This window comes from Dreissena polymorpha, chromosome 2, assembly GCF_020536995.1.
Source record: "Dreissena polymorpha isolate Duluth1 chromosome 2, UMN_Dpol_1.0, whole genome shotgun sequence".
Taxonomy (NCBI): domain Eukaryota; kingdom Metazoa; phylum Mollusca; class Bivalvia; order Myida; family Dreissenidae; genus Dreissena; species Dreissena polymorpha.
Genome location: NC_068356.1, coordinates 1,960,700 through 2,104,878, shown reverse-complemented (window position 1 = coordinate 2,104,878; position 144,179 = coordinate 1,960,700). Strand labels below are relative to the sequence as shown.

Genomic DNA, 144,179 nt, shown 5'->3' with positions numbered 1-144,179 from the left:
AGTATAAATAACTCCGCGTTCGTAGACTAATGCCACCCAAAGAGGGCATAGACACAGGATTTTTCAATAGGGGTCATCTACGTCCAAGGCCAATGCACATGTAAAGTATAAAGTAAATCGGTCAATTCGTTGACGGGGTGTTATTGACCAGAATTGATTTCACACTTGTGTGGCAGTGATCTTGACCTTTGACCTCGAAAGATACTTTGAATGTGTAACAGTATCTGACTTAAAAATAAAATAAAAAATCCCGTATTTATCATAATTAAACAAACCATTTCAACGCCCTAGCATTTGTCTTCTCACATCGACCCACATTAATACCGCAATCAGGCTCATCACCCACACAATTGATACATAAAATATTTGGCGCCACAGCTGCGAGACTTTAAACTGTAATAGATAAGAATGTTTTGTTTTCACACCTTGAAATAAATGCATTGTGTTGTGATCATCAGTCACACATTAAAAGCCAGAATGCCATCAAACTAACAGCCGCATTGAATGTGCAATGTGGTAAGGCAAAGAAGACTATGTACCTACAGCACTTTTATTGGTGGCTGATCCTTTAGCGGGTTACAAAAAAACCAATATCCTGTGTATTGAAACATCCAAAGATCATATAAGGACCTGTCACTTTTCAAAACAATATGTTTTATGTCAATACACAAGCCTAAGTATCGTGCACATTTAACTTACATTGCTGATATTGTAAGGGGGACTCGTTCAAAAGAACTACAAATGTATATTCAAAATGCTTTTTGCTTAATTACATTCGACAAACCTTAAAGGTAAGTTGAAGCAAATAGTAGTTCTTATGACGATATTTGATTTCACTTTCTCCAAATTTTCATAAAATACAATGGACGTGTTAATTAAAATTGGAAGTTAAATTCAACTGTCTAATTGTCGTTGAAATAGAACATGAACAGTACATCACATGCGAACACCGCGTTAGGTATTTAATGCCATGTTCAGATCTCTATTTAATCATATCTTTGAATAGTGACATATTAGTTCGTTCTGTTACCAGTTGAACACTTTGGTCGCCTAATGTGGTGACAGAATACAATTTACACTTTCATATTGTCCTCCAACGTTATACCAAGACGAGTGGTTGGCAGAATCTTTGACTCATCGCATTCGTGGTGGCTGCGTATTGGCAAACAGCCCCTTGCGACCTCATGCGGTCTGCTGATATCTTACCGTTTCGAATTTCGTTGTCGCTTTCCGAGCCTTGTAGATGAATCAAATGCATGATTTCTGAAAACAAATAAATATACACACAAACATACTAAAACAATGCAGACATCACCCAAGGCTTAAATAAAAGTTTTTAAAAAATCTAGCGATTAATTGGAATTTAAATAAAAGGCAGCTGGAACTAGTGTAATGACATTTCATGGATGCTTTAATGTCTATTGCGCAATACCTGCAAGTTAAGATTATAAGCTTTTGTTACAAAAACATATATGCATAACACATATCTGCGTTTAATAATTACGTTTTTTTGTCTACCACTTGCTTGTATCATATATAAGCATATCATTAAACATCGCTAGTATTACACTAACCTCGGTATGATCCTCAAACAACGCTGACCACTTGTGCCAGTTGCGCTCTCAGACTGATCGTGCAGTTCTTCAGGAGGCAGAAGTTTGGTCTGCGGATAGACGGACCTCCTCGTGGTCTTAATGCGAAATGATCTAAAACAAGTAAACGAAGGTGGCCGGCTAAATTGATTTTGAAACATGCAATCAAAAAAATATTTTCAAAACATAACACGAAAGTATTACTATATCTGGGGCACTAAGTTCCATTTGTTTTATTGGAAGTTTAAAGGCGCACAAGCATGACTTTTTATGTGTGCATTTGCATTTCCTTTTACGACCTGATTATATCCGAGTATATACTGTTAAAACAGATAGTATTCTTTGTTGAGTTGCAATATGTGCATTTAGGTAACAACCTCTCTTGACGATTACGAACATGAGTATTAACGCTTAATGAGCGCCTATGAAATCTGTGTCAGAAGTGGAAAATCGTGAATTACACAATATATCAACCGTTTACAAATAATATCTTGTATAGAAATTTGTTTTATTTTCTATATTTTGCTCCTTTCATTTACGGTCCCCAATCGAAAAATGGTTTAAATGAGTATAAAACTCCTATTAAAAATGTATGGTCACAGTTGTATTTGTATTTTCCAATACTGTTTTTACCTGTATCGTTAACTCATATCCATTTTTGAAAGTACTTTATTAAAAGTTTTACATAAGATGTGCACATGTTGTTTATAAAACCTGCTGAAAAGCACGTAATCATCTGTATGTATCACTTGATTTCTTGTATTATCCGGTGTCGTGTTTCCGGACTTTATCCGGTGCCAGTATTTTATGGTTTCGTCTGTTGTCCGGTGCCCGTGAAATCAATATGCGGCCCTTTTAAAACGCAAATGCTCACGTTTTTGATGTTGCCTGTAATTTCCTACGATTTTATTATAAATCTGAATGATTCTTGCAACATTGCAAAGTAGTAATAGCATATGTTTTATTATATTTATTATAAAATATTTTATTTTCATGTCTAATTTTGAATAAAACCATAAGCTGAAATACCATAATGTTCCGTGAGCAATAGTATTTGGCATACTTACGCGTTCGTGTTGACTTTTTCACTCACAATATTGGGCACATCCATCATTTCGCCTGGTTTATGTTCGCGTATTACCCGGAAACGTTCAAACTTTGCCGGTATTATCCGTATTGGTTAGGCACCGTGTCATTGGTCATTCCGGACTAAAGGGACGCATTAAGTCGGATAATTGGTTGGTCAGTATGGACCCAAGGGTCGCATTCAGTCTGATAATTGACGGCCAGTATGGACGAAATAAACGCGATTCACTTTCCTTATGGTATGGTTGGAAAGTGAACGGCATTTTAAAATTAAACAAAAGTAAAATAAGGCATAAAACGGCGAAAATAGTCGGCATGGACGTCGCCATCTTGACAATCACCTGATTATCCGCTCTGTCACAAACCATGCAATTTACGAATTCAAGCGAAATACTAGTACACAACCACGCAGTATAAGTATTGCTTGCGACATTCGAAACCATGAAGTATAAGTATTGAAAGCGATGTACCAAACAACGCATTATAAGTATCGCAAGCTATTTACCAAACCAGGCAGTATGAAACTTGCTAGCGATATACTGAACCACGCAGTATCATATTGCTAGCGATATACCAAAGCACACAGTAAAAGACTTGTTACCGATGTACCAAACCAAGCTGTGAAAGTATTGCTAGCGACACAATAAAAAAGTAAACAATTTTTCCCTGCCTCTTCCATCAGAATCGATATAGGTTATTTGTTAAAAAAATATTGTTTAAATTTCTCTGTTGATTTTCCAGTGAACACCTGGTTAACAAAGATTACTAAAGTTATATCATCGTTCAGATTTTGTGAAGTAAGTCAAGAAGTAATAACATTTATTGACAGTTTGCCAACAGAATTACGAAAGTTTTTCAATGATTTGGTTAATCCGCTCACGTTATTAAAAGTCAATTGGTGTTCTTGTTTCCTGTAAGAGGAATATAAATTTCTTGCAGGATTTATTTCTTGCATGAAGAACTTTCAATCAACTGTTTTAATTTCACAGATAAATATTTGTTTCGTGCATATAAGATTTTATATTGCCGCATTTTTTGACAATAAAAAGATTAAATATGATATATTTTAGTAAACAAACTTGTAAAAGAATTACACAAGGAAAAACACGTGTTACATTTACTTTAAATAACATGCTATACGTATCAGCGGTATTGCAAAATTGATGTAGTAAATGCTTCATCAGATGGAATTTTAGCAGTTTTTATAGCTTGTGTCAGATGACGAGACTTTTTAAAACCAAGTTTAAGAAATTGTATGGATATAAATGGACAGCATCTAGATGAAAACATAATAAAAAGGCACAAATAAGAATAATTTGCATAAAACGAAAGCGCAGTGCAAAGATAAAAATAGCATGCCCCTTTCTCAGTATGATTTCACCAATGATTAGTTTCGTTTAAACCTATTTATTTTAGCTCGATTGCATCGAAAGCCTCAGGCTTATAGAAACGCTTTCGAGTCCATCACCAATGATTCACCATCTTAACGTACCATTACTACTCAAAATCTACGACAATTTCGTACAATATTTCCTAGAAAAAAGCTAAACAATTTAAAACCACTGTTCCTTATGGCAATTGCCGAAATTTCAACGCCAGATGTGCCACAGTGGTCTGGTAAAATAGATGTTTGTAGATACAAAATGCTCGTTTTTATTATTATTTTGCATATTTAATTCCATTTTAATTTCTGGCAACGATATCTATACATACGACACATGAACACTAACATGGTAGCATTTTAGTGTTCGTGTGTCGTATGAATAGATATATTCGCGGGAAATTAAAATGGAATTGTGTCACAAATAAATAAAAATGAGCATTTTGTATCTACACAAATCTATGTAATCATTCCACATCTAGCGTTGAAATTGTGGCTATTGCTATAAGGAATACTGATTGTTTAGGTGTTAACTTTATTTTACGAAATTCTTTACGAAAATTTCGTTTACTTTGAGCGTAATAGCGACTTTAAAAACACGGTGCCTATACCACGTGACTTTTTCGGATCTGTGTTAGGAGAATAAAGCGCGACCCAGTTGACATTTTTAGGGATCTCTTTTTAAATATTTCACGATTTTTAATGGGATAAAGCGGAGAGCCCGCTCATTCGTAAGAGATTTCTATAGGTATCATGCTATTTTTAAACAAATTAGTATATTTTTTTCAGTAAAGTGCAACCGCGCGTTTGAACGGTTAGAAAAATATCGGATCAGTGTGGGGACTTCAAATTACAAACGAATGAGCGTGCTCAGCTTGCATGCGTACGTATTAATAGACTTTGGCCTTATTAACGAGAGCTTAGTATATAAATGCTATTTATAGAGCGCTTAAGAAGGTTTAATAAAATAGTAACATGTATTTCATTACATGAGTAGTCACCATTCGTTTAAACGATACTCGGTAAGGAAATATGTTCATTTAGTATCTTCAGTTAAGTATTTTTATTATTTTTTTTTAAGTATTATTATAATTATTTTAGTTTTGAGAATTGATTGATGACAATAAGTGTGCAAATTAACAATCAGATGTATTGAACAGTTATTGGAAGACAATAAACAACTGCTTAAACTATTAAAGTCCATAAAATAAGATTAAGTGCGCGATTTTATTTGGATTTGAATTAATCGAGGTCAACAGATTTCTGATCCGCTACGCAAACAATCGAACAACGAAGTACCGTTCTGAGAAAACTGGGCATAATGCATTTCATTCGTTACCCTGTATCATATCTTACACTTTTCTATATATTCTGATTTATGCAATATCAAATATGACAACTGATGAAAACATGTTTCATTCACGGCACGCAGCAGTTTTTGCACGAGCCTTACTTTTTATGTACTGTATGATTTTTAGGTGTTAATCCCAAATGGTATAAAGGAAAGAAATTGTGATTCTTGTCCAGATATACTGTTAACTTCCTAAAATTCAGCGTGGTCCTCGAGAAAAACTGTACACGTGGTAGTAACATCAAAGTTAGGTCGTTTTTAAAGTTGACTGAACCTACTCTAATAGTTAAAAGGTACCAAATCATTATAACAGCATAGACCGGTGACAGATAATTAATTGATCAGTATTTTATTGCATTGTTAAATACAGAATGGCCTTTTCTTGATTGTCATGAAATGTGTGCCAGGTATAATATGTATCTTTTATTCAGAATCATAAAATACATAAAATACATGCTCAACTCTTGCATATAGACTATTTTGACGAGCTAAAATTAAGTGTACATATATATCTGTATCACTTCGGATGATAAAACACACTCAACTCGTAGTTTTTTTTCGTTTCTGCAAGTCAAAATCAATAGTACATATTTTTCTGTCTCAAAACATTGCTGCTCTTGTTTTACACAGCTAATTTGTACTTGTTGTTAGTTTAAATTGATTAAAGGAGTGCTACTTCATATTCACAGCTATTAAAGCAATGGTGAAAAGTTTTTTGTTTTTGTGTTTGTAAAATTTTATACCAATATTTGCATTCTGTTGTTATTCAATAGCCTCTGAAAGTAAAATTGTTTTAAAAAAACCTTATGAATAAAACTTTCTTTACACAGACAAGTGAAAATGATTACTACTACACTTGCTTATTTTTTATAATTATATATCTCTTTTTTACATATTGAATTGCTAAGCAACCACACCGTATTATCTAATATGAAGGGCAATTTATCGTTCTTAATTTGACCTGCTGTTATGTTTTTGTTAAAATATATGTTTTAATGTTATGGTTTACATTGTATATTTGTGTTAAATTTTCAATGCCTGTTTGTTTGGAAGAATATCAAATGAATTGTGTATTGACTGCAGTAAATGAGAATACTATTATATATATATATATATATATATATTATATATATATATATATATATATATATATATATATATATATATATATATAGTATCTATATATCTATATATATATCTATATCTCTCTATATCTCTATATCATATCTCTATCTCTCTATATCTATCTATATATCTCTATCTATATCTATCTCTATATATCTCTCTCTCTATCTCTCTCTCTCTCTCTCTCTCTATCTATCTCTCTATCTCTCTATCTGTATATATATATATATCTATATATATCTATATATGGTGTTTTAATTGTTGTTGTTTACATTGTATGTTTGTGTTAAATTTTCAATGCCTGTTTGTTTGGTTGAATATCAAATGAATTGTGTATTGACTGCAGTAAATGAGAACACTATTATATATATATATGGTGTTGCAACGAAAATGTCTACGTTTATAATACGAATGGATAATGATAAGATGGTATCATGTAAATTATGCAAAATAACGCTCGTAAAATAGAGATCTCGATCAGCATTTTCATCAGTTACCCGATATCTTTATCTTACACTTTTCCAACCATTATGTTTTTGTGCAATATTAAACATGACAAATGACGAAACCATGTTTCACTCACGGCAAGCAGTAGTTCCTGCACGAGCATTCCGTTTTTGTGTAATGTATGATTTTAAGGTATAATCTCAAATGTTATTAAGGACAGAAACTGTGGTTATTTTAAAAAGATATACTGTTTACCTTCGAAATTTTTCTGTGGTCCCCGAGAATAAATGTACACGGGGTAGTAACATCAAAGTAATGTCATTTTAAAAGGCGGTTTACTGAACCAACTCTTATAGTTAAAAGCATTATAATGTTTAAATAAATAATTATTTTTTAAATGATTGCACATATAAGTATATATATAAATGTGTGTATAAGAATGTATATACGTATTTATAATAAATATAACTAATACAATAAAACAACATAAAATAAATAATGAATTGCTAAAATTTATCCTGCAAATTAGTTATACGTATGCATCTGAGAAATCATTGTATATAATTGAACATAAGATACATATAATTTATTTCTTACACTAAGGGCAATTTACCTTGCATTAGCACATTTGCTTGTTTTTGTATATTCACATGTTGTATTTTACTGACCTTTTTTGTATGTCTCTACTGGGGACAAGTTTTATATTGTGTTTTCTTCTCACTTCTGTGATTATTTCTTCTCACTTCTTCATGTCTATAGAATATTCATATTTTTGTATCTCTAATTTTTGCTTTCTATTTTTGTATGTATGTATGGACATCTTGAAAATAGAAACTTACTGGACAAACCCACATAATAATATTTACACACCCTCCCTCTTTTTAAATGATTAAATTATGCACTCTGAACGTAAAAGGGCTAAAAAATAAAGACAAACGCATTAAAATCTTCAAATGGTTAGACGAAAAAAAATATAGTATATGCCTACTACAAGAAAGTCACTTGACACATACTTTAGCACAAACCTTAAAAGATGAATGGGACGGAGACATCTATCTTAGTGGACAACATACTAATAAACAAGGCATTGCCTTTCTGATAAAAAATAATATAGGGATCACAGTCAATAACTTTAACGAAATAATAATTGGCAGACAAGCAAGTATAGATATCAAAATACACGAAACAGAATTAACATTAATCAATGTTTACGGCCCTAACATAGATGATTCCACATTCTACGAAACATTACAATCCTTCATAATTAATAACCAAGAGAAAAACATTATAATCGGTGGTGATTTTAATACTGTTCTTAACCCATTATTAGACAAAAAGAATGGAAACCTTTATACTCATCCTAAAAATAGAAATAGTTTAAATAACATAATTGAAAACTACAATATGATAGACATCTGGCGTACAATATATCCAAACGAAAGCAAATTCACCTGGCACTCAAACACAAAACCAACAATATTTTGTAGATTAGACTATTTTTTAATATCTGAATCTCTTTGCAACATTATTGACACATGTAACATAAAACCAGGATTTATGACTGACCACTCTCTAGTTGAACTTAAACTGCACAATATACAACCTGAAAGAGGCCCAGGATACTTTAAAATTAACAACAGCGTCTTATTAGATACACAATATCAAATACAAATAAAACAGGAAATATTAAATACAGTTCAAAATAATAAAGATGCAAACCCAAACACCTTATGGGAAGTAATTAAAGGAAATATACGTAACGCAACAATTAGATACACATCATTTAAACAAAAAGAAACACACAAACTTGAAACTGAAACCATCAAAACCATTGAAACACTTGAAAAACAATTGCATCAAACAAACACAAATGATACCACCGACATTGAAAATGAAATAACATTAAAAAAACAAATATTAGATGGAATCTATCATACACATCTCAATGGAATAATACTTAGAGCGCGTGCTCATCATGTTGAACACAATGAAAAAAACACAAAATATTTCGCAAACATTGAAAAACGTAGAAGTGAACAAAAAACTGTACACAAATTAGTAGTCAATGGCAAAGATATAACAAACAGAACTCAAATACTAGAAGAACAACGTTTATTTTTCGAAACCCTCTATAAACGAAAAAATGTTGAAAATAACACCCTCTTTAAAAATACACATCACGCTTTAAACCAGGAGGAAAAACAACTGTGCGACGGATTACTTAATGAGTATGAATGTGGATTAGCCCTAAAAGAAATGCAAAACAACAAAAGCCCAGGATCAGATGGCATCACAATCGAATTTTATAAAATATTCTGGAATGATATAAAAACACATCTAATTAATTCACTTAACTATTCATTTAACAACGAAAACTTAACTACGCTACAAAAACAAGGTATTATATCACTTATTCCAAAACCTGGAAAAAACTTAGAATCCTTATCAAACTGGCGCCCGATAAGTTTACTTAACAATGATTATAAAATTGCAACTAAAAGTATAGCAAACAGAATAAAAAAAATATTACCATCAATTATTTCAAAATCTCAATCTGGTTTCATAAAAGGACGCTACATTGGTGAAAACGTTCGTCTTATCCAAGAATGCATAAACTATTTCAACAATTCAAATAGTCCTGGTCTAATATTCTTTGCAGACTTTGAAAAGGCATTCGATTCGCTTGATCATTCATTTATGTTCTCCTGCTTAGAAAATATGAACTTTGGTGAAAGTCTCATTAAATGGGTCAAACTATTCTATACCGATATTAATAGTATAATCATTAACAATGGCTTCTTTTCAAACAGTTTTAACATCGAAAGAGGGGTTCGACAAGGATGTCCACTCTCATCATCGCTATTTATTATTTGCATCGAGTATCTATCACATCACATCCAATCAAATAAACACATAAAAGGCATATCACTAGAGCCTGACGAAGAAATCAAACAATCCCTATTTGCTGACGACGCCACCTACTTTTTAAACGACAATTACGATTCTTTCCATAACCTAATAGAGTCGCTAACCCTTTACGGAATGACATCGGGTCTTAAACTAAACAAAAGTAAATGTACCGTGCTACGAGTAGGTAAATTAAAACAAAGTAATGTTCTATATAAAAAAGAAATGAAATTTAATTGGACATCCGATGAAGCCACAACGTTAGGAATTACTTTCACAAATAATGAAAAGGATACAGTTCTTAAAAACATACTACCTAAATTACGAAATTTTAAAAACTGCTTAAAATCATGGCATCATCGTAAACTTACACTAATCGGAAAAAACACAGTATTAAAAACGTTTGCACTTCCTAAATTAATATATGTATTAACAGTTCTCCCAAATCCACCAAATGATGTTATTAACGATATAAAATCAACAATATTTAATTTCATATGGGACGGTAAGCCTGATAAAATAAAAAGAACTCAGTTAATTCAATCTGTAGAAAATGGAGGTATCCAATTAACGAACATTGACTCATTCTTGAATGCAATCAAATGTAGCTGGGTTAAAAGATACCTAGATAATACCAATACGAGTAAATGGAAATTGTTCTACCAGAAAATCCTAAAAAAATATGGTGACTCCTTACTCTTTGAATGTAACATCAGCAATACTATCTTACATGAAATTGCAAACGAAAACATATTTCTGTCTGATGTTCTATCAGCGTGGAGTGATGTCACTCATAACTTAGAAACCCAAACCAGCAGTAAAACAATTTTATGGAACAATAAAGACATAACTTCAAACAATAAGACGTTTTTCTATAAAGATTGGTTTAAACGAAGCATTAAATATGTCGACCAATTATATGACTACAGAATTAAGGATTTCTACTCTTTTGATAATATATGCTACATATACGGAATACCTTCAAATAATTTTCTGAAGTACTACACACTAATCAAAAGCATACCCATACATATTAAATCTGAAATCAATACAAATAATACACCATGTACTCAAACAATACTTGTAGAAAACATACTTGGAAGAAAAAACAAAACAAATAAAATATTTTACAAACTCCAAATTAAAAACCCTACGGAAAACTCCAAAATCCAAAATAAATGGCAAGTCCTTTTTGGAGAAAATGAACTTAATTGGAAACACATATTTACCATGCCATATAAAGCAACTATTGAAAGCACACTGAGAAATTTTCAATATAAATACATCCATAGAATTATAGCTACAAATAAATATCTCTATAAATGCAAATTATCTAACTCAAATCTGTGTGACTTCTGCAGTGAAAACATTGAAACTATAGAACATCTTTTTTGGGAGTGCAAACACATCCAGCCTATTTGGAATCAATTAACATCTTTTCTTGAACAACAGCAACTAAACGTTAAACTATCTTTCTTAAATGTAAGTTTCGGAATTAACTCATTGAAATCAATAGACGGTAATAATATTGTGAATTTTATGGTTATATTGATGAAATATTTTATCTTAAACATGAAGTACAAAAAACAAGTACCAAATTTTAATTGTTTTATCCATAGTCTTAAACTAAAAATCCAGATTGAGAAAGAAATAGCCCTCAGTAATGACACATTACAAATCTTTGAACAAAAATGGAATCGGATTAAATTCTCATAATGTTTTGTCCACTTATATACATTTTCACTCTGATGTTAGTTTATCTTTCTAAAATAGTTTTGTTTATGTCTATATATATATATTTTTTTTTTCAATCTGACAAGATCATTGTGAAGATACAACAAAACACACAAATACAGTATGCTTTCTTCCGACTTTTTACAACTCATCATTTTTCACAACTATTCCTCTGTTGTTCTTTTCTTTTCTCTCTAAAAAAAATAAAAAATAATATATATATATGAGCGTATCTTGTATATGTATAACATGTCTGAACTGTATTGCTTTATACAATCACTGTGTTGTGTGATCATATACATGTTTACATTATATGTATGATATTGAATAAAAAAAAAAAAAAAATAATGCATGTGTCGACACTTTCCGCTTTTATGGTTTTTTTAGTTTCAAGAAAGTCCCTCCTTACCGAAAATCAAGTGTAGGCGAAAAGTGTTGTCCCTGATAAGCCTGTCCGGACTGCACGACTAATCTGGGATAACACTTTACGCACATGCATTAAGCCCTGTTTTCTCAGAACAATGCTCATGTATCGCCGTTTTGGAAGTTGTAATGATTATTATTACCAATGGCATTTTAGTTTATTTAAAAAATCAAATCAATCTAAGATCGCGCAGACAAAAACATGCCAAAGAACAACTAGCTACATGTATATATAACTTTCAGCTATGGATGATGTCATGACTACAACAAACTCATATTCTAAAGAGTATCAAATACCTAGTTTCGTTTCAATAATCCATTCAAATAATTCGGAATCGATTGATCGGTTCACGTTAGTATTTCTGTTTTATTTTGATTATGAAAGTACGGCTTAAACTCTAATTTTAAGGTTCTCCAGCTTATGACCCGCGTCATGCGAAAATGGGTACTATGTCATTTGCAACCAGTCTGCGCAATGGCACATACTTACCAGGAGCTACGCTGTCCCCGATAAACTCATGCCATCTTCCGCGGTCTCTCAAACGGACTGCACAGCTCCTGGCCAGACTAAACAGACCTGGAGCTACGCTCACCGCATGTTTCATTAGACCTATTTTAAGATGATGGTAATATTGTGTTGGGCCAATTTGAAGAGTTCGTCTGTCTTTAAAGCCTTTAAGAAGAATTAAAATAGTCCTATGTAAATTGCTCTACATTCACGCTTGATTTGTCTTCTTTGTTGATAAGATTAACATTGTGCTGGCGCAAAGCTGAGTTTAATGATTGATCTTATTTGAAACATGTTTTTATTATTTAATGGGTGATGTTGTTTTACTAGCTGTTTAAATTACAGCGGGAAAGTCTTCGCGATGATACCATTAGCCATAATGCAATTAGTATCCGTGGCGACAAAATTACTGCACAAAATACAAAAGAAATTTTGTTTCAGGTTCATAGAGTACTTTTCGTAGTGAATCCGTGCTCCGCTGGAGACGCAACAGCACCATAACCGAGATTTCGCAGTTTCAATGCCCAGCTTTTATATGTCACTATATCGCTCGAGACCCAACTAAAAGTCGTATGGGCGATGGCCTTATGGCCCTATTCCACTACGAAAACAAGCCCACGATTCGCTACGATTTCTCACATTTTTTGAATCGGGAAGACTCGTGACAGTCTGCGATTCAGTTACGACAGTGGTACGATTGAGTTACGACGAATCGTGGGGTTCGGTTGAAGTCTTGCGAATAGGGTCGCGACTTCACTACGATGTGTAAGAATCTACTGCGACTGTACTACGAACGATGCAGATCGGTCACGACTAAGCTAGGACCTCACCGAACGTACCCATGAATTCGGCGCCAATATCTACTGATATTGATTCTAACACGGCACGCGACTTGTTTTCTATAGACAAAGAAGGAAATAAAGTGTGGGTTATTCTGCAATAAATTATGGGCGGAGCTTAATGTTTCGAAAATAGTTCCGCATAAATAAAGAAATTATTGCAGTAAAATGCACGTGCTTAAATCCCGCTCTTAAAGAAATGTAAAAAATGTAGTACGTATATAAATGTAATGAAACAACAAATTGTATATTTGGTGATAAGTGGCATGACCACGCCTGCTAAGAATTTGTTTGTTAAGAAACATATTTAAGAAAACATTTATAGCATGTCAGCTTTTCAGAGGATTTAACACATGGGACGTCATTTAGTTTCTATGAGTGTTGTTCTCAATGAAAGTGACGTAATTTGCAAAATATTTATGAATGAAAACGACGTCAAATGTTTGTACAATTCAATGACGTCACTAAATAGTGAACTTTGTACTAAGAAGGGCGGAGTAGTGAAAAAAAATATAGTTCACGTCCACAAGCTTGAAGCAAATCAATCAGAATCGTGTAAGAATAGAAATAATATTTTTCTATGATGGCTTGTTGTCGAATAACCCACAGTAAGGAGTATAGATTCGTGTTATCAAAGCACTCGTGCTCCGCATTCGTGATTTAATTCCTACGCATCTATACTCCTTAATGTGGGTTATTCGACAACAAAACATGATGGAAAAATATTATTTCTTTATCATTCTTTACAAAATCGTAACTGTTTCGTAACTAACTCGCGAGAATCTTAGCGGGCTCGCAACTCAATCGGGGTGAACTCTTGAGAGTCTTGACAAAGTCGTAAATGATTCGTAGACAAATCACGTGATCACCGATTCCCCGATTGAGTATCGAATTACCTAAGATTCCATTACGACGCCCAAGAACGCACTACGACACTGTTACGAGTCAACTGCGATTAAATTCAGTCTTGGAGGTCTTGGTCAAATTTTAAACACGTTTAAAAACTGGCCGCGATTTTTTGGGAGCTCACGACTCGCCCACGACTAGCTACGAATGAGTTAGGACCTTCGCCGATTGAGCTACGAATGTCCCCGACTTCAAAATATTGGAAATCGGGACAAATCCTTGGGAATCGGGTCGTAGTGGAATACCCCTATTACGGAGAAATCCAAATAAACTACATGTAAACACAAAATACATAACAAACTAATTAATGTCGGCGAGCTATAGTGTCGAACAATGCATCACTTCATCTTCTCTGGAAAAGGATAAAGCTGTGCCCGAGCTTTAATATTGCGAGTATTTGAATAAAAACCAAAAATAATCATGATTGCACATTTAAAAAGAACATTATATGCAAAGTACGTCGGTGATCCGAAGAAATATAATACAATGCGATGACCTTTATTCTTTTTCGAGGTAAAATAACAACTGTTAATGAAAACTTTGTAAACGTCTCCTGGTTGTATCGGGTTTTCAATAGCACTATTGAATGTTTCGCATTGAATGTCTTGACTTTTTTACTTTTTGAATAATTGACAACATTGTTTATTGCGAGTGCTACATCGGAAAGGGACACGATGTTAGTGTAACCCGCAACACATTACACTCATGAACAGGTAATGTAAGTTACTTGGCCTTTTGATTGCAATCGTAATTTATTTTTAAACGTGATATGGAAAATAATCTACTTTAAAAAGGCCTTTTCGCAGAATTTGGCTTGTATTGAAGTTTTTCATTAATTTCTGTATATTGATTAATGTAAACATTGGATCTAAAATGTATCCCTCAACTGGGCTCGAACCACTGACCCCTGGAGTAAAAGACTATCGCTAAGACCACTCGGCCATCCATGCTCATACAATAATAGCTGTATTTTATACTTTATATAAGCAATCCTCGTAGTGTCCCAAAATTTAATGACAACAATAAAACTCTCAAAATTATTAAATCGTTTCGCGTTGCAACGCTTTATAATTTTCAGGTTTTTAAATCGTCAGAAGATGCATATAATGGATATTTTAGAGCATGGTAAATGTTCAGTATTACTGTGTCCTCACACAAATCATAACTAAAACAAAAAGTTGCGAATCTGAAACATTTTCTTTTCATTTTGTCAATTTTCCAAAAACGTCAAAAGATCCCTTTAACATGTCAACAATTAAATGACATTCGCAAACAATAATTGTAAAACAGTAAATAATTAAATATGTAGAAAAAATATAACAACGGCGTTTGTATTTTGGCTATCCATCATTAGTTATTTACAGAAATCAAATTAAAATGGCTATCCGATAATATAATTTTATTCAATTTTGCAATTTTGAAATCTTCCCCTCTGATAAAAAGATATGAAATTAAAAAAAAAAAAACAATAACTCTTTCGTAAAACACTGAAATTGTTAAAAAAAAATATTTCTGCTATAAAGAAGATCGATGCACAATGGGACTGTCATAAAATCATTATTACTAAATGTTTTACTCTGTCTCACTGAAGTGACATTCTTTTGAATAAACGCATTAGATAAACGCATGAGAGGCCACTACAGAGGTTCCAAAGACCTGCGGTGGTAAACCACCTAAGGTAACCTAAGGTAATATATTCGCCCTTCCTTCACAATGACCTTGCTTCAATAAGACACGATTTCGATGGATTATGTGCAGATGTGTCCTAACGACATGTATGTAAACCGATTTATGCCTAGCGTCTAGAAAAAAGGCCTTGGCAAACAGCGAAGACCCAGATGAGACACGGCATGATGCGGCGTCTCATCAGGGTCTGCGCTGTTTGCTTAAAAGTAATTCTGTAAGAAATATTCTAAATATAGAAATAAATATGCTTGACATCTCTAATTTTGGAAATAAATTGATCCAATTTAGAAGATGGGAGAGTCCATTGTGCATAAATGGGTTAAGTTCTTCTCCTCATTTCTTCTTCTTCTTCCCATTAAGTGCAGGGTTTCTCTAGAGCATCGACTCAAATTGACTTCCGAGGAGTTTTGGGCCTGGATAGAACTTCATATCTTTGGGGAAATCTAAAGAACGCTTAAACAGTCGGAATCGAACTCGTGACCTCCCGATATCTAGACGGACACCATATCCATTTGTCGCATAGTCGGTGGAACACAATAACGAACAAAAGTCTATATAAGTTTTCATTGCGATTTATTTTTGTTGATTAAACTATAATACAACGTTTCCCAATGTCCGTAAAATATTCTAAACAACAGAATATTTGCGGCGGCCTAACGGCCTGGCGACGACAATCAATAATGACCTATCTGCTCGATTGTCTAACTTGTACTTACTTCCCTACTGAAGTAAAATATTTATATACATTTAAACACTCAACAAGATAAGTATTGATGCAAAGCATCAAAGGGCGTCGGGAATTTCAGTGTAAAAGGCACTCAATGAAGTTACATGGAACGATTTTTTTCTACTGTAAATATTAATATATTGGACTATTGTTTTAAAAAAAATAGAAAAAGATACTGGTATAACCATTATGTTTGATTTTGTGTTATAACCCCCAAATAACCATTATCTATGAGGTTGTGTTATACCCCTCAAATAACCATTATCTATAATAAGTGTTGTAACCCCCAACTATTGCATAGTTCATTTTATTTACATTGGTTTCCTTTTTTTACTGGCATCCGTGTGCAGTTTTCATTATTGGAACAAAACTGTGTAGGTTTAACAAAATCTGCTTCATCTTGTAAGCGTAATTTCATATTTTTCTCTACTTCAAGAGGAGATGATTCTGAACATATTCTTACGTTGCTCATTTACGATAGGGGTTGGGTACTCATCGATATGAAAACACTGTAAAAGTTTTAATGTGTTTACGTCCCCCCCCCCCCCCCCCACACACACACCCTCTCACACATATATTTCATGGGCATAATAAAAACAAAAAAAAAGGTTGCAATAAAACAGCATATTTACTTAAACTAAAATGTCTTCATCAAAACAAAAAGTTAGCATAGAACACAAATAAAATAATTTGATTCTACTGGGGCTCGAACCTTGGGCCTCTCACATGTGAAGCGAGCGTGTAACCACTACACTACGGAACCGCTTGAAAAATCACCTTCTAACTAAGATATTAATAAGTGACTGTAGTGTAACGGTTATCAATAAAGCAATAAACCGTGTAATCGCTGTCGTCTTGTAAAATTGAAGAAAATACGCGTTAACCAAAACTCGAACAGCAAAAGTATGCGCTATTGTTAGAAAAAACACAAAATAAATATATTTTGATTATGTTTTGTTTTTATACAAAACCAGAAAGTTTCACCGGTTCGCGTATTTCCCCAGTACCTGTGATCTTTTATTATTGCCAGTCCCTGTGATCAGTTATTAATTAAAAGAATTAGATTTGCAATATTGGCAATAAATGTTGTAGTAAATGTAATAGGCACAAATGCAGTACTTATTTACACTAATTTACACAAAAAATCACCACTATGCAAGATATTCTGACAACAAAAATATATACATTGATCCGTAAAATAACTTCTCCTCCCATAAGCGAAAAAAAACGTATTACATACGAGTCGCCGCACTTCAGTGCGACGCCAATAATGACGTGTTCAATTTCCGACGTGAACGTGTGCAAAGTCACGTTTCCAAAGGTAACGACGTAAATGAAGTATACAACGGACAAAAATAAATGGGCTGCATGTGCTTACCCAAGACATGACATGACATGACTAATTAGTGAATTGATTAATTGATTTATTTATTCGTGCACACACATATATATACATGTCATACAAGTACAGTTCATACAATACATTCAAGTTACAACGTTTAACAATTGAATTGCAATTATCACAGATTTTGCATCACAATGCATTGATAGGTCACATTCACAGTCAAAGTAATCAGTTACATTCAGTTACAAGTAACTAGTCAGTATATTTGGCAGAGACATGAAATAACAAGAAGTTACAAGATGTTGAAATCAAGACATGATATATATAACACAGGATGTTCCATGAAAGTTTTACAATTTATTTCCAATGGGGTGACAAAGGTAAACAAATGGTGGCATTAATACAATTACAAATATCATTCATTAAAACTTGAGACTATAGTCTTGAGATAAGATAGTAATTAGCATATATTATTAGAAAGCACTGGTTATACTATTATCTTGTTATCAGATTTAAATGTACGTACAAATACTGTATTGATGACTAATTTAAACAACAGGTATATATATATAAATAACAAACCAATCACATAAAACGTTTAGTTGAACAATAAGACTACAAGTAGAATATAAAATCAGCATTTTCTTTCATTTCCTATTGTCTGTGAGAGCAGTCTTCACTTTCTTTTTAAATTCATATTTATTGTTAATATTTTTAACATCTGCAGGCAGACTGTTTCAGCCTTTGATCGCTTGATAATAAAAAGTAGTGCTGGTAATACCATTCACTTGAGGTAAATAAAAGTTACCTTTACTATGTCTACCGTTATGACTATGTATATCAGACACTAAACTAAAATTATTATACATGTAAAAAGGTCATATCTTGTTAACAATTGTATGAACATGTTTGAGTCTTAATTGCTTAACTCTATTTTGAACATTTAACCAACCAATACTACTAAAATCTTTAATTTACAAAGATATCCTATAGTCATATCCATGAATAAATATAACAACTTCATTTTGTACAACTTGTTATCTATTTTTCAACTGTTTAATAATACCATTGTACCATGAAGAACTAGCATAGTCAAAATTGCATCGAACCAAGGAGTTACATAACAATTTTCTTAATTCCACATTTAAACAGTGGTTTTGTCTATACAATAATCTTATTCTTGAGTTCACCTTTTTAACAATATTATTTACAATAGATGTAGCAGAAAGATCATTGTCCAATATTGAACCAAGGTATTTAACAGATGATTGAGCAACAATAGTGTGATCATTACATTTTACATTAAAGGTATGAAGTTTTGATAATTTCCTTTTGGAACCAAACACTTTACATTCCAATGTGTATAGACAGTTTGTTATCCACTAACCATTTACTACAATATTCAAGTTTTTTTCCCAAAATACTACTAATGATATTATGATCTTTGTGAGAATAAAGGATGGCACTGTCATCAGCATAAAGGATAAGTTTACATGATTTGCTAATACTAATACTCATATCATTTACAAAGCATAAAAACAGGAGCGGTCTTAAAAAACTTTCCTGTGGGACTCCGCATGTGATATTCATAGATTCAGACATAGTATTATTGACATTTACCATTTGATTACGACCTGTTAAGTAAGATGGAAACCACTCAACTGACTTAACACCTATTGTCTTGAGTTTCTGAGTTTCTGCCATAGAATGTCGTGGTCAACCGTGTCAAACGCTTTCTGAAGGTCTAACATTATCTTACCAGTGTAAAGGCCTTTTGAAGTTTGACCCTTTATATTGTCGGTAGGATGGATAAGACAAGAGTCAGTGGAATAGTTACATCTAAAACCACTTTGATATTCATATAAAAGACCATGATTAATTAAGAAAGGTTATAACTGGCTACATACAGCACTTTCTAAAAATTTTAAACACAATTGATAAAATACTGACAGGTCTGTAATTAGAAACATCAGATCTATTGCTCTTTAAAAAACGGTTTAACCTTAGCACATTTGAAATCACTAAGAACTGTATTAGAAGTAATAGAGCTATTGACTAAACAAGTAAGGTGAATGTTCACAAAAGGTGCAGCATCTTTCAAGTATTTGGCAGGAATGTCATCTAGCCCTGTACTTTTAGAACAATTTAATTTACACAATTCTTTATAAATATATTCTTCACTGACAGTATGAAGTTTACATTTTACATCACTTTGATTTCTGTCTTTATAGAACTGTTTAAAGCAATGAGAATCAGCAGTAAAAATATTGAAAGGTACTGGTAGCTTGTCAATTAACACAGAAGCTACAGTAGTAAAAATGTGTTAACATGACTAGCAATGTTAGCTGGTTCAAAACAATTTTCATCATCATTATGTAGTAAAACATTTGGTGACGATTTTGTCATATTACTATACCCAAGGTCAGTCAAATGAGACCATAACCTTTTAGGTTTATACTTATTTTCCTCTTACTGGTGAGAGATATAATCAGATTTGTCAGATTTCACCTGTTTTTGTACCAAATTTCTATAAAAACAACATTTACTATACATTTCTTTCTGTTTAAATTTGTTATACTTGTACAAATAAGAATCTCTAATACTTATTGTTTCTTACATGTTTGAATCCAACCAAGGCTTACTCCTTTGCTTAAAGGGACCGTCAACCACGAATGACGAAAAAAGAAAAGTTCTAAAATACCGTATTTTTTACAATTATTAATTTATATTGATTAAAATATCACGACGTGTATATTACATTACTTGAAAAAAGTTCATACTTTCATTACATTCGGTAATAAATTTCGCGATGTGAAATCGAAAGTACATCGCGAAAATATGTAGCATAACGATATACACACTATAAATAACGCAAGTAGATCATTTTATATACTGTCTATCATCATCACCGGAAATAGATTACCAGCGAAGCGAAAGTAAACAAACCAACCATGGAGAGCAGTCAGTATTTACCTAAAATATCTAATAATAACTCGCTCTTGGATAACCAGTGCGTGTTAGGCATCTTACAGAAAGATTAATATGTTTAAAAATGTATATCTATCTTGCAATTTGTATTGATGAAGCGTTTTATACAAATTTATGACTGCTTGGTTCCGGGTTGAAAATCGGAACTTCTCGAAGAAACAGCTTTTTTCATGATTACATGGTTTGCCATCGGGTATGGAGTTGATTTCCTATTCTTATAGGCAATATATACCATCTTAACGCTATTTCTTGTCTTGGTTTCATTATTATTCGTGGAAATCTATTAAATTAAAATAACTGTAGTGTACGGCGAATAGTTGTGTATGGCAAAAGTCGTGTACGGCGAATAGTTAAAGTCATGTACGGCGAATAGTTGCAACGTATTGGCCAAAGTTGTCGCAAATTAAAATGATTTTAAGAAAATATTTTTTTAATGTACATATATATTTTTAAAGTCGGAATTTTGCCCGGTTGAACGCTATGTACAACGCTGTGAACAGAAAGTCAGCCAAGTTCCAATAATTACACGAGTTGTATATCAAATCCTGATTGGAATCCACTTGTTAGTAAATATTCTATCGATTCATCTTAATTTTAAAACATAACTACGATGAAATACACTAGAATCGTATTAAACTAAAAAACGGACTGAACAATGGTCGATCGATTTATCATAATCATACCACCGCATTGATATATGCCTGATATATAGAGAATAACAGGTTACTGCTTGATCTTTTTGTTATATATCAGGGAAGGCTTAGAATAATATAACGGCGAGGCTGGCCGAGCTGTTATTTTATTCGCGCCGAGCCTGATATATTCCAAAAATTCAGGCAGTAACCTGTTTTTTCTGTTTATCTGTTTATCATACCTCTACGTCCCCGATTTTAAAGAAATAATGAAAAAAATCGCTAAAAAGCTGCATTTTAAGCGAGAAAGAATATGACTTTTGTCCTTTGACGTTTTGATAATGACGTCATGAGCACGCGCGCTAAATATTTGCTGTTTGTGTTGCATTTTGTATTAAAAATATATTACATCCTGTGATCAAATAGTTTGGATTGTTGAATCTGATTCGATTTCACTAAAGATGATAACTTTATAGTTTTTTCCGAGTAATATGACCATCCTCCACATATGACTGATATAAGAACTTCCTATTGACCATGATATAACAAATATATCAGGCAACGTTATATCAGGCAGATATCAATACGGTATTATGATAAAACGTGTCCTGATATTTTATTTTATAACTGAACTGTAGCTGTTTAGCGATGTTCTCATTATTTCTTTTAAATTGGGGACGTAGAGGTATGATAAACAGAAAAACAGGTTAGTGCCAGATCTTTTTGTAATATATCAGGCTCGGCACGAATAAAATAACGGCTCGGCAAGCCTCACCGATATATTATTCTAAGCCTTGCCTGATATATTACAAAAAGATCAGGCAGTAACCTGTTATTCTCTTTGTAGCAGGTGCCCGTAATACAAAACATTTGTTTAATATCAACAATTCATCAGACGTATTATTTGGCCATAAACGGTCTCATCGTTAAGAATATACTTGTATTTATTTGTTTTATACCAAGATGGTCACGTATTTGCGAATTTTTCATTTATTTTACCTTACAAACTCAAAAGTATTTGCCGTACACAATTTAATTTTATTTTGCTATACGCCGTACACGTCAGGTTCTATTCGCCGTACACAACAAAGTTTATATTTTAGCCAAACATTTGCATATTAACTTGATTTTTGGACTGAAGCTTGCAAAAACCGATAGTTGCTATAAATCTATTTGCACACCATTGAAAAATTCGGCAAAATTATTTTATTTTTCTCGGAAAAAAAGGAAAAAAAAGATGTCCCAATGAAATTAATTTTCGGTACCAGGTAGCTGATGATTGATCTATTTCAACACTCGAATGTATTAATTCAAGAACTACAACTACTTACGATATAGGTTTGATATGTCCACTATTAATTTGTCACACAGATTTCTGAAAACGTTCGCGTTAAAAATGGTAAAACTTATTCTTTTCACGAGCACTACCTCTTGCGTGATGTTTACTTTCGCTTCGCTGGTTATCTATTTCCGGTGGTGATGGTAGACGGTTCACTTCGCATGCACAATTTGCATTCCTGGGTTTACCACGTGACGATGACGATCAATCTACTTGCGTTATTTATAGTTAACTGATAGTTACCTGGTACACATACCCAGTAAAATTGTATTACCGAATATATGACAATATGATAACTTAACGACTTTTTTAAGTAATGTAATATACCAGTCGTAATATTTTAATCAATTTAAACCAATAATGGGAAAAAAACGGTATATTAGAACTTTTCTTTATTCGTCATTCGTGGTTGACGGTCCCTTTAAGTCTAATCTAATTGGAGCAACAGTATTTAACACACCTAAGAACAAGTCTTTAAAACACAACCAATAATCTACTACAGAAGTGGCAGTAAACATACTGGACCAATAACAAAGTTAAAGATTATGTATAAAAGTTTCACAATTGTAATTTTTTATTGATCTAATAACAATGTTTTTATGTGTATACACAATTCATGTCTGTGTCTTTCTAGTACAAAATACAGGCAGGTGGTCACTAAGCCCAACAGGCAGGGTACCAGACTGCACAATCTTGTCAGGGTGGCTACATATTACATGATGCAGCAGGCTAGCAGAGTTAGCTGAAATTCTGGTTGGCTCATTAATAAGCGGTGACAAGTTAAAAATACTAAGTATTTTCAAAAAAGATTGATATAAAACAGTTTCAGATCTAAAATTGGTTAACACAGATTCAAATTGATTCACAAAGTCATTTTGTTTAGGGGGTCTATAACATGACCCAACTAAGATTGACTTGGTCTTGGGTAATTCAGCCCAGCCCAGACAGCCTCAATGTTGCCATTTTCCAGATCTCTTCTTTCCGAAAAAGCCAGGTCTTCGTTGATGTACGAGCACACTCCCCTTCTTGTCGGTCTCGGTCTTTCCTGATCACGCTGTAACCTTCCAGTCTCACTTCCTGGTCAGTCACGGTATCATCCAGCCAGGTCTCTTAGAGAGCTATCACAGCAAATTTATATTTGGAAATAAAAGGTTTTATTTCTTATATTTTTGGAAATAAAGATCTTATATTAAATGAATAAAATGAAATCCTTTACGTTCAAAGCAATTAACAGAATGACATGAGTCTCTTAAAGTTACTGAGTTGACATTTTCACTTAGAATATTATTTTCACTGTCACATGTATAATCGCAGCTATTAAATGGCAATTTCTCAAAAGCACACTTGGTACAATTAAATTCAAATGCTATATAAATCAATTTTAAATACTCTTCCACAGTTATAAACCCTGTACAATCCATGTGTGTCCAGACTCCACAAGAATCACAGTCAGCTGCTTTTGAACGAGAGGTAACTCCCCTTCCACCTACACGACATGGGTGTTTTGGTTGTCTCCCTTTCTTTCTAACGGGCACCATGTTCAGTCGAGTCTGAAACAATTGCTTGGCCTGAGTGTGGGTTAACATCCCCACTCTGCATCAGAAGCTGAATAAATATGAATTTAAAATTCACCGTTACCTAATGTTTTTGTAGGTTTTCCATCCAACTCCGTTTGGTTCGAAATTGTGTTGCCCCAAGTTGATCGGTGGGGGCGATAGATACGAAAGTAATTCGAACGTTGTAATGTCATTTTGTCATTTTGAAACAAGCAATGTGCAATAACTTGGTGCATCCTCCTCATCTAGTTTGACGTTATGATGTCTATTTGTCTATCCATTTAGGTAGACACGATATTGAACTTGATGCAATCAACATTAATTAATACTATCCTAAGTAACCTATCCTATGAACTATGTGACACATTACGCCACGGCAACCTGGTAATAATGCGATGTTTACAGGTTTCCGGTGACATGCAAGTTCATACCTATAAGAACCTACTTATCCAGTCCGGCACCGAGATCTGCAACGGAGTATCCGTGGCCTGATGTTCACGCAGACAGTGGACAGGCGGTCGTTTCATCGACCGGGTGTGAAGGGGTTTCGGACTTACCTGCGCGCACGAGTCTGATGAACCCGATGTCAAAACCGTCTGCATCCGGGGACCATGGACAGCGTGACTTATGGTCGACACATCAGTCTACGCACAACAACTCAGCACTAGCGCTAAACTCTACTTGCGACGTCAGCGGTAAGGTTTCAACGCATAACATAGACAGTGCATTTAATAGACTGGCTAATACATTACACGAAGGGTTTAATTTACCTAAACCTGAACTGTTGACATTTAGTGGCAGATTTATTGATTATTGCAAGTTCATTAAAAATTTTGAGACAAATTTAGAATGTAAAGTGTATGATGATAGGCTTAGATTGAGCTACCTTACAAAATACTGTGTGGGTTAGGCCAAATGTAGTATTGAAGATTGTGTTTTGTTAGAGGGATATACTGAGGGATATAGACGTGCGAGAGACATTCTGCAATTTCGTCACGGCGAACCGCATGTCATTTCTAGGTCTTACATCGATAAGCTTGTGCATGGTCCTCAGATTAAGGCCTCAGATGTTGATGCGCTTTCAATGCTAGCGTTTGACATGCAAAAATGTGAGATAACTCTTTCTCAACAAGGTTTCGCCTCTAATATTAACCTTAGACGCATTGTTAGACGCTTGCCCATGCATACGAGAACAAGATGGGTTGATATAGCACATTACATAAATGTTAAATCAGACAGAGAGCCAAAATTTTCTGATTTAGTTTGCTTTGTCAACAAAATGTCACAAACTGCTAGTTCAATGTATGCTACTGATATTGTTAGAGACAACCAATCACGTAGCAGCGGTCAACTCTTACAACGCATACGGGTAGCGAGTGTGCGAAAATTGCGCGAAAATGCATTTGTTGTTCTAGTAAATGCAAAGAATTGGGTGTCTAGCATGTATTGCCATGCCATTAAGTGAGAGGCGGACGTTTGTTGCCATACGTAAACTATGTTTCAATTGTCTTAAAGAAAGACACATGTCTGTAAGTTGTAAAATGCCCAAACAATGCAATGTTCCTACGTGTCAAGGTAAACACCATTCATTATTACATTGTTGGGTAAAGCCTGAGTCCGACCCCATTGTTTTTCAGCCGTCCGTTAATTGCGCATCTACGAAAGATTCGTTGCTAAAGGCGTATTTGGGTATCACACCTGTGAAAGATACGGGAATGAACGGCAACACATTCGAGACGTACGCTCTAATAAATGATGGCGCAGATAAATCGTTTGTGCGATGAGCGGCTTTTGAAAAAGCTAGGACAGCCAGGGAAACAGGTAGATTTCAAGATAACGACAGTAAGCTCTTCTGGAAGTTCCGTTTCCGGCTCAGAAGTGAATATCCGTGTTCAGTCAACTTCCGGAAGTGACGTACTGGATTTAAAGAAGGTCTGGTCTGTGAAGAGACTCCCAGTGAACGCCAGATCTGCCGCTACTGCAGAGAGTATACGTCAGTTTCCACACCTAGCCGATATTCACATTCCCCGACTGATGTCGAGTGACGTAATGCTGCTCATAGGTACAGACACACCGGAAGCGCACTTTCCCATAGAATTCCGCGCGGGAGATGCTCATCAACCGTATGAAGTCCGGACGCGACTCGGATAGGCAATACGAGGGCCACTTCCAGCAGAAGACAGCTTTAATGACGTCAACATTCACGTTGGACACTCTAGTGACGTCATTTTGCAACAACTAGAAAGAATGTGGACCGCAGATTTCAACGATGTAATGCAATGTGATAAACCTTCAATGTCGTTAGAAGATATGAAGGCTATGAAAATAATGGAATCCTCACTTGTGCATGAGGATGGACATTACGTGATGGGACTTCCGTGGCGAGATGATGCACTCTGGACCCAACCGGCTATTTGTTGCATAAGGTAGCCTCTGGTATAACGTGGGCGCCATTTTGTTTTCGGACTACTTTTGAAACTCAAAATGGCTGATAAAATGTCGGCACCCATGCCCGAATGTGATTTGTGCTTCAAACCGGACAGGGACATCTTTTCTTTTGTATCAAGCAAATATGTATATGGTGACATTATTTACATAAATTTTCCAGCGGGAAATACTATTAAACGCTGATTACATCAGGAGGATGCTCGAAAAAACACTCAGTGGACGACGTTTTTGCGAAAAGTTGAAAAATTGAGTACATTTTTCACGTTTCTAGAGAGGAATAGTGTTATTTTCAACTGTGTTCGAAGCAAGTTATGCAAGATTTCGAAATTTTCATAATATTACTATAATTTTATTTTTAAATGGGAAATATAATAATAAACAAGGGCTGTTTGTAAAACATGCATGCCCCCCATATGTGCTGTCAGTTGTAGTGGCAGCCTTTGTGTGAATACGTTTTTTGTCACTGTGACCTTGACCTTTGACCTAATGTAAGTTATCATCCGGAAACCATTGTACTATTTCGAGTCACTGTGACCTTGACCTTTGACTTAGTAATCTGAAAATCAATAGGGGTCATCTGCCAGTCATGATCAATGTTCCTATGAAGTTTCATGATCCTAGGCGTAAGAGGGGGCTATAATGTGGGGTGTGGTAATTTATTAGATGTCTAAAAAAAGGTTGTTGTTTTTTTTTTGGGGGGGTGAGAGGGGGGTATAATGTGGGGTGTGGTAATTTATTACATGTTTAAAAAAGAATTGGGGGTGGGGGGGGTAGGGGGGGGAGGGGGGAGTGAGAGGGGGGTAAAATGTGGTGTGTGGTAATTTATTAGATGTTTAAAAAAATTGGGGGTGGGTGGGGGTTGGGGGTGAGAGGGGGGGTATAATGTGGGAAGTGGTTATTTATAACGTGTGTTAAAAAAAAATTGGGGGTGGGGGTAGGGGGGTGGGGGAGGAGAGAGGGGGTAATAATGTGGGGTATGGTAATTTATTAGATGTTTAAAAAATAATAATTTATTTTTTTTGGGGGGTCGGGGGGTGGTGGGTGTAGGGGGGCGGGGGGTGAGAGGGGGGTATAATGTGGGGGTTGTTGGTAATTATAAGATGTTTAAAAAAAAAATGGGGGGTGGGGGGGGTAGGGGGTGGGGGTGAGAGGGGGTAATAATGTGGGGTGGGGTTATTTATTAGATGTTTTAAAAAAAATTGGGTGGGTGGGGGGTGTGAGGGTGGGGGGTAGGGGGGAGTGAGAGGGGGGTTAAATGTGGGGTGTGGTAATTTATCAGATGTTTAAAAAATAAATTAAGGGGTGGGGGTTGGGGTGGGGGTAGGGGGTGTGAGAGGAGGGTATAATGTGTGGTGTGGTAATTTATAAGATGTTTAAAAAAAATGGGGGTGGGGTGGGGGGGGGGGTAGGAAGGTGGGGGGGTAGGAAGGTGGGGGGGGGGGTAGGGGGGATGAGAGGGGGGTAACAATGTCAGGTGTGGTTATTTATTTGATGTTTAAAAAAAATGGGGGGGGGTAGGGGGTGGGGGTGGGGGTAAGGGGGAGTGAGAGAGGGGTAAAGACATTCCCAGAATCGATAATATGGGCGCCGCCATATTGGCTATTACGTAACCCGCGATTGAAAACGGTACTGAAGAATTTGACAGATTACAGCGTTATCATAGTGTACACCCGCTTTATTCCAATAAACAGTACTTTATGACTTCGCACAGTAGGATTGAAAAATTTAAAGTGAAACATGAAACCAAGTGTCGATATGTATCACATCGTAAATCAATACAATTTAAATAAAAATATACATGATATATTCATAAAATATGTGTCTCTGCAACAATATTCAGTGACAACACGTAATGTTTAAGGCCGAGTTGGCATTTTTAAGCATACCTTTCAGTAATGCATTTGTATAAAATTTAATTATTTCTTTATGGAATAAAATTATTCAAGCATAATTGTAAAGGTATAGAAATATCTAAAGTCTGAAGTAAACGTTGTGATTTTAGCGTAAATAGTGCCGGAGATATTAACAAAGATCTGTCAATATATAAAGATTGGAAACATCCATTCAGACCAATTTTTTTTTATAGATCTTTGATATTAATTAGATAGATTTAAGGTCGATGTAGACAATTATATTGATATCTGCCTTTGTCTCAGCCTATATTATTTCTTATTAAATGTCGTACTTTCTATACTTTCCGGAGATATTCATTAAGAAACGTTGTAAGATTAAAGACTGAGGACGACTTCTTTTATTGAATAATACATATTTTTGTTTGTCTAAACAGTTACCATTTCTCTATTAATATTTCCCTTGTAAGTGTCATTTTAAAGGTAATATACAAATCTATAGCCGAAATGAAGTTTGTGATTCTAAAATTGTTCCGTAAATCTTTCTTATCGAAACTCTGTAAGATTTCAGGTAGAGAAAAAAAAATTAATTAAAATTAAGTATCTAGTTTAGACTAAAACTAAAGTGGTTTTTAGCAATCTTTTATTTAAAAATCGCTCTCAAGCTAATACAAAAATATCTAGCCGGAAATGAATTTTGTGATTTAAATGAACAAGTATCGGAGTTATTCGCTTGCAAAACTGTGTAAGATGTCAGGATCTGTCATACTTTTTTATCGAAAAGGACATATCAGCTTTTGTCTACAACTTTCTTATATTATTATTTAAATTACGTTTTACATGTTGCCTGAAATATTATTAATTTTTTTAATAACATCTTAATTCACGATTGAAATGTTCAACATGATAAAAAATGAGCCTTAAATAAACTTAAATAGTTCCAATTGTGTTCTAGATTTCCTAAACATATGTCTTTATTTAATTTTCGTAAAACGTTCTAAATTTACGCTTAAAAAATAAAAATACGAACAAAATAAGTGATTTATTTTTCTTTAATTACGGATTATTAATGACAGCAACATACATCTCTTGAAAAAAACATCAGCGTTAAAGGCGCGAACGAATTCTCTTAATGGGAGGCGATGTTCCAAGTGTGGATTAAAAGCGTTTATGGGGTTGCCCGTGACACCACATGTCTGCACATGTGTAGATACCGAAATTCAGATAAGATATCACGCGTCACCTTCAAATATCATGTTAAATGACAATCAAGACCTTATTCATGCCAGGGACCTACACAAATAGGTCCATGTCCATGCTGTGTTTTATTACTCTTAAACGAATGCAGATGAACCTTATTTCTACTAATTATGTAATTTATATTTTTAAAAAATAACACGAACTATTATGTGGTTGTCAGATCGATAACAGAAACTCTTTAAATCCTAAAATATATTTGACAAAACCGTTTCGCTGCCTTGTTTTGCGTAGGGACCTATACACACATATATATATATGTCCATGTTTATTTCTTCAGTACCGTTTTGGAGGCGCGCGAGAGTATTCAAGGGCGGGTAATCCGGGTAGGTATCGATTTCTGGGATTGTCTATAATGTGGGGTGTGGTAATTTATTAGATATTTAAAAAAAATGGGGGGGGGGGGGGGCGGGTGGGTAGGGGGTTGGGGGGGTAGGGGGGTAGGGGGGTGGGGGGTGAGAGGGGGTGTAATGTGGGGTGTGGTAATTTATAAAATGTTTAAACAAATTGGGGGGGGTGGGGGTGGTATAGCTATAGCTAAATGTATCGATGAATTCATTAGTTGAATGTATCTCCTTCAGCCAATCAAAAAGCGCAGTTTATCACTTGCAGTCAATGAAGCGTGCAGTTTAGCTGGCGAAGGTTAGATGCCAGGGGGCTAATCACACAAATCGACAGCTGTTTATGGCTTTATTAGGGGCATATGACCGGAAATACACAAGTGGATTGAAATGTAAGGGGCTCATTTTTATTTAAATCGTATCTAGCCAGCTGGCTGGGGGGGGGGGGCTTTAGCCCCCTTGCCCCCATCTAAATACGCCTCTGAGTAGGGCGTTTAGGATTGGCAAACTTCAGTAGCAAAAATATGCAAACGTTAGTGGACGAATATATGCAGGCGTTTCATTTAATAAAAACATGTGAAACAATATAATTTATGCTAATTTGGATTTAAATTAGATATAACAAGTTAAGATTTATGTCATAATGCACGACATATATAAATTATGCAACAACAACAATAAACAAATGTTCATAAAATAATATGCAGCCTTATTGAATTGTGACTTATACTATTTTACTTGTTCGAACATTTTCTTTATAAAAGTTGAGTATCATTTAAAGGAATTCTATGGTGATTTATGTGTATCGTCAAAAGTGCTAATTTGTTTGTAACTTTGTTGTTTCAGCTTAGCCTCAACGTTATGCTTTTGTCGACGTAAACTACATCTGTACGCCAGCCGTTCGAAAGGGAAGCACACTCAAGTTTTTGTTTCAATACAGTTTAAGGTACTAGTATACAATTTGTTTACTCACATGTAGCCAAACAATTTTATACATGTGTGCTCATTTGTTGATTTACATCTACATAGAAGAGAACTGCAACGATAACTCTGCCTTTTGTCGTTTTAACAAAAGCAAATATTAATAATGCAGAATAGTGTATAATCAATAAAAAAAATACTTCATTATATCAAAGACCTATAGAATACACAGATTTGAAACTTCGCGCCTTATCAAGCTATCTCGCGGCGGGGTCACGTGGTCGAGAAACTGATAAAACACTGGATCAGCAGACGATTTATTCCATAAATCAATCGTATGAGTCCGAAGATAGCCGTTGTATCACGATTGCGATAAGATAGCGACGTGTCCAGTAGCAACGGCTACGATTATCGAGCAGTTATGCGAAAATGTTACGGCGCTATAGAAAGGCGGCTGTAACTTGGTCAATAATGATCCGATTTTTATAAAATAAAGTTTCAAAGAAACATGAGTAATTATGCTTTTACATAATATCGATTCTATTAACCTAAAATAAGAATTTATAATGCTGCGATCGTTGAAGTAATAGCGCTATAAAAATTTCCCAATCGCGGCGAGAATGCCGTTGAATGATTTATTTGAAAGGCTTTTGCTGATAAAATTTTCTTGTATACATCTTTAATTCAAACATTTAAAACCTTATAAAATAATATTATTTCAAAACGGATAGATATATATGTGGACACATAGATCTAGGTCTCTGATAAAAACAACATTACAGTAAAATAAATGCTATGATCGTTCGATCCAAAAACGGTTTCAGTTAGTCTTATTTCAATATTGATTATGTGGATTTTTTCAATTTTTGAATTTTCTATTTTTTATTTAGATCTTATTCATGAGTTATAGGTTATTAAAGTTTTGTTTGTAACCAATTTTTTTTTCTATTGGTAATTAATAAAAGCTCTAAGTGTCATGGACTAGGATTTCGCGAAAAGAATAAAAAACATTTCACGCGCGTGTTAATTGTCGGATCAATTAGCGAACTGAAGGAGATGTTATGTTTGTATGAAAAATGACAAAGGTTTCCACAATGAACCAAAGCACGTTTGACGACAGGTGTGTACAATAAGGTATAAGAGCTAAAAATTGTACCAATGCCAAAATCCCTAAAAATGAACAATTTTCTCCAGTTTGTTTAATTCAAACCTAGATAAACATATCACCAAGCATAACAATCTGACTTTATTTATTTGGGATGAAAAATGAAAAAGTTGATCAAAAAGAACAAAAACACGTTTGACAGCAATCGCGTACAACAGAGGAAAAGAGCTTAAAATTGAACCAACATTGTATAAGGCCATATCCTTTAAATTGAACATTTTCTTCTACGTTTTTGTAATTTATACTTAGATTAACATCTCTCCTAGCATAAAAATCATACTTCAACGATTTGGGATGAGAAATAGAAAAGTTTTAAAAAAAAAGAAACAAACCACTTTGGCGACAGGTGTGAAAATGATTGAATGAAATAACAGTATAAAATTGTACAAAGGCAAAATCCTTTAAAATGCCTTATGTTCGTCTACTTTTTATAAATCATACCTAGATTAACACCTCACCTAGCATAATCATCTTACTTTATCAATCTGTGATGAGAAATGAAGAAGTTTTTGAAAAAAATCGTTTGGGCCTTTCAATTTTTCAAAAATTATCGAAAATGAACAAATCCATTGTTCTTTTTCAAACTCCGATAAATTAATAATACATAAGAAGAATAACTACCAAAACCTTAAGCATTATCAACAAAGAAAATAAAAACTTATTTTTATTCACACAAAAAAAATATTCAATATGTCTGTTTGCGGCGACCGACTTTGCCCATAATTGATTGCTTTAAAACAAAATGGCCGAAAGTAGCTGGAAGGTCACATAACCCCAAACCGGAACTCCTGTTTTTAGGGTTACATGGCAGTCAGTTTGATACTTAGCACACATTGTTGAGTGCATGCTGCCTAGGATTTGTAAAATACATTGCAAACGGTTAGTTTTGGTATCAACTTGAAAGAATATGTGTAAGCAATAAGAAAATAAGCCATTTTTGTGCTCTACTTTTTGTGTTGATGGTTCCCGGCTTTGAAAGTAGGTCATACCATTTGAGCCCAAAATGGTTGTCTGCACAGCTGTCAAAACCGGTTTGCCTATTCTTAGGTAAATATTTTGAGTAAGCGCGTATAGAATTTAATGACATGCATTTTTTTCAAAAGAGTATGCATTTATCTTTCCAATGATGTATGGATAGTGGGTATGCGCTTGATCATAGTAAAAATTGATATCGAACTTCAACTATTTTATATGTAATATAGAAGGAAATTAATTGCGCATGCGTAAACTGGAACAGGGAAGAATCTACAGGTACACCGGCATCTCCAAAATCGATGTCACGTTTCCCGCGTCCGCCGTTAGATATTATCGCATATCACTATCGCGAAGACGAGAGTTTCCAATCTGTGTTATCTATAGGTCTTTGATTTTATTAGCTCGGCTGTTTTCGGAGAAAACCCGAGGTATTGTCATAGCCAGCTCGTCGTCCACCGTCCGCCATGCTAACACCTTAATATTGGCTCTAAAATCAAAGTGCTTCCACCTACAACTCTGAAACTTCATATGTAGCTGCACCTTGATAAGTTCTACACGCCACACCCATTTTGGGTCACTAGGTCAAAGGTCAAGGTCACTGTGACATGTAAAAAAACTGACAAGCTTTATAAATTTAAAACTGCACCCGCAGCCAAGCGTTGGCATCGTTATGCGGTGCTCTTGTTAACTTGTGGAAACCTTATTGAATTGCTGAATTAAAAAACAACAACATGGAAATTGTAAATTAATAGTCTTTTGAGATATATATATATATATATATATATATATATATATATATATATATATATATATATATATATATATATATATATATATATATATATATATATATATATATATATATATATATATAATTAGTATATTTTAATGAAATTCACTGAAAGCTGTCACTATTAAATGAATTTATTATAAAGACTATTTAATTTCGTTCGAAAATAGGCTTTTAAAGGATGTGAGCAGAAGAAATCCATCAACACCATAATAGATTATACATATAGTTATTTTCATACTAACTACTTATATTAAATTTGTTGGAAACACATATATACCCCGGTATATATTTTACATTTCAGAATGACACAAAAGAAAAGTTCGTTGTCGTTTCGAAAACACAGGAAATGTCGATCTGCTAAGCCGATTCAATGCGTACTTGTACAACAGTGTACAGTACCATCGCCAGGAAGATTATCAGTCTTCAAATGCAAAGGAAAGCTAACCCCTTGCAAATCGCCTGCTTCTCAAGCTTTTCGATCACCATTGTATAAAGCAATACGGCTGACCAATAGAAATATATTGATTATATATATATATATATATATATATATATATATATATATATATATATATATATATATATATATATATATATATATATATATATATATATATATATATATAACAAAGTCTCTATTAGTCTTGTTGTATTTAAACAAAAACGCTGTATTATTTTTTGCCGAAGCTTTCGACCTCATTTCCGTTCATAATAAAACATCTGAAAATAAAAAATGGCCGCTGATGAAGACCGTGAGGTCGAAAGCTTCGGCAAAAAATAATAAAAATATATATATATATATATTGAAGATCAGATTGTGCATGCAAAGGACGTTGAAACGAGTGATCCGCAAAAAATGATATCGCCCATAAAATACTATGTTTTGTTATTTATTACATTTATAAACAAGTCAAGTTTTTTTAGGATTTCTTTAAGAGCGCGTTTTGGCATAATGCATTTTACTACAATATTTCCGTGAACTGTTAGGAACTATTTTCCAAACATAAAGCTCTGAAAAATTGATTTTACAGAATAGCCCACACTTGATTTTCTTCTTTGTCTAAATAGAAAACAAGCGTCGTGGTAGAATTTCAAACACAGATATATGTTTCGGTGTAAATGTGCAGGAACATGCATTATCATTTAATTAATCTTTTATGAATATTTTCTGATTTACGAAATATTCCTACTGTGTTGACTGTGTAGCTTCTTTATTTGGAAAGTAAATAAAACAACAAAATATTCTCCCGTTTACGTATTTCTTTTTTTGAACAAATAATTTTCACTCACACACACGCACAGGCGCACACACACTACTTGAGTGAAGCTCTCCGAATAAACCGTATTGAAAAAACACAAAGTAACATTAAATCTGAAAGCAAAAAACTTTATTAATTATGAACATTATAAAAATGAATAGTCAATAAATATATCTTAACATGAAAACACACATATTATTAGTTGAATATCACAACATAATTTTGAAATAAAATGTAGAAAGAAATCACAGATAATCAGAATGAAAAAATTACCAATAACACATACATATTGCAACAACATTTCAAAAAGAAAAAAACACAAACAACTAAACTTCGCTCTCGAGTTAAAACTTTCTTGTTCAACCTGCAAAAATCATTGAAATGTTATATAACCAAGCACCATTTACGTATTTACAAAGTTTCTCAAGTAAATATATTACTTTTAAAGTTTAGAGTTATAGGATTGAAGGAATAATTGCGTTGCATAAAAATACTAAAGTACAATGCGTCCGAACATCTATGTAAATTTAAGCAAATGAATAATCTGCCAAAGCGTTTCAAAAAGTGACACGGGAAAATTTGAATGAATGCATTGAGATATTGGGGTTAATACATTCGTATATTCGTACTATTGTAAATTTCTAGTATCACCAAACAATTACTGTTAATACCATCAAAATGTTATACCAAAAATCAAATTGAGATAAAGAAAAAAGTGTGACGGAAGGACGGACGGACAACTCTAAAATAGTGTCGCTCCGCATTTGGAGGGAAAAACAATATACCTCCGCTTTCGGGTGGAAAACGAAACAAAACAAGGTGAGATCATATTAACAGTAAAATGTACTACCGGTAACAATGAAAATAAACATTGAAAATATAACAGAACTTAATAACACAAATAGCGTGCATCATTATTATTATCTTAACAATATGCACATTTAATTGGCATGTTTCTTTGCCTTGTGTTTTGACAGACTGCTTCTGTGTCTGTAAGACTTCCGACATTTGTCACATGTTTGCATTTTTAAATCACTATGAATATGCATGTGCGCCTGTTAGTCCACCCTTTCTTTCAATTCAGCCCCACACACATCACACCGGAATCTTACGGATGAGTCGTCTCTTCTTCGGTTTGTTAGATCTGTCTTTGTGGCAAAAGTTGCACAACAGGTTGGACAAACATGTTGTCTCGTGTCCCCATGCGCACTGCACCTTAAAAATGAGTTCACAAATGAAGACACTATAACATTCGTTCTAATTTGAAAGGAACATGTACATTTTGATTGGCCTATATATATGCATTTCCGACTGAATTTTAATCTTGTGAACTCCAAGCCACATATAGCTTATCATTTGTTTGTTTCTTGTCTTTTTTTAATGCTTTATTTTGTTCGAAAAACTTCTTTAATTTTATTGGAATTAACACATTTGACAAAACATAAAACAAATCGATTACATTTCTAAGGAATTAAAACCCAAAGCTGGGATCAAGCTCACGACGTCGGGTTCAAATGAAGAAATATCAAATTACCGATTTATACGCAACTGTTAATGTTATACAGAATATTAAACAGTATATTTTAACAACCAGAATAATAGAGTTGACAATTTCCTCTTAACATGCCTCGATACTCTCAGACAAAAAAATTCATATTATAAACATACATTATTTACTAATCGTATATTCTTCATTTCATAGTTGTTGGGGCCCTAATGTGACAGAGTCCATTTAATTTAAGGAATTTTAAATGAATTAGTGTGAATATGAACATGTTCAAACTTATTAAAAATGCCGGTTAATGCCACTTGCTATTTACTTAACAAATACTTACATGTGTCTGGTGAGGTCCTCTTTTGTACTGAATTGCTTCTCACAGCAAGAATACTTTGACAAGCCGCGGTGCCTGTCCTCGTGCCGTTTCAGCCCCACGTGGTTTTGAGGGCCTCTCCGCAAAAACGACACACATGTGACATCTGAAAACAGGCCCCGTGTTCACAAAACGATTTTGCAATTGAAAAACGATTTAAACTGACATTGATTTTGTTTTTGCCTATCAACTACAATGGCAATCCATTTTCAATGACAAGTAAAATCGATTTTCGATTGCAAAAAATGTTTTGTGAACACGGGGCCAGGTTTTATATTATACCGATTAAACACTATGCATCGTGTTCGGAAACTTAACACAGCTGATATATAATGTAAACAAATAGTTCGAAGATATAGACTTTGGATAATTTAAAATAATATAATGTTTGCGGGATAATTATTTATTATTTCAATAAGCAGTTAAACATGAATAAGATTTAGAATTTAAAAATGGTCATAGTAAAATATAGTGTAGCCAGTTTATGGCAATTTTTATAACTTATAACAGCGGGCGACCACTCTTGGGAAAATTTACATGTACAACACGCACACGTGTGTCGCGCTCGCACCATATGATTTTCCATATTCGGTAAGGAACGTCAAATTTCTAAGGGACTTTTTCACTTTTCGTACGTATTAATTTATACAGCATAGTAGCAGTGCTTACGTGTGCGTGGTTATAAATACTATCAAGCTTCTAAATCTATTTTTAACATTAATATAACACTTTTTAAAGTAAATGTCACTATATAAGAAAAACATAGTAATGGGTGTCCCTAAAAGGTAGAAGGAAAACACTGCATATATTCGTCTACTGCTGTTTGCATATTTTTGCAACTGACGTTTGCCAATCCTAAACGTACTACTGACGTTTGTCATATTTGTTTTCACTCTGTAAACGTATATTTATTATCCGGTACATATTTTTGTTTGTTTATGCATAGGCATATGTAATATATATGTTCGTCCGGTAAAGTATATACAGTTCTGTGATCGTTAATTTTCGAGAACACTGACTCTTTGTAATTTTACTACTGACGTTTGCTTCTTAAATGGAAATGTGTGTCGAAGTGTTCTCGAAAACCAGAGCAACACACACAACGCGTGATATACCGATCGAAAGCTATATGCATGCCATTATTGCCTGCACTAGGTCGTATGAAAGTCCGAGGATGATCAGCAAAGATATTGGGAAAAAACCTACCTTACGCGGCTGTTTGTTGTCAAAATATGATTTGTGGCCACGTGAGAATATATGTTCATTCACTGTGAATGTAATATTAAGCAATGTAAAACGTGCTATAATTTGAATTTATTTGTGTTAAAAGAATCGTCTACGTCTACGTCAACGCATTCGTCATCGTCTTCGTATGTATGGGAAATAAATCGGTAAAAAGACGCATGTCTCCATGATATGTTCCACATGAACTGAATAACTTACAATTAATGTTCACTAGGTTACACACTATCTCTTGATGGATATAGTCCTCGCATTTCTTTGCCGTTATGGTACGTTCAGGCTTTTGTGGCTTACGGTAGCGTTCAAAAGAAATGGTCGGTTCGTGCCCTTACACCGCCTTGTTCGAGAGCGTCAACCTGTGGGCACGTCAACTGTCTTGGAGTGGTGGGAGCTCCAACTTGTGTAGCATTTCTGTGACTTAACCAGGCTGTCTGACACGGTAGTCTCTGGTGATGAACCTTGCGGCATATCACCAGACACCCTCATGCGGTCAATGTCGATATAGCGGAAAGGGTCCCATACAACAATCGCATATTCCAGTTAAGAACTTGGTAGGCATTTTTGGCAGTCTTAAGGACATAGACTGAGGTTGCTTCTGAGAAAACCAAGAGTAGAGTAAGCACGCTTTGTTATTTGGTGATGGTTTTCCATTCCATGTCTTCTAATAAAGTAAAACTAAGGTAGTGGTTTTCTTGTACTCTTTGGGGGGGGGGGTATCTATTTTATTATTATAGAAGCAGCTAGATTTGTGTTTGGGATGTAGAAGATAAAATTTCTTTGCGTTGAATTCCATCGTCCATTTGTTGGCCCATTTCTGAAGGTTATCTATGGCTTATCCAATCTATACCTCGGATTACTCATATCAAATGACTTGACGTGGTCGAATCATATAACAAACATTTGCAAAAAGGCGAACTCAACGCTCGGATTTCTTAGACAAAATTTAAAACACTGTCCACTAAAACAGCTTTTATCGCATTGGTTCGATTTCATCTTGAATATGGTTCAATCATATGGGACCCCTTTCTTAAAAAGGATATTGACAAAATCGAAAAAGTTCAACGTCTTGGTGCTCGTTTTATAATGAATAACTACACATCCAAAGAAGAAGGATGTGTTACAAATATACTCACTACTTTAAAACTGAATTCACTTCAAGACTGGCGCGTCTAAAATCTTTTGGTGATGCTCTACAAGATCGCACGGGGTATGGTGCCGGCAGTGGACCCAGATGAATACATGACATCTAAACCTCAACGAAGAACTGTCAAAGTAAAAACTTACTCCGACTATACATCGTCGAACATTTTAGACCGACATATTACAAAAAACTCTCGTACATTCAAAATTCCTAGTGCTCAAACAAATCAGTACAAAAAATCTTCTTTTTTTTCCTTTTTTTTCGTGGAAACACTTGTGTTGTGGAACCATCTGGACGAAAGTGTGGTGCGCAAACAGACAGTCGAGGGTTTTAAACAAGCCCTCCCAGATCACTTCTGAAGACTCCTCCCCCGTAGAAATATACGAGAAGTGGTCCATCTACGTATACGAACAGATACAGATACAGAGGTCATTTTGTAGATATGCACGTTCTTAAAAGAGTTTAAAGGTCTCTAAAGAAGAAATACATCTTCAAAAAGTCGGATTTTTTACTTCATCCTCTTTGGCATGTTGTTTATGTGGCTAAAAATGACGATGTGGCTATTCTGTACTGTAACGATCGACATTGACCATGTGGAAAGGATTTATACATTCCCATTGCACGTGACCCGTGTAAAGTCCAAAATGGCGGACACAGCAGGTATGTTATGAGTTGTTTACTTCAATTTTATCTTATTTGTACATTCAGTTATACAAACGATAGAATGTTGAATATATAAACAGAACGTAAGTGAGACATCAACACATTCATGATATTGAAATATTTAGCCTGATGTAATAATTAAATATTGAGTCTGTTATCACTGAAACTGGAAGACCTGAATTAATTCAATAACTGAATGACGTTGTTTGTCACGTATCCTCCATAGTCCATATAAACGTACTCCCAGAGCCTTTGATAGTTTTTGCTATGGCGGCTCTGGGAGTCCATATGCAACTCTTAATAAACTCAAGCGCAAATCTGCGCTCAGATTTAGTGCGCATCATTAAACATAGTCCAACTCGTTGACGCTCTTAAATATTAAGCTACTTTTTATATTGGTAATATTTGGAGCGTACAATTGGGGAAGAATCAAAGCAATGTCGGAGAGTTTTCCTTCTTTGTCTATATTGTTGCGCAAGGATTTTGTGCGCAACATTCAAGCCCCAATATCAGACACTGAATATCAACGGATTGCTATAATATTTTCATACCTGTGTAGATAATTCATTTCTCAATAATGTTCCATAAAAATTATGAAATGACACTTTGAATTTTGCATGCCAGAGCAATTTAAATCTAACCATATTTCAAATTTTCAATATCTCTAGATTCGCTCGCTGTGTAGATATAAATCGATTACACGACCTCGATGTAAAGCATCTTGTTTAAATGTGAAGAATAAACCGCGGAAAATACAGTTTGCGTTTGTCTGTTGTGAGTGCAGAGCGTTACATAGTAAAGTGTTATTATACTTTTCTGGATTAATTGAGCATTCTTGTTTTTGTCTAAAGTGACAATTAAAAATTTGCAAGTTCTGAAATAAACAACATCTTTTATTTTTATACGGTACATAAATAATAGTGATACAGATCGTACAGTATACCGTCCTATGTAACGTAGAATGTAAGTACATATAACAACACAGATGGAGGTGTGAAAAAGACATGCATAACAAGTTGCTGAAACTAAGAAGAGTGAATAGAAACTGCACCATACATGTATCTGTTTTGAACATATGCTTATTAAATCTACAAAGATGAGCATACTGGATCAACTAATAGGTAAAAGTCGGGTTTAAAGGCATACATGCCATACGTCCCGATCTCGGCGGGACAGTCCCGCTTTTGGGCCCTTTGTCCCGCCGTCCCGCCATGAGACGATTTGTCCCGACATTCGTAAAAAACGATGTAAGGTGTATAGGTTTCCAATAAAATTCGCTATTCAAGCTCTGTTTCGCTAACACTTAACACCGCTAATCCCTTTATTGCCCTCCAATTAACAATCCGATTCTACTTATCGTGTGTACCAGTGTTGTTTATGACACCTTATCAGCGATTTATCGGCTAATTATTGATTTCATCAGGCATTCACACCATGGTGGTCTTCAAGATAGTGGTCGCTTATTGCTATCGATAGTTTTATTATAATGAAATAAATGTTGAAAATGTGTTTATTTTGTATTTGTTTGAAACGGTTTACAAAACAATTGTTTTGTAAAATTAACGCTACGTCATAAATGAGTCTTTTACATTCAATGTTTAGTTCCAATATAGCGGGATATTCCGAATGTGCAATATACCAAAATCGCAACAAACAGTCCAATAAGTGATACCCATCCTGTCTAGTGTAATTGTAATAAAAACAACGAGGTGCTATGCATGACAGTTTGACCCTACTCCAATTAAGCCGCGGCAATTGACAAGTAACAAACTGCGCATGGATACATGCTTAAAAAAACATCGCAACAAACAGTAAAAGAGTTACCCATCTTGTCTTGTGTTATTGTAATAAAAACAACGTGTTGTTATTCATGACAGTTTGACACTACCCCAATACAGCGCCTGACAATTCACAATTCAGTTTAATCTGTGTATATAGGAAGAAAACAAAATACGAAAATGTGTACGGCCGCGCATTCCGTGTGTAACTGATGTAACTGTTCGGTAGATAGTGTACTGTAACCCGTACTTTCAGTCAACTGGATAGCCTCCCCTGCGTTAATGTTTGCCATTGATATTAATATAATGACTATTGTTGTCGTAATGTTCTAGATTTTGTACTCTTAAACAGATGAATATTATCTTCGTTGTTTGCTATTGTCTTATTTAATAAAACTGTTATTGTTATGTTTAAGATTTCATGCTTCATATCAGATGTTTTATGTCTTGAATAAAAGTATCAAGAGTTTTTGTTAGTACTATACTGACTATAGTAAACGTGAAATGATAGATCGTTTTAGGTGTCCTGCTTTTTGGTCAAATGTCCCGACAATTTTTTATGGAATGTCCCGCTTTGGACCTAAAAAATTATGGCATGTATGTTTAAAGGTCATGTTTAATAAAATTACGCGTACACGTTACACCGTAATGCATTATTCTGATTGGTTGATATTTAAATTAATTTAAATCAATTTCATAACATGTCGAGAGGTCAGTGATTGTAGTGCGATCTAAGCAAAAGTTTAACTCAAGAATTTATGCCTTTCTAACTTCAATTCGACGATATTTGAGGTAAAAATGGATTTCTGAACTAAAACGTTATGAGTTGGTAATGTTATTTTGAAGTTGTACACAAATTGATGAAAATTCAAACTTTCTAGTGTCCAACACATATTTGACTTCCCTGATAAGACGTTCCAAAGAATTTAGCCCATATAAAAAGTATCTCTAAATTCTTTGTGCGTCTTATAAATAAGACTATACTAAACAGACGTTGTTCGATACCAATTATGGAAAGGGATGAATAAACTTCATAAACACATTAAGTTTACCTGAATAGCAGCCTATGGACGTTATCAATTGCATGCAACCTAAAAAACACATCGATATTGCAACACACTATTCTTGCTGTCATTTTCATTTTGAAATTTCTAACAGTGTAAATATTGGACGACTCAAAACATTGTTATTGACTTAAAGCGTACATCAAATATCACAATCTGGAAAATATTGGTGTAATGCTACCTAACCGTGAGCGACATGTTTTGTCGGCAACATTACAACAGTTCCCAATATGGTCGATAGAGCATACGAAAGAATAACAAAGTAAATAAAAAGCAATTATTTGTTGCTTTTATGGTATCATTTGCATAAGTTTGTGCTTGAAACAGGTAATCATTGATAAGTTGTTGCAGTATCAGTGTTCCTAAGCCTTTGCAGTGGTGATGAAATTTTGCACCTTTGGACAATAGACAGCGCATTGCAACTCTCAGTAACCCTTTGGGTTGTAAAGCTGAGAGTTGAATTATTGCAACTAGTATCCTCCAGTAACCAATAATGCCCCGTTTGCGCTCAGGATTTTGATTTATTAAGTATATTATAAAAACGACTAACAGAATTTCTTAATTAATGCAAACAATATTATAAAACAACAAACGTTTTAACTTCAAATATTTTAAATCACGTTTAAATCATTGTAATCTTGGTTAATTAACAACATTTTTCACCACACTAATATTATTATTCTCACTGCAACAGAATTTACTACTTGCACAATGACCTATTTATTGTGATGTCACACTGAAAAAGAGAGTATCCCTTATTCTCATACTCATAGTATCAGCCCTCCTCAAAGTATCGTGACTTGAACGAAAAACTCTCAAGAAGTGCTGGAACATTTATATTGTTTCAATATTAAGAAATTTTAATTTATTTGATTTTATCAATGACTATTACAACAGTCATTATCATGATTTCTAGTGTTCATTGGAAAGTAGGTCATTCTCTACTTTGCAATAGACAAGAATGCAGTGACTTGATGGTGACTTCTGGTTGCAACATAATTCCGTTTCTAACTTACTGCAGTTGTAAAAACAAAGTGAATCCATCGTTTTAGGTAAGACTAAACAATTATCATTTTAAATTATTGAAATAATTTGTTTGATATGTTTGATAACTTTTTTAAATACATATTATATTGATTTTGATGTGCTGTCAGGCGTAAGAACAAGTTATTTTCAATACACATTAAACATTTTTTAAGGTGGGTGGGGTAAAGTGCATTGATGTATTTTTATTGAAAACTAGAATTTGGTGGAGAATTTAACTATTATACTAATACAGCTGTAAAAAACATTACGTTAATAAGCATAATAAGTATCTGATGATTTTTGAGAAATTTATTACATTTTACATGCTGGGTGACATGGTAAACAATACTGTCATGTAATGTTACTGGATATAACTGTAATTTTTGTCACAGTGCAGCTAATCTTGTAATTTGTATTTCCTTAAAAATACTGGTCTGATAAGTAAATACTACCAAAGATTACAATTTATGTGACTGATTGTAAATAATAGTTTTTATTTATATAACTTAAGATAATTGTCTATTTTAAGATATTGGAAAACAGAAACCATGGATGGAAGCCAAGTTCTATTACACCTAAGAAGATTCAACATATCAGACAGGCCTCTTGCACTCCACAACCTAGAATAGCAAATGACTACAAGAGTCTGATAACATATATAAACATAAACATGTCAATGTACATGTACTCCGAAGAGATGCACAGCCAAGAAACATCTTTTGCTGGACAGGATTTTATATGATTTAAGTCATCAGTTTGTCAAGCTGAGATGAATTATTGCGTAACTAGAATATAACAAATGTTTAATCCAGGGTGATGCTTTGATTTTCAAATTATGTAACACACACTTATTTAAGTTTGTTTATGGATTAATAGTAGCTTTATCAACTGTTTTATATGCCGTTTATTTTTTAATAAAATGTTTAAACAAATAAGAAAATATGAGCAAGAGTTTCGTTTTTCCATGAAGATACTATTTTTAGAACAAGCACATGCGAATAGTTACAAATCCTAGCAACTAGTCAGAAGGGCCGATATTATGAGAACAATTGCACGTTATACAGATTACAACAGGTAGCTAAGTCCTGTATTTTGTCAAAACAATGTCAATGTAAATGCGGCTTTTGTTGTTATGTCCAAGAATACACATCAAACTCTAAATTGACATATAACACATGCGTGTTTTTTGTATTTGTTCACTTCCAAAACTTCGTATGTATTAATGATACTATGGATAGTCATGCTTCTTTATTTCAATATGCATTAGGCGAACTAAACTTAAGAATTTGCTTCACTGAACATCTTTTTATAAACTTAAACAGTTTCTTTTCTATTCGCCTTTCTTCTTTTTAGCAACATGGACACCTAAAATGCTCTCAAATAAACATTGTTCTACAAACTTTTTTTGTTTTTTATATGTTTTTTCTAGGTTTTGGGAGAGGGTAGTAGCTGGAGGGAAAGGAGTAGCATAGGGGCGGGGGGGGGGGGGGGGGGGGGGGGGGGTTGAAATTTATGCTGAGTGCCTGTGATTTAAGTTGAAGTAATATTTTGAAATGCAAATATACCTGTGTTTTCCTTCTTTTGTTGTATTTGTTTCAATTCTGAAATTTGAAAAGTCAAATCACACATTTGCAAAAATGTGTTGCTTTGTATTTGTACCACCCAATTCTAAATTTATTAAGATAATAACTCTATAGCTAAGTTCTGGGCTACATGTACCATAACTTCAAGTGTGGCTTTTTATATTTTCAGACATTGCACATAATAAACATGTCTAGTTAGCACTTAAGAGCCTGTTTGCTGAAGTTTCTCGTGCTAGGAACTGTAGAAAGAAAAATGTGATCCTATAATTTGCCAAGTTTACCTTCTACCATAACCCGAATTCAATGACACCTCAATTCTATGTTGCTGTTATTCAAATTCACGTGGTATTTAATGGTGAACGTTTTTAATTTGTTAATGTAAAAGAGTTTCAATTACAAAATAGGTTGTTTAAAAACGTTTTGATATTTTAGATTACAAATGCAATCACCTCTGGCTTTGTGATTGTTTGAGTAATTGCTAATGGCCTAACTTGAGCCCCTCTTCTAAACAAAATATATACCAACATTTTACTTGACATATATTTGGTACATACATTAGACTATCATCCATATCATGTTTAAAAACCAAGAATACATTGTTAAACATTCTTATATGCAATTCTGTGCAATTTTATAGGCAAGAAACTGTGTACAGGCTTATCAGGGATAACACTTTCTGCCTAAACTAGACATTTGCCAACAAGATATTCTCTTGAAACAAAAAATATTATAAAAGTGGAAAGTGTCGTCTCTGATTAGTTTGTTTGGACTGCACAGGCTAATCTGAGAAGACACTTTACGCACATGCATTTTACCTCCTCTTCACAGAGCACGGCCAAAATGTTTTTCTTAATGTGTTAATGTCTCTCTCTGGCTTTAGGCAGCAATCCTTTCGCTCGGTTGAGGACCCCTCTACAGGTGGACGGTGAAAAATTTCACTTCTACAGTCTTCCTGCTCTCAAAGATAAGAGATATGGTAAATGAGCAGATTGTTTTTCATTTTGTTTACCCATTTATGCCTAGTGGACTCTCCCATCCTTCTGAATTTGATCAAACTTAGGGATGTCTTGTATATTTATTTCTATATAGTCAATATTGTATTAAGAGACCACTTAAGGGAGTAATCAAAAGTGGTCTCTTAATAAAATGGTCTTTAAATAAAAAAGGCCATTCTGGAAGAATGCTTACCCTCAATTTTAATATATATGAAGAATAATCTCTTTTGTCAACAATGATTTTAACTTTTATAATAAAATGAATATAAACACAATGCATAAACAATATTTTACTTATAATGTGTATTTTTTCACTTATTATAAATTCAGGGGTGTCAAAGTTCAGGATTATTCCTGATTTCAGGATTTTGGCCCTCAAAAACTGCTTTTGATGTTAATATAAATTAGAGGATTTTTGTTGTGGTATTTAAAGATTTTTGTCACAAAATGTCATTTTTAACATAAATTATTTAATTTGACATATTGTTAACACAGTTAACATAATTAAATGAATAATTAACCCTTTTTTGGCACTGGCCCCCCACATGCTAGGCTTAATTTCAGGATTTTAGATTTTGGCCAATTGACACCCATTTAAATTATCATTTATTATAGATGAATTGTGTGTACATATTTATTTGCAAAAACAACATAGACAAGGAAATATTTTTCGCGTTTTTTTTTCACCTGACACATTATTTTCCACGTCTTCAAGCACCTCGGCTTTACGCTTAAGAATGTTCTGAATTTGAATTTTACCAACTCCAAACTCATCTGAGATTTTACGTCCAAAAACCCGAATTTTCTCGTTCAACGTTAACACTTTTCGTTTGACATTTTAATTTCTGCATGTACGCTTAAGGAAATCTGACTCGATTATGATACATAATGAGCTGAAAAAATTAAATTAAGTTAAAAAAAAATATTAAGTAAATAACAATGTGATTGGCTAACAAATATCTACTAATTAGCATAATTACAAATTGGTAATGTAAGGATTTCGACAGATGTTGCCGATTAATAGTTTATTTTCCGCACTTCTCAGGAAATGTTTGTCGCGTACAGTGCATTGTTTCTGCACCTGTTATCTATACTCGAGAAAAATCGGCGTTGTCTCTTTACGTTCAACATAGTAAACTATTTAAGCTGTAGACTATACGTAATACGTTCCTCTATTATTCAACTCAATAAATTGATAAGCAGTCTACAACAATGCCGGTCAGAACCGGTCAACGAAACAAAGCATAATCATAATGGTTGGTGTGAAAACAAAGCAGAGGTGTTACAGTACATCTTATCGGCTTAGATAAACAATTAACGCGGATTTGTTCTTGAAAGATCAATAGATTAACCACTTTTACCTCCTAGTGGTCGCTTAATTCAAGATTCGGACATCAAAATACACAAAAATTAGCGGTCGCTGGACGTGTAAGACAAAAGTCGCTTAATACAATATCATTATATAGCGAAAAAGCTCCGTGGGATTTCAAAATGGTCGCATAAGACAAAGGTCGCTCAATACAAGTGGTCGCATCCACAAGATTGACTGTATTTAGAATATTTCTTACAGAAATTCCTTCAAGCAAACAGCGCAGACCCTGATGAGACGGTCTATGCTGTTTGCCAAGACCTTTTTTCTAGACACTAGGCATAAATGGATTAATTATAATAGGAGTTTCTTCTCAAGTGACCCATCCTTTATGCCAAAGTTTCCTGCTGAATTGGAAAATAATTATAAATATCTGACCTATTCTTGTTCAGTCACATGGTCATAACCCTGTCTACTTAAGTTTATTACAAAGGGCAATTATATTCTATTAAGTTTACATGTACACACTTAACAGTAATAATTTATATGTTTTCCTAAGATGGCCTTTTTTGTTAAGGTAAGAAATAGTAGAGAGCAAGGTTTTGGCCATAGTGTCCAGATGGAGTTTGATAATGAAACTAAACTTTTCTAAATAAAATTGTAAAAAAATTCAAGACCGTCTGTTCCTAGTATTTAATAGTCACAGTGGTGTGCACTGTTACTTCAAAAGTTTTCAATGACAACTGTTAGATTGTTGTGTCCTCAGGCAAGCTGCCTTACTCAATCCGAGTCCTGCTGGAGTCAGCTGTTCGCAACTGTGATGACTTCTATGTGAACCAATCAGACGTTGAGAAGATTCTAGACTGGGAAGTCAACCAGTCACAGGATGCAGAGATTCCTTTCAAACCGTCTAGGGTTATTTTACAGGATTTCACGTAAGTTTTGTGTTTTATTCGGTTAATGACATGTCAGCTTCCATGCATGAAAGCATTCCATCAATCTGCAATAATGTCTTTTTTTGGTAATTGGACAATTTATTCATGGAAGTTAAATTGAAAACAAAGGCATCATAAGGCCTCACAATTCATAACAAACAATAAATATTTATTTTATTCCAAAAAAATATGAAAACAGTGATGTACTAATTTCCATGGTTACTGACAGGGGTGTGCCTGCAGTTGTGGACTTTGCAGCCATGCGTGATGCAGTGGAGCGGTTGGGCGGTGACCCGGAGTTGATCAATCCAGTCTGTCCATCAGACCTTGTTATTGACCACTCAATACAGGTGGATGTGTCGCGCAGGTAACTGATCAGTAGATTAGGGGACTTCTATAGGGCTGTAACAATGCTGCTACAGCAAAAGAGTCATAAACGCTATTGCTCAATATTACAAAATGATTAAACAATATTGCAATTTTAATTGAGAAGTGTAAAAATTATTTTCTTTTTTTCCAAATGTATATTTCAGTTTATCAGAAAATGATTATTACATGGTGCAATTTAAGTAGAAAATATTATTACATAGTTCATTACATTGAAACATTGTTTCTACATGATAAAATATAGCTTGATATATGGAAAAAGATTGGCACATGTGGCAAAACATGTACGTTAATTATGGATCATTTCAACCCTTCAAATCAGTTTAGGAGCTTCCTGTACCCAGCCAAGTTTCCTCTGACTGTTTGTAAAGCATCAGTGATATTGTAATGATTTTGCCCAAGATGGCCTGTGTTGATTGTGGACTCATGATGTGTTGGAATGCACTGTGCCTGGATTACATCTTCCTGTACATACACTGTTATTGTTTTTAAGTATTGGACTGTCGGTCTGTGCACAATTTTTGTCCGGGCTTTTTCTCAGCAACTAATGACCGGAATTCAATGAAACTTTATGGGAAGCTTCACTACCAAAAGGAGATGTGCATATTATAAGCGGGTTCTGGTCGGATGATTTTTCACAGAGTTATGGCCCTTTGAAATTTTCCATTAACTGTACATATAGTGCAATTCTTGTCCGGGCTATTTCTCAGCAACTAATGACCGGAATTCAATAAAACTTTATGGGAAGTTTCACTACCAAGAGGAGATGTGCATATTATCAGCGGGTTCTGGTCAGATGATTTTTCACAGAGTTATGGCCCTTATGAAATTTTTCATGAACTGTACATATAGAGCAATTCTTGTCTGGGCTATTTCTTAGCCACTAATGACCGGAATTCAATGAAACTTTATAGGAAGCTTCACTACCAAGAGGAGATGTGCATATTATCAGCGGGTTCGGGTCGGATGATTTTTCACAGAGTTATGGCCCTTCGAAATTTTCCATTAACTGTACATATAGTGCAATTCTTGTTCGGGCTATTTCTCAGCAACTAATGACTGGAATTCAATGAAACTTTATGGGAAGCTTCACTTTCAAGAGGAGATGTGCATATTATCAGCTGGTTCTGGTGGGATGATTTTTCACAGAGTTATGGCCCTTTGAAATTTTATATAAAAAATTCTTGTCCCCCCAACTACTGTGCCCTCAAGACGTTTCCTTTTATCTAAATATATAGTGCAATATTGTGACAAAAAAACCTTTGGGAAGCACCACCCGTCTCCGACAGTTTCTTGTTAGAATCTATTATTCCCATTATTATCCCCCGCCAGAGGCGGAGGGATATTGTTTTGGCGTTGTCTGGCTGTCCGTCCGTCCATCCTTCCGTCCGTCCGGCTTTTGTGTCCAGAGCCATATCTTGGAAGTGCTTTGGCGGATTTCATTGAAACTTGGTATGAGTATATATATGCATAAGGGGATGATGCACGCCAAATGGCATTGTACACCATCTGTTAAAAACAGAGTTATGGCCCTTTGTATCTTGAAAAAATGCTTTTTACTATAGGCACTTTTGTGTCCGGAGCCATATCTTGGAAGTGCTTTGGCGGATTTCATTGAAACTTGGTATGAGTATATATATGCATAAGAGGATGATGCACGCCAAATGGCATTGTACACCATCTGTTAAAAACAGAGTTACGGCCCTTTGTATCTTGAAAAAATGCTTTTTACTATAGGCAATTTATTGTCCGGAGCCATATCTTAAAAGTGCTTTGGCGGATTTCATTGAACCTTAGTATGAGTATATATATGCATAAGAGGATGATGCACGCCAAATGGCATTGTACACCATCTGTTAAAAACAGAGTTATGGCCCTTTGTATCTTGAAAAAATGCTTTTTACTATAGGCACTTTTGTGTCCGGAGCCATATCTTGGAAGTGCTTTGGCGGATTTCATTGAAACTTGGTATGAGTATATATATGCATAAGAGGATGATGCACGCCAAATGTCATTGTATACCATTTGTTAAAAACAGAGTTATGGCCCTTTGTATCTTGAAAAAATGCTTTTTACTATAGGCACTTTTGTGTCCGGAGCCATATCTTGGAAGTGCTTTGGCGGATTTCATTGAAACTTGGTATGAGTATATATCTTCCGCCAGAGGCGGAGAGATATTGTTTTGGCGTTGTCCGGCTGTCCATCCGTCGTCCGATTTGCACCCATCCTCAAACAAAGCATATGTTGCGGGGGATATCAATTCTACGAATTTGCTTGTTATTAAACCATTCAAATATAAATGTCTACTATGAGAAATAAATTAATTACAATGAAATTTATAAATAATCATATGTAAAAAAGGAAGTGCAGGGCAGAGGTTCGGAGGGGCAGGCGGGGCGCCCTTTAATTTAGGCCTTGCTGGAGCACTGATATTATTCCCTTAAATTGCCTTTTCAAGAAAACAAGCATGACATGTTTCCAAATTGATTGGTTAGCAGTAATTACTACAATAAATCGTGACATTGCTACTAAGACTGAGTCTTTCACAAAACAAAGAACTTTTAACCATTCTCACTTTGGTCACTCAGCAGTGTTTTTTTATGCCCCGGTAGGGTGGCATATAGCAGTTGAACTGTCCGTCAGTCAGTATGTGTATGTCAGTCTGTCCGTCCGTCCGAAAAAACTTTAACATTGGCCATAACTTTTTCACTATTGAAGATAGCAACTTGATATTTAGCATGCATGTGTATCTCATGGAGCTGAACATTTTGAGTGGTGAAAGATGAAGGTCAAGGTCATCCTTCAATGTCAAATGTCAAATATATGGTGTCTGTCCGTCTGAAAACTTTAACATTGGCCATAACTTTTTCACTATTAAAGATAGCAACTTGATATTTGGCATGCATGTGTATCTCATGGAGCTGAACATTTTGAGTGGTGAAAGATGAAGGTCAAGGTCATCCTTCAATGTCAAATATATGGTGTCTGTCTGTCCGAAAACTTTAACATTGGCCATAACTTTTTCAATATTGAAGATAGCAACTTGATATTTGGAATGCATGTGTATATCATGAAGCTGCACATTTTGAGTGGTGAAAGTTTAAGGTCAAGGTCATCCTTCAAGGTCAAAGGTCAACAACAACAAAAATTCAAAGCGGCATTTTCATGAAGCTGCACACTTTGAGTGGTGGAAGTTCAAGGTCAAGGACATCCTTCAAGGTCAAGGTCATCCTTCAAGGTCAAAGGTCCAAAAAAAAAAATTCAAAGCGGCGTTCTCATGAAGCTGCACATTTTGAGTGGTGGAAGTTCATGGTCAAGGTTATCCTTCAAGGTCAAGGTAACCTTCAAGGTCAAAGGTAAAAAAAAAAAATTCAATGCGGTGTTCTCAAGAAGCGGCACATTTTGAGTGGTGGAAGTTCAAGGTCAAGGTCATCCTTCAAGGTCAAGGTCATCTTTCAAGGTCAAAGGTCAAATTTTTTATTTTAAAGCGGCGTTCTCCTGAAGCTGCACATTTTGAGTGGTGGAAGGTCAAGGTCAAGGTCATCCTTCAAGGTCAAAGGTAAAAAAAATAAATCAAAGCGGCGCAATAGGGGGCATTGTGTTTCTGACGAACACATCTCTTGTTTGGTTTAATTTGGGGCCAGAGAGTCCCATTCCTGATCTTAAAAAGTTTTTTTCCCAAATGATAACCTAACATTCTCTATTAAAAGTTTATTTTATGTATATTAAAAAAAATCAAATCCCACTCCATCTCTATAAGTTGAACCTTAGTTACTATAATGTTGAAAACATGTATTGTCAATTTCCTAGTGAGTGTTGCCCATACAGTAAAAAACAACTATTTTCAATTTAAGTAAACATTTCAAAAGGCAATTCCCATTCTAGATTTTGTTCTGTCCTGAATACCATGAGTATAGCAGTAAGAGGTATTGGTAAACTCTACTTATGTGTTAACTTGACACTGATAGTTACTGTATCTTGTTGACCTACATTTTGTTTTGGGCACTTAATGTAATATTAAGTTCCACCTGAAGAGTTCAAGATGGGCCTGCAATGCACATATATGTAGGTGACTTCTGGTATTTAAAGCATGATACATATGTATATCTATAATCTCATGCTTAGATAAAGTCATAATACTGGCCCTTGGATATTGTAAAATGTTCACATCCCTTAATCTTTGTATGGCGCTGAAACTCTTGGAAGTCTATGCTCTAAAGTTACCAGCATTCCAATTGTAAGCATTTCACACTATGAAATTAAGGTCTATAAAGCTTTGCAAGCATTTGACACTATACACATCCGGTGTAATGAAATTCTGTAGGCATTTGACACCAGAAGAATAAGGTCTTATGTAGTTTTAAAGCTGTTCTTTGTCAGATATTTTTATGTCCCCCACTATAGTAGTGGGGGACATATTGTTTTTGCCCTGTCTGTCTGTTGGTCTGTTTGCGCCAACTTTAACATTTGCAATAACTTTTGCAATATTGAAGATAGCAACTTGATATTTGGCATGCATATGTATCTCATGGAGCTGCACATTTTGAGTGGTGAAAGGTCAAGGTCATCCTTTAAGGTCAAAGGTTAAATATATGGGTCAAAATCGCTCATTTAATGTACACTTTTGCAATATTTCAATATTCAAGATAGCAACTTGATATTTGGCATGCTCATGGAGCTGCACATTTTGAGTGGTGAAAGGTCAAGGTCAAGGTCATCCTTCAAGGTCAAAGGTCAAATATATGGGTCAAAATCGCTCATTTAATGTACACTTTTGCAATATTTCAATATTCAAGATAGCAACTTGATATTTGGCATGCATGTTGTATGTCATGGAGCTGCACATTTTGAGTGGTGAAAGGTCAAGGTCATCCTTCAAGGTCAGAGGTCAAATATATGTGGCCAAAATCGCTCATTTGATGAGTTCTTTTGCAATATTGAAGATAGCAACTTGATATTTGGTAGGCATGTGTATCTCATGGAGCTGCACATTTTGAGTGGTGAAAGGTCAAGGTCAAGGTCATCCTTTAAGGTCAAATATATGGGTCAAAATTGCTCATGTAATGTCACTTCTGCAATATTGAAGCTAGCAATTTTATATTTGACATGCGTGTGTATCTCATGGAGCTGCACATTTTGAGTGGTGAAGGGTCAAGGTCATCCTCCAAGGTCAAACGTCATATACGGGGACATAGTGTTTCACAAAAGCATCTTGGTATAGTTAATAAATATGGCAAACTCACAAACTTAAAACATGTCACTTCAGTTCTCTTAAATAGTTTATACAATTAATTAAGGATCATTTCATGCTTTTGTATTTAATTCCATTTAATGAAAATGCATACTAAGCACTCCACATTAAAAAAATAACTTTCAATAATTAGAAATGAATGTTACTGGCAGTTCAGATATTGACTTGTTCTATTTTATTATCCTGCTTATTTCAGTGATTATAACTGTCCTGTTTTTAACTGCTGGTCTATGAATGAATACTGCAAAGTGAAAGCCAAAAGCAGCTATCCATCTTCTTTACAGATAATATGGTGATAGCACTTTATGGTCTTTTATACTGTCCTGTTTAAGTCAATAGAAACTATCAGCGTTGTTTTTAGATATGGTGATAGCACTTTCTAACACTGAAAGGAATATTAAATTGAACAGGTATTTGCATTTAAAGAAACAAAATACATGACTTATCTTAGTACAGTGTTCACACAAAAGATGTTTCGATTTCTTGAGTTATTGACACTAAATATTCTCTTTTTTTTCTTAGAATAAGTGATGAATGATTTACAGTTGGACAACGCTTTTTCAAACACTCTTAATTGTAATAAGTCACTACGGTGAAGGTTTTTTTTTCCGGTCCCATTTATTTCCCTTCTTTACTCAACTGAAACAAACATCATTAATTTGAGTTTCCTTTTCAAATTCATCTTTATTTTGTTTTGGTTTTATGAAACTAATCATTTGTGTATCTGACAAAATTGAACCTATGTTGTTGTTTTTTTAATCTGGTATTCATGTCCCTTTATTAGCTCAGCTGTTTTCATAGCCAGCTCGTCGTCGTCCGCCGTCCCCTAAAACCTTGACATTTTGTCAAGTTTTTTAATATTAGCTCTAAAATCAAAGTGCTTCAACCTACAACTTTGAAACTTAATATGAAGCTGCACCTTGATGAGTTCTACATGCCACACCCACTTTTGGGTCACTAGGTCAAAGGTCAAGGTCACTGTGACCTCTAAAAAAAATATTCTGACAAGCTTTCATTTATTCAAAACTGCACCGCAGCCGAGCATGGCACCCGTTATGCGGTGCTCTTGTTATTATATTCCTTTTTCGAAATTTCTTATTGTAAACTATTTAGGACTGTCCCAACTACTTTAAAATAGTAGTGTTTGACTGTATGTTCAATGTTGACATTCTGTCCGTGTCATCCTGTCCCCTCCTGTCGTGTGAACTCAGAGCTTTTGGGGTAGTGGCTTGTCATGACTAGGTGTGGTAGCACAGGAACATGGCAGGGTTGCAGGGCTTTTTTTCTTCCGAGAGAATGGTTGTTTATAACAATTTGAGTAGTTGACATCTGAAATGTTTCAAATTTTGAGCAGTTCACAACTCAAATTTATACAATTTTAACGAGTTTGTGACTGTTTGTTTCACAATTTTGAAAGTTTGCAACTCATTTTTTCACAGTTTTGAAAAGTTTGTGACTTATTTTTTCTCAAATTGAGTGACCACAGGCCACTGGGAAAGACAGGGAAAAAAGCCCTTGGGTTGTAGTGGAAACAGAGCTGCTAGTACAGCATTGAACGCTGGTATCTTATACACAAAGCTTACAAATATACAATGTATAACTATTTCAAGCACAACCATTTGTCCCAAACTTACTGCTCCTTTGTGTTCCATATGTTTGTACATCTAGCAATATTGCAATCCCACCCAGTGATCCACGGCGTAATCAACCACCTTTATTTGAGTCGTGTTCTGAGAAAACTGGGCATAATGCATGTTCGTAAAGTGTCTTCCCAGATTAGCCTGTGCAGTCTGCACAGGCTAATCAGGGACCACACTTTCCGCTTTTAATGACATTTTTCATTTAAATGAAGTCTCTTCTTAGCAAAAAACCAATTTAGGCGGAAAGTGTCGTCCCTGATTAGCCTGTGCCGACTACACAGGATAATCTGGGACGACACTTTACGCACATGCATTATGCCCAGTTTTCTCAGGACACATTTGATCACTTTCATATGGTTAACCAGACTCGTATTCATTATAAGACCTGTCAGTGGCATGCCTTCTCATTTCGCTGGGAAAGCTCAGAAGAATTTCAAATACATGTTCAATGAGGTCACATTGTGCATGTATAAAGAATAGGTAAAGAGAAATGTTTAGCCTGATTTGTGAATAATTACTTCAAATGCTCTCTTTTGTTTTGGTTGAACTTGACATAACTTTTGCAGGTAAAATGTTTTAGCATAGAAATTCTTCTCATTCTAGATTTCAGCATTGTTCTTTATTTATTGTCAATTAATAATTTAAAAAACATTTAAAATAGAAATAATATCAACGTTAACAAGATATTAAACGGATTCTTGTTTGAGGCAACCAAGTGCTTGAAGTGGGGTGGGTAAGGGGTAATGAAGAATCATAGTTTACACTAAATCAGTAGCCAGAAGGAAAGCATGCCATGGTCCTGCATAAACGTCTCTTTTACAAGGCTGTCTTTACAGGCGGTTGTATTGCTACAGTTACCTAAAGGAGACGTTTCATTTGTTTGTTTTCAGCAATTTACTAAATGCCCCTAACCCAGGCGGGGGGCAAGTGTCATGTAAAAGGCTACAGCCCACTAGTGCCTTGAAGGTGAAAGGTCAGATGATGTGTGACCTCTGCCATTCGGAAGGTCAAGGGCCAATCTCAGATAAAGTCTGTCCCTTTCACGGCCACACGACGCCAGGGTTGGTACATAGACACAATTTTCTCTGTTGTGTGCCTTTTCTCAATTAACTGCACCTTGACATATCTAACAAAAATTATATACTAAGTATTTGCTTTTGATCTTAATTGATTTTATTTTTCTTAATTCTTAGTGTTGTATAAATTTTAAGTGACGTTTCAATTGCAGTATAATGGATGTGTTCTCACTGGCCAGAATAAATTAACAATTAAGTTAAATGGTGGAAAAATACAAAAATTATGGCCTTGCATGCTTCACTGATGTGTCACTAATGTATACACCATTTGTGAAAGGAATAGACATTATCTGGGATCTCCGTACCTATGTCATGTTCAGAAGATCTTTAGCAAAATAACAGGGTGCTGGGGCTGCTCCTTTTGACATCCCCACTGTTGTGATTGTTTATGTATTTGCGAAAATATTTAAAGGAGCATAAATATATTAGTCTTACAAGTACTTATCTTAGTAATTCCCTGTATTGTTTCGTTAATTTGAAAACGCCTCCAAACTTGTTGTGCTTTCCACCTTGGCCCTTTATATCAGCACCCTGTGCCTTTTGTGGATCTTTATCTTTTCTCATATAATATATGAGCCTCGTTCTGAGAAAACTGGGCTTAATGCATGTGCGTTAAGTGTCGTCCCAGATTAGTCGGTGCATTCCGCAAAGGCTAAATCAGGAACAACACTTTATGCTTTTATGGTATTTTTAGTGTCAAAGAAGTACCTGTATACCGAAAATCAAGCTTAGGCGGAAAGTGTCATGCCTGATTAGCCTTTGCAGACTACACAGGCTAATCTGGGATGACACTTTACGCACATGCATTAAGCCCAGTTTTCTCAGAACAAGGCTCATCTGTATTTGACTGCTGTTTTGGTAGGTGCCACTCTTACTCTGTTGTCAGGATTATAGAGTGCCAGTTGACCAAGCATTTCCAAATCCCCACTTTACAGCGTATGTGCTGTCTTCCTAGTTCCCATACCCCCTTGAAATAAATAATTATGAACAAAAGTTTTAATGCGCAAAATACAAATTCTAACATTTTTTAGCTCAGCTGTGCTCATGGTGAGCTTTTGTGATTGATTTTTGTCCGTCGTGCGGCGTCATCATTTGCCTTGTGAACACTCCAGAGGCCACATTTATTGTCCGATCTTCATGAAACTTGGTCAGAACATTTGTCCATTGATACCTCGACTGAGTTGAAACTGGGTCATGCTAGGTCAAAAACTAGGTCACTAGGTCTTAAAAAGAAAAATATTGTGAACACTGTAGAAGTCACATTTGATTCCCAATCTTCATGTGACTTTTTCAAAATATTTGTCTAAATGATATGTTGGTTGAGTTCAAAAATGGTTCTGGTCCGTTGAAAAACATGGCCTCCCGGGGGCGGAGCAGTATTCCATATATGGCTATAAAGAAACCTTGTGAACACTCTAGAAGTCACAATTTTTGCCCAATCATCATGAAACTTGGTCAAAACATTGCTTTCATTGATATCTCGGACGAGTTCGAAAATGGTCCAGATCGGTGAAAAAATATGGCCGCCAGGGGGCGGGGCACTTTTCTCTATATGTATATAGCAGGGATCATATTTTCCGGCAACATCAATCGGTCTGGATTTAACTGGGGAAAATGTGTCCAAAAATTTATATCCGAAATCATGACAAATTACGTTAAAATATATACAATTGATTTTGCCATTCATGAAGGTGGTATAATAACAGTACAAGTTAAATTCCCTTGGGCATTTTTTTGAACGGTAAATACGAGTTTTCTCAATTGGTTTTATCATTTGCTATTTCATTGTTGTTTCGTGCATGGACTCTAGATGAGTCAATATACGCTCCGTATTTCGTGTGCTGTTTTATCTGACTTTTTTTCATCGTTGCCAATATTATTAATCTGTGTGATTTGATACCACGCATCTAAACTTCCGGTCGTGGTTATTCAACAACAAACAATAAAGTACACGAATTATTTCGATTCTAACACGATCTTTACTAAAGCTTTATACAATGTATATTATTTTTCTTGAGTACTTGTGTGAAGTTCCGCTAATAAAATAACTTTTGGCTGTTCTGTCGATCAGATCCGCGACTTTCATTGTTTTATTGCTGGATTATTACGCTGGTGGAAAATGTATCGGCATGTTTTGTTTAGTTACAGCGCGTGCTTTCAGTGTATAAGGTCCGCCCACAATTATTGCAGAATATCCGATTTTCTTCTTTGTTTTTATGAAAGTTTACTGTTTCATGCATGAAATGCACAATTTCCACGAGGATAACATCAAGATTTCCATCTCCGAAGTAACTGTCAACGATTTTATCGTGGACGAGTACACATTACGGACCGATTAATTAGTGCTAGGTATAAGCCATTGAAATTATCGATTGATATTGACACAGGTAATTCACGCATGACTTATACACAACCGCGCGAATCTTCGCTGCTTGGGGTCATACTAGTCGGCTGACATGCAATAAACTGGTCCTCACCGGTTTAGAGACTTCAGCGAATGGTATATCACACCTAATCGAGATAAGAATGTAAATAGGGGGTGTTAGCATGTTCACTGTGTAATCGATTTCATGACATGTGAATTTTAGCAAACAGAATAGGACCGACTGTTTGGGATTTTCAATCGGTTTTTCATGACCCCAATCGGTCTAGGACCGACAAAACGGAAAAAAATATGATCCCTGGTATATAGTGAAAACATGTGAACCCTCTAGAAGTCACATTTTTTGTCCAATCTTAATGAAATTTGGTCAGAACATGTGTTTTCTGGATATGATGGTTGAGTTAGAAAATGGTCCAGATCTGTGGAAAAACATGGCCGCCAGGGGGTGGGGCATTTTTCTCTATATGAATATAGTGAAAGCATTTGAACAATCTAGTTGTGATAAGCCATAATGTTAAAGAAAGATAACCTGTACATACTTTCTAATAGTTAACTCCCTTGTTTAAACCTGGGACTTCTTTAAAAAAATGTGGTTTACATAAAGACAGTAGTTTGCATGCAATTTAATAAACCTATGTCATAAAATAACTGTACATGTACTAATGCACTGTAGAGCCTTATCTTGATTCTTTACTGATAAGCCATGTTAATCTACTGTGTTTTGGTGTATTTAGCAGACTACTGTGCTATGAAACTGTTTCCATGGCAACCTTGTTATTTGGCATTTTCTAAATTAGAAAGACTCTTTTGATTGAAATAACTTTTGTAAATTCTTCTTATTTTTTACATTTGAGTCACTGGAGTTTTCCACTCTCCATAAATTGTGTTCTTTAGATTAAGTTAGACTTATTTTATAAACAAACTTTTTGAAGCAACTTCTAGACTAACAGTAACAAATATATATATCGGTCTTTTTGACAGATTGTGAACTTCTTTTTACATTCATTAAGGTATTTAGTGTATTTGTTCATTTGTAACGATGCATAGACTCTTTAGACTAAAGTTAGTTATTTTCATTAAAGCTGCTTTGGTTTTCACTGATAGATTAATTCTTTGAGTGTATTAAGGCGTATCTGACTGGACGCCTTTAGTTAATTGAATTACAACCAGTGTGTTAGAAATAAGCCTTCTTTAATTAGACTCGATAAATATTTCTGTATTACATAAGTGCTCACACAGTTACATAACTCGTAACCGTCCCATGACCGGCTCACTTGCGTAAACAAACGAGACCGCACTACCACAGTTGTTTATAGTAAAACATTGTGAATACTTTTAGTCACATTTTTGTTCAATCTGAATGACACTTGCTGATCTCACATGGTGACAATCTTTATGAGCATAATATTTTTTGCTCATGGTGAACTTTTGTGATCACCTTTTGTCAATTTTCTGTCTTCCGTTGTGTGTCATGAATATTTGCCTTGTTAACACTGTAGAGGCCACATTTATTGTTGGATCTTCATGAAACTTTTTCAGAAGATCTGTTCAAATAATATCTTGGACGAGTTCAAAAATGTTTCCAGTCTGTTGAAAAACATTTCCGCCATGGGGCCATTTGTTGTTCGTTCTTCATGAAACTTGGTTAGAACATTTGTTCTATTGATATCTTGGGCTGCAAAGAACAGGTCTTTTCTTTTTATCTCAGGTGAGCGACTTTTGGCCTTTCAGGCCCTCTTGTTTCTATACATGGTTTATAAAATGCTTTCTGTTATGAGAACGTCAGCTTACAATGTTAGTCATTATGATCTTAGTTACACAGCACATATATACATACATGTGCATTTTTATTATTACATTAAAAAAGTTGCCTTATGTTTATATTACTTTAAACAAATTTTTGATTTTCTCTTATAGCTCAGTACAATTGCGATAATTTTATTGTATTTCATCATTTGAATCTATGGATTATCATTTATTCATTATTACAACATAAAAAAGTCATTCTATCAAAATGTGGTAGATCTTAAGATTCATGCAAAATTGTATGTGAAAGTATATGTTCTTATGGTGATTGATTTAATCTGTATCATATTTTATCCCACTTTTACAGCGAATTCGGTTGATTAAAGCCCCATTGATTAAATATAATCTATAATCAACGGCAGGAAATGACGTCAATATTTCGACGAAATGACGTCATAAATCCAGCGAAATTATCCAGTCAAACTAATTTTGTTTAAACAAAAAAGTTTACAAAATAAAAAGTGGGATAAATAGAATAATAGATTAGTGTCGCCAAGGCTCCTGCTTTTTGTTTTCTAAGCCTTGCATGATAAACCTGATCTATAATCAACACTAACCTATTATTCTCTATGTATATGATTGAAATAGTTTCTTTATGTTCTGATGTTGATAAGGATGCTCCCAAAAATATGAAAGTATCAGGATATTGTTCAATGTTTTCAAACCCTCCATTGCATGTTGCTAGTTAGAGAAAAGCTGTTACAAAAATATGGCTAAAAAATTCAGTTTTTAATACTAGCTGCATTTAACATATAGGCTAAGCTGATAGAAGTCATCACCCAATATTGCATATTGTAATGTTGCGAAATATATAGGCATGAAACCTTTGTCGTAATGATATCTCAGCTGATTTAACAAAAATCCAGTTATTTGAAAACATGTCTTCAAAGGGCGTTATCAAAGCATGTGATCTAATCATATCTCAGCCAAGGTAAAATACATCACCAAATCTGCTAATAACAGTTTATTTGATTCTGTTCTTATTTGAGCCTTTTGCCCTCTTGTTTAAATTTGGGGTCAGGGTGGCGGGCCCTTCAGATGGAGTATTTCAAGACAAAGGGTGAATTATATTAATGTTGATAAGCATGAATACATGTTTATTTTCTACTTTGTTTTAAGTCTTTGCTTCAAATGCTTATTTAAAATAACTAACTAAACTTTGTTTAAAAATAATAGCGACAAACATATACAAAATTGCCTCTTACTGGTAATTTTTATTTTAATTTAGTCATTTTTTCAGAATAGAGCTTAGATTTTTAAACACTACTACTTTAAAATGGAAAAATACAGGCTGTATGAGCAAGAGAATGGGAGGAATTTGAGCATCAAATAATCACTAAAACTCACTGTTTGCTATATTGCGTGTATTTATTCTAGTCTTTATAATGTTACATGTGATTTTATTTTGTATCTGCATGTGATTTGTTCAGTGTATGACATATTGCGTGTGATTGTGTTCAATCTATGTAAAGTGTATCTGATCAGTATATCCAATTGCATGTGCCTGATAACTGCTGCGTAATATTGCTAATTATTAGTGCAGTATGCATGTTAGTGCAGGTGGTTGGTTAGAAGTTTTAATACATTCTGTTACATATGGCATGTGAATGTTACAGTGTGTTTCTCTTTGCTTTTTATTTGGAAACTTCTATTACAGATTGCCTGTAATTATTACAGTATTTATTATGCCCCCCTTCAAAGAAGAGGGGGTATATTGCTTTGCTCATGTCGGTCTGTCTGTCGGTCCGTCCACCAGGTTGTCTGTCGGTCCGTCCACCAGGTGGTTTCCGGATGATAACTCAAGAACGCTTGGGGCTAGGATCATGAAACTTCATAGGTACATTGATCATGACTCGCAGATGACCCCTATTGATTTTTAGGTCAAAGGTCAAGGTCACAGGTGAAGGTCACAGTTACTGGAAATAGGCATTTTAAGTCTGTCTGTCGGTCCGTCCACCAGGTGGTTTCCGGATGATAACTCAAAAACGCTTGGGGCTAGGATCATGAAACTTCAAAGGTACATTGATCATGACTCGTAGATGACCCCTATTGATTTTGAGGTCACTAGGTCAAAGGTCACAGGTGAAGGTCACAGTTACTTGAAATAGGCATTTTAAGGATTTAGCATGGTTCAAACAAGGGAAACAACTACCGTTTATGCATGCTCTTTTTATTACAGCATTTGCCTCCCTTAAATTCATTTTAAATCTCATTTTACAGCAGAGATTCCAAATCTGACCTGTAAATGAGCCCCATATTTACTGCCAGTGCTAGGTTACCTTTTCCCATTTGATCATTCTTAAGTATTGTTATTGTAATGCTGCTGCTGCTGCTACTGCTACTGCTACTTCTACTGCTACTGCTACTACTACTACTACTACTACTACTACTACTACTACTACTACTACTACTACTACTACTACTACTACACCACCACCACCTACTACTACTACTACTACTACTACTACTACTACTACTACTACTACTACTACACCACCACCACCACCACGACCACCACGACCACCACCACCACCACCACCACCACCACCACCACCACCACCACCACCGTTGTTCACAGTGACAAAAAACGTATTCATACAATGGCTGCTACTACAACTTATAGCCCATATAGGGGGGCATGCATGTTTTACAAACAGCCCTTGTTATTTTTACGTTGCTGGAACAGTCTGTGTCAAATTTTAAAAGCCTGTTTGCTATGAAGTGAGTTGTTGTCTAGGGCAGACTGTCTACGTTGTACATTCACCAGTTTTTAACGGACATATTGTTGTTTTTCAGTGCGGATGCCCTGGAGCAGAACCAACTGATGGAGTTTGAGAGGAACAAGGAGAGATTTGTCTTCCTCAAGGTAAGTACCTCTGTGCCCGCGTGCGTGCGTGCGTGCGTACATCTGTGAAATAAATTAACCAATTTAAAAAACATTTATGTCTACGCTTTTTGTTCGTCCAAGTATTTGAGTGAATTGATTTGAATATGAAACCATAATTTTATGCTTTTTCACTGAAATAAAAAGCTTTAATTTGTCAAGTCTATCCTTGATTCACAAGTTGCAACCTGCAAATTATGAGCATTATGTTGTTTAGTATGGCTTAACATTTACCACACCAGTACTGCCCTACTCTTCGATATTGTAATATTTAACTGCGATCATAAGTTACATAATATTTCAAACTCTTATTAGCTCACCTGAGCGATAGCTCGGGGTGAGCTATTGTGATCACTCAGCGTCCGGCGTCCGTCCGTCCGTCTGTCTGTAAACAATTTGTAAACATCTTCTTCTACTAAACCATTGAGCCAATTTCAACTAAATTTCATGTGGAGCATCCCTAGGTCATGGGACAAAAGAATTGTTAAAAAAAATTTGATCACATAACCAAGATGGCCGCCATGACCATATATGGTAAAAACCTTAAAAAATCTTCTTGTCAGAAACCGCTCATCAGATTTTCAAAAAATTTCACAGGGATGATCTTTGAAGGCTCCCCTGAAAAAAGTTGTTCAAAGAAATTTGATTCGTCAAAAAACATGGCCGCAGGAGCTCGTTGAACTTTGCATGTTTATTCGTTTTTGCCTATTTTGTGAAAACTTTCAAAAATCTTCCACATTTTTTGTCCGATCCTTTCCAAATTTGCACAGTGTCTTTATATCAATGAGGACACGAACCCTACAAAAAATGAGCACTATTGGTCCATGAAGTACAGAATTACCTCCCCTTGAATTGAGAAAATGGTGTTTATGCAATAAAGTCCAAATTTTTCATCCAATTCTTTCCAAACTTGTAAGGATTTAGCATGGTTCAAACAAGGGAAACAACTACGGTTTATGCATGTTCTTTTTATTACAGATTTGCCTCCCTTTAATTCATTCAAAATCTCATTTTACAGCAGAGATTCCAAATCTGACCTGTAAATGAGCCCCATATTTACTGCCAGTGCTAGGTTACCTTTTCCCATTTGATCATTCTTAAGTATTGGTCTTGTAATGCTGCTACTGCTTCTGCTACTGCTACTGCTACTACTACTACTACTTCTACTACTACTACTACTTCTACTACTACTTCTACTACTACTACTACTACTACTTCTACTAATACTACTACTACTACTACTACTACTACTACTACTACTACTACTACTACTACTACTACTACTACTTCTACTACTACTACTAGTACTACTACTACTAGTACTACTACTACTACTACTACTACTACTTCTACTACTACTACTACTACTACTTCTACTACTACTACTACTACTACTACTACTACTACAACTACTATTACTACTACTACTACTACTACTACTACTACTACTACACCACCACCACCACCACCACCACCATTCACAGTGACAAAAAACGTATTCACACAATGGCTGCTACTACAACTTATAGCCCATATAGGGGGGCATGCATGTTTTACAAACAGCCCTTGTTTCTATGGGATTTTAACCACAACTGTTCATGTTAATCTCCGACACATATTTTTAGGTCACCTGTCATGAAGTGACACGGTGAGCTTATGTGATCGTGTGATGTCCGTTGTGCGTGCCTGCGTGTGTCCGTGCGTCCGTCCGTCAACAATTTGTTTGTGTAGACAGTAGAGGTCACAGTTTGCATCCAATCTTGATGAAATTTGGTCAAAATGTTTATCTTGATGAAATCCGGTTTGGGATTGTATTTGGGTCATCTGGGGTCAAAAACAAGGTCACTAGGTCAAATAATAGAACAACCTTCTGTAGACAATAGAGGTCACAGTTTTCATCCAATCTTTATGAAATTTGGTCAGAATGTTTATCTTGATGAAATCTGGGTTGGGATTTTATTTGGGTCATCTGGGGTCAAAAACTAGGTCACTAGGTCAAATAATAGAAAAACCTTGTGTAGACATTAGCGATCACAGTTTTCATCCAACCTTTATGAAATTTGGTCAGAATTCTTGATGAAATCTGGGTGGGATTGTATTTGGGTCATCTGGGGTAAAAATCTAGGTCAAATAAATAGAAAAACCTTGTGTTGACAATAGAGGTCACAGTTTTCATCCAATATTTATGAACTGTGGTCAGAATGTTTATCTTGATGAAATCTGGATTGGAATTGTATTTGGGTCATCTAGAGTCAGGAACTAGGTCACTAGGTCAAATCATAGAAAAACATTGTGTAGACAACAGAGGTCATAGTTTTCATCTGATCTTAATGAGTCAGGTGAGCGATTCAGGGCCATCATGGCCCTCTTGTTTTGACTATTAATGATTGCACATTATTGGGTGCCTGTATTCCAGTGGGGAGCCACTGCCCTGAAGAACATGCTGATAGTGCCCCCTGGGTCAGGCATCGTGCATCAGGTGAACCTCGAGTACCTGGCCCGTGTTGTGTTCTGTATGGACGGGCTCCTTTACCCGGACAGCCTTGTGGGCACAGACTCCCACACCACCATGATCAATGGGCTAGGCATCGTGGGATGGGGTATGTAACCACCATGATCAATGGGCTAGGCATCGTGGGATGGGGTATGTAACCACCATGATCAATGGGCTAGGCATCGTGGGATGGGGTATTTAGTCACCATGATCAACAGGCTAGGCATCGTGGGTTTGGGTATTTTGTCACCATGATCAATGGGCTAGGCATCGTGGGATGGGGTATGTAACCACCATTATCAATGGGCTAGGCATCATGGGATGGGGTATGCAACCACCATGATCAATGGGCTAGGCATCGTTGGATGGGGTATGTAGCGACCATGATCAATGGGCTAGGCATCATGGGATGGGGTATGTAACCACCATGATCAATGAGGTAGGCATCGTAGGATGGGGTATGTAATCACCATGATCAATGGGCTAGTCATCGTGGGATGGTATATGTAACCACCATGATTAATGGGCTAGGCATCGTGGAATGGGGGTATGTAGCCACCATGATCAAAGGGCTAGTCATCGTGTGATGGAGTATGTAACCACCATGATCAATTGGGTAGGCATCGTGGTATGGGGTATGTTACCACCATGATTAATGGGCTAGGCATCGTGGTATGGGGTATGTAACCACCATGATTAATGGGCTAGGCATCGTGGGATGGGGTATGTAACCACCATGATTATTATGGGCTAGGCATGGTGGGATGTGGTATGTAACCACCATGATTAATGGGCTTCGTGGGATGTGGTATGTAACCACCATGATTAATGGGCTAGGCATCGTGGGATGGTGTATATAACCACCATGATCAATGGGGTGGGCATCGTGTGATGCGGTATGTAACCACCATAATTAATGGGCTAGGCATCATGGGATGGGGTATGTAACCACCATGATCAATTGGGTAGGCATCGTGGGATGGGGTATGTAATCACCATATTCCATGGGGGAGGCATCGAGGGATAGGGTATGTAACCACCATGATCAATAGGGTAGGCATCGTGGGATGGAGTATGTAATCACGATGATCTATGGGGTAGGCATCGTGGGATGGGGTATGTAATCACCATGATCAATGGGCTTGGCATCGTGGTATGGGGTATGTAATCACCATGATCAATGGGCTAGGCATCTTGGGATGGGGTATGTAACCACTATGATCAATGGGCTAGGCATCATGGGATGGGGTATGTAACCACCATGATCAACGGCCTTGGCATCGTGGGATGGGGTATGTTACCACCTTGATCAATGGGTTAGGCATATTTGGACGGGGTATGTAACCACCATAATCAATGGGCTAGGCATCATGGAATGGGGTATATAACCACAATAATCAATGGGCTAGGCATCGTGGGATGGGGTATGTTACCACCATAATCAATGGGCTAGGCATCATGGGATGGGGTATGTAGCCACCATGATCAATGGGCTAGGCATCATAAGATGGGGTATGTAACCACCATGATCAATGGGCTAGGCATCATGGGATGGGGTATGTTACCACCATGATCAATGGGCTAGGCATCATGGGATGGGGTATGTAGTCACCATGATCAACGGGCTAGGCATCGTGGGTTTGGGTATTTTGTCACCATGATCAATGGGCTAGGCATCGTGGGATGGGGTATGTAACCACCATTATCAATGGGCTAGGCATCGTGGGATGGGGTATGTAACCACCATGATCAATGGGCTAGGCATCGTGGGATGGAGTATGTAGCAACCATGATCAATGGGCTAGGCATCATGGGATGGGGTATGTAACCACCATGATCAATGTGGTAGGCATCGTAGGATAGGGTATGTAATCACCATGATCAATGGGCTAGGCATCGTGGGATGGGGTATGTAACCACCATGATTAATGGGCTAGGCATCGTGGAATGGGGGTATGTAACCACCATGATCAATGGGCTAGTCATCCTGGGATGGAGTATGTAACCACCATGATCAATTGGGTAGGCATCGTGGGATGGGGTATGTAACCACAATGGTCAATGGGGTAGGCATCGTGGTATGGGGTATGTTACCACCATGATAAATGGGCTAGGCATCGTGGGATGGGGTATGTAACCACCATGATCAATTGGGTAGGCATCGTGGGATGGGGTATGTAATCACCATATTCCATGGGGGAGGCATCGAGGGATAGGGTATGTAACCACCATGATCAATAGGGTAGGCATCGTGGGATGGAGTATGTAATCACGATGATCTATGGGGTAGGCATCGTGGGATGGGGTATGTAATCACCATGATCAATGGGCTCGGCATCGTGGTATGGGGTATGTAATCACCATGATCAATGGGCTAGGCATCTTGGGATGGGGTATGTAACCACTATGATCAATGGGCTAGGCATCATGGGATGGGGTATGTAACCACCATGATCAACGGCCTTGGCATCGTGGGATGGGGTATGTTACCACCTTGATCAATGGGTTAGGCATATTTGGACGGGGTATGTAACCACCATAATCAATGGGCTAGCAGGGGTTTTTTTTAGAAAAAGGGGAAGACGCTGGACGCTGGGTAAAAGGGGAAAATCGAGTGCGAAAGAGACATATTTGGGGAAAAAAATAAAAACTGTTCATTTCAATGTCTATAACTCACCTACAGACTTCAGGTTTTTAGAAAAAGAGGCATGTCTCTGACCTTTTTGTTCTCAAACACATGAACAGGTATGATATTAAAGTCAAAGTCCTAAATAAAGTTGCAGGGGTAGCTCTAATAATGGGAAATGTTTTCAACTAGGGCCGGGGAACGATGTCAATATTGTGATTTCAATTTCATGATGAATGGGTTAACGATCTAGATCTGCTACAGTATTGGAAGGGAAAGGTGCAGCAGCTGCCGATTGTCTACTTTCACTTTCACAATAATCCGACAGTATTAATCAATGTTGATTACATGTACCTCCGAATCCTGCTGGGTTTCAACGGTTTTTGATGATTCATTCTTAAAAAATGCGTCAACACAATTAATATTTTGCGAGTCCGAACGTTTTATTTTGTTTGTGTATGAACGCCAATTGTGAGACTTTTTTCAGTTTTAACCAGGGACCTATACAAACAAATTTTTGTATAGGTCCCTGTTTTAACGTTTATATCTTCGCTTTCACATAACCCGGATGAAAATTCGACTGGTTTCCGGTAATTAATTGACGAAACACCCTTCTCGCGCAAGACCGGAGTCCAGTAAAATAGTCACATGATTAATACGATTAGTTGCCCCGGTTTCCATGACGTAATTTAAGAGCTATATATAGAATCACTGGGATTCCCAGATTTGAGTGTTCGTCGGGAGAGAGAGAGAGAGAACGAGATCGTTGTACATGGTACAAATTGGATAAGTGTCGACTTACCAAAAGAAAAAAAACATTTCTTTGAGGGTAAAATATTATATTTTGGTGAAAAATTATATTTTTGGAGGGGAAATGGTTTTTTAGGGGAAAAATTCTGGTAGGGGAAGACGCCGAATATCGGCGTCACTTTCTTAGTAAAAAAAACCCCTGGCTAGGCATCATGGAATGGGGTATATAACCACAATAATCAATGGGCTAGGAATCGTGGGATGGGGTATGTAACCACCATAATCAATGGGCTAGGCATCATGGGATGGGGTATGTAGCCACCATGATCAATGGGCTAGGCATCGTGGGATGGGGTATGTAACCACCATGATCAATGGGCTAGGCATCATGGGATGGGGTATGTAACCACCATGATCAATGGGCTAGGCATCATGGGATGGGGTATGTAGTCACCATGATCAACGGGCTAGGCATCGTGGGTTTGGGTATTTTGTCACCATGATCAATGGGCTAGGCATCGTGGGATGGGGTATGTAACCACCATTATCAATGGGCTAGGCATCGTGGGATGGGGTATGTAACCACCATGATCAATGGGCTAGGCATCGTGGGATGGAGTATGTAGCAACCATGATCAATGGGCTAGGCATCATGGGATGGGGTATGTAACCACCATGATCAATGTGGTAGGCATCGTAGGATAGGGTATGTAATCACCATGATCAATGGGCTAGGCATCGTGGGATGGGGTATGTAACCACCATGATTAATGGGCTAGGCATCGTGGAATGGGGGTATGTAACCACCATGATCAATGGGCTAGTCATCCTGGGATGGAGTATGTAACCACCATGATCAATTGGGTAGGCATCGTGGGATGGGGTATGTAACCACAATGGTCAATGGGGTAGGCATCGTGGTATGGGGTATGTTACCACCATGATAAATGGGCTAGGCATCGTGGGATGGGGTATGTAACCACCATGATTATAATGGGCTAGGCATCGTGGGATATGGTATGTAACCACCATGATTAATGGGCTTAGTGGGATGTGGTATGTTACCACCATGATTAATAGGCTAGGCATCGTGGGATGGGGTTTATAACCACCATGATCAATGGGATGGGCATCGTGTGATGCGGTATGTAACCACCATGATTAATGGGCTAGGCATCATGGGATGGGGTATGTAACCACCATGATCAATTGGGTAGGCATCATGGGATGGGGTATGTAATCACCATATTCCATGGGGTAGGCATCGAGGGATAGGTATGTAACCACCATGATCAATAGGGTAGGCATCGTGGGATGGGGTATGTAATCACCATGATCTATGGGGTAGGCATCTCGGGATGGGGTATGTAATCACCATGATCAATGGGCTAGGAATCATGGGATGGGGTATGTAACCACCATGATCAATGGGCTAGGCATCTTGGGATGGGGTATGTAACCACTATGATCAATGGGCTAGGAATCATGGGATGGGGTATGTAACCACCATGATCAATGGGCTAGGCATCATGGGATGGGGTATGTAACCACCATGATCAACGGCCTTGGAATCATGGGATGGGGTATGTTACCACCTTGATCAATGGGCTAGGCATATTTGGACGGGGTATGTATCCACCATAATCAATGGGCAAGGCATCGTGGGATGGGGTATGTAACCACCATAATCAATGGGCTAGGCATCATGGGATGGGGTATGTAACCACCATGATCAATGGGCTAGGCATCGTGGCATGGGGTATGTAACCACCATGATCAATGGGATAGGCATTGTGGGATGGGGTATGTAACCACCATTATTAATGGGCTAGGCATCATGGGATGGGGTATGTAACCACCATGATTAACGGCCTTGGCATCGTGGGATGGGGTATGTTACCACCTTGATCAATGGGTTAGGCATATTTGGACTAGGTATGTAACCACCATGATCAATGGGCTAGGCATTGTGGGATGGGGTATGTAACCACCATAATTAATGGGCTAGGCATCAGGGGATGGGGTATGTAGCCACCATGATCAATGGGCTAGGCATCCTGGGATGGGGTATGTAACCACCATGATCAATGGGGTAGGCATCGTGGGATGGGGTATGTAACCACCAAGATTTATGGGCTAGGCATCATGGGATGGGGTATGTAACCACCATGATCAATGGGCTAGGCATCGTGGGATGCGGTATGTAACCACCATGATTAATGGGCTAGGCATTGTGGGATGGGGTATTTAACCACCATGATCAATGGGATGGGCATCGTGTGATGCGGTATGTAACCACCATGATAAATGTCTAGGCATCATGGGATGGGGTATGTAACCACCATGATCAATTGGGTAGGCATCGTGGATTGGGTATGAAATCACCATGATCCATGGGGTAGGCATCGAAAGATGGGGTATGTAACCACCATGGTAAATAGGGTAGGCATCATGGGATGGTGTATATAATCACCGTGATCAATGGGGTAGGCATCGTGGGATGGGGTATGTAATCACCATGATCAATTGGCTAGGCATCATGGTATGGGGTATGCAACCACCATGATCAATGGGCTAGGCATCATGGGATGGGGTATGTAACCACCATGATCAACGGCCTTGGCATCGTGGGATGGGGTATGTTACCACCTTGATCAATGGGTTAGGCATATTTGGACTAGGTATGTAACCACCATGATCAATGGGCTAGGCATTGTGGGATGGGGTATGTAACCACCATAATTAATGGGCTAGGCATCATTGGATGGGGTATGTAGCCACCATGATCGATGGGCTAGGCATCCTGGGATTGGGTATGTAACCACCATTATCAATGGGCTAGGCATCATGGGATGGGGTATGTAACCACCATGATTAATGGGCTAGGCATCATGGGATGGGGTATGTAACCACCATGATCAACGGCCTTGGCATTGTGGGATGGGGTATGTTACCACCTTGATCAATGGGTTAGGCATATTAATTTTGGACTAGGTATGTAACCACCATGATCAATGGGCTAGGCATTGTGGGATGGGGTATGTAACCACCATAATTAATGATCTAGGCATCATGGGATGGGATATGTAGCCACCATGATCAATGGGCTAGGCATCCTGGGATGGGGTATGTAACCACCATGATCAATGGGGTAGGCATCGTGGGATGGGGTATGTAACCACCATGATTAATGGGCTAGGCATCATGGGATGGGGTATGTAACCACCATGATCAATGGGCTAGGCATCGTGGGATGCGGTATGTAACCACCATGATTAATGGGCTAGGCATTGTTGGATGGGGTATTTAACCACCATGATCAATGGGATGGGCATCGTATGATGCGGTATGTAACCACCATGATAAATGTCTAGGCATCATGGGATGGGGTATGTTACCACCATGATCAATTGGGTAGGCATCGTGGATTGGGTATGAAATCACCATGATCCATGGGGTAGGCATCGAAAGATGGGGTATGTAACCACCATGGTCAATAGGGTAGGCATCATGGGATGGTGTATGTAATCACCGTGATCAATGGGGTAGGCATCGTGGGATAGGGTATGTAATCACCATGGTCAATTGGCTAGGCATCATGGTATGGGGTATGCAACCACCATGATCAATGGGCTAGGCATCTTGGGATGGGGTATGTCACCACCATGATCAATGGTCTAGGCATCGTGGGATGGGGTATGTAACCACCATGATCAACGGCCTTGGCATCGTGGGATGGGGTATGTTACCACCTTGATCAATGGGTTAGGCATATTTGGACTAGGTATGTAACCACCATGATCAATGGGCTAGGCATTGTGGGATGGGGTATGTAACCACCATAATTAATGGGCTAGGCATCATGGGATGGGGTATGTAGCCACCATGATCAATGGGCTAGGCATCCTGGGATTGGGTATGTAACCACCATTATCAATGGGCTAGGCATCATGGGATGGGGTATGTAACCACCATGATCAATGGGCTAGGCATCGTTGGATGGGGTATGTAGCGACCATGATCAATGGGCTAGGCATCATGGGATGGGGTATGTAACCACCATGATCAATGAGGTAGGCATCGTAGGATGGGGTATGTAATCACCATGATCAATGGGCTAGTCATCGTGGGATGGTATATGTAACCACCATGATTAATGGGCTAGGCATCGTGGAATGGGGGTATGTAACCACCATGATCAAAGGGCTAGTCATCGTGTGATGGAGTATGTAACCACCATGATCAATTGGGTAGGCATCGTGGTATGGGGTATGTTACCACCATGATTAATGGGCTAGGCATCGTGGGATTGGGTATGTAACCACCATGATTAATGGGCTAGGCATCGTGGTATGGGGTATGTAACCACCATGATTAATGGGCTAGGCATCGTGGGATGGGGTATGTAAACACCATGATTATTATGGGCTAGGCATGGTGGGATGTGGTATGTAACCACCATGATTAATGTACTTCGTGGGATGTGGTATGTAACCACCATGATTAATGGGATAGGCATCGTGGGATGGTGTATATAACCACCATGATCAATGGGGTGGGCATCCTGTGATGCGGTATGTAACCACCATGATTAATGGGCTAGGCATCATGGGATGGGGTATGTTACCACCATGATCAATTGGGTAGGCATCGTAGGATGGGGTATGTAATCACCATATTCCATGGGGTAGGCATCGAGGGATAGGGTATGTAACCACCATGATCAATAGGGAAGGCATCCTGGGATGGGGTATGTAATCACGATGATCTATGGGGTAGGCATCGTGGGATGGGATATGTAATCACCATGATCAATGGGCTCGGCATCGTGGTATGGGGTATGTAATCACCATAATCAATGGGCTAGGCATCTTGGGATGGGGTATGTAACCACTATGATCAATGGGCTAGGCATCATGGGATGGGGTATGTAACCACCATGATCAACGGCTTTGGCATCGTGGGATGGGGTATGTTACCACCTTGATCAATGGGTTAGGCATATTTGGACGGGGTATGTAACCACCATAATCAATGGGCTAGGCATCATGGAATGGGGTATATAACCACAATAATCAATGGGCTAGGCATCGTGGGATGGGGTATGTAACCACCATAATCAATGGGCTAGGCATTGTGAGATGGGGTATGTAACCACCATGATCAATGGGCTATGCATCGTGGGATGGGGTATGTAACCACCATGATCAACAGGCTAGGCATTACGAGATGGGGTATGTAACCACCATGATCAACGGCCTTGGCATCGTGGGATGGGGTATGTTACCACCTTGATCAATGGGAGATGGGGTATGTAACCACCATGATCAATGGGCTAGGCATAGTGGGATGGGGTATGTAACCACCATGATCAATGGGCTAGGCATCGTGGGATGGGGTATGTAACCACCATGATCAATGGGCTAGGCATAGTGGGATGGGGTATGTAGTCACCATGATCAACGGGCTAGGCATCGTGGGTTTGGGTATTTTGTCACCATGATCAATGGGCTAGGCATCGTGGGATGGGGTATGTAACCACCATTATCAATGGGCTAGGCATCGTGGGATGGGGTATGTAACCACCATGATCAATGGGCTAGGCATCGTGGGATGGGGTATGTAGCAACCATGATCAATGGGCTAGGCATCATGGGATGGGGTATGTAACCACCATGATCAATGCGGTAGGCATCGTAGGATAGGGTATGTAATCACCATGATCAATGGGCTAGGCATCGTGGGATGGGGTATGTAACCACCATGATCAATGGGCTAGTCATCCTGGGATGGAGTATGTAACCACCATGATCAATTGGGTAGGCATAGTGGGATGGGGTATGTAACCACAATGGTCAATGGGGTAGGCATCATGGTATGGGGTATGTTACCACCATGATAAATGGGCTAGGCATCGTGGGATGGGGTATGTAACCACCATGATAATAATGGGCTAGGCATCGTGGGATATGGTATGTAACCACCATGATTAATGGGCTTAGTGGGATGTGGTATGTTACCACCATGATTAATAGGCTAGGCATCGTGGGATGGGGTTAATAACCACCATGATCAATGGGATGGGCATCGTGGGATGCGGTATGTAACCACCATGATTAATGGGCTAGGCATAATGGGATGGGGTATGTAACCACCATGATCAATTGGGTAGGCATCGTGGGATGGGGTATGTAATCACCATATTCCATGGGGTAGGCATCGAGGGATAGGGTATGTAACCACCATGATCAATAGGGTAGGCATCGTGGGATGGGGTATGTAATCACCATGATCTATGGGGTAGGCATCTTGGGATGGGGTATGTAACCACCATGATCAACGGCCTTGGAATCATGGGATGGGGTATGTTACCACCTTGATCAATGGGCTAGGCATATTTGGACGGGGTATGTAACCACCATAATCAATGGGCTAGGCATCGTGGGATGGGGTATGTAACCACCATAATCAATGGGCTAGGCATCGTGGCATGGGGTATGTAACCACCATGATCAATGGGGTAGGCATCATGGGATGGGGTATGTAACCACCATTATTAATGGGATAGGCATCATGGGATGGGGTATGTTACCACCATGATCAACGGCCTTGGCATCGTGGGATCGGGTATGTTACCACCTTGATCAATGGGTTAGGCATATTTGGACTAGGTATGTAACCACCATGATCAATGGGCTAGGCATTGTGGGATGAGGTATGTAACCACCATAATTAATGGGCTAGGCATCATGGGATGGGGTATGTAGCCACCATGATCAATGGGCTAGGCATCCTGGGATGGGGTATGTAACCACCATGATCAATGGGGTAGGCATCGTGGGATGGGGTATGTAACCACCATGATTAATGGGCTAGGCATCATGGGATGGGGTATGTAACCACCATGATCAATGGGCTAGGCATCGTGGGATGCGGTATGTAACCACCATGATTAATTGGCTAGGCATTGTGGGATGGGGTATTTAACCACCATGATCAATGGGATGGGCATCGTGTGATGTGGTATGTAACCACCATGATAAATGGGCTAGGCATCATGGGATGGGGTATGTAACCACCATGATCAATTGGTTAGGCATCGTGGATTGGGTATGAAATCACCATGATCCATGGGGTAGGCATCGAAAGATGGGGTATGTAACCACCATGGTCAATAGGGTAGGCATCATGGGATGGTGTATGTAATCACCGTGATCAATGGGGTAGGCATCGTGGGATGGGGTATGTAATCACCATGATCAATTGGCTAGGCATCAAGGTATGGGGTATGCAACCACCATGATCAATGGGCTAGGCATCTTGGGATGGGGTATGTAACCACCATGATCAACGGCCTTGGAATCATGGGATGGGGTATGTTACCACCTTGATCAATGGGCTAGGCATATTTGGACGGGGTATGTAACCACCATAATCAATGGGCTAGGCATCGTGGGATGGGGTATGTAACCACCATAATCAATGGGCTAGGCATCATGGGATGGGGTATGTAACCACCATGATCAATGGGCTAGGCATCGTGGCATGGGGTATGTAACCACCATGATCAATGGGGTAGGCATCGTGGGATGCGGTATGTAACCACCATTATTAATGGGATAGGCATCATGGGATGGGGTATGTAACCACCATGATCAACGGCCTTGGCATCGTGTGATGGGGTATGTTACCACCTTGATCAATGGGTTAGGCATATTTGGACTAGGTATGTAACCACCATGATCAATGGGCTAGGCATTGTGGGATGGGGTATGTAACCACCATAATTAATGGGCTAGGCATCATGGGATGAGGTATGTAGCCACCATGATCAATGGGCTAGGCATCCTGGGATGGGGTATGTAACCACCATGATCAATGGGGTAGGCATCGTGGGATGGGGTATGTAACCACCATGATTAATGGGCTAGGCATCATGGGATGGGGTATGTAACCACCATGATCAATGGGCTAGGCATCGTGGGATGCGGTATGTAACCACCATGATTAATTGGCTAGGCATTGTGGGATGGGGTATTTAACCACCATGATCAATGGGATGGGCATCGTGTGATGCAGTATGTAACCACCATGATAAATGGGCTAGGCATCATGGGATGGGGTATGTAACCACCATGATCAATTGGTTAGGCATCGTGGATTGGGTATGAAATCACCATGATCCATGGGGTAGGCATCGAAAGATGGGGTATGTAACCACCATGGTCAATAGGGAAGGCATCATGGGATGGTGTATGTAATCACCGTGATCAATTGGGTAGGCATCGTGGGATGGGGTATGTAATCACCATGATCAATTGGCTAGGCTTCATGGTATGGGGTATGCAACCACCATGATCAATGGGCTAGGCATCTTGGGATGGGGTATGTAACCACCATGATCAATGGGCTAGGCATTGTGGGATGGGGTATGTAACCACCATGATCAACGGCCTTGGGGTATGTTACCACCTTGATCAATGGGTTAGGCATATTTGGACTAGGTATGTAACCACCATGATCAATGGGCTAGGCATTGTGGGATGGGGTATGTAACCACCATAATTAATGGGCTAGGCATCATGGGATGGGGTATGTAGCCACCATGATCAATGGGCTAGGCATCCTGGGATTGGGTATGTAACCACCATTATCAATGGGCTAGGCATCATGGGATGGGGTATGTAACCACCATGATTAATGGGCTAGGCATCATGGGATGGGGTATGTAACCACCATGATCAACGGCCTTGGCATCGTGGGATGGGGTATGTTACCACCTTGATCAATGGGTTAGGCATATTAATTTTGGACTAGGTATGTAACCACCATGATCAATGGGCTAGGCATTGTGGGATGGGGTATGTAACCACCATAATTAATGGTCGAGGCATCATGGGATGGGGTATGTAGCCACCATGATCAATGGGCTAGGCATCCTGGGATGGGGTATGTAACCACCATGATCAATGGGGTAGGCATCGTGGGATGGGGTATGTAACCACCATGATTAATGGGCTAGGCATCATGGGATGGGGTATGTAACCACCATGATCAATGGGCTAGGCATCGTGGGATGCGGTATGTAACCACCATGATTAATGGGCTAGGCATTGTTGGATGGGGTATTTAACCACCATGATCAATGGGATGGGCATCGTGTGATGCGGTATGTAACCACCATAATAAATGGGCTAGGCATCATGGGATGGGGTATGTAACCACCATGATCAATTGGGTCGGCATCGTGGATTGGGTATGAAATCACCATGATCCATGGGGTAGGCATCGAAAGATGGGGTATGTAACCACCATGGTCAATAGGGTAGGCATCATGGGATGGTGTATGTAATCACCATGATCAATGGGGTAGGCATCGTGGGATGGGGTATGTAATCACCATGATCAATTGGCTAGGCATCATGGTATGGGGTATGCAACCACCATGATCAATGGGCTAGGCATCTATGGATGGGGTATGTAACCACCATGATCAATGGGCTAGGCATCGTGGGATGGGGTATGTAACCACCATGATCAATGGGCTAGGCATTCTTGGATGGGGTATGTACATGTACCAACACATCAATGGGCTAGGCATCATGAGATGGGGTATGTAAACACCATGATCAATGGGCTAGGCATCGTGGGATGGGGTATGTAACCACCATGATCAATGGGGTAGGCATCATGGAATGGAGTATGTAACCACCATGATCAATGGGGAAGGCATGGTGGGATGGAGTATGTAACTACCATGATTAATGGGCTATGCATTGTGGGATGGGGTATGTAACCACCGTGATCAATTGGCTAATCATCGAGGGATGGAGTATGTAACCACCATGATCAACAGGCTAGGCATTGTGGGATAGGGTATGTGACCACCAAGATCAATTGGCTTATCATCGAGGGATGGAGTGTGTAACCACCATGATCAACAGGCTAGGCATTGTGAGATGGGGTATGTAACCACCATGATCAACAGGCTAGGCATTGTGAGATGGGGTATGTAACCACCATGATCAATGGGCTATGCATCGTGGGATGGGGTATGTAACCACCATGATCAACAGGCTAGGCATTGTGAGATGGGGTATGTAACCACCATGATCAACGGCCTTGGCATCGTGGGATGGGGTATGTTACCACCTTGATCAATGGGAGATGGGGTATGTAACCACCATGATCAATGGGCTATGCATCGTGGGATGGGGTATGTAACCACCATGATCAACAGGCTAGGCATTGTGAGATGGGGTATGTAACCACCATGATCAACGGCCTTGGCATCGTGGGATGGGGTATGTTACCACCTTGATCAATGGGCTAGGCATATTTGGACAGGGTATGTAACCACAATGATCAATAAGCTAGGCATTGAGGGATGGAGTATGTTACCACCATATTCAAAGTGCTAGGCATCATGGGATGGGGTATGTAATCACCATGAAAATTGGGCTAGGCATCGTGGGATGGGGTATGTAACCACCATGATCAATGGGCTAGGCATCGTGGGATGGGGTATGTAACCACCATGATTAATGGGCTAGGCATTGAGTGATGGGATATGTAACCACCATCATTAATGGGCTAGGCATAGTTGTATGGGGTATGCAACCACCATGATCAATGAGCTAGGTATGGTTATATGGGGTGTCGGGAATTCATAACGTTGACATTTTTCTGCTAACATGCACGCGACGTCATGAATACGATCAACGTCACTTCCTATGTTTTATATTAGACAAGTTCGTATGAACATTTATTAAAAGGTCAAATCTTATGCAACTTTTTTCGTAGTTTTCACTATACGATCATACGCATCATGGGGTATGTAACCACCTTGATCAATGGACTAGCCATCTTGGGATGGGGTATGTTACACCCATGATCAATGGGCTAGGCATCATGGGATGGGGTATGTAGCCACCATGATCAATGGGCTAGACATTGTGGGATGGGGTATGTAACCACCATGATCAATGGGCTAGGCATCATGGGATGGGGTATGTAGCCACCATGATCAATGGGCTAGGCATCATGGGATGGGATATGTAACCACCATGATCAACGGCCTTGGCATCTTGGGATGGGTAATGTTACCACCTTGATCAATGGGCTAGGCATCGTGGGATGGGGTATGTAACCACCATAATCAATGGGCTAGGCATTGTGAGATGGGGTATGTTACCACCATGTTCAACGGCCTTGGCATCGTGGGATGGGGTATGTTACCACCTTGATCATTGGGCTAGGCATATTTGGACAGGGTATGTAACCACAATGATCAATAAGCTAGGCATTGAGGGATGGAGTATGTAACCACCATATTCAAAGCGCTAGGCATCGTGGGATGGGGTATGTAACCACCATGATCAATGGGCTAGGCATCATGGGATGGGATATGTAACCACCATGATCAATGGGCTAATCATTGAGGGATGGAGTATGTAACCACAATGATCAACGGGCTAGGCATTGTGGGATGGGGTATGTAACTACCATGATTAATGGGCTAGGCATCGTGGGATGGGGTATGTAACCACCATGATTACGTGGCTAGGCATCATGGGATGGGGTATTTAACCACCATGATCAATGGTTTTATCATCGAGGGATGGAGTATGTAATCACCATGATTAATGGGCTAGACATCGTTGGAAGGGGAATGTAACCACCATGATCAAGCCAATGGAGATCAGGTATCTTGGCAAGGGAGGTGTATGTAGCCATGGGGGATGGAGTATGTAGCCATGGTGTATGTAACCATGGGAGATGGGGTATGTAGCCACAGGGGATGGGGTATCTAGCCAAGGGAAATGGTGTATTTAGCCAAGGCAGATGCTGTATGTAGCCATGGGAGATGGTGTATGTAGCCTTGGGAGATGGGGTATGTAGCCAAGGGAGATGGGGTATGTAGCCATTGGGGATGGGGTATGTAGCCACGTGTGAAAAGGTATTTGCCAAGGGAGATGGAGTATGTAGCCATGGGTGATGGGGTATGTAGCCAAGGGAGTTGGGGTATGTAGCCACAGGTGATGGGGTATGTAGCCAAGGGAGATGGGGTATGTAGCCACGGGTGATGGGGTATGTAGCCAAGGGAGATGGAGTATGTAGCCAAGGGGGATGGGGGATGTAGCCAAGGGAGATGGAATATGTAGCCATGGGTGATGGGGTATGAAGCCAAGGGAGATGGGGTTTGTAGCCACGGGAGATGGTGTATGTAGCCAAGGGAGATGGGGTATGTAGCCATTGGAGATGGGGTATGTAGCCACGGGTGATGGGGTTTCTAGCCAAGGGAGATGGAGTATATAGCCATGGGAGAGGAGGTATGTAGCCTAGGGAGATGGGGTATGTAGCCAAGGAAGATGGGATGTGTAGCCAAGGGAGATGGGGTGTGTAGCCAAGGGATATGGGGTGTGTAGCCAAGGGAGATGGGGTATGTAGCCAAGGGAGATGGGTTGTGTAGCCATAGAAGGTTGGGTGTGTAGCCAAGGGAGATGGGGTATGTAGCCATGGGAGATGGGGTATGTAGCCAAGGGAGATGGGGTTTGTAGCCAAGGGAGAAGGGGTATGCAGCCAAGGGAAATGGTGTATGTAGCCAAGGGAGATGGGGTTTGTAGCCAAGGGAGATGGGGTAGATAGCAAAGGGAGATGAGGTATGTAGCCAAGGGAGATGGTGTATGTAGCCAAGGGAGATGGAGTATGAACGCACAGGAGATTGGGAATGTAGCCAAGGGAGATGGTGTATGTAGCCATGGGAGATGGTTATGTAGCCATGGGAGATGGTTATGTAGCCAAGGGAGATGGAGTATTAAGGCATAGGAGATTGGGAATGAAGCCAAGGAAGATGGAGTATATAGCCATTGAGGATGGTGTATATAGCCATTTGAGATGGTGTTTGTAGCCATAGGAGATGGAGTATATAGCCATGGGAGATGGGTTATGTTGCCGAGGGAGATGGAGTATGAAGGCATAGGAGATTGGGAATGTAGCAAAGGGAGATGGAGTATAATTTTAAAGCCATGGGAGATGGGTTATGTATCGAAGGGAGATGGAGTATTAAGGCATAGGAGATTGGGAATGTAGCAAATTGAGATGGAGTATATAGCCATGGGAGATGGGGTATGTATCCAAGGGAGATGCTGTATGTAGCCATGGGAGATGGGGTATGTAGCCAAGGGAGATGAGGTATATAGCCATGGGAGATGGGGTATGTAGCCAAGGAAGATGGGAATGTAGCTTATGCGAAGATTGGTATGTAGCTAGTGTAGTATGCATGCATTTTGGGATTAAGGATATGTGGAATTTAGTCATGTTAGAAATTGTGGAATTGTGTTATTAAAGATTGTTGTATTGTATCAATGTGAAATTTTATTATTGTTTGATAAGACATTGTTTGATTTTAACATGCTCCATGTGGGATTTTTATGCTCCCCCGAAAAAATTTGGGGGAGCATATAGTCGCCGCTTCGTCTGTCCGTGCGTGTGTCCCTCCGCGCACAATTTTTGTCTGGGCTATTTTTCAGCAATTAATGACCGGAATTCAATTAAACTTTATGGGAAGCTTCACTACCAATAGGAGATGTGCATATTATCAGCCAGTTTTGGTCGGATGATTTTTCACAGAGTTTTGGCCCTTTGAAATTTTCTAAACTTTACTTATAGTGCAATTCTTGTCCCCCCAACTACTGACTGGAATTTAATGAAGCTTTATGGGAAGCTTAACTACCTTGAGGAGATGGGTTTGTTATTTGTGGGTTCTGGTTAGATGACTTATTTAGAGAGTTATGGCCCTTTGAAATTTTTAAGTTCCTAAACCATCCATCATATTATTTTGTCCAAAGTTATGCCCCTCAAGACGTTTCCTTTTACTAGTATCTAAATATATAGTGCAATATTGTGACAAAAACAACCTTTGGGGAGCATCACCCGTCTCTGACAGTTTCTTGTTAATTAAGTTATTGTGAGATCTCAACCAGGTAGGACAAAGGCATTGTGTACTTTAGGCATTATGAATTGAAAGATTGTGGGATGCAGAATTTGATGGATTTCAACACTGTAGGGATTGTTCAAAACAGGAATTGTGGGGTGAGATATGGTGTTTCGGTGATATTGATTTGCAAACTGGTTATGTCTTTTGCTTTGTTAGATTACACTTCATTATTTAGGAATGATAAAAGTAATAAGTTTGTTTGCAAGAAGAATTCGCAGTTTCCAAATTATTGTTGTCTGTGCATGCCGTCATGTCTATTGTGCCATCTTTGGTTGCCTGTTGCAGGTGTTGGTGGTATAGAGGCGGAGGCTGTGATGTTGGGTCAGTCTATCTCCATGGTGCTTCCTGAGGTTGTGGGTTACAAGCTGACCGGTCAACCCCACCCCCTCACCACGTCCACTGATATAGTCCTCACCATCACCAAGGTAGGGTCTACTCAGAGGTTATATGTGTTTAGCATCAAACAATCCTATAAGGCTACATCTGCAGTTCTAGACATTAACACAAAAAATGAAAGTAGTTTCTTTAAAAAAATGAAGAAATATTGCCCATTTTCAAATAATAACTTGAACTCCGAAGAGTTGGTTATGAATCAAACATGGACTTTTTTATTTGTTCATTTGATATTAATATAGATAAGGAACAAAATTATAAATGCAAAAATGTGACCGGTTTTCACGAATCTGAGCGAAGTAAAATGTCTGTCATTTAAATAACATTAATAACTTCTACATGTAAATCATAGTAGAATCTTAATAAATTTTGTAGTCCCTTTATTGATCAGTCAATAAAGAATTCGTTGTCCTTCTGATGTGATGCTGTTAAACAACTCACGCTAACTTATGTCATAGTTATTTTCAACCTTGAATTCCTGTGCATGAGAACTCTAAATAGTTGATAATTCAAATTTAGCAAATTATAGTTCACTCTAAAATTGTTTTTGAAGAGAGTATAATATTTTGATGTTATTAAAAATATCAAAACAAATAAATCGTTGATGAATAAAAAGCTTATATAAAAGTAAAGAACAATTGACATTAGAACATCAATGAAGTGAGAGATTGATGCAATTTCAAAACAATTTCTGCTGTACAGTGGAAAATTCATTTATGTACACTTTTGGGAAATCTGTGCATATTTGATCAAACGAAACATAGATACAATTTTGGTTCTGTAACAAATGTTACTTTAATGTGCTGGTATTGTTATAAACTTGTCGTTGTAAATTTCATTGAAGTTGACAGGATTTCATTTATTATATCAATGAAATATAGTTAATAAATTTTATCGAACAATTAACCCTTTCCCACTCAGAAGTAAAATGAAAATGCTTATGTGCAAACAGCATAAAACCGAAACAGCCTGCGAGTAACTCACAGTCTGTTCAGGTTTTATTCTGTTTGCTGCTTATCAGTATCTAAGGGTTGGAAATGAAGTCTTTAAAAAAAACTTGTCATACCCCCACAAACAAAGTTTAGGGGGGTATATAGAAGTGAACTTGTCTGTTGGTCCGTATTAAGTGTCCGCTCTCTAATTCAAGTAGTTTTCATCCGATCTTCACCAAACTTGGTCAGAAGTTGTATCTACATGATGTCTAGGCCAAGTTCAAACAAGGGCCTTGCCGGGTCAAAAATTAGGTCATGGGGTCACTTAGTGCGTTTTAAACATTTAGCATGTTGTCTGCTCTCTAATTCAGGTAGTTTTCATCCGATCTTCACCAAACTTGGTCAGAATTTGTATCTAGATGATCTTAAGGCCAAGTTTGAACATGGGCCTTGCCTGGTCAAAAATTAGGTCACGGGGTCACTAAGTGCGTTTTTTAACATTCAGCATGGTGTCCTCTCTCTTATTCAAGTAGTTTTCATCTGATCTTCACCAAACTTGGTCAGAAGTTTTATCTAGATTATCTGAAGGCCAAGTTCGAACATGGGCCATGCCAGATCAAAAACTAGGTCACAGGGTCACTTAGTAGTTTTACACATTTAGCATGTTGTCTGCTCTCTATTTCAAGTAGTTTAAATCCGATCTTCACCACACTTGGTCAGAAGTTGTGACTAGATGATTAGTAGGTCAAGTTCGAACATGGACCATGCCGGGTCAAAAACTAGGTCATGGGGTCACTAAGTGTGTTTTAAACCTCACCATGTTGTCCGCTCTCTAATTCAAGTAGTTTTCATCCAATCTTCACCAAACATGGTCAGAAGTTGTATCTAGATAATGTCTAGGTCAAGTTTGAATATGGGTCATGCTGGGTAAAAAACTAGGTCAAGTGGTATCTTAGTGCGTTTTAAACCTCACCTTGTTGTCCGCTCTCTAATTCAAGTAGTTTTCATCCAATCCTCACCAAACTTGGTCACAAGTTTTATCTAAATGATCTCTAGGACAAGTTTGAACATGGGCCATTCCGGGCCTTAAACTAGGTCATGGGGTCACTTAGTGTGTTTTTTAACATTCAGCATGGTGTCCGCTCTCTAATTCAAGTAGTTTACATCCGATCTACACCAAACTTGGTCAGAAGTTTTATAGAGATGATCTTAAGGCCCAGGTTAGAACATGGGCCTTTCTGGGTTAAAAACTTGGTCAAGGGGTCACTTAGTGCGTTTTAAAAATTGAGCATGGTGCCCACTGTTTTTTTGTGAAGACGACATGCAAAATATTATGTGTCAATGCGGCATGTGGGGGTATTCATCACGTCTGTGACAAAGCTCTTGTTTTGAGTTAGAAAGGTCTTGAACTCAATGTAACTTTTTAAGGAACTACAAATGTGTAAAAAACATATCTAAGTGGTAAAGGTTTAAGGCAGTTCTTGTCAAAATGAATGTACGCTATGATTGGTAAAGCATACCTGGTACACTATGACTGGTAAAGCATACCTGGTACACTTTGATTGGTAAAGCATACCTGGTACACTATAATTGGTAAAGCATGCCTGGTACACTATAATTGGTAAAGCATGCCTGGTACACTTTGATTGGTAAAGCATACCTGGTACACTATAATTGGTAAAGCATACCTGGTACACTATGATTGGTAAAGCATACCTGGTACACTTTCTTTGGTTAAGCATATCTGATGCACTATTATTGGTAAAGCATGCCTGGTACACTATAATTGGTAAAGCATGCCTGGTACACTATGATTGGTAAAGCATACCTGGTACACAATGATTGGTAAAGCATGCCTGGTACACTATAATTGGTAAAGCATGCCTGGTACACTTTGATTGGTAAAGCATGCCTGGTACACTATAATTGGTAAAGCTTACCTGGTACACTATGATTGGTAAAGCATACCTGGTACACTTTCTTTGGTAAAGCATATCTGATGCACTATTATTAATAAAGCATGCCTGGTACACTATAATTGGTAAAGCATGCCTGGTACACTATGATTGGTAAAGCATACCTGGTACACTATGATTGGTAAAGCATGCCTGGTACACTATAATTGGTAAAGCATGCCTGTGACACTATGATTGGTAAAGCATACCTGGTACACTATGATTGGTAAAGCATACCTGGTACACTATAATTGGTAAAGCATGCCTGGTACACTATGATTGGTAAAGCTGTCTGGTACACTGATTGGTAAGGCATACCTGGTACACTATGATTGGTAAAGCATACATGGTACACTATGATTGGTAAAGCATATCTGGTGCACTATAATTGATAAAGCATACCTGGTACACTATGGTTGGTAAAACATATCTGGTGCACTTTGGTTGGTAAGGCATATCTGGTGCACTTTGATTGGTAAAGCATACCTAGTACACTGTTATTGGTAAAGCATACCTGGCGTACTATGGTTGGTAAAGCATACCTGGTGCACTTTGATTGGTAAAGCATACCTGGTATACTGTGATTGGTAAAGCATACCTGGTGCACTATTATTGATAAAGCATACCTGGTGCTCTTTGATTGGTAAAGCATACCTGGTACACTGTGATTGGTAAAGCATACCTGGTGCACTATGATTGGTAAAGCATACCTGGTACACTATGATTGGTAAGGCATACCTGGTGCACTTTGATTGGTAAAGCTACCTGTTACACTATAATTGGTAAAGCATACCTGGAACACTATGATTGGTAAAGCGTACCTGGTACACTTTGATTGGTAAAGCATACCTGTGACTCTATAATTGGTAAAGCATGCCTGGTGCACTATGATTGGTAAATAATAACTGGTACACTGTGATTGGTAAACCATACCTGTGACACAATGATTGGTAAAGCATACCTGGTACACTATGATTGGTAAAGCATGCCTATGACACTATGATTGGTAAAGCATACCTGTGACACTATGATTGGTTAAGCATACCTGGTTCACTATGATTGGTAAAGCAAACCTGTAATTCTTTCAGCATTTACGCTCCATTGGTGTAGTGGGAAAGTTTGTGGAGTTCTTTGGGTCAGGTGTGGCTGCTTTGTCCATTGCTGACCGGGCAACTATCTCTAACATGTGTCCTGAGTATGGGGCCACTGTGGGATACTTCCCTGTTGATGAGAAAAGTCTTCAGTACCTCAGGCAGACAGGTATGTCATTAGCACTAAACTGTGTGCAACAGGTATTTCACCAGCACTAAATTGTGTGCAGAGTGTCAAGTCAGTATCACTTTTTTGCATTTGTGCACAATGACAAATTTTGTTAATCATCAATAATGTTTCCTACAAAATTAATCTTTCATACTTAAATGGATGATGTGTATGCACACTATCTATGCATCATCTGACCTCATTTTAACCTTGATATTTACCTACTTTCGGACTTATTCTGAACGTCCCAATACTTGATTAATAAGAGATGACACATTTGGTCTAACATCAAGTCCGTTTTCTACAAAACATTTGATACTTGCATGGATGTTATTCATGGACACTCAACATTCCCACATTCTTTACCTCATTTAGACCTTGGCTTTGACCTCCTTTTGACCTAGATGTATTCATATAGGCCAATAAACTATACAGGCAAGGCTCCCATGAGGAACACATTCGTTTTGTGAATGCATTTATTACTAGTTACGAAAATGCTTTGATATTTCCATTCAACATTCAGCCATCTTACATCACCTTTGCTTATTTTTACCTTAGCATAACCTTGTTATAGGCTAAGTGTTATTCAAATGGGGCAAATTCATCATATCAAGGCTTCCATTGGGCATATATGTGCCGTGTTCTGAGAAATTTGGGCATAATGCATGTGCGTAAAGTGTTGTCCCAGATTAGCCTGTGCAGTCTGCACAGGCTAATCAGGGACGACACTTTCTGCTTTTATGGTACTTTTAGTAAAGGAAGTCCCTTTTTACAGAAAATCCTGTTTAGGCGGAAAGTGTCATCCCTGATTAGCCTGTGCAGACTGTAGCCTGTGCGGACTGCACAAGCTAATCTGGGACGACTTTTGACGCACGAGCATTATGCCCAGTTTTCTCAGAATGCGACTCATAGGTCTTTTGTGAACAGATCATCTTGTGAATAACTGAGATCAACATTTGTTTACATTTTGTTTTGATTGGAAACTTCTTATCCTTGAAATTTAAAGAATGATAATGAGAAAAACTTCAATAGATTTTCAAAGAGCAGCAATGATGACACCAGATACTTTCCATTATCTTTGTGTATTAATGGAAATCTTATGTGTGCTTGCAGGTAGAGATGAAAAGAAGATCTCCATGATAGCTGCATACATGAGAGCCAATGAGATGTTCAGGGACTTCAACAACTCAGACCAGGATCCTGTCTTCTCTCAGGTAGGCCAGGCTAGCCTGCACAGGCTAATCAGGGACGACACTTTTCGCTTTTATAATGAAGTCTCTTCTTAACAAAAATCCAGTTTAGGCGGAAAGTGTTGTCCCTGATTAGCCTGTGCAAACTGCACAGGCTAATCTGGGACGACACTTGACGCACATTCATTATGTCCAGTTTTTTTCAGAACACGACTCATTATACCCCCTGGTATGTTTAAAAGGGGTTATACTGGAATTACAATTGCATGTCTACCCGTCCATCTGTCGGTTGGTCGCTCTGTTTTTCTTTCGATAGGTCGGGCTGTTGGTAAAACCAGAACTTGCCTGGTTGCGTTCACATTTACTGTTTACCATAAAACTTTCAAACTAAAATGTTAAGTTTATTCGTATATGAAGTTGTGCATATAGTATATAAAGGTGTGCCTTTGCTATTGTTATCATCTGACATTAAAACTTGTATAGGTTTTTCCCCATTTTAGGAATTTATCAAAATCATGCCCTTTGTTTAATTTAGTTTTTAATTTTGTTAAGATCATATTTCAAAAAGTAAAGAATGTGTCAACTGCAAACTTAATAGGTATGTTAAAAACTGTTATCTATATTGTTATCTGTGTATTCAGATTGATGTTTCTTGCATTTTGTATGGCCTAAAAATAGGAATGTAGGGAGTTCATTTGAAAATCAGAGGGGCCATTTTTTCAATCGCCAATTTCATGAAAATCTGACAGTTGATCGCCAACCAGGAATTAAATCGCCAAATGCGATTTTGGCCATCGGTAACGCTTAGTGGGTTATAGGGGGAAAGTGTACAAGAATCATATCTCTTGCTCCTACATTTCTTGAAAGACTACCTGTTGTTGATGTTGTTGTTGTTTTTATGCTCCCGGTAGGGTGGCATATAGCAGTTTAACTGTCGGTCTGTCCGAAAACTTTATGATTGCCCATAACTTTTGCAATATTGAAGATAGCAACTTAATTTGGCATGCATGTTTATCTCATGGAGTTGCACATTTTGAGTGATGAAAGGTCAAGGTCATCCTTCAAGGTCAAAGGTCCAATATATGGCTTCAAAGCGGCGCAGAAGTGGGTATTGTGTTTCTGACAAACACATCTCTTTTTTTTCACTAATTTTGTCTGGAGCATATCTTGAAAACTTAAAAACTATTAGAGGTACCAACTTGAAACATAATTGGTTTATGTAGCCAATTGAAACGGGCAGTTGACAAGATTTTAAACTTTTACTCCCATATTTTTAGAGTTTTAAATTTTGCTCAGAGCTTATGTTGAAAACTATAAGTGGGATCATCTTGAATCTTTAGGGGATGTGAAGTACACAATAGCCAAAACTCTTGCCTCATTAGTTATTGCTCTTTAATAGTTTTTAAACTTTTACTTTGTCTGTAGCATGACTTGAAAATTATAATATATATAAACCTTGAACTTGATAGTAAGGAAGATCCAAATAAGTTGAAGTGCACCGTATTAGAACCATAACTCCAGCTTTAATAATTGTACAGTTGTTTCCCATTATGAATGTTTATACTGAAATTTTGTCCATAGCATCTGTGCCTTTATATAAGGTTTAAAGATGATACTTTATCTTAAAATTGTTTTATACGTGTTTTGATATTATGATAAATCTATTGTTGTAATATTAAAAACAATTTTTAATAAAGCAGGTGTTCAATATAAAGCTACATTGTGTATCTTCTTTTAAATGAACTTAATTCTCTGGTTTAAAATACATTTGAATAAAATCAATTTTGATAAAAAAAACTATTCCAATTCTCTGTTACCATGGTTTCTGTGTCAGGTGTTTGAGCTGGACCTGTCCACCGTGTCCCCTTGCTGCTCGGGACCCAAACGACCCCACGACCGTGTTTCTGTTAGTGACATGAAGACAGACTTTGAACAGTGTCTCACCAACAAACCAGGATTCAAGGTGGGTGCGAACATTGAACATTAACTTCATATTTGTTGTCATCTGGGGCGCATTGCCAAGGTCACCAGTCAAGGTCACTGTAAGAAAATATAAAGCAATGGGTCCATTAAAAAAAAATCCAGATTTGTTGTCTTGTAAGATACTTTGCATAATAGAAAAACTAGTTGATAGCTGAAATAATTAACTAACTATATAGATTGGTTTAGAGAAATATGGGTCAAAAACTCTGATAATAACACCAAATGTGCAGCGCACTGTCCCATGACAGCTCTTGTTATTTACTCTCTTCAGGGTTTCGGTATATCTGATGACAAGCTCTCAGCCACCATGCCTTTTGTGTATGAGGGTGTTGAGTACACTCTGCAGCATGGCTCCGTTGTCATAGCAGCCATCACGAGCTGTACCAACACCAGCAACCCTTCTGTGATGCTTGGAGCAGGTGAGAACATTGTGGAGTTTCTCACATCAAGTAGTTTCCATCAAGTACAGTCAGTTCTTGAAAATACCAGTTTTGCTATTGTATCCCAAATTTTTATATAATTACTTGAGTCCTTAACAAAAGTTTTTAAATCAAAATTTACCTGAGTGGGGCTTTTGCTGATTTCAATATCTGCTTTAGTGATCCCAGGAAAGTTGTTAGTTTAAACCTATTTATTTTAGCTTGATTGCATCGAAAGCATAAGGCTTATATAAACGCTCTCAAGTCCGTTTCCTGGGCCTAGAACCAGTATTTGGTGTCTTTGGGGGAGATCTAAAGAACGCTCTCACTGTGGGGATCGAACCCGTGACCTCCCTGTCGCTAGGCGGACACCATATCCATAACACCACGGCGACCTATTAAGGAAAGTTGTTATTAAAGCAACAATTGACACATATATTAATGCTGCTATGTATAACTTAGGAAGCTGGACACAGAGCCAATAATAGCTTCTTGACAGTTACATTTGATTTTTGGTTGAATGCTACATTTCACATTGCATTGATATGTTTATCTATTCTTTAGATTGCCAGGATACTTAGCGATACTGACAAAACTTTTGGTTATGCCAATATTTCAATGACCATTCTCCCTCTATTTCTGCTTCAAGTAGAGCTGATGTCAGTTAAAAGCATGTTCATGTGCACTTGGTATTGGTTTAAATGTTAGCAAGGCTGCCTGGAAAAAATTCAATTGAGAATAATAAACATATTAAAATAAGCTTGGAAAATGGGGCTAAATGCATGTGGGTAAAGTGTCATACCAGATTAGCCTGTGCAGTCCACACAGGCTTATCAGGGACAACACTTTCTGCTCATATGGTATTTGTTCAAAGGAAGTCTCTAAGGAAAAGTTGAGACGGAAAGTTTCGTCCCTGATTAGCCTGTGAGGACTGCACAAACTAATCTAAGACGAGCTTAACTTTTTGGCTCTGTATGACAGGACTTCTAGCCAAGAAGGCAGTGGAGGCGGGCCTGTCAGTGAAGCCCTACATCAAGACCAGTCTGTCTCCAGGCAGTGGGGTGGTTACATACTACCTGAGGGAGAGTGGAGTCACACCTTTCCTTGAGAAACTTGGGTAGGAAATGCACTCTTTTGTTGGGCTTATTTATCCCTTACGGGTTTTACCAGAGTGAGCGAAGGTTTACCACTGATCTTTCCTTCCATCTGTCAGGCTTTCTGAACAAATGAACAGATACTTATGGTAACAATAAGTCACATAAGTATGCATTTGTAAGAAAAAATGACTATGGATGTTACACAAGAGTGTTAAGGGTCTGAAATGACATTGCAGTTAGAAATGAGGAGATCTAGCGGTCTGTCAGTCTGTCTAAAAATCTGTATCCTGCAATGACTCACAAAGAACTTAAGCTAGGTAAATGAAATGTGTGTATGTTGATAGAGGACATATGCATATAAGTTCTTATTTACGTCAGAGAACGATTGTGGTTGCTAGATTATAGAAATAAGTAAGAACTAAAATCTGGATCTTGCAAAACCTCAAAATGAATTTAAGCTTGGTTGTTGAAACTCATTGGGTGCATAGAGGGCCATATAAAGAATATGCACTTTATTGTGTACCTCATCTGTGGCATTAAAGAAAAGAGTCTTGAGCCTAAATGTCAAATATATCATTATGCCTCTGCATGGAGCTGCTTATTAAAGTCACTCTTGCAATTAGTCCATGTGTCTGTTTGTCAGCGTTTAATGTTTTTATATTTTGGGGCAAACTTCTTTCATGTTTCTTGAGCGATTTAATTGAAACTTCAAATTTATCAACAACCTGTAGTACAGATGTTCAGTTTGCAGTCAGTGGTGAAGTTGTAAGATGGATCCAACATTACAGTCATGTGCAGCTGTCATTTGTTTGACATTGTTACTTAAGTCATTATGACATGTATGGAGTGACATGGATTCTGACCTGACATTCAATGTACATATGTCTTCCAGGTTTGACATTGTTGGCTACGGCTGTATGACTTGTATAGGGAATAGTGGACCTCTGCCAGAAACTGTGGGAGAAGCAATAGAAAAGGTAATCAATCTATAAATGATAACCTTGAATGTTTAAATCAACTAACACTCTTAAAGCTGGTAAGCAATGACACGTCTAGGTCTGTTTTCAATTTTTTTGCATTCTTCCATGATTGTGCAGGTGTTAATATTTTTTCGTTCATTGTTTAATGTCTTTTTTCATGTTTAACACAAAACCTACTCACATTTTTTTTATTATTTAACGTTTTTGTAAAAAAAGGAACAATTATATTAAACATTAAAAAAATGCATTAGAAAATTTTATCTTATGAAAAAATTATATTAAACCTCCTGATAAGCTTTGTGACTTTCTGGCCCCTGGCTATTGAGTATTGTTCCATGCATTCTTCTGTCTCCAAGGGTGACCTGGTTGCCTGCGGGGTGTTGTCTGGCAACCGGAACTTTGAGGGCCGTATCCACCCACTGACTCGCGCCAACTATTTGGCCAGTCCCCCCCTCGTTATAGCCTACGCACTGGCTGGCAAGGTCAACGTTGACTTTGAAACAGAGCCACTTGGTAAGGGGTCATACATATCATTATACAGAATTCTGGGTAAGTGTAGAATGAAATATAGGATCTTGCATGAGTGGTCGTTTTGTATTGAATTTATTAAACAAGTCATCTTAATAAAGATAAAAACGAGGCTTGTTATTTAGATGACAAGTTTAATAAATTCAATACAAAATGACCACGAATCAAAGATTCTATTTATAACATGACCAACAAATTTTCTTTGTATTGTCCTCTAATGGTTTCACTGGAGGGGACTTGTTTTTTGCGCTCTGTGTGTCTGTCAGTCAGTCAGTCTGTGAGTCTGTCACACTTCTGGTTAAAAGTTCTTAATATTTTTTCATGAAACTTTAAACATGGATAGATGGCAATATGGACATTATGCACGTCATTTCATTTTGTTCTAAGTCAAAAATTCTGGTTGCTATGGCAACAAATAGACTAGAAATACCAATACTGCTGAAAATGGTGTTTTTTCTGGATCCTGCGATAATTTTAAAAGTTCTTCATATTTGTTCATGAAACTTGAAACATGGATAGATGGCAATATGGACATTATGCACGTCATTTCATTTTGTTCCTATGTCAAAAATTATGGTTGCTATGGCAACAAATAGACTAGAAATACTGCTGAAAATAGTGTTTTTTCTGGATCCTGCGATAACTTTAAAAGTTTTTCATATTTTTTCATGAAACTTAAAACATGGATAGATGGCAATATGGACATTATGCACGTCATTTCATTTTGTTTCTACGTCAATAATTCAGGTTGTTATGGCAACAAATATAAAAAAAGAAACAAAAATCTGACATTGGTGGAATTTCTGACAATGGTGGAGCCGGTAGGGAACATATATTGCTTTGCAATAGTCTTGTTTTATGCTCTTTGCACTGTTTATTCACATTGTAAAAGAGTTTAACTGAAGAAATTCACTGGAATAATGACGTCATTTTGCAAGTATTTTACTTTTCCTATCTTATTTTATCATTTTGATGATAAGCAAAAGTAAGTTTGCCAAATATTATCAAAAAAGATATAACATATTCTGTAGGTACGAATGCTGAGGGTGCACCAGTATTCCTGAGAGACATATGGCCAACCAGAGAAGAGATACATGTGAGTAGAGATTTTAGCTACGCAAGTTGCCAGTTATGTCTTATCAAGATAATATCAAGTTATATGGTATACAGGTGTTGTTGTTTTTTTCTTCACAATATTATATTGTTATGTCATTAAGAAAATGAACGTATTTTATTTTAGTGAGAAATAAAAGAATATCAGGTAGTTTTGATAAAATTTGTATTTCACTGTTGGTTTTTGGTTCCTGATTTAACTCAATGCTTGTAATGCTGGACTCTCAACTACAAAATAGCCTAATTAATGTAATGTCATGTTGTTAAAAGTCCTGGAAAATAAACCTTCTTGTGATAGGGTATAGAAAATATTGCCTCCTTCAAAGAGTAAAGTCCACCTTGAATTCAGCCTTGGTAGACATCACTCTTATTTGGATGCACTATAAACTGTATCACACAACTGCCTATGAATTTTATGTAATATAACTCACTATTGGGGAATATTGATCTTTCTGAACCCTTTACCACTTAGATACGTATTTTGACACATTTGTAGTCCCTCAGAAAGTTAAATATAATTAAAGACCTGTCTTACTAGATTCAATTTGTAAAGGCTTCATTTCTAACCGTTAGATACTGATGAGCAGCAAACAGCATAAAACCTGAAAAGTCTGTGAGTTACACACAGGCTGTTCTGGTTTAATGCTGTTTGCACAAAGCCATTTTCACATTGCCTCTGGATGGGCAAGGGTCCAATGGAAAGAAAAAAACAAAGTCAACAGCAAAAATGTAAAACAAATTCCCATAAAAGAAGACATGCGTAAAATTGGCATGGATGCCCCCTCATTCAAATTTTCGCCCAAAACTCTGCGTATGTCAAAACAAGATATTTATAGCCATTTTGGCTTTTGCACGCTTAAGTGTGACTTTGACATTTGAGGTCATGAAAGAGATACATGAGACACTCAGTCACCAAAAAGTAGTCATTACCTTGACCTCTGAGGTAGAGTAATGGTTGTTAGAAGAGAGACTTTATTGTATGATGTTTGTGCTGTGGCCGATATGCGTGAGAAAGGAAAGTTGACCTTTGAGCAATGCAGATACCGGTAAGTGTTACACAAAATCAAAATCCATCAAAATATGGTAAAGTTATAGCTGGGACAGGACAATGTTCCAGACTTATACATGCGCAGTACAATCGCGATGTTTGGCCTTCTTTAAAGTGGGGCATAACAACAAAATTTAATGTTTAAAGAAAAATAATACATGTATATATATGCGGCTGTTATGCATTGCAGGCTGTGGAGTCAGAGTTTGTGATCCCATCAATGTTCAATGAGGTCTACTCCAGGATACAGGTGATACATGCTTAACAGTTTTACGTTTTTCAAACATTAACTGAGGATTTCTTGTGTTGTTTGAATAAACTCATTTAATTCACTGACAAAAGAAGTCACCATTACATTTATTTATAAAAGGTACTGGATGAATTGTAAAGGTTTTTTTATTTGTTTAATTTTGACCATAGAAAACAACAACACTTAAAGCTTTCTTTTAGGGTCTATTGAAGACTTATTTACTGATTGCCAAAATGAAAAAAATAATAAAAACTCTTATATTCAGAGAAGAATTGGCACAATTTATTGAAACAAGCAAAATAACATCACAAATAATGTAAACAAATAAAATTTAATCATTTGATAATCATCGCAATTGATAAAATACTTAATAGGTCTATTAGTTACATTGCATTTACAATAAGCATTTAAGTTCTTAAGCTTGGTTGGCCGAATGAAAGCACTTAAAAATTTACCCTAAACTGCCTAAGCAGGAAACTTTTACATCTATTTTTTGTCATATTTTAACTATTCTTTATTGTTAAAAAAATTAGAGTCCAATATACATACATAAAATATTATTTTCTGGACGTCTTACCAATACGTTGTTTTCAGCTTGGCAATGAGCGCTGGAACAAGCTGGAGGCCCCCTGTGGCACCCTGTACCCCTGGGACACTAGCTCTACCTACATCCAGAGTCCACCGTTCTTCCAGACCATGGTAAGTCTCAGGGATGGGTCTGAATACCCACAGGGATGGGTCTGAATAGCCACAGGGATGGGCCTGAATAGCCACAGGGATGGGTCTAAATAGCCACAGGGATGGGCCTTAATAGCCACAGGGATGGGCCTTAATAGCCACAGGGATGGGCCTTAATAGCCACAAGGATGGGTCTAAATAGCCACAGGGATGGGCCTGAATAGCCACAGGGATGGGCCTTAATAGCCACAGGGATGGGCCTTAATAGCCACAGGGATGGGCCTGAATAGCCACAGGGATAGGCCTGAATAGACATAGGGATGTGCCTAGTAGCCACAGGGATGTGCCTGAATAGACATAGGGATGGGCCTGAATAGACATAGGGATGGGCATGAATAGCCACAGGGATCAGCCTTGTAAGCCTCAGGGATGGGCCTGAAAAGACATAGGGATGGGCCTGAATAGACATAGGGATGGGCCTGAATAGACATAGGGATGGGCATGAATAGTCTCAGGGATGGGCCTGAATAGTCTCAGGGATAGGCATGAATAGTCTCAGGGATGGGCATGAATAGCCTCAGGGGTGGGCCAGAATAGTCTTCGGGGGGGGGGGGGGGGGGCATGAATAGTCTCAGGGATGGGCATGAATAGTCTAAGGAATGGGCATGAATAGCCTCAGGGGTGGGCCTGAATAGTCTCAGGGGTGGGCATGAATAGTCACTGGGATGGGCCTGAATAGTCTCAGGGATGGGCATGAATAGTCTCAGGGATGGGCCTGAATAGTCTAAGGGGTGGGCATGAATAGTCACCGGGATGGGCCTGAATAGCCTCATGTATGGGCATGAATAGCCTCAGGGATGGGCATGAATAGTCTCAGGGATGGGCATGAATAGTCTCAGGGATGGGCCAGAATAGCCTCAGGGATGGGCATGAATAGTCACAGGGATGGGCATGAATAGCCACAGGGATGGGTCTAAATAGCCACAGGGATGGGCCTTAATAGCCACAGGGATGGGCCTTAATAGCCACAGGGATGGGCCTTAATAGCCACTGGGATGGGCCTTAATAGCCACAGGGATGGGCAATAATAGCCACAGGGATGGGCCTAGTAGCCACAGGGATGGGCCTTAATAACCCCAGGGATGGGCAATAATAGCCACAGGGATGGGCCTAGTAACCACAGGGATGGGCCTGAATAGCCACAGGGATGGGCCTGAATAGACATAGGGATGGGCCTAGTAGCCACAGGGATGTGCCTCAATAGACATAGGGATGGGCCTGAATAGACATAGGGATGGGCATGAATAGCCACAGGGATCGGCCTTGTAAGCCTCAGGGATGGGCCTGAAAAGACATAGGGATGGGCCTGAATAGACATAGGGATGGGCCTGAATAGCCACAAGGATGGGCCTGAATAGACATAGGGATGGGCCTGAATAGACATAGGGATGGGCATGAATAGTCTCAGGGATGGGCCTGAATAGTCTCAGGGATAGGCATGAATAGTCTCAGGGATGGGCATGAATAGCCTCAGGGGTGGGCCTGAATAGTCTTAGGGGTGGGCATGAATAGTCTCAGGGATGGGCATGAATAGTCTCAGGGATGGGCATGAATAGCCTCAGGGGTGGGCCTGAATAGTCTCAGGGGTGGGCATGAATAGTCACCGGAATGGGCCTGAATAGTCTCAGGGATGGGCATGAATAGTCTCCGGGATGGGCCTGAATAGTCTCAGGGGTGGGCATGAATAGTCACCGGGATGGGCCTGAATAGCCTCATGTATGGGCATGAATAGCCTCAGGGATGGGAATGAATAGTCTCAGGGATGGGCATGAATAGTCTCAGGGATGGGCCTGAATAGTCTCAGGGGTGGGCATGAATAGTCACCGGGATGGGCCTGAATAGCCTCAGGGATGGGCATGAATAGTCACAGGGATGGGCATGAATAGTCTCAGGGATGGGCCTGAATAGCCTCAGGGATGGGCATGAATAGTCACAGGGATGGGCATGAATAGTCTCAGGGATGGGCATGAATAGTCACAGGGATGGGCCTAAACAGCGTCTAGTATGAGCCTGAATAGACATAGGGATGGGCATGAATAGCCTCAAGGATGTGCCTGAATAGACATAGGGATGAGCATGAATAGCCTCAAGGATAGGCACGAATAGCCTCAAGGATTGGCCTGAATAGTCACAGTGATGGGCATGAATGGCCTCAAGGATGGGCCTGAATAGACATATGGATGGGCCTGAATAGCCACAGGGGGGAATAGCCTCAAGGATGGGCATGAATAGCCACAGGGGGCCTGAATAGTCTCAGGGATGGGCATCAATAGCCACAGGGGGCCTGAATAGTCACAGGGATGGGCATGAATAGTCACAGGGATGGGCATGAATAGTCTCAGGGATGGGTATGAATAGCCTCAGGGATGGGCATGAATAGTCTCAGGGATGGGCATGAATAGTCTCAGGGATGGGCATGAATAGCCTCAGGGATGGGCATTAATAGCCTCAGGGATGGGCATGAATAGTCATAGGGATGGGCCTGAATAGTCACAGTGATGGGCATGAACAGTCAAAGGGATCGGCATGAATAGTCACAGGGATGGGCATGAAAAGTCTCAGGGATGGGCATGAATAGCCTCAGGGATGGGCATGAATTGTCTTAGGGGTGAGCATGAAAAGTCTCAGGGATGGGCATGAATTGTCACAGGGATGGGCATTAATAGTCACAGGAATGGGCATGAAAAGTCTCAGGGATGGGCATGAATAGTCTCAGGGATGGGCATGAATAGTCACAGGGATGGGCATGAATACTCACAGGGATGGGCATGAATAGTCTCAGTGATGGGCCTGAATAGTCTCAGGGATGGGCATGAATAGTCTCAGGGACGGGCATGAATTGCCTCAGGGATGGGCATGAATAGTCTCAGGGATGGGCATGAATAGTCACAGGGATGGGCATGAATAGTCTCAGGGATGGGCATGAATAGTCTCAGGGATGGGCATGAATAGTCACAGGGATGGGCCTGAATAGTCTCAGGGATGGGCATGAATAGCCTCAGGGATGGGCATTAATAGCCTCAGGGATGGGCCTGAATAGTCTCAGGGATGGGCATGAATAGTCACAGGGATGGGCCTGAATATTCACAGGGATGGGCCTGAATAGTCTCAGGGATGGGCATGAATAGTCACAGGGATGGGCCTGAATAGTCACATAGATGGGCATGAATAGTCACAGGGATCGGCATGAATAGTCACAGGGATCGGCATGAATAGTCACAGGGATCGGCATGAAAAGTCTCATGGAAAGGCATGAATAGCCTCAGGGATGGGCATGAATAGTCACAAGGATGGGCATGAATAGTCACAGGGATGGGCATGAATAGCCTCAGGGATGGGCATTAATAGCCTCAAGGATGGGCATGAATAGCCTCAGGGATGGGCATGAATAGTCACAGGGATGGGCATTAATAGTCACAGGGATTGGCATGAATAGTCTCAGGGATGGGCATGAATAGTCTCAGAGATGGTCATGAATAGTCACAGGGATGGGCCTGAATAGTCTCAGAGATGGGCATGAATAGTCTCAGGGATGGGCCTGAATAGTCTCAGGGATGGGCGGGAATAGTCTCAGGGATGGGCCTGAATAGTCACAGGGATGGGCCTGAATAGTCTCAGGGATGGGCATGAATAGTCTCAGGGATGGGCCTGAATAGTCTCAGGGATGGGCATGAATAGTCACAGGGATGGGCCTGAATAGTCTCAGGGATGGGCATGAATAGTCTCAGGGATGGGCCTGAATAGCCTAAGGGATGGGCATGAATAGTCTCAGAGATGGGCATGAATAGTCTCAGGGATGGGCATGAATAGTCTCAGAGATGGGCATGAATAGTCTCAGAGATGGGCATGAATAGTCACAGGGATGGGCATGAATACTCACAGGGATGGGCATGAATACTCACAGGGATGGGCATGAATAGTCTCAGGGATGGGCATGAATAGTCTCAGGGATGGGCATGAATAGTCTCAGAGATGGTCATGAATAGTCACAGGGATGGGCCTGAATAGTCTCAGGGATGGGCATGAATAGTCTCAGGGATGGGCCTGAATAGTCTCAGGGATGGGCGTGAATAGTCTCAGGGATGGGCCTGAATAGTCTCAGCGATGGGCCTGAATAGTCTCAGGGATAGGCATGAATAGCCTCATGGATGGGCATGATTAGTCTCAGGGATGGGCATGAATAGTCTCAGGGATGGGCATGAAAAGTCTGAGGGATGGGCATGAATAGCCTCAGTGATGGGCATGAATAGTCACAGGGATGGGCATGAATAGTCACAGGGATGGGCCTGAATAGCCACAGGGATCGGCCTTGTAAGCCTCAGGGATGGGCATGAATAGCCTCATGGATGGGCATGAATAGTCTCAGGGATAGGCATGAATAGTCACAGGGATGGGCATGAACAGTCTGAGGGATGGGCATAAATAGCCTCAGGGATGGGAATGAATAGTCACAGGGATGGGCATGAATAGTCACAGGGATGGGCCTGAATAGCCACAGGGATCGGCCTTGTAAGCCTCAGGGATGGGCATGAATAGCCTCATGGATGGGCATGAATAGTCTCAGGGATAGGCATGAATAGTCACAGGGATGGGCATGAACAGTCTCAGGGATGGGCATGAATAGCCTCAGGGATGGGCATGAATAGTCACAGGGATGGGCCTGAATAACCAAAGGCCCATTCAATAGTCACAGGGATGGGCCTAAATAGGCACTGGAATGTGCCTAGTAGCCACTAGACTGAGCAATTTACGCTACCAGGCTAAGCAAAATGCTCCACTGGACTCCACTGGGCTGATATGTCACTGTGATGGACATGATTAGTAACTTGTAAAGCTTTTGGACTTGACTATCATATTTACTGTGTCTGACGTAAATCACTTTAAAGCTCTTCCTGACATGCAATTCTGTCTAATATCAACTGAAGGCTATTTTAAATATTCAGTATGTAAATGTTTTAGACAAAGGACATGCCCAAGATTCAGGGTATCAAGGATGCCTACGTACTTCTGAACTTCGGTGACAGCATCACAACAGACCATATCTCCCCAGCAGGCAGTATTGCCCGTAACAGCCCTGCAGCGCGCTACCTGGCAGCTAGAGGGTATGTCACTGGTTCTGGTTGGCATGTTGAAATCATGATGTTTATTGTGTCCCAGTTTTATGGCAACAATAAAAAATAACAGTGGTTTAAGACTTTAAGCTCATTTTGAAATAGTTTAAATAAGCATTTTTGGGGTCAATATATTAAGCTATTTACAATATGCCATAATTAACATTAATTTAAGAAGAATTATGTACCTTTTTGTACCAAGACTTGAATACATTTGTACATGTAACAGGTCAAAATGTGAATGAAACAACTTCTGTGCAATTATCTACTTTCCCATTCTTATATCTGAAAAATTCTTCTTTCTTACCTTACTGTCATTGCATCTATTCTACCTTGCTTTCGGTATGTTTTTGAGGCTGACCCCGCGAGAGTTCAACTCTTATGGTTCCCGCCGTGGTAATGATGCTGTGATGGCTCGAGGTACATTTGCCAACATTCGTCTCATCAACAAGTTGCTGACCAAGCCTGGGGCCCGCACTGTGTACCTACCTACTAATGAAGAGGTATTCATTACATGAGCTGCTTTCAGGAAAAAATTGGGCTCTATGCATGTGCGTTAAGTGTTGTCCAATTTTAGCCTGTGCAATTAGCACAGGCTTATTAGGGCCAACATTTTCTGCCTGCTTAAAATAAGTATTAAGAATATACTCATTTCAAGCAAAAAATTCCAGCTGGAAGTGTCATCCTAGATTAGCCTGTGTAGACTGCACAGGCTAATCTGGGATGACACTTTACTCACATGCATTAAGCCCCATTTTCGCAGAGCAAGGTCAACATTTTTGGGGGGAGGGTTTCAAGTAAGTGCAGATATTCTCCATTCTCCAGCTTATGTGTATATACTTTTCTCTCATGATTTCATTATCGATCCACCTCAGAATGTTTGGGTTTTATTTATAGCTCACCTGAGCACAATGTGCTCATGGTGAGCTTTTGTGATCGCCTTTTGTCCGTCGTGCGTCGTCAACATTTTGACTTGTGCACACTCTAGAGGCCACATTTATTGTCTGCTTTTCATGAAACTTGGTCAGAACATTTGTCCCATTGATACCTCGACTGAGTTTAAAACTGGGTCATGCTGGGTCAAAAACTAGGTCACTAGGTCAAAAAAAAGAAAAACCTTGTGAACACTGTTGAAGTCACATTTGATGCCCAATCTGCATGTAACTTTGTCAAAATGCTTGTCTTAATGATATGTTGGTTGAGTTAAAAAATGGTTCTGGTCCGTTGAAAAACATGGCCGCCAGGGGGCGGGGCAGTATTCCTTATATGGCAATAGAGAAACCTTGTGAACACTCTAGAAGTCACAATTTTTGCCCAATCAACATGAAATTGGTCAAAACACTGGTTTCATTGATATCTTGGACGAGTTCGAAAATGGTCCAGATCGGGGAATAAAAATGGCCGCCAGGGGCGGGGCAGTTTTCTCTCTTTATATATATATAGTGAAAACATATGAACCCTCTAGATGTCACATTTTTAGTCCAATGTTCATGAAATTTGGTCAGAACATGTGTTTTCTGGATATGACGGTTGAGTTCGAAAATGGTTTGGATAGGTAAAATAGCATGGCCGCTGGGGGGGGGGGTTATTTTCCTTATATTTATATAGTAAAGCAGCTTGTGAACACTCTAGTTTAGCATGTCAAGGGAAGTAACTGCAAAATGGCTTTTGAAAAATTATGTTGAATTGACAGAGTTGTCTCCCTTTTTAAAATAATTTTTTTTAAGAACAAGAAGATTAAGTGGAATAAATTATAAATGATAGTTTTACATTCTGGAAGATAGCAAACTTTTGAATATGTTTTTTATTGTTTGATGATTCTGTACAATATGGCATTCTTTTGTCAAACTATTAAAGCGAGACTATACAATTTTTATATGTGTTAAATTGTAATATATTGATAAATACATGTTACAATAACACAAAATAGGCAAGACATTGAAGACGAATTTCATAAAATGCAGCAAAGACAAATTAGCGCCCAGAGCAGATGGTGATGAAGATATTTCGTACATATTTTCCTACAATAACCGAAGAATTCGTCTTTTTATTAGGATCGGAGTTAGTGTTTGTGTGTCGTATGAATAGACATCGCTGCAGAAATTAAGAAACAACCATTTAACTAAATTAAGATTGACATCTTGCCAGGGGCGGGGCATTTTTCCTTATATGGCTATAGTAGAACCTTGTTAACACTCTAGAGGTCACATTTATTTTCCGATCTTCGTGAAACTTGGTCAGAAGATTTGTCCCAATAATATCTTGTTATCTCAGGAGAGCTACTTTGGGCCTTTCAGGCCCTCTTGTAATTGAGAAAAAGATTTGACACAAAATAAATTTGCACTGCTAATTTGAAGCAAGAATATTTTAACGTTGCGATAACATTTGCATTCAGAAGTGTGTTTTGGATTAAAAACGCATTAACATCGACTTACGGGAATGGGTTTCGGATAACAAATTTAATTATTCTCATTTGAGATTTTAACAAATATTAACAGTTGCGTTATGAATTGAACGATAATTTGTTTAAACACTTTACGAGTCGAATAAATGTTTTGACGGAATTATGCATGAAATTCACGTTGTCTACGAGGATTACGGCCGGTTGCCATCATCAGTATTTTAATTATCGATTATCGGAAGAAACATTTATACAAATGTGCGTAATTAATTTAACGAAAATTTGTTAAAGCTCATTAGTTTTACGTGTCGAATAAATGTCAGAAAAACGAGGTGAATCAGTTCTATAAATGGACATGATGAAATATACATGTACTGGCATTAAATTGTTATCGCATAATTGCAACCGAGATTTATTTGCACAACTTACTCGCTATAAGTAATTAATTGTTTACCACTTGCAATTAATTTGTGTATTAATTATGAGTCATAGTTAACACTTGTTTACAGTAAAAAGATGTGATGATGATGCCTGAAACCGTCTTTAATGTACTGTTCTAGTTACTGGTTTTATATTACGTAAAGGGTACAACTTCTTGCCAATCGAGCTGCGACAAACTCTTACTTCGTGCCCGACGTCAATAAAAAATAATGTTCGATCGTTAACCCTGCCCTCATAAGCAGTCGCGTAACCGATTGGACGATGAACATCACAGTTTGACGACTGGAACATTACTTGATACATCCTTGTCAGCATTTTAATGACTGTGTAACGTGGCTAGAATAATCAATACGCGCGTCATGCTATTCTCTTATCAGTGGATTATCCATTACCCCATGTGGTGTTTATGGCGATTACTTTTGAAAGTAGGTACCGAGTGCTCTTTTAAAACAGGGAATATTGATACACTGATAGAGAAACCTTGACTTTTTTTGACAATCTCCACTTTCTTTTACTGAAAAATACACTGATGGGAAAATTTCAAGCACCCCAGGGACTTTGATTTCAAAATTCAAGCGCCCCGGCGAGGAATCGTTAAATGGCCGGTGGAAAGCCTTGATGGCTATAGTAAAACCTTGTTAACACTCTAGAGGCCACATTCATTTTCCGATCTTCGTGAAAGTTGGTCAGAAGATTAACCCCAATAATATCTTGTTATCTCAGGTGAGCGACTTTGGGCCTTTCAGGCCATCTTGTAGAATAAACTTTACCAAACATTGTTCAAAACTTAACTTTGATGAACTTTTGTAATCAAACCAAGCAATTTTTAATCAAAAAGAGTTTGTTTTTAGTCTCTTTGTATTTTTGAAGCAATTCACTGCATTTATACTAAAACTCTTGCTCTGCTTATAAACTCCTATTCCAGTAGTCCCAACTCATTTTCTTTAATGAAAAACACTGCATGAACACTAGACTGTAATTTCATGCAAGATGGATTGTGGTTGGGTAATAGGGCTATGCAAGGAGTCATGAACTTATACAAACCATTACATAATTTTACATGTCATTAATGATGTTCAAACAGCAGCAAGTGTTTCTGTTTATTTTTCAATTTATGAATGTATTAGAATTGCAGCTGAATCACAAAGTTAAAATAGTACTGATAAATACCGGTAGTGTTACAGCAAGAACATGTAAGGAAGCAAGTTTTTATAATACCAAATACTTATTTGTGATTGTTGAGAATATAAATTTTATTCTGAGTCTGTTCATTAACCATCTTTTTATAATATATTCATAGATTTCATTGTTACAAATTATTTTATATTGCATTGCATATATACACAGTGTTATCACTATTTCAAGTCCATTATTGGTCCATGTGCCAGCCACTCAGTCAGTAAAATAAGCAATTTCTCCCTAGCAATCTTTTATCAGCCTTGCTCTGTCCGTCTTAAAACTTTTAACATTGGCCATAACTTTTTCACTATTGAAGATAGCAACTTGATATTTGGCGTGCATGTGTATCTCATGGAGCTGAACATTTTGAGTGGTGAAAGGTCAAGGTCATCCCTCAAGGTCAAATGTCAAATATATGGCGTCTGTCCGTCCGAAAACTTTAACATTGGCCATAACTTTTTCAATACTGAAGATAGCAACTTGATATTTGGCATGCATGTGTATCTCATGAAGCTGCACATTTTGAGTGGTGGAAGTTCAAGGTCAAGGTCATCCTTCAAGGTCAAAGGTAAAAAAAATAAATTCAAAGCGGTGTTCTCATGAAGCTGCACATTTTGAGTGGTGGAAGTTCAAGGTCAAGGTCATCCTTCAAGGTCAAAGGTAAAAAAACAACAGAACAAAAATATTTTTTTCAAAGCGGCGCAATAGGGGGCATTGTGTTTCTCATGAACACATCTCTTGTTGGTTTAAAGGAAGATTTTTCTTAGCCCCAGATTAGGCAGAAAGTGTTGTCCCTGATTTGCCCATGCTGTTCTCGGATGACACTTTTCTGGGATGAAACCCACTTTTTGCACTGTGAAGCTCATATTATTTTTTTAGCTCAGTAAAATGTAAAGAAACTGCCTATACACATCTGAAAATTGCAGCAAGCACAATATAAAATTAACTGGTTCAGGACATTCAGGCCGTATGTTAATTTCAATCACTTTTAAGCGTGGACAAATGAGTCGCGTTCTGAGAAAACTGGGCTTATTGCATGTGCGTAAAGTGTTGTTCCAGATTAGCCTGTGCAGTCCGCACAGACAAATCAAGAACGACACTTTCCACTTTTATGGTATTTTAAGTTTCAAGGCAGTCCCTCCTTCAAATTGAAAATCAAGTTAAGGCGGAAAGTGTCATCCCTGATTAGCCTGTGCGGACTGCACAGGCTAATCTGGGATGACACTTTACGCACATGCATCAAGCCCAGTTTTTTTCAGAATAAGGCTCATATTATGTGTTGCAGATGGACATATTTGACGCTGCAGAGCGCTACTTTGCGGAGGGACAGCAGGTTGTGATTCTGGCAGGCAAGGAGTATGGGTCTGGGTCCTCCAGGGATTGGGCAGCCAAGGGGCCATGGATGTTGGTAAGTGACCCTGGACAGGCTTGCCTTTATAGGTCTTTATATAGTACATAGGAAAAAGGGGCCATGGATGTTGGTAAGTGACCCTGGACAGGCTTGTCTTTATAGGTCTTTATATAGTACATAGGAAAAAGGGGCCATGGATGTTGGTAAGTACCCTTGACAGGCTTGCCTTTATAGGTCTTTATATAGTACATAGGAAAAAGGGGCCATGGATGTTGGTAAGATACCTGGCATAGGCATGTCTGATTAGGGCTTTATATAGTACATAGGAACAAGGGGCCATGGGTGTTGGTTAGATACCTGGCATAGGCATGTCTGAATAGGGCTTTATATAGTACATAGGAACAAGGGGCCATGGATGTTGGTAAGATACCTGGCATAGGCATGTCTGAATAGGGCTTTATATAGTACATAGGAACAAGGGGCGATGGACGATGGTAAGATACCTGGCATAGGCATGTCTGATTAGGGCTTTATATAGTACATAGGAACAAGGGGCCATGGATGTTGGTAAGATACCTGGCATAGGCATGTCTGATTAGGGCTTTATATAGTACATAGGAACAAGGGGCCATGGATGGTGGTAAGATACCTGGCATAGGCATGCCTGTATTGGGCTATTTATAGTGCATAGGAACAAGGGTCCCTGCATGTTGGTAAGATACCCTCAACAGACATGTCAGAAAGGGGCCATGGATGTTAAGGTGTTCCCATAAATATGAAAGTGTCAGGATTGTTCTCCAACCCTCCATGACATGATGCTAGTTAGAGAAAAGCTGTAAAAACTCGCAAACTGTTCTGTTTTATGCTGTTTGCACATTTTCAATTTGCTTCTAAGTAGGAACAGGATAATTTGGTTGGTTATTGCTAAGTAAATTCTTTCCATGGCTATTCTTTCCCTACCTCTAAATCAAGTATTGCAGTTGTCAATTACTGGTAGTAGGTACACGTAGTATTCGTAAACCAGCTTATCCAGGAAAAGTGTGACTTGGTTAGGTCACCGTGTTTCTAGTATATGAAAGAACGATAAATACAGCACAATATAGATCCAACAAAACTGAACAATCCTCTCAGTCAAGGACTGGAATGACCTTTTATTTGTAAATTATTCAGGGCAAATGAGAACCAGGTTGCTCAAACCAATCCATTAATTTTCAATCTTTGGACACACTACCTTAGACATGAAGAAATATCTTTTAATTATGTTAATATTTCTCTTTTATTCTGTCTGCATTTGTTCTCCTGTAAAGAATGCAGCTAATAAACAAAGCTTTACATAACTACACACCTTGTGTCTGTATTATTGTAGACAAATGTAAACTTGTTTATGTTGAATATTTTAATTCTTTGTTTGTTTAACAAAAACTGGTATACATAGAAATAATTATGTTCCTTCAAGAAATGGCTTAGAACAAACATGAGTTACTTCCCTTATACTGATATTCAATAACTAATAATTAGTTGATTTTAGTACATTCAAATATGGGCAAAGGTAGACCTTTGTTTTATACTTTCATGAACCATGTAACTTTTTATTTATAAGTTAAACTACAACAATTTTCGATAAAGTTAACCTATATTCAGATTTTTTTTTTCAATCTAATTATTCTATTGGCATTTGTATTTAAACTTAAATAGGGTGTTGTTTTAATTCAAACTGATACAAAAAAACTATTTGAATATATAAATATTAATTATAATAAAAATAACAATTTGATTATAATTTTTTAACGTGCACTTTTTGAATAAGGGCATTATTACTTCTATAATCAAAAAGTGGATTTAGGATGTTGGTAAGTTCGTTCTACACAGTGCCGTAGCCAGACCCAAATGTAGGCCTAGGCAGTATCGAAGGTCCTTCTAGGGGGGTCCGGGGGCATGCCCCCCCCCCCCTGAAATTTGTTTATACTTAGAACGTCTCTGGTGCGTTTTAAAGGCCATTAAACTAGATTTTATACCTAAATTATCGGAATCGAGGACTCTACATATAACCATTTGATATCAATAAAGTTAACCAAAAAAAAATCTGCTACAAGTTCATTGTCAATTTTATATTCTGGTGCCATAAACGGTGTTTGAAATTACAATGATGTAACAAACTTAACTACAGAAAAATAGTCATATACAGTCAAGTTACCATTACCGGATCATTATCCATAGCGGATCACTTTGATGTTCAAGACAGCGTATCGCGATAAATAGTTGACATTTCGAGATGATAACTTTGCACACAGCATCTTCAAGGCCTGTTCTTTAAAACGCATTGATTAAGTCGTAATCGGAGCTACTCTTTGTCAAACATTTTGATATGATTTGCTGATATGTATATACGACTTTGTTGACTCGTTTCCGAATTGATGTTGAACATTTTTCGCCTCCACATGCTATAAATCTGTTGGAAAGTAAGAAGTTAACGCATTAATTTTAACGCCATTTAGTAGTCTTTCTGCCTGCAAAAGTCCATTTCAGTTTTGATTCGTGATTAAGATTTTGCAACACCTTAAATGAAATAAAGAATTAGGGCAATAACGGGTCAAGCATGATAATATGAACATTGATAATATATTATATAAAAATATATGCAAATCTAGTTGATTCTCATAATAAATGATCTCAATCTAAATGTTTAATTTATGGTCCATGTTCAATATTGATGATTAGATATGAATCAAATAATTTACTTGGTTAATAAGATGCCCATATCTTTTTGATCTTTTTAGAATTTTCCACAGATCATTCACACAAGAACACCATGCGTTAAGTGTGGGTACAAGATTACATAAGGAAAATGATTAATAACAAAAAATAAATATAATTTATAACTGGCAATATAACTTGGTCATTGTTAACAACACATTTCATGTTTCGACAGTTCAAATAGCGTGTTAGATGCCCCCTGAGCGGTTTCAGTCACGTGATGCGTTATGGCTACAACTGATCCATTAATACATGAATTCTGCAGCGATAAAAAGGTATCACAAATACATTTTGCCTGCGTTTAAAAATAAGACTATGTGCTGAATCAGTAAGCAAAGGTAATGTTTAATCAAACTGGTGTAAAAGTAGTCTCAAAACATTTATTGCTTTCCAACAGAACAACTTAATTACACTACTGATCGGGTATTGGTAACTTGACTGTACTTCATTTGAAGTCAGATAGAAAAAATAAAAAATTGAGACGCAGCTTTCTCATACAAGCAATAGTATGTATATGGATAATAGAATGTGCTTTTCATATTAATTATTGAAATACTAAAATAAAATAGATCTACCTTATAATATGAAGAAACAGATCTATCAAACATTTTAGCGAATAATGTTTCATGAACATGTTTTATTATTCTTCAACTTTTAAATATCAATCTTATTCAACGCTAATTCAACTCTCCTGTCTCCAGTCGAATCCCACATTTGAAGAATTTGTTTTCAATTAACTGGAATGTGTTTATGCACAAACATTAAAGCGATGCCATTAAGCCGTTCCTCTTTCATAGTAGAACGTGTCCATGTTTTAAGCCTTCGCAATGCGCTTAAACTCCGCTCACATGTACAAGAACCAATAAAAAATATTATTTCTTAAGTTAACATCAAATTAGATTCCGCAAACTTGCTGTTGAAGTTCAGACAAGTTCACCGTGAAAAATTCGTGGACGAATTTTTTTTCTATTTAGAGCTTGAAAGCACAATAGGGCTCTTTAAAGAAATATTTAAATGCATTTAATCAAAAGCGTTTTCAATCATAAACACATATAAAAAAAATCATTGATGGAACAATATAATAGTGAGCAATGGATCCAGAGTCTGACGCCTTACCGATTGCGTCACAGGGGCATATTGCTGATCATGAGGAGTACAAATATTTAATATAAATCAGTAAAGTTTTAAGCCATTGTTTCAATTTTCTTGTGTCACATTTTGTTTTAACACAGCGTCATCATTTTCTGTCAGTTGACAGTTCTATCATCAACATTCTATCATCAACTTCATTGACTATTAAAAAGAAAATACTTGAACTTCTTTATATCAAAAAAGTTTAATATGCGGGATATCATAATTTAAAAATTCTAATGTAAACAAAGATTCTTACCACCTGAAACGGTCCCGGATTAAACTCGACGCCGGCCATAAAGAGGAGACTTCCAATAAAGGCGAAAACGCCAACCACCAGAAGTGTGTTTAGGTCCAAAATAGACCCAGACCTGGCCATAAAACACCCGATCCTCGCTCAGTATGTTCCGATTTCCACAATGATTGTAACATCGAAGTGTACAGTGCAACGCTTTGTTTAATATACGGATTTTCCTAATCATTTTGCTGAGCCATTTGGCATCAATTGAAGTTATTAAAATGAAATAATTATCTGCCTCAACATGAACCAATTGTACTCAATGATAATATTTGTTTGTGAATATCATAGTGCCTTATATTCATTAAATTGCCTCAATTTCTTATATAAATTGTCCTTTTTTACGTGATAATCTCAACATTGCTCTGCAAATTTTAGCCGAGGCAACTGCCTCGGTGTGCCTCAGCATGGCTATGGCGCTGCTATATCTCCATCTCTAATATTTTCTTAAAGTTTCTTTATATAAGCTTAAGTTAAAACATGATGATTTGTCTAAAATGAAAAAGCTATTGAGAACAATTTAGTTGTTTACCAGTAGTTACAATAAAACTTAATATTGTTTGTTGTAGTTGCATTTCCATATTAGTCTACAATTTCTTTCCTTTTCAATTTATTTTTAAAAAAACACGGTTGATAACAGTTTCTTGTGGATGATTTCTGAATAAAAGGCTGTTTGTTTCCTATAAGGAATATTCTGAGTCTATGGGAAAAATAACTGAGCCTCAGTGTGGGAAAACAGGTTTAAATTCATGTGCAATGTGTCTTCCTAGAATAGCCTGTGCAGTCTGGGCACAAACTGTGATACAGTATTTGTGTTTTGTTTTTGATAGGGAGTGAAGGCGGTAATAGCTGAGAGCTATGAAAGGATTCACCGCAGCAACCTGGTTGGAATGGGCATTATACCGTTCCAGTATGTGGAGGGAGAGAACTCCGCAATTCTGGGACTCACTGGAAGGGAGACAATCACGGTGGAGTTACCTCAGAACCTGCAGCCCGGTCAGCTGGTCACTGTGCAGGTAGGGGCAATGTCCAGGGGTCAGTGGGAAACTGCTGTACCTGCTTTACATTGCTTGATACAGATACAGCATTTGTACTTGCAGAACAATATTTTTAATGTTTGTAATACATTTACATCCATTGTGACTACAGGTGTCGCCTCTCTTATAGCTCGCAGAATGGTGTGGGTGATTTTCAAATGTTGATAACTGGCAGTCAGTTAACATACTAATTTTCCTTCTGAAAAGCTTTCATTAATGTATGTTGCTGTTCACAGAACTTGTTGGCAATATTCTGTGGACAAGCACGTCACAGTTATGGCCATGAAATTATCTGACAAATGGCTTTAAGCTTGATCTCTAACCCCGCATATTCCAGTGGTTGCTATGTGCTGAACACTTTTTTACAAATTTTTGAAGTATTGTTCAGGAAATAATGTAGTCCCAATTGATGATCAGATAAACTTGGTTGCAAAGAGTTATTCTGTAATTTAAAAATGACACTTTATAAAATAACCATGAATTATTGTTGTTTGCATGGAACAATTGCCCCTCAACACCCACTCCCAACTCTCAAACTAATTTTTATGCCCCTGGATCGAATGATCGGGGGTATATTGTTTTTTGCCTGTCTGTCTGTCTGTCATTCTGTCCCAAAACTTTAACCTTGGTCATAACTTTTGCAATATTGAAGATAGCAACTTGATATTTGGCATGCATGTGTATCTCATGGAGCAGCACATTTTGTGTGGTGAAAGTTCAAGGTCATCCTTCAAGTTCAAAGGTCAAATATATGGCTTCAAAGCGGGGCAGTAGGGGGCATTGTTTTTCTGTCAAACACATCTCTTGTTTCTTGTACGAGTTTAACACATGTTCCCTTGTGAATCTTAACACGTCTGTTTACAGTGCAGTGATTGCAAGTCACTCCAAGTTATTTGACACTTATGTTTACAGTGCAGTGTTTGCAAGTCATTCTAAGTTATTTAACACTTATATTACAGTGCAGTGACGGCAAGTCATTCCAAGTGAAGACACGTTTTGACACGGAGGTAGAGCTTGTCTACTTCCGTAACGGGGGCATCCTCAACTACATGGTACGCAAGATACTGAATACCCCAGCGCATTAGGTTGCTGCTCTGGTAACAGGGGTGGGTCGTCTCCTTGGTCACGGCAGAAGGGAGTCTCCTTGAAATACGGGAGGGAGTGACTGGTTGTGGATTTCACTGATGTGCCATGGACTGGCTTTACATGGAGTGACTAGATTCATATATTTCATGTTTGTGCATGTGTGTGTGTATGTGTGTGTGTGTTTGTGCGTGTGTGTGTGTGATATTGTAGCTCGACGGATGACTGAACCTGTTGACTGAATTTATATGAGCCTCGCGCAGGGAAAACTGGGCTGAGGCTATAATGGGATAACACTTTACGCCTGAACTCGATTTTTGTTTAGTAGAGACCTCCTTTAAATGAACTGTTCCATTAAAGCAGAAAGTGTGGTCTAGGATTAGCTTTTGCGAACTGCACTTGCTAACCTGGGATGACCTTTTACGCCCTGTTTTCCCAGAACTAAGCTCATGAAGTTGTTGTTGAAACAATGATTGGTTTGAATGCAAATGTTTGTTTGAGTTTCAATTATGAAGTATTAACTGCGCATGTACAAATAACATACAAATTAATTAATCAATTTCTTAGTTTATAAAGTTTGGTAAAGATTGTGTGTGTGTGATTAAAATAATGGTGATATTCAAGGGTAGAATGACAGAATTGCCAAATAGTGTATCAACATTCAAGGCATTCCATGATCAATTACAGTATGTATGGAAACTGAATTTGTCTATTTATCATTTGAAGGTTTGTTAAGTGCAGGCAATCATGTACAATTCAGCTGCATTTTGTTTTGCTGTCAGTAATGTAAGAAACAATTTGTCAAATCAAATATTCTCATTCACGTGTTGTTGCTCACCTTAGCACATAGTTTATATTTTAACTTTATTGTTAAAAACTACAATAACCATAGTTCTTTATGTAACTGCAGATATAATTTATGTACTTTGACAAAGTTTCATTATCAATAATACAATTGAAATGTAATATCACATGTATGGTTGTAGATATGTATCCATACACTGCAAAGGTAGACATGTACTGATGTACGATGTATATCAGTATAATTTTTTAGTTATGGTTGATTTGGGTTTGCCAGGGATTACATTTAACCATATTAGTACATCATGAACAGTGTTTTTAGGCTATTTGCAATTCCTAGAATATTATTTATTTAAATCAAAATTATATACATGTATTACATTGTTTGCTTGGTGTGATTGAGATGATTTGTAGAGATCTTTCACTGAAATCTTCAAGGTTAAATTGCATCACTTTTCTTGGTAACTTAATGTGACCTTAAATCCATATGAGCCGTGTTCTGTGAAAAGGGGGTTTAATGCATGTGTGTAAAGTGTTGTTCCAGCTAAGCCTGTGCAGTTTGCACAGGCTCTTCATTAACAACACTTTCCGCCTTTTCTTGTTTTTTGCTAAGAAGTGTCTTTCTGTAAACGCAAAATGCCATAAAAGCGTGAAGTGTTGTCCTTGATTAGCCTGTGCAGACTGCACAGGCTAATCTGGGACGACACTTTACTCACATGAATTAAACCCCCTTTTCACAGAGCACATCCCATATGTTTTAGATACTGCTGTTGTTGCTTGTGGTCCATATGTGACTGCTGGTAACAACTAGGTGCTATGTACGTAAGGCTGTTACGGGTTTTTTCACAGCTTCTGTTTCTTCATCATTTACAATCTATAATGGGTAAATGTTCAATAAGTGATGATTGATCTACGAGTGTGTCCATGAATTGTATGTGAGTGTTAGTGACTATGATTGCATTTCACTGCAGAGGAACTGGTCTTTTGTGTATGTAATTGCGATTTTCTGTGATTTCTCTGTAACCATTACCAATCAATAATTTAATGAAATTCTGATGACAGAGTTCTCGTGTTGTACAGCATACGCATTTATTATCTGTAGTGATCCTTAGAGGCTCTAGTGATAGTAGCTGTAGATTATATATTAGCCGTGTTCTGTGAAAAAGTGGTTTAATGCGTGTGAAGCATAAAGTGTCATCCAAGATATGCATGTGTTGTCCGCACAGGCTAATCAAGGAAGACACTTTCCGTCTGAACTTGATTTTTGCTAAGAAGAGACTTTCTTGAAATAAAATATTATAAATGCTGAAAGTGTCATCCCTGATTAGCCTGTGCAGACTGCACAGGCTAATCTGGGACAACACTTTACACACATGGATTAAATCCCCTTTTCACATAGCGAGGTTCATATCTTTTTTAAGTAAGTTATTCGCTAAAATTATGTTTCGTTTTCAAATCATTATATGTAAACTCTCTGACTCAAATGTTACATCTCGGTCGTTCAGGTGTTCCACAATATATATCTTGTGCTCTGCAACTTTTATTTCATATCCCTTTACTGATATTCCTTTTTAACACACTCGGTTCACGTTGAACACCAGCGCGCATAATTAAAAAACAGCGTCCGCAGGTCGCACACGGCATACATGTAATTCTTATGTTGCAGTGGTTGCACTGTTTCTTAAGTTACACATGCATACTTTTCTACTGGAAAACCACGAACGTATATGTTTGTGAGAGGTATATAGAGGGAACGTATTAAACTCGTGTGTATCTTTGCCTGACATCATCTGTGAGGTTTGCATAATTCAATGCAGGATGTACTTTTCTAGAAGTAAACTATAATAATATTGCGCAATGAGGCCGTATTTCATTAGATCAATTTAATGAACATTCGTTCAACGGACAAATATATGTTTTTGAACATACATGAATGATCATAACAATTTGTGCGGGTTGTTGTGCATTAATTGCTCGTTTTAGAATGCATGTACGTCCTCAATATCAGTGCGTCGACAACACATTTTGAGCAACTTCCGGACCATCATCGTTAGCGTACTATGTACTAGCGACGTAACATCGATGTTGTTTAGTTTTTACTTAGTTCTGCTGACTGTAGAATTATTCAGTTACAAACATTGTACACTGTTTTAATGATTTAATAACAACATTTATGAAAACGTAATCAATAACTATAGACAGGTCAACATAAAATAAACAATCTTGGTGTAGTAGACATAGGTTTTAAATACAAATCTTAACAACTGTTAGTGCACTGAGTTGAATTTATCACATCTAAGTCTCAAGACGTCAACGGACCCGATAGCCACATTGCAATTCAGTAGATACACTATGTATGTAGAATGCAGACTCGAACAAAAACACACAGCAAAACGGCTGTCGACACTGTAGTTACGCTACATACTAGTATACACGACCAAACGCTAATCAAACGAATTTGCCTTGATTTAACAATGTGTAATATGTATGGCACCTCACGAGACTGTGACCCAAACACATTAGAACCTTTGCTAAAAAGTAAGTCTGTGGCGTGTTCCTAAATGTTATTAACAGAAGGTCAAGTGACACGGTTTTCCTACTGCCCATTGTTGACCACCTGAATGCTGTAACCGACTGCAAACATCGTCTGATGATACTATTACGTGAAGTCAAGCTGTACACAGTATACACGGAGCCTTCGCGCACAGAACTCAGAGGCACCAGCTTAACACAGTTTACATGAAGCCAGACACGCGGCTGACCGACAGATGGCGTACCACCATGATGCGGTTCGTACTTCCGTTATGCGCACTCACACAAGTACTTTGACAACAAATAACTTAGAGGGAGGCGGAAAACGACAACGGGCGAGGCATGGTATGGTATTGCGCAAGGGGGGTTAGAGGGTTAGGGTTAGTGTTAGGGGTCGGGTTAGGGTTTGGGTTAGCCTAAAACCAACCCTAACCCTAACCCGACCCCTAACCCTTACCCTAACCCTTTTTTGGGGTTATCACCCCTGACCATGCCTCGCCCGTTGTAGTTTTCCGCCTCCCTAACTTAGCTCACACACACACGCACATAGCATAATATAAATGAACAATGGTATGATGATGATAAAGGATGATCATATTCACGACGTTATGCGCGGCAAACATTATCGGATGCCTAACCACTTCTCGAAGAACTTCCGGTTGGCTCTATCTGGAATGGGCAATTCATTTTGCATCTTCGGCCCCATGCCCATTTGATCCATGGGAATCGGTATTTTGTCTTCCGGTGACAGGATCAGCTGTGGACAGACGGACGGCAGTGGTTATTTGAGAGAATTAAGCAATCTTAAAAGGAACCGCGCGCATTCAAAAGTTTAAATAATACACCAGCCTAGTGTGTATGCTTTCCGTTTTTTCGCTTCCTTAGTGATTGGACGGTAAATGATAACATGCATACTAAGTCTCAAACAGCAATAGAAGTTCTAATTCTGTTGCTATTTCTGTTTTTAAGAAAAATAAGTTTCGCGAATGGGGTTCGAACTTACGACAAATTTGTTTGACAAATAATGTAATTTTTATATTTTTGCTTTAAATTCTTAAATGATTTAAAGTCTTTCTATCCGGCATAATTAAAATATGTCGCTATGCAACCACCTGTAGTCCTGTGTAGTCAATGCAAACACAATTCAACTCACCTGCAATGGGGGATCCCACCTGAAAAAGAGATAATGGTTGCGTGTACCATAGCTAGGATATTATACTTGCTTGTAATAATGCTTGTTAGCTTTCAATTAATGCAGAACTTTGCCAAAAAAAATATTATTACAAACTGAATTTTTTTTGGAAACAACACTAGTTCAAAGCTCGATTCACCATTTTTTTAGACTTCCGATAACGAGAAGACATTCAAGAAACGGAATTTGTCTAAGGTCATTTTAATGCTGATTTTCACCACCTCTTTTTCACCATTTTTTTTTGGTTAAAGAACAAGGAGCCTCGTTCTGTGAAAACTGGGCTTAATGCATGTGCAGTCCGCACAGGCTGATCAATGACGACATGTTCCGCCTGAACGATACTTCGTTTAAAAGAAAGTTCATTCATACGAAAAATGCAATAATAGCGGAAAAGTGTCGTCCCTGATTAGCCTCTGTGGACTGCACAGGCTAATCTGGGACGACACTTTACGTGGATGCATGGAGCACAGTTTTCCAAGCAGAGGCTCAATAAGTATTTCTGAAATATTGGCTACTATATCTTAAGACATATCATTACTAAGTCTAAGAAAGATTGATGAAAACGAAACCGGATGTGCGTCACGCCACTTGCGTCTCCAAGAGGTCGCGAGCACTTACTCTGCGTCGTTGTTCATCATGCTCGCGTAGAAGTTGTAGACGGGGTACGCGATGGTCGATACTACAGCGAAACCTGTCGCAAATAGCATGGGCCAAACCTGCAATACGTGTACGCGAAAGTAAGTATCCAGGAAAACAAGTGGGCATATGATTATACAGTAGACATAACGTTTTCTTGAACGTTGTTGCCAAGAAAACTGCCATACCAAAGACCCATACTTACATCTCGTTTTTTTCATTGAATATAGATTTAGAGTGATCTCAAATCATTTTTTAATATGATGAAACTCATGTAGCACACGTGTTTTTTAGTTGTTTGTACCTAGGGATGTATAGCATTCAAATAAGGTCTAGTAGAAAAGGGACCTTTTCACGTTTTGGTAAATTGACAAAATTAAAAGAAATTAATTCACATTCGCAAATGTTCGTTGAAGTTATGATATTTGTGAGGATACAGTTATACTGAATATTTACCATCCTCTAAATTATCCATTATATGCATCTTTTGACGAATTAAAAACATTATAAACCGTTGCAACGCAAAAAGATTGCATAATTTTGAGAGTTCTGTTGTTGTCGATATATTTTGTGATACTACCAGGATTGCTTATATAAAGTTTTCAATGCAACATTCATTGTATGAGCACGGATGCCTGAGTGGGCTAGGCGATTTATTATTTCTCCAGTGGTCACTGGTTCGAGCCAAGTTGAGGATTACTTTTTTCTTTCTTTAATTTTATTCTTGTGTTTTACTAGAACTTTTTAGATCAAATGTTTGCATTTATCAATATAAAGCATTTAATGACAAACTCCAATGCCCAAATCTGTGAAAAGGTCCTTTTAATATATATATTATTATGGGACTTGTGACATCGCCAGCGCCTAATGTCTGCTACAGAATCATAGCCTGCCTTGATGAAGAAGTCTCCAGACAAGAGGCGTTGCAATATCTGCATATGTCGCCGTTCATTCTTGAGATGGCCCTGTTCGCAGTATTGATTTACCAGTAATCAATCTTAGTCGTCTATGGGGTTTAAATGAGCGTGTGGGGAACTTTTCGCTGATACGAAGTCTCTATTTATCTATACAAAAAGCCGTCGGAAAGTGTCGTTCTTGATCTAATGTCTACAGATTATCTACTGTACTTCGACCCCATGGCAGCGGCAAGAACAGAAATCTGCATTCCCAATATTCTATCCATGTACATCATCGGTTTTATCACATGCTAGATTTTAAACGGCGCGGGCTGGCAATTCATCCCGTATGTTTAAAAATGTCCAGGAACGTGTTAGTAAGTTTGCAAAATTGCGTTCTAACAAAATTGCTTTTTTAATCAAATACTGTATGAATTGACGGCTCGTCTCAGATCGTTAATATCGAGGCGTAAATCGACATCAGAACGTCGCACGAGAGACGTAACCATGGTCGCCTGTTTTTTATCGCTCATCATCATTAAAGTTCCTATTCCATCAGTTTGCAAAAAGCCTTGAGCGTACTTTGTCCTCGTATGTTTTACTGCCTTTATAACTAATTGGATCTTAATGGAATGTCTGCTACAAATGGAAAGTCAATGGGTGTCTAGGGTGAATTCATACATTGACATCTCATTATCAGTGATGTTTCTGACAACCGGTCGAGTTGTATCGTTAAAACAGAATGAACGCTGTCATTTGTATGCAAGTAGTTGGATCTACATGTACCATATTCTTGGTCAGTCGGTATTCTACTGGTAAGCGTTAATCAAAGCGAATTTTTACTAACTCGACTGGGATCACCTTGCTTGGTCAACGGGGCATATGTGCAGACGGTCAGTGACTCTGGCTTCACGGCTTTCTCGTAATAATTCGTACAGCTGGCTATATAGAGACGCAACAGCCTGTGTCCCTTTACACTTCCTCGTTCGGCAATATATCTTCCTACATGTGCGCCGTGTATGTAAGGTCATATAACTAGTTGGATATGAACGTAGTATTCTTTAAACTTAGTTTAAACTTTATTTCTTTAAACTTAAATAAGCTATGTTGATGTTCATTATTGGCTAACTAAACGATTAGCCATCATGATGTGCATAAACAAGTTTAGCATGAAACATAAACCAAAACAGTTGTTTACGTTAAATGAAACGATCGTTCTTCACCACACCTGCACATTTTTTTTACCGACCTGTTCAAGTATTATGCGTGTATGACGTTTGATTTCAAAGAAGATATTTGTACAAACCCCCTAACAAGACAGTCCGTGAATACTAAATAATACGTGGATTGAGTGGGAGTGTTCCTAAATCACTACCAGGCGACATTTCGGATCGCACGTCCGCCACTTCTTATCGGCGCTAAATCAATAGATACATTACACATGCAATGACTATAACTCATCAAATACCGCCTCGACGATAGCAAGTATGCACGCGCCGCTCGACTAACGATAAAGCTTCCGGTTTCGGTGAATTATACATTATCAACCATAAGCAAAATTCAAACTTGAGTTAGATTGTAAATTTATTAACATTTTAAATTTTTATTACCGTTCGACCTGAGCGCGAGCTTCTTAAAAGTCGTACTTCACGCACCTTTATAAGTAGCACTGTCAGGCAATGCAATCTAGCGAATATAAAAACAATTCCCGAGCTTTGCATATTTAAAGTATTTATGAACTGATATTACATGGAACTGGTCATAGCCAGTTGCCCCGCCCCTTACATGCGCTTTGCATTCTTATCCTTCTGGCTGCCGCCGTTCGTCTTGCAGCGGACTCATGTGAACAACGTAGCAATCATGTTATCTGTATTTATTGCTGCGCTGGACTATGTCTATAAGTTGGAATGCATTCGCTCCACATTCAAATATATACTTAATTGTGTGGTATTTTTCATAACAAATGGACTCAAACAATATCTTACTGTTTTATTCCGCGAAATTGCTAACTCATGATGACAAATGAGCTAAAAATACTATCTAAATATAAAAGCTAGAAAAAGAAAGACCTAAACCCCGTACCTCGGCGTATTTCCAGTTAGGTTTCACCCCGGGCAGGTACCAATATTCCCCGGGCTTAGCAACATGCGCTTGCCGGATCTGGCGTACCAAGGGGCGCACCTGCTGCAGTAGTGACGTCACCGGAAGTCGCGGCATTTTTCTACAAGAAATGGAATCTCTGACACATTGTCTAACGTTAAATAAAGTAAACGTAATCGGATCTATTGCTTGAACAAATCGTTGTTAAGCTCGACTGAATGCGGAACCTCTAAAGTGTACGCAGCTATATATTTGTACTTTGATGGGTCTTATTCCATATGCGGCCAGCGTAGCTTCTGACGGAGCTATCCTCTCCGCAAATAAGACAACGAAACCTTGCGTGACTTCACAGCGGAGAGCGTATCTCCTGACTATAGTCTACGCGATTGCTTGATTCATTTCTTAGATGATACTGCGCCAATTGAGTTAGGGGAAAAATTCGCGCTCCACTGTAACAATTCCCAGTAGCAGTCATTTTATATTCTTTCGCGCCAAACATCTTGCTATTATATTGAAAAGCAGCATGCATATATAATGACCTTATGCCGACCTCATACATATAGTTCTTGACATTGAATGAACGCGTTGGTATGATACAAGTATGGCTAGACAAATTTAACATGACGTACGCAGCTTTTATTGTGGAACTAGCTTGCTGCAGCGGATATAGTCGGGTCGATCGTCTTCAGAACAAGCTCAATATTAACTGTGTTATGCAAGTTAAAGCGGGTATATACGATTTTTTATATGTGTTAAATTGTAATATATTGATAAAATATGTTACAATAACACAAAATAGGCAAGAAAAATTATACATTTAAGCCGAATTTCATAAAATGCAGCAAAGGCAAATTAGCGCCCCGAGCCGATAGTGACGTACATATTTTCCTACAATAACCGAAGCATTCGTCTTTGCAGTAGGATCGAAGATAGTGTTCGTGTGTCGTATGAATAGATATCGTTGCAGGAATTCAAATAAACCGTTAAACTAAGTTTAGATGCACATCGTACATGTATGGTATACATGCTGGCGAATTCGGCTGTACAGCCGTTTTCAATTTCAGAATTAAATATCTGGCTTATTTCGCATTTTTCGACACATGTTCTTCTTAACTTTTATTTTAATTTATATTGAAATATATATACAATAAGTTTTTTACACAGTTTATATAAATTCATAAATATTTGACAAAATCGTATATACCCGCTTTAAGAATCTAACCTTTACATTTGACCATTAACCTTTAACAGTTTTAATGAATTTTATACAGTGTGGACGAACGTAATAAAATAATACGCCGGTAAACACATTAAATAATAATAAAACTTATAAGAATTGACAACCCTTAATACCTGTCTTAGTAGAGCGGACACTTATGTCACATATGACCGAATATCCACATTTTAGCTGTCTTCAGTCTATATCAACAACCTACCGATATCCTTACATCAAAACTTGTCTATCATTGGAAAAAAAACTAAGTGGTAACAATGCGCTTCTCAGTTTGAAACACGCCATGACGCTTATAAAACATTAATTAAAAGAACGCGGATGTACTTTAATGAACAAAGTGTTGTTTCATACAAAAACGCTACAAAACCGGAAATTTATTCATTAAATATTAGGAAACCACATATCTGTAGTGTGCGCTTTATTTTAGATGAGCGTGTTCAATGGTACAACAGTAGCCTATCTGAACAGTTATTGTGTTGCACCTTAATGTACTTGCTTTTATAGATCGTAAAACGTTATATAGATAATTATAGATCCATGCAATAATGTTGAAAAGGCATAAATCGCTTTAAAAGTTCTTTCGCTGCATAATGTTTCATGATACGATCAATTTATCTTCTTTTTTTTACAAATGCATTAGCCACATTTTAGAATATTCAAGCGCTTCGAAAAAGTTTTATCAGTTTTAGATACATTTAATTTTAAGTTAGATATACATAATTTGGCAATGTTAACATATTACAAGGAAGCAAAGCAACGCATGGTTAACAATAAGTTTTGTTTTTAAACTAGAATGTTGTCTAATAGTAAAATATTGTATTATGATTATAATATAAGTATATACAAGTATGAAAATACAAGGCATCCATACCTTCTCTTAAATGTATTATCCACCCGATCGGTTCAAACGACTGAATCGAAATAACTCAGACTCTTTTTGTTGCGCCCACATGGATTCATCGGTTACACGTACTGAGCGTGCAATATGTCACGTAACTTGTTGCTTGCAATACGCGAGAAATCCTTTCGAGCATCTCCGCTGTTTACACGGAAACAGCCGATGGTATGCGGGCAGTCACGTTCGGAGGTCACACATATTTGAATTCGTTTGCTATTATTTACTTCATCTTGTTATAAACCAACACTGCCGATTGCTAATAGTTCGTTCAAAAACGGGGTTTTAAATGTGTACTGCGGTTTCTCTATCCATATTTTAAAGGTGTATCTGTACTTGAAAGTAATTCATTGTAATAAGGTAAATTTCATAGAACGAGAATTGGGAGTGTAAGGTATACTCTGAATGATGTTTATTCTTTCACTAATATTTGACAAATATGTGAATCGTGCTCTGAGAAAACTGGGCATTATGCATGTGCGTAGAGTGTCGTCCCATATTAGACTGTGTAGTCCACACAGGCTAATCAGCGACGACACTTTCCGCTTTAATGGTTTTTGCGTTTAAAGGAAGTCCCTTTTTACCGAAAATCTAGTTCAAGCGGAAAGTGTCGTCCCTGATTAGCTTGTGCGGACTGCACAGGCTAATCTGGGACGACACGTCAGCCAATGCATTATGCCCAGTTTTCTCAGATCGCAACTCATGTTATTACTGTTATATGCTAACTGTATATGTATGATACCTCAATGGTATAGTTGTAACGTAACGATCGTTTTGCTGAACTAAATACGTGTTCTTATCAGTTTTGCGTTGTTTATCACCAAGTTAACAACGATTTCTAGTTCAAAATCTTCGCCATGAAGCCAGTGGTATGTAGTTAGCATAGATACAGGTGTATTCACAGGTGGTTAGCGTGTGGCTTTATGCTATTAATTAGTGAAACATCATTTTGAATGATAGATAATAATATTATAACGTTGATTTTTCGTTATGCAAATGTAATATTATTATTTATCATTCAAAATGATGCTTTCACTAATTATTACCATAGCCGCACGTTAACCACCGGTGGGTGTAATAAGTTGTATTTTTTCACAAATATTGCGTAAAAATGTTATACTGTTGTATAAAGCAGTATTGTTGCACACTTGAATGCCGATGTATTAAAGTTACGTGATCGATATTAAGACGATATTCTGTATACGTGCTGTTTCTTTGTAAGATGTTATGACCAAAAGGCATTCAGTAGCGTGATTCCTAACAATACAGGCTACAAATCGTTTGATTCTGATCTAAACCATTAAAGCGGGTATATACGATTTTGTCAAATATTTATGAATTTATATAAACTGTGTAAAAAACTTATTGTATATATATTTCAATATAAATTAAAATAAAAGTTAAGAAGAACATGTGTCGAAAAATGCGAAATAAGCCAGATATTTAATTCTGAAATTGAAAACGGCTGTACAGCCGAATTCGCCAGCATGTATACCATACATGTACGATGTGCATCTAAACTTAGTTTAACGGTTTATTTGAATTCCTGCAACGATATCTATTCATACGACACACGAACACTATCTTCGATCCTACTGCAAAGACGAATGCTTCGGTTATTGTAGGAAAATATGTACGTCACTATCGGCTCGGGGCGCTAATTTGCCTTTGCTGCATTTTATGAAATTCGGCTTAAATGTATAATTTTTCTTGCCTATTTTGTGTTATTGTAACATATTTTATCAATATATTACAATTTAACACATATAAAAAATCGTATATACCCGCTTTAATCTGTCAAAACGAATAGCGTTTTGTTATGTCCATTTAGTTGTCTCCGAAGCTGTACGTGCTATGTCCCGCGTTCGTTGCTAAGCCCACCCGACACGTGTCAGTGTCAATGAGGCTAAATTGTTCAATGTTGTCTCATGTACTACTTCAAAGTTCCCCGGGCATTCTTAAGTATAATACAGTGTAACCGGGTACGGAAAATACGCTTTACGACACAAGGCAATACTTCGCGGTATTTTTTTTCCGCAAATTGATACTCTGTAGTATATACTAAACAGTTCCCAGTGTAGTTAGAAGTACCGGAGCCCGACAATGATCAATCGAACGTAAATACGTGCTTCTTCGACCCATGACTGCAGGTTCTGTCGGTGTTATGACCTCCCTAGATTCAGCTGTTAGTTTTTATCTACCAAGTGTCCAGATACCTCAATCGCTATGGTGTCTTGAGGTAACGTGACAAATTTAGCATACCGTATCACCCGTTGTTAATTTAGCGCAACTTTGATTGGTTGACAAATTGGGTAAACGTTGTTTATATTTACATACCACACAGCTTTTTCCAAAGTTTTGGGAATCCGAAAATCACCTATTAATATACATTTTAAGCTAATTATAGAAAAAAATGCTAAAAAATCCACTAGCCTTAGACAACGGAAGACTGTATTTTTTTTATTTAGCACTTTTGTTTTTTATTTACTGACTCGCCGACCTAACCAACGAACGAACAAACGGACGTGACCGACCAAAAAGAAGCAAACAAACGCACGTAACCTTTCAAACGACGATACTTCATAAACGGAGCTGTATTTTCAATCTACGTCATTATTTCTATTTCACTCCCTAACTTATTGTGTCATTTTGATGTTTGAATATGAGAATGTGACAAAAAGTTGTCATTTCGACATTCTGTGAACAAGTCCTTTTAACGAAATTATAAAAAATACATTAAGTCTACTATTTATGTCTCCACTACGAACAATCTTAAATAAAATCTTCAACTTAATGATCTGTGTTTAATAATGACACCAAAAGAGAATCCTGATAAAAAATTAGTTAAATGAATTGTTTACTTTAGATGTCAAAACCATTCAAACGAAAAACGTTAAACGAAAGTTGTTAAACAGTTAGCTATAAAGTACAAAGTATTTAAATTAATAATTTATCGAGATTTAAAATAAAAACTATTAAATGATACGTTACAAATAATGCCTATAACACATGTTGGGAACAGAAACATAAACACTTTAAGTTAATTGCAACCTTGCAACTAACTCATTGTTTTGCCATGGGCGGATAAACTGAGGAGATTTCTGGCATCGAACATAAAGCAGTCAGACAAGCAAAGTTGTATGGGCACTGAAAGATTTTACGAAATAAAACGATCGAGAATGTTTCACGCTTTCTCATATTAGCTTGTGGATAGCTGATGTGGGACGACACTTTTCGCTTTTATTGACTTTTTCATTTAAAAGGAAGTATCTCCTTCACGAAAATCTATGCGGAAAGTGTCGTCCCTGAATAGACCACACAGGCTAGTTTGGGACGACACTTTACTTACATGCATTAAGCCCTGTCTTCCCAGAGCGAGACTCAATTAGTATAGCACACCGAAGATGACGCGTCAGATAAATACACTTATAGTAAATAGAATCCAGTCAAGTGTTTCCAAAAGGCGTAATTACTTTGCAACGTATTTACACAAGATAACGTTTTGATGCGTCGATAATAGACTGATCCCGGAAAAGCACGAGTTAAGAAAAACCCACTAATCACCCCGGTACAAACAACTCTGGTCCATTAAATCAATCAATGTTAGCTAACTTTATATAATAACGGTTGATACGGTGTGTGATTTTTGAAAGGAATATAAATCGGTCATGTTTATTTGTACCAGCAGATTAGTGGGTTTTTCCAAAAAGTTGCTTTTTTCCGGGATACATATATTATGAAAGAGTTTTACCATTTTAGTTACTAAAACGGGTTTCAATGGTGCATTCTCGCGACAGAAAAAATCATGCGCCCTCGGTGTGGCAGCGACTATTAACTGAGGAAATTAGTTCGTTCTAAAGTACATTCACTTATATACTACTTAAATATACTGCAAGTTTCCTTTAACTTAAACCTTTCTTTAAGACTGCCCATTTATCATGGATTTATACAAGAGTAGACAACATTTACAAGTCCATTGAATCTTAAAATTCTGCTTACAAACTACCTCATTATATGACATTGTCATTATTCAAAACTACATCGATTATTCAGTTAAACGTATTCCACCTAGGAAAATATGTAGAGGATATTTGTTGGATTTGGTAGAATATCGATTTTAATTAACGAGTGATCATATAAAAATTTTATAAGATCTAGATTGAATTATAATCGATATTCGACCAAATCCAACAAATTTTATATTTATTTCATGCTTATAAATGATTAGTCATTTCACAGTCCGCCTCCTCCTCATCCTTATCCTCCTCCTCCTCCTCCTCCTCCTCATCATCATCATTCTCATCCTCATCATCACCATCACCACCACCACCATCACCGTCATCAGTTTCATCATCATCATCACCATCACAACCACCACCATCATCATCATCATCATCATCATCATCATCATCATCATCATCATCATCATCATCATCATCATCAACAACATCATCATTATCATCATCATCATCATCATCATCATCATCATCATCATCATCATCATCATCATCATCATCATCATCATCATCATCATCATCATCATCATCATCATCATTATTATCACCATCATCATCATCATCATCATCATCATCATCATCATCATCATCATCATCATCATCATCATCATCATCATCATCATCATCATCATTATCATCATTCCCTTGACCGGTTTGGTCGTTGGGGAGAAATGAGGGACGACGATACAGAAATCCTCCTCCAGTCAGGTCTGGTGTGCGCCGCTAAGAGTAAATCATCAAATGGAAGGAATGTCCACTCATTTAGATTGTTCATCCAGCTTTTCGTATGACGGCCTTCGCGTCGACCCCCCACCCGTCTAGAGTGCCCAAGAGAACAGTCTTACACAGAGAGTCGTGCCTGGTGACCTGACCAAACAAAGTCAGCTTTCGTCGTTTGAGGGTCGCCAGTATGGGGCTCTTGTTGACCAACAAGTGTTGCAGTCATGTTCCGGACGTACTCATTGGTCTTGTGATACGTGTAGGAGATGCCGGTCATTCATTGCAGACATTTATGCTCCGATGCCTGTATAATGCGTTCTGTGTCCGCGTGAAGCGTCCAGGTCTCGCAGCCGCAGAGTAGGATGGAGACTACGATGGACTTGTAGAGCCTGTACTTGGTGGAAAACTGATGGAACTGCTTGTCCACAACCTGCTTAGTCTGTCCATCGCTGCGGTCGCCATGGTAATTCTTATTCGGATCTCAGCGGAACTGGTACCATCATTGGAAGGGTTGCGCCCAGATACTTGAAGCTGGTCATTTCGTCTAGCTTCTCGCCTTTCATGGAGTGCACTGGTGTTGGTCGCGCTGTTCACCATGATATTCGACTTCTCCGTGCTGACCTCCATCCCGTATGCTCCTGCTCTCTCATAGAGTCTGTTGGTGAGATTTTGAAGTTCACTGCTGGTGCCACCAATGAGGTCAATGTCATCAGCGAATCTCAAGTTGGAGATGGGTCTTCCACCGATGGAGAGAGCAGACATCCCGGGCGGACGCCCACGGATGTCCTGAACAAGTCCCCCGCTGTCCGCTGAGATGTACTGCGCTGCTGGCGTTTCCGTTAAGTCCGTGAATGACTTGCACCACCCGTCGACAATGTTGAATCCTTTCATTACATGCTATATGTCATCATGCCAAACGCGATCGAAAGCTTTCTTAGAGTCCATGAAGTTGTGGAAGAGCTCACGTTTGTGTTGCGGGTGTTTCTCGATTTTGATTCTGCAGTTGACGATCTGTTCCACTTTGCTCCGCTCAGCTGTCAATCCAGCCTGCTCTTCGGCAAACAGTTTATGTGCCTTACTTTTCAATCGATAAAGGATTATGCGTAGCATGACTTTGCTGGGATCACTTATGAGGCTGATGATGCGATACTTCTCGCAACTTGAAGTTTGCCCTTTTTCGGTAAGGGCATGAACAGTGACTTAATACACAGTGTAACAGTGACAACTATCGCTACTTTTCACTGTTAATTTTACCTGTTTTAAACAGTAGGTTATCAGTTTTAATTCACTGATATTTCTATAAACCATCGGAAAGCATAAAAGAAACCAATTTTAATACAGGTTAACGAAATTAAGCGACAGGCAGAAAGGAGAAGTGCAGCTTTGTATACATTAAAGACAAGCAACATAAAGCTTGATAATTAAAAATGAAACAAATGTGCAGCCTAGCCCAAATATTGCACATTTATGTTATGTTATTACCGTAATAACTAAAGTTTTCGGAGACTTTAAGTTTTCGGACACCCTCTTCATTTAGCAAAAATAACTATTTGTTGTGACTCTTAATTTTCGGACATACCGGTTTTCATCCATAATTAATGTCTCTTAATTTTCGGACATTATATTTTACCGCGCTTTTCTACAGACTTCGGCCTTGTTTTCGCTTATCTTGTCACACTTCAAGCATGGATTTCTACAACCCGATTAAGGTCATAAAACCTGGCAGATGCATGCCTGAGGGCTATGGACCATTACATTCGCGTTATTGGGTAAATAATCATATATTCCGGTGGAAAACAATGAATTCACCCAACGGCATTTGAAAACAGTTTCGTCATTTAAAGGAAGCAGAATGTTTTTATGTTTTTACTTTTTTGGTCTTTATCATTTCAGGAAAGAGTTAGCAAAGCTGCGAAGTTGTAATGATTTCAAAGCAGAAAAAAGAAGAGTAAATCACAATAAAATTGATGTACATTGATTTATTGCTTGTATTTCTTCTTTTTTCGGACTTTTTGTCCCTAAATTTTCGGACAACTGTAATTTTTGAATATTTTTCGTATCTAATTTTTCTGCCACTATATTTTTTTAATTATTATTAAGTGTTCGAAAACTTAGCGTTATTACGGTATATTGGAAAAATGATCGACACGATTTAGAGTTTCCTTGATTCTAAGCCATTGTCAAATAACTCTTGCAAACAACTTATTAAGTTGTGTGAAAGACATACTAAAACATCGCGTTGTTACGACTTAAGTCCGGATTCTCTAGTGATAACGGCGCTCAGTTGGGACACGTTTTGACATGACTGGTTGCCTACCTAGCTACTAAGTAAATCGAGGGGATCCGATCGCCAAGTTTCTAGCATAAAGGATAACACATGTAAGTAAAGATTTTCATCTGGAATGTTTCTCATTATGTAAAATATTAGCCATATTATGATGAGGTTGACACTTGTAAACACGCACTTTACTTTTTTAAAGTCGTGATTATAAATACATGTAACTCACTTGTGCTAATGATCTATTAAGAGGCAATCATGAGATAACAAGCTCGCGGTAACAACTAATTTTGCTGTCTGAACAAAATAACCGACTCGTGAAAATGACTTATTTAGCAGATTTAAATCATAACTAGGTACATGAAATGAATAAAATGGGTGGGTAAGAGTTTACTTATGCGTGGCAACGACGAAATCAAACATTCAAAAAAAAAACAGGCCGTTTAAGTAAAAACAATCTTGCAAACGATATGATTTCAAACACTAACATCACTTATTAGCTGATGAATTAATAATAAATGGATTTTTCAAGCTTAAAGGGGCGTTTTCACAGATTTTGGCATGTATTGAAGTTTGTCATTAAATGCTAAATATATTGATAAATGTTGACATTTTATCTAAAAAGCTCCAGTAAAAAATCAAGAATTCAATTTAAAAAAGAAAAAAAAAAGAAACACTCAACTGGGCTCGAACCACTGACCCCATATTCCTGGAGTAAAAAGGTTACCATTTAGACCACTCGGCCATCATACAATGAAGAATGCATTTTATACTTTATATAAGCAATCCTTGTAGTTTCACAAAATATAACGTCAACAACAGAAGTCTCCAAATTATTCAATCGTTTCGCCTTGCAACGGTTTATAATTTTCAAGTATTTAAAGCATAGATGTACTTCTGTATATCTGTAATCTCGAGGCAGGTTGCAATTAATGAATGGTTCAAATAAATGTAATTTTCGTTAAAGTGTTAGAAACACTTAAGGTCCGTTCAAAGAACATTTGTTCACATCCGTTTGTAAAAAAGCTGCCCTCGGGAAGGATGTATTTTATTGTGAGCTATAAATACATGTACATACTGGTCTGAGACATCACGCACAAACGGTGCGAATGTCACATAAATTTAATACGTATTGATTAGTTTATTCTTTAAAACTTATGAGCAAATTAACAACAATTTTAAGTCCTTATTCTTAATGTTTGAAACAGTGTGTAAACAAAATAACTGAGTTTACTATTCAGCTATTGACTAAGTCGTACCAAAGTAGGAAAAGTGTCTACAAGTCGATCATGATTTATCTCCCAACAAAACCCTTTCGGTTTTATAAAAAAGATAAACGGATAAACAAACTTCATTCAAATTTCCAAACAAAAGTTTTTGTAGTAATGGGATTAAAACGAAATACGGATAAGGACATATTTTTCGTTGTTTTAAAAAAATATATAATTATTACAGTTAACATACGTTTAAAGAAAACAATCTGCTTTTTTGTGCTTTATTTTCGTTTTGGTAATTTTAATCTGACTTCTCACTAATATGTGTAGATTTTCGTGTTTTTCTAATGTCAAATACAAAACGTAAAACGAAATGATGGTAAAAACTCGGACTTTATTGTCGTCTTTTACAAACTACCCGTGTACGTTGAATGCGCCAATAATTGCGTAGAATTAAATTACCAATTAAAAAAATTTGATATTTTATGTAAAACACACGATACTTAACTCCTGTTGAAAACAGCATGATATTATAGTGTATTGGGGATTTATCACATCACGATTTGATCATGGAAAACAAAGGTTGCTACGCGTCAACGTGAGAACTTACCCCTTTCGTGCAAAACATTCAACAGAGATTAACATATATCGATTAAACATTATAAGGACGTTTAAAAGCAATATTGATCTTACTGATGGAAAAAGCATAAAGACAAATCAAGAAGCAGTTATTGTGTAACAAATGCAACAAAGCTAAATGCAATTGTAATTTAGCAGCATGCATGCACTGGCGGATATTTCCTTCTATAGGAAATACTTTATAAATTTAGGTTCAGATTTTAAACAATATACCTTAATAAAAAAAGTAAACATAACGACGGTAAAATTATTGTAAGATGTGGCTAGTTTATCATGACCTGGTTGGTTATGCTGGCAGGAATTTGATCCAACTATGCTGGTTCCAGTCAAATCTCTGCGCGGATGTTGAGAAAGCCAGTGTACTAATGGGAGATTACTTGTTTTTGTAATTGGTTGACGGTGCAATCGTTTACCTCCCTTTCCATGAAATCATGTTTCAGTCATATATTTTGCCAATCATCATGACAGACAGACATACAATATAGACACACAGACATACGGGCGGACAAACAGACGGGCGAACAGACAGACCGATTAAATAAAATAAAAATAGCATTAACCCATTTATGCCTAGCGTCTAGAAAAAGGGCATTGGCAAACAGCGTAGACCCAGATGAGAAGCCGCATGATGCGGCGTCTCATAAGGGTCTGCGCTGTTTGCTGAAAGGAATTTCTGTAAGAAATATTCTAAATATAGAAATTTTGAAAATAAATTGATCCAATTTAGAAGGATGGGAGAGTCCGCTAGGCATAAATGGATTAAAAATAGAACTGTTTACGTGAACAAGCGGCGTGAATGAATGAATGACAACCAAACAGAGGATTATTAGAACAGAACAGAACAGTTTATTTAGACTTATACATATGTACATCGTCTTTAATACATGCAATTATAAATAAAGCAATGGCACGTGTCAGAATATATTATGTTTAATCAAATCAAAAATACAATATATACGTGTATATATATATATATTCAATGAAAATTCAATTCAATGTAAATTCAAAACAAAGTAAGAGCATCGAAAAAAAAGATTTTGGAAAAAACTAATATACTAAGTTTAAAAGGCAGTAAGGATTAACTATTTCTTTTGATTGACTATGGTATATATGATAAAATATTTTTTTTTAAATACACAAAAAATAAAATCTATTGATTCACAAAGTATAACTGACTAAAAAGTGATACATCGACTGATTTAAGAAACTATTAAGTCAATAAGTGGCATTAATAATAGCATTTCGCATAGTTAAAGCTTCTTTTACATATTTACATACATTAATCTGTTCAAATTTACACGTTGCTATCAATAAACTATGGAATTCATCAACAGCAATTGTCCCGAATATCGAGCTGGGGCGAACGTAGAGCCAGCTCTGACATCGACATTCGGTACTAGTCCAGAATATCGAGCTGGGGCGAATGTCGAGCCAGCTCTGACATCGACATTCGGCAAAAGTCCCGAATTTCGAGCTGGGGCGAATTTCGAGCCAGCTGTGACATCGACATTCGGCACTAGTCCCGAATATCAAGCTGGGGCGAATGTTGAGCCAACTCTGACATCAACATTCGGCGCTAGTCCCGAATATCGAGCTGGGACGGATGTCGAGCCAACTCTGATATCGACATTGGCACTAGTTCCGAATATCGAGCTGGGGCGAATGTCGAGCCAGCCCTGACATCGACATTCGGCACTAGTCCCGAATATCAAGTTGGGGCGAATGTCGAGCCAGATCTGACATCGACATTGGCACTAGTTCCGAATATCGAGCTGGGGTGAATGTCGAACAAGCTCTGACATCGACATTCGGAACTTGCCCCCAACATCGAGCTGGGTCGAATGTCGAGATAGGTCTGACATCGACATTCGGCAAAATTCACGAATATCGAACTGGGGCGAATGTCCATCCAGCTCTGACATCGACATTTTGCACTAGCCCCGAATATCGAGCTGGGGCGAATGTTGAGCCAGCTCAGACATTGACATTCGGCAAAATCCCGAATATCGCGCTAGGACGAATGTCAAGCTAGCTCTGACTTCGACATTCGGCAAAAGTCTCGAAGTTCGGGCTGGGTCGAATATCGAGCCAGCTCTTACTTTGACATTCGACAAAAGGTTCGAATACCGAGCTGGGGCGAATGTCGAGTCAGGTCTGACAACGACATTCGGCACTAGTCCCGAATATCGAGCAGGGGCGAATGTCGAGCCAGCTCTGACATCGACATTCGGCACTAGTCCAGAATATCGAGCTGGGGCGAATATCGAGCCAGCTCTGACATCGACATTCGGCAAAAGTCTCCAGCTCGATCTTCGGGAATAGTGCCGAATGTCGATGTCAGATCTGTCTCGACCTTCGTCGCAGCTCGATATTTGGGACTTTTGCCGAATGTCAATTTCAGAGCTGGCTCGACATTCGCCCCAGCTCGATATTCGGGACAACTGCCGATTGTCGATGTCAGAGCTGGCTCGACATTCGTCCCAGCTCGATATTCGGGACTTGTCGAATGTCGATGTCAGAGCTTGCCCGACATTCGCCCCAGCTCGATATTAGGGACAAGTGCCAAATGTCGATGTCAGAGCTGGCTCGACATTCGCTCCAGCTCGATATTCGGGACTTTTGCCGAATGTCGATGTCAGAGCTTGCTCGACATTCGCCCCAGCTCGATATTCGGGACTTGCCGAATGTAGATGTCAGAGCTGGCACGAAATTTGTCCCAGCTCTTTATTCGAGACTAGTGCCGAATGTCGATGTCAGTGCTGGTTCGACATTCGCCCCAGCTCGATATTCGGGACTTTAGCCAAATGTCGATGTCAGAGCTGGCACGACATTCACCCCAGCTTAATATTCATGACTTTCGCCGAATGTCGATGTCAGAGCTGGCTCGACATTCGCCCTAGCTCGATATTCGGGACTTTTTCCGAATGTCGATGTCAGAGCTGGATTGACATTCGCCCCAGCTCGATATTCGGGACAAGTGCTGAAGATCGATGTCAGAGCTGGCTCGACATTCGCCCCAGCTAATTAAATCGGGACTATTACCGAATGTCGATGTCAGAGCTGGCTCGACATTCGCTCCGGTTCGACATTTAGGTTTAGTGCTGAATGTCGATGTAAAAGCTGGCTCCACATTCGCTCCAGGTCGATATTCGGGAATTTTGCCGAATGTCGATTTTAGAGCTGGCTCGACATTCGCCTCAGCTCGATATTCGGGACTTTAGCTTAATTTGTGTGTCAGAACTGGCTCGACATTCGCCCTAGCTCGATATTCGGGACTAGTGCCGAATGTCGATGTCAGACCTGGCTCGATATTCGCCCCAGCTCGATACTCGGGACTAGCCGAATGTCGATGTCAGAGCTGGCACGACATTCGTCCCAGTTCGATATTCGGGACTAGTGCCGAATGTCGATGTCAGAGCTGGTTCGACAATCGCCCCATCTCGATATTTGGGACTTGCCGAATGTCGATGTCAGAGCTGGCACGACATTCGTTCCAGTTCGATATTCGGGACTAGTGCCGAATGTCGATGTCAGACCTGGCTCAACATTCGCCCCAGCTCGATATTTGGGACTTGCCGAATGTCGATGTCAGAGCTGGCACGACATTCGTCCCAGCTCGATATTCGGGACTAGTGCCGAATGTCGATGTCAGAGCAGGCAAGATATTCGCCCCAGCTCGATATTCGGGACATTTGCCGAATGTCACTGTCAGAGCTGGCTCGGCATTCGCCCCAGCTCGATATTCGGGACTTGTGCCTAATTTCGATGTCAGAGCTGGCACGACTTTCGCCCCAGGTTGATATTAGGGACTTTTGCCGAATGTCGACGTCAGAGTTTGCTCGACATTTGCCCCAGCTGAAAATTTGGGACTCGATGTCAGAGCTGGCACGACTTTCGCCCCAGGTTGATATTAGGGACTTTTGCCGAATGTCGATGTCAGAGCTGGCTCGACATTCGCCCCGCTCGATATTCGGGACAAGTGCAGAATGTCGACGTCAGAGCTGGCTCGACATTCGCCCCAGCTAAATATTCGGGACCATTGCCGAATGTCGACGTCAGAGCTGTCTCGACATTCGCTCCAGCTCGATATTCGGGACTAGTGCCGAATGTCGATGTCAGAGCAGGCTCGACATTCGTCCCAGCACAATATTCGTGACTTTTGCCGAATGTCGATGTCAGAGCTTGCTCGATATTCGTCTCCGTTCGATATTCGTGACTTTTTCCGAATGTCGATATCAGAGCTGCCTCGACATTCGCCCCATCTCGATATTCGGGACTTTTGCCGAATGTCGATGTCAGAGCTGGCTTGACATTCGTCCCTGCTCGATATTCGGGACCTTTGCCGAATGTCGATGTCAGAGCTGGTTCGACATTCGTCCCAGCTCGATATTCGAATGTCTATTGTCGATGTCACTGATAACTTCACGCATCTCATTTATTTCGTGGGTTGACCGTTCCACAAATTAATCACACACAACGAACATGACCGACGCCAAATCTTTATTTTTCCAAATCAGACAAAGACAAATATACGTGTGCACAAAATGTCATTCATTCCGACGAATATGAATTTTTGTACAGTATTTTAAATAGAATACAGGAATGACTAGAAACTCCAAAAACATTGTAAGAAGGCACATGTGTGTTACTGCTAGCTTATACTTTCTGACCCGTGCAATTAAAATTCATAAAACACAACACGGATCTTAAACAAAGTTGAAACTTGGGTCACCTACTTGGAACGACCAATTAAGTGTATTAGAGGTTTAAAGGGGCCTTTTCACAGATTTTGGCATTTTTTTTAACTTATTCATTAAATGCTTTATATTGATAAATGTAAACATTGGATCGTAAAAGCTCAAGTAAAAAATCAAGAAAAAAATTAAAAAAAGGAAAAGAACATTGCCCGGAGCAGGTTTCGAACCAGTGACCTCTGGAGTCCTGCCAGAGTCCTGAAGTACAAACGCTCTAGCCTACTGAGCTATTCCGCCGAGAAAATTCTTGACGTATTTTATACCTTATATAAGCAATCTTCGTAGTTTCACAAAATTTAACGACAAAAACAGAACTCTCCAAATTATTCAATCGTTTCGCGTTGCAACGCTTTATAATTTTTAGGTTTTAAAATCGTCAAAAGATGCATATAATGGCTATATTAGAGCATGGTTAATGTTCAGTATTACTGTTTCCTCACAAATATCATAACTAAAACGAAAAATTACGAATCTGAAACAACTTTTTTCAATTTTGTCAATTTACCAAAGCGTGAAAAGATCCCTTTAACATGCATAAATTGCCCGCATATTTGCACATGTTCCCGTACCAAGCAGACAAACATTCACATCTATAACTGCCTGAGAACCACAATATCAATATTTGCAATTAATGATTTTAGTGCACATATTTGAGTACTTTGCTACATCGAGTCGATTGATTAAATATGATAAAATCCATTAATTTATAACAGAGAAATCATTCTATACAAGTTCAAATGATGCATCCTCACTTATGATGACTTATCCCACGATATTCGGAGCTATCGGCCTGTCATTCGATGGCTCTAGTTGGCATGCACCACGTGTCATTGAAATGTCATCCAGTGCAATATCGCCAAGAAAACCGTCTCCAACATTTGCCTCGAAGATTATCTGTTAAGACATTATCTTCATCAGATAATGCTTCAATTAAGAGTTTAGTTCCTGCGTTAACTGCACATTCATATCAATAATTGTAAGGTGGTGAATCTAGCTTTATTAATTGGTTGTGTATTTTATTTTAAACAGTCTGCATTTAAAGCCTCTATAACGCTCAAAAGTAACGAAAATTTTGTACAGTATGCGTAAAATAAAGTTAACACCTAAACAATGATTGTTCCATATAGCAATAGCCACAATTTCAAATCTAGATGAGGTATGATTGCATAGATTTTTGAAGATACAAAATGCTCGTTTTTATTTATTTGTGACACAATTAATACCATTTTCATTTCCCGCGAATATATCTATTCATACGACACACGAACACCATGTTAGTGTTCATGTGTCGTATGAATAGATATCGTTGCGGGAGATTAAAATGGAATTAAATATGCACAACAATAATAAAAACGAGCATTTTGTATCTACAAACATCTAATTTACCAGACTACATCTGGCGTTGAAATTTCGGCAATTGCCATGAGGAACACTGATTTTTAATAAGTTAAGTTTATTTTACGAAAAATTGAATGAAATTTTCGTTGATTTTGAGTAGTAATGTTACTATTAGTTCCTTTGTTACATAGGTAATTGGCTACTTCCCTTAAATCAAAGACTATCGGGCGTTGAACAATAATTTTCATCTTGCTCATGTATGTGGAGTTTCATTAAACATTATTTATTTAATCAAAATTTATTCTTCAGACATGTATTATATAAACTCTTAAATTATATGTGTCACAGGATGTGTTAAGTAAAGAAACAATACAACATGAATAATATTACATTGTCTGATTATTTGTTTGGTAAATAGATCTCTGATATCATATAAACAAAAACTATTTATTCTTTAACATATTCAGTCACTATTCACACAAGCATTTATTCTGTAATAAGGTCAATTCTGTTCAATTAATGATAAGGAGTGCATAGTTATTATGATTTGAGTCGCGTTCTGAGAAAACTAGGCATAATGCATGTGCGTAAAGTGTCGTCCCAGATTAGCCTGTGCAGTCCGCACAGGCTAATCAGAGACGACACTTTCCGCTTCAATGGTATTTTTCATTTAATGGAAGTCCCTTTTAACCAAAAATCTAGTTTAAGCGGAAAGTGTCGTCCCTGATAAGCCTATGTGGTAACATTACTACTCAAAATCAACGAAAATTTCGAACAATATTTCTTAAAATAAAGCTTAAAAATTAAAAATCATTGTTCCTTATGGCAATTGCCGAAATTTCAACGCCAGATGTGGTCCGGTAAAATAGATATTTTCAGATACAAAATGCTCGTTTTTATTATTGTTTTGCATATTTAATTTCATTTTAATTTCCCACAATAATATCTATTCATACGACACATGTACATTTACATGATACCATTTTAGTGTTCGTGGGTCGTATGAATAGATATATTCGCGGGAAATTAAAATGGAATTAATTGTGTCACAAATAAATACAAACGAGCATTTTGTATCTACAAAAATCTATGTAATCATACCACATCTAGCGTTGAAATTGTTGCAGTTGCTATAAGGAACACCTGTTTAAGTGTTTACTTTATTTTACGAAATTCTTTACGAAAATGTCGTTGATTTTGAGCGTTATAGAGGCTTTCAAGCCCATATTCCACTAATCGGCGTTTTATAGACATTAATGTACATACAATGGAAAAAAATCGGTAAAATAATCTAGCTATGCACTTCCTGAAAACTGCTCACCTTTATTTGGGATCACGGGTGGTGGTGTTGCTGCTGCTGATGTTGTTGTCGTCGTAGTAACGTAACTAGCCGTTGTGTGGTTGGCTGAAATGTGTTTGAACTTTCCAATTTATCGGCAATAAGCAGCGAATAGTGCGAATGAATAAAACAAGGAGTGGTTAATAGCTATTCAATCAGAACATACCTTACTACGTGGTATTTATAGAAATAGAGGTCATGAGGCGAAGACAACAATTAGTTGTGGTTGTGTCAATGTCTACAGATTACTATATAGGCTAAAGCAAGGTTAAAAGCAACATTCGTTTTAAATTGTGTGCAACAAAATCAATGACCCGTACTTGGAACTAACGCACAGATTCAAATTACTAGGCACAAAGTAACCAATATTTTTGCAAAACAGTTTAATTTAAAAAAAGATATACGGCGTTGATTGTGGTTGTGGTTGATGACAAATAAAGAGTTATATCAATGAGACAGAAAATGCTTTTTTCTGAACAGTTCTTAGCATAACCACATGCAAAATCAATTACGTTTCGCCAGATTTCGCATTATTAGATATTAGTAAACCATATATCTATATCTATATATATATAGAAATACACAAGAAGAATGGAAATTAAATGAAAATATACGAGTCAATGGCAACACACGCATCAACCGTACTTATTTGAAATAATATATCGATAAGCGCGTTCTTCGAACAGACATGTTGTAGTGCTTTTTCGGACATAGTTATTTGATTCGATTGTTTATAGTATCGTGAATCATCGCGCTCATGCTTAATAAATTGGTCGCTATGGTGGAATAATTCTTAATATTAATCAAAACTAGTACTTGTCGTGGAATAATTGAAAACAAGAAATATCTTTAAAAATAGATATACCGGTACTGCGTTGATTGTGGTTGGAGTTGGTCAAACGTAAAGAGTTCAATGAATGAGATCAAAGTTACCGAATGTCTTTTGCTGTGCAGTTCTTAGCTGCATCACACGCAGTACGGGATGTTAAGCGGAGTTTTCGCGGCTTATTTTACATTATTACATATTGCTGGTCATAAACCTATAGATACAAAACAGAAAACCAAATGAAGAATGGAAGTGAAATTAAAGCATATGAGTCAACCGGCAACACGCGAAGTATCCGTACATATTTTAAACATTTATACGCTCGTTCTTCGAACAAACCTGTTTTAGTGGTTTGTCGGACATTGCTATTTGATTCGATTATTAACAGTATCGAGAATCATCGCGCTCATACTTTATACATTAGTCCATATGGTGGAATAATTCTTGTTCAATTAATCAAAAATAATATTTATCATGGTATTGTTGAAAACACATTAAGAATCTATTATTGACTCACCATAATTATATCGCTGAATATCTTCATTTAACATATTTCTGGTCTTAAGAAAATTCCAGTTCACCTAGTTCACTCGATAGCGCCTATATTATATAACGATTATTTTACTGGCCGCAAACTGACCAGGATACCTTGAGGGTTGGAATGCAATGCATTAAAGTGAGGCCACGCTTCCACTGCTGGAACGACGGCTTGTTTAAAACTTTATACTTTTACCTGTTAAATGTTCAATTTCGAAAACAATTTAAAATGGTTTGGCCAAAACGAATATCAGGATAGGGAAAAACGATATTTTTATGAACTTAAATATACTAGTACACAGACAGGAATATGGAAGTAATTACTAAATATGAGATCATAGCCTTTAAGTACAATCGCTCTGGCGCTGGCAATCCTCTGAAAATAAAATGTGCACGCACAAACTGTATTGATGTCAAGAGTTGAGTGTAAAACAGTTCTATGCATCAAGCCTTTTCATTAGAGATAAAATTGTTTCATGCTGAACACGCAGTATAACTGTGTTACAAAGACGCGTTCATGTTTCCAATGTTCTGGTGGTATGATCAAATCAGCCAACGGGATACATGAAGTGTATTCATTCCTGTCTCGCCGCGGGATATTTTATTTGAATTTTATTGGACACTTAAAAGGTCAGGTAAGGTCAAAAGTGACGTTAAAGGGATCTTTTCACGCTTTGGTAAATTGACAAAATTGAAAAAAGTTGTTTCAGATTCGCAAATTTTCGTTTTAGTTATGATATTTGTGAGGAAACAGTAATACTGAACATTTACCATGGTCTAATATAGCCATTATATGCATCTTTTGACGATTTTAAAACCTAAAAATTATAAAGCGTTGCAACGCGAAACGATTGAATAATTTGGAGAGTTCTGTTTTTGTCGTTAAATTTTGTGAAACTACGAAGATTACTTATATGAGGTATAAAATACGTCAAGTATGTGTACTCGGCGGAATAGCTCAGTAGGCTAGAGCGTTTTTACTTCAGGACTCTGGCAGGATTCCAGGGGTCACTGGTTCGAAAACTGCTCCGGGTAATGTTCTTTTCCTTTTTTAAATTTTATTCTTGATTTTTTAC

The 144,179-nt window shown here is 37.8% G+C and overlaps 2 protein-coding genes and 1 long non-coding RNA gene across 5 annotated transcripts; 1 reads left to right on the top strand and 2 right to left on the bottom strand.

Annotated features, from left to right (window-relative positions):
• Window positions 1-35,613: 35,613 nt before the first annotated feature.
• On the bottom strand, window positions 35,614-46,901 carry LOC127865610 (uncharacterized). Its single transcript, XR_008042692.1, has 3 exons — window positions 46,765-46,901; window positions 37,417-37,558; window positions 35,614-36,796 (listed from the first exon to the last, which is right to left on the bottom strand). It is a non-coding gene; the product is annotated as an uncharacterized LOC127865610 (long non-coding RNA).
• On the top strand, window positions 40,369-117,013 carry LOC127865609 (cytoplasmic aconitate hydratase-like). Of its 2 annotated transcripts, XM_052405477.1 has the most exons (23): window positions 40,369-40,495; window positions 46,830-46,925; window positions 49,020-49,188; window positions 49,418-49,555; window positions 57,357-57,527; window positions 64,528-64,597; window positions 67,032-67,215; window positions 84,770-84,909; window positions 88,853-89,024; window positions 90,138-90,238; window positions 92,049-92,177; window positions 92,469-92,616; window positions 93,598-93,733; window positions 94,606-94,690; window positions 95,050-95,206; window positions 96,253-96,317; window positions 97,573-97,632; window positions 98,227-98,331; window positions 103,330-103,472; window positions 103,837-103,984; window positions 108,788-108,910; window positions 113,867-114,052; window positions 115,033-117,013. In XM_052405477.1, the coding sequence occupies exons 1-23, from the start codon at window positions 40,372-40,374 to the stop codon at window positions 115,156-115,158; spliced, it is 2,976 nt and encodes a 991-aa protein (XP_052261437.1). In that variant the 5' UTR covers window positions 40,369-40,371; the 3' UTR covers window positions 115,159-117,013. The 2 variants fall into 2 exon arrangements, with proteins under 2 accessions (XP_052261437.1, XP_052261439.1); XM_052405479.1 differs by lacking the exon at window positions 57,357-57,527.
• Window positions 117,014-118,102: 1,089 nt separating this feature from the next.
• Window positions 118,103-125,584, bottom strand: LOC127865608 (uncharacterized). Of its 2 annotated transcripts, none has more exons than XM_052405475.1 (5): window positions 125,419-125,584; window positions 123,296-123,434; window positions 120,300-120,397; window positions 119,643-119,661; window positions 118,103-119,246 (listed from the first exon to the last, which is right to left on the bottom strand). In XM_052405475.1, the coding sequence occupies exons 2-5, from the start codon at window positions 123,428-123,430 to the stop codon at window positions 119,112-119,114; spliced, it is 387 nt and encodes a 128-aa protein (XP_052261435.1). In that variant the 5' UTR covers window positions 123,431-123,434; window positions 125,419-125,584; the 3' UTR covers window positions 118,103-119,111. The 2 variants fall into 2 exon arrangements, with proteins under 2 accessions (XP_052261435.1, XP_052261436.1); XM_052405476.1 differs by having other exon boundaries at window positions 123,296-123,452; window positions 125,419-125,549.
• Window positions 125,585-144,179: the final 18,595 nt, after the last annotated feature.

Excerpts from the sequence above, each read along its gene's own strand:
- LOC127865609 (XM_052405477.1), top strand. The coding sequence starts at position 40,372 with ATGTGGCTAAAAATGACGATGTGGCTATTCTGTACTGTAACGATCGAC. Across the intron at positions 95,207-96,252 it reads CTTTGAAACAGAGCCACTTG|GTACGAATGCTGAGGGTGCA; the intron begins GTAAGGGGTCAT and ends CATATTCTGTAG. Across the intron at positions 103,473-103,836 it reads CGCTACCTGGCAGCTAGAGG|GCTGACCCCGCGAGAGTTCA; the intron begins GTATGTCACTGG and ends TATGTTTTTGAG.
- LOC127865608 (XM_052405475.1), bottom strand. The coding sequence starts at position 123,430 with ATGCCGCGACTTCCGGTGACGTCACTACTGCAGCAGGTGCGCCCCTTG. Across the intron at positions 120,398-123,295 it reads CTAACTGGAAATACGCCGAG|GTTTGGCCCATGCTATTTGC; the intron begins GTACGGGGTTTA and ends CACGTATTGCAG.